The 144,179-nt window shown below is 35.8% G+C and overlaps 5 protein-coding genes across 10 annotated transcripts; 3 read left to right on the forward strand and 2 right to left on the reverse strand.

Annotated features, from left to right (window-relative positions):
• Nucleotides 1-14,009: 14,009 nt before the first annotated feature.
• LOC111057358 (rRNA N6-adenosine-methyltransferase METTL5) lies at nucleotides 14,010-24,620 on the forward strand. Of its 4 annotated transcripts, none has more exons than XM_022344783.2 (5): nucleotides 14,010-14,274; nucleotides 15,352-15,485; nucleotides 19,152-19,536; nucleotides 20,512-20,754; nucleotides 22,504-24,620. In XM_022344783.2, the coding sequence occupies exons 4-5, from the start codon at nucleotides 20,520-20,522 to the stop codon at nucleotides 22,902-22,904; spliced, it is 636 nt and encodes a 211-aa protein (XP_022200475.2). In that variant the 5' UTR covers nucleotides 14,010-14,274; nucleotides 15,352-15,485; nucleotides 19,152-19,536; nucleotides 20,512-20,519; the 3' UTR covers nucleotides 22,905-24,620. The 4 variants fall into 4 exon arrangements, with proteins under 4 accessions (XP_022200475.2, XP_039281101.1, XP_039281102.1 ...); XM_039425167.1 differs by having other exon boundaries at nucleotides 14,041-14,274; nucleotides 19,152-19,550; nucleotides 20,509-20,754; XM_039425168.1 differs by having other exon boundaries at nucleotides 14,041-14,274; nucleotides 19,152-19,550.
• Nucleotides 24,621-26,575: 1,955 nt separating this feature from the next.
• On the reverse strand, nucleotides 26,576-38,119 carry LOC111057360. 3 transcript variants are annotated; one of them, XM_039425169.1, is made up of 3 exons: nucleotides 37,914-38,119; nucleotides 30,191-30,244; nucleotides 26,576-27,288 (listed from the first exon to the last, which is right to left on the reverse strand). In XM_039425169.1, the coding sequence occupies exons 1-3, from the start codon at nucleotides 37,926-37,928 to the stop codon at nucleotides 27,190-27,192; spliced, it is 168 nt and encodes a 55-aa protein (XP_039281103.1). In that variant the 5' UTR covers nucleotides 37,929-38,119; the 3' UTR covers nucleotides 26,576-27,189. The 3 variants fall into 3 exon arrangements, with proteins under 3 accessions (XP_039281103.1, XP_022200479.2, XP_022200478.1); XM_022344787.2 differs by lacking the exon at nucleotides 37,914-38,119 and adding an exon at nucleotides 37,035-37,117; XM_022344786.2 differs by lacking the exon at nucleotides 37,914-38,119 and adding an exon at nucleotides 36,916-37,052.
• Nucleotides 38,120-38,977: 858 nt separating this feature from the next.
• On the forward strand, nucleotides 38,978-48,534 carry LOC111057359 (D-beta-hydroxybutyrate dehydrogenase, mitochondrial). The gene is made up of 6 exons (XM_022344785.2): nucleotides 38,978-38,990; nucleotides 40,291-40,457; nucleotides 43,030-43,453; nucleotides 44,569-44,721; nucleotides 46,119-46,271; nucleotides 47,885-48,534. The coding sequence occupies exons 1-6, from the start codon at nucleotides 38,978-38,980 to the stop codon at nucleotides 48,244-48,246; spliced, it is 1,272 nt and encodes a 423-aa protein (XP_022200477.2). The 3' UTR covers nucleotides 48,247-48,534.
• A 115-nt stretch (nucleotides 48,535-48,649) lies between these two features.
• On the reverse strand, nucleotides 48,650-68,810 carry LOC111057363 (esterase E4). Its single transcript, XM_022344789.2, has 11 exons — nucleotides 68,352-68,810; nucleotides 66,905-67,054; nucleotides 59,233-59,370; nucleotides 58,018-58,171; nucleotides 56,928-57,113; nucleotides 55,812-56,011; nucleotides 52,211-52,376; nucleotides 51,054-51,220; nucleotides 49,971-50,130; nucleotides 49,395-49,536; nucleotides 48,650-49,240 (listed from the first exon to the last, which is right to left on the reverse strand). Exons 1-11 carry the CDS (start codon nucleotides 68,421-68,423, stop codon nucleotides 49,069-49,071), a joined length of 1,707 nt encoding a protein of 568 aa, XP_022200481.2. The 5' UTR covers nucleotides 68,424-68,810; the 3' UTR covers nucleotides 48,650-49,068.
• Nucleotides 68,811-112,533: 43,723 nt separating this feature from the next.
• On the forward strand, nucleotides 112,534-123,081 carry LOC120350662. Its single transcript, XM_039425170.1, has 4 exons — nucleotides 112,534-112,661; nucleotides 113,740-113,937; nucleotides 118,506-118,583; nucleotides 122,979-123,081. The coding sequence occupies exons 1-4, from the start codon at nucleotides 112,653-112,655 to the stop codon at nucleotides 123,045-123,047; spliced, it is 354 nt and encodes a 117-aa protein (XP_039281104.1). The 5' UTR covers nucleotides 112,534-112,652; the 3' UTR covers nucleotides 123,048-123,081.
• Nucleotides 123,082-144,179: the final 21,098 nt, after the last annotated feature.

Below are 144,179 nucleotides of genomic sequence, written 5' to 3' on the forward strand. Positions count from 1 at the left end.
ACTTTGGGGGGGAGGCATTACACTTGGATTGGAGGGGCATTACACTTGGATGGGGGGGGGCGGCATGCGCCATTGCCCTTGGGGGGGCTGGGCACCCCTGGGTTGGGGATCACTACTTGTTGGACAAACCTTGTATTTGGAAATATTTTTAGAATTATAAAAATAGAAACCAAAATCTGAATTTGAGGCTTGAAATAATTTTAAAAACCATGAAGAAAATGGAACAAATATTGCCAAAATGTTTTGACCTGTTAATTACATTCCATGAAATGAAACAAAAGTTTATTCACAAAAGAGAATAATGAGAGAATCATGTGAATATTGTATATGAATAACAGCACAAAACTATTCAATAATCAGTGGAATACCTAGTCACAGAATAGGTATTCATAGGCATAGGTTTATCACAGAATGGAAACTGTCAATAAAACGCCCATCTAACCTATGCTTTTTACATGGCGCAAATACTAGACAAGTCACGTGACCTTGGGAAGTTCCAATCCTGGTCTTCTGATTGGCTCATAGCAGTGAACGAGATCAACTGATCCGGATCATTAAAGTGATCCGAACCTACCATCAATACTATTACAAATACAATGCGGCGCTTCCTAACAAGATGGCGGATTTTTGCGACAGGGTACTAGCCAAGTTTCCATACTGTATGTATACTATGACCTAGTGATGCTCGGTATAAGTATTATATATTATGATAAACCTAGCGAATCAGTTTGTTGTATTCTGTCACAAACACTTATTTTCGCTGAATTTGATGCCCACATGACCCCTAAAAAGCTTGTGTGTGGAAAAGGAGAGAAATAATTTTAATATTTTCAAATAATTTTCAAACAAACAGGAACAGATTTTGAAGATTATTAGTGTAGTTGAACTCATTGCTCTACCAACCGAAAGCATTCAACTTATCTAATATAAGTGATAAGATATCACTCTGAAAGCTCGATCAATTGCATAACTAAAGAATGCTTCACTTTTCAAACATGTGGGGTGCCTGAGGTCAATATTACTCTAATGTATAGTTAATCATCAAAAAAATATTAAACAACAAGTGAAATAAAGCTACTCACACATAAGACATTCAATCTTCAAGCTACCCAGACATTCAATTCAAAGATCAGCATAGCTCAGCTTACTTAGTAGGAGACGTGACTAGATTCATATCTAGGAAACATATTTAGTGTGTGGGCAACTACATATCACCTGAATAATGATTTTGAAAAAAGAATTTCACAGTGAAAAATCGACCTAACCACTTTTAAACGCATGGAATATTCGATCAGATATTCTACATAGTATAACAATATTATCCTCAGATGAAATAGCATGCCTGGTTACCATTCAACTCTTTTTCTTGTCACGAGCCTCTTTCATTCAAAGTAATTTATTTTTACGATCGCAAATTATAGTTTTAAGAACCATTTCCTTGCTATCATTTAGTAATGGGCCTTCAATTATTTGCACCTGCTCCAACTGCTATGAAGGCTTTATAAGTCGCTTGCAAGTAGGCCTATATTCTGCATGGACAAGAATCACGAAAATAACGTTAGCCTAACAATTTTTAGATGAGTTCAGACAGTGTACTCCGAGAAAGTGTAATATTCTTTTATTTTCTCTGGTGTAGTGTAGTGAGCTGTAGTGGGACTCTCAATAATCACTGAATGATGGGTTGAACCTCTATAATGAGATTCACTTTAATGTCAGCATTCTTTAGATTAAAACACTGCTGCTTCCCATTCCCATTCAACCAATTTTGATACAGTAGTTTGAAGTGAAACTCAGTACAGACCGCTACATCACAAACAACTGTTGGACCTATTTATTCGCTACTCTGTGAATTCTAGATTATTGTTACTATAAACAAGCATTCACTACCTTTTTCTACTACTATTATTATTATTACTAGTAGTAGTTCTGGGAACAGTAGGCCTCACGCAGTATTCTCATCCACAAGTACCTGATTGAATAACTATAGACCTTATGGAAAAACAGCAATAGACTGGCTTCTCCACACATCTGTGTAATCACTTGTCAACTGATTTATGATGAATAATTCTATAGTCTGATTTTTACTCTAATATTGGCGTATGAAGGAGGCTCCTTGTCCCTTTTATAATTATCCTTGAAATGCAAAATTTCCAAAAACCGTGTATATATACGTCGACGCGCAATTAAAAAAGGAACATACCTGTCAAATTTCATGAAAATCCATTACCGCGTTTCGCCGTAAATGCGTAACATATGAACATTTGAACATTAAGTGAAATGCCAAACCGTCGACTTGAATCTTAGACCTCACTTCGCTCGGTCAATTATTATGTAAATATTACTAATTTTTTTACTACTCCACTTAATGAGTTCAAGAAGACATGAGAAGAATTAGATTTTATATATTAAGGATAAGACAGGAATATTTCTTGAATCTTGTTTTATAGACTATATTTTTAAGGCCTTTTATAGCCGTTTTAGCCTTATAGGTATTTTTTATAGCCTTTATTTTACGGTAAATGTGTCCTGGTTTATTTTTCTATTGTACTGGGAAGTGTTGGATGCCTGAAGTTACATTGATTGCATACTTGAATATTTTGTATATGAAGACTCTTAAAAACAAAACATATAAAGACAGATTTTTACATTCATGTTTGAAAAAGATTGAAACAAAAGGCAACATAGTGCGACACTGACAGTAATTCTAAAATTTGAAATCCAACATTACAATAAAAGATTGCCTCTATCTCTCCCCTAATAACGTAGTTGAATAAGGAGGACTTGATAATTCATAAGGACATCAACCATATTGTACAGCCTTTCATTAACAACATTTAATGACCACTTCTAAATCCATTAACACAACACTAACCAACTTTTTCCCAGTAATAGCTGAGATAAAACAAGACTAACCATTTTCCCAGCCATAACAAGTAAGATGAAAGAATACCGCCTAGCTGAGTAAGCCCTATGAAGGGTGCAATTATTGGACGTTGTAAAAAGTTCATCAAGGTTACCGTAGTAATTGAAGTTATTATAAAGTGGTCTTAAGGAGAGCATTTTCGGACGGCTGCAAAGATCCAATCAAAAATTCACCACCGGTCAACCATTTTATTTCTGATGGACATGAAAGTATATAATTGAAGTACCGTAGATACTCACTTTCACAGTAACAAGTGAAAATGCAATAGTATTCACACTAGTTTTGTATTTTTAAAATTCATCTTCAACTAGAGAATGTTTTGAGAAAATCGATTTATTGCAAGCTATACAACTATTTTTTATGAAAACATTTGGAGAAAACAAATAAAGTTTCGTATGCTAACCCCCACTATCAATTTCTAGTGAACCGTTCGAGACTTGCGACTATGAACAAGAACAACCTCATGCCTGAATTGTAAGTTATACTATAATGCCTCAAGACACTGCAAAGTTGTGACCAGATACTTCTAACTGTAAAGTATTTCAAGGTCACTTTCTCACTCATTAACACCTCAGTGCAGTGCAGAAGAAGCTTGATTTATTCTACCTGCTCGTTAATAATATCACTTGTCATCATAATTATTCACAGTTGGTGCAATATTAATTAATGTTCAAGCATTGTTCCACTTTGAATCGGTCACACTAAATTACTTACCGTATCAAATTTGTATTTGAAATTTTATTACGTTTTCAACATATGGATAACATCATATTCTGTGCAACGAGCTGAAAATGTTTTACTCAATACTCAATTCACTAAAAATATCGATAAATTGAACATTTTTATCATTACACGAATTATGAATAGGCTATAGAAAGATGGAAATTTAATGATTTAAGAGAAAGTTGGAATTTTTCAAGCAAATTTTTTTGAGCTTGTAGGTCAGTATGGTGGTATTGGTGAGTCAACTTTTCAGAGGCACTATTCATAAGATATCATATAGAACGTTGGTTCATTTCACAACAATTGAGAATTAGATTTTTTGCTGAGTAGGTAATGGGAACGATGAGAGAGAGAGAAAAATGAATGAACCTACAAATTTGGGTGGGTTTTGCACAACCAGGGAGCGATTCTTCAACTCATGAATTATTGATATTATTTTCCGGAGTCAGCTCCTAGTGGTCATCAATCGTCCAACGCGAGTAGCAGGCGCATGAATTTAAATAGAAATGTAAATTCTTGAGTTATTCTTGACAATAATTGTCAGATAAGCGTCGCACTCCAGGTTCTCTCGTTGGAAGGGTGACTGTTTGAGGCTAGCTCCTCTATCAGTTGATGAAGAGCTTCAAAATCACCTCCCGGTGGTTTGAAAACAATCAAATACTGCATCTATCTCTCACTATTATAACTCTCATAACTGAAGCACAGAAATTGGGCACATCATCTTCAGCAACAAAAAATAATTGTCAAGCATAACCTATTACTTTTATTTGTGTGATTTTAACTAATCGGATTTATTCTACTTTTAATCTTCAGTACTGTAGCGTGCAAACATTCTTCAGATAGCATCTTCCCCTCTTCTCCATCCATTCCAACCACCCTCTAATAGAGGGGCGATTTGAAACAATGGAACTGAGAAATACTCAGTGCTTCTAGAATAAAATCAGGAGTAAAAACTGCCAATTGCCAGAATATAGGTATGTATTCGTATAAAGTAGAAGTTCATTAGGTATATAATGTAAAGAGGATATATATGTGCATGATAAGAATAATATATATAATAGTCCTATACAATGTGCAGATCTAAACAATAGACCAGCAGCAGGCAAATTCTTCGAGGGGAGAGTTCACGTCTCAGAGAAAGAATAGAAAAATAGAGACAGGGAACTGAACAAGTTCTCTTCATAGAGCTGAGCTGTTCAAGTTTCAAGTTCTGTTCTATATCTATAGTATACAAACATGCTTTAATAATATATTGTACAGCTCTTTACATAGTACATGTAGTATATAGTTATAAGGTTGTTTTGTGGGCTGATGCAATAGTCACAGTGGTTGAAGTACTACTCACTGCTATAGAGATCACAAGTTTCCACTCATTCAAACCAAAAACCAAGGAATCCAATTCAAGATAAAGGGAATCCTTAAGCCCTTATTCAAGAAAAGATAGAAAATCATGAATAATCGTGAACTATAATTTTATAATAAGAAGAATTTTTGGAACAATCAAGGAAAATTAAATATGGAGGATAAGAACAAACGAGGAACTAGGAAGATTGTTTGAGGAGACTAGTATTTTATCTGTTGTGGAAAGTATGAGGCTGAGATGGGCTGGTTATATGCACAGAATGCCGGAAGGGAGGGTGCTGGAAGGAAAACCCGGAGGAAGAAGACAACAAGGAAGACCAAGAAAGCGGTGGGTTAACGATGTGGAGGAGGATTTGCGAAGACTGGGTGTAAGAAGATGGAGAAGAACAGCAGAATGTCGAGAGGGATGGAAGGATGTGGTTATGAAGGCTAAGGCCCTAAATGGGCTGTAGTGCCAATAATTATGATAATGATTTTATAATAATTCCAATTATTGGGATTTACTTGCAAAAGAAAATAAGATACAAACATTATGAATAAAACACAAATTTCATAAATTAATACAGCATACAAAACTGTAAGCTACTGCAAAATAAAATTTTCCTTCTGCATGGCAACAAAAGAGAAACCTTGAGTGTTGGCAGTGGATTATAAACTGTAACAGTGGATTAACTGTAATTATGCTTCAGTTGATGCCCAAATAATTCTTAAGTTTTAGGGAGGCTAACCAATTTGTTTCTTTTCCTTGAGATGATTACAACATGAACCCTAGTCTTGTGCGTGGGAAATAAGAGGAAATTACTCTTTTATTTTATGGCGTTTGAAGTTTGGACAACGATGTCTACTCTACCCATGAATGATGATAAGGAATGGACCTCAACATTTTGGTGGTTTCTTCCGAAACACCGGTAAGTGATTTCAGAAATCATGACATACAGTGGAGCTTACCTCAAGCAATCGGGTTTCCTATGCTTTCATATCATCTTTTTCTGTTGAGGGTGATGCTTAATGCTTCTGTTGAGGATGATAATAATTATGATGAGTCTTGAATGTGCTTCTAATGTTCTAAATTATTGCATATAGATTACTCTCGGTGGTTCGAAACCCACCTAAAGCTGTAGGTCTATAGTGAGGTCCACGTTATAATGACAGTATTTGATCAACTTTGGTTTTGCTATCCTTGTCTATCATTCGACAAAGCCAGTGGTACTATCCTTCTCTAGGTCCACAACGATGCTAATTATGTTTTTGACAGTGTAGAAATATAATTAATTAATTCAGAGAATCGGCATCGCTATTCTTCTATCTTTATCCACTGCCATTATAACGTGGACCTCACTATAGTCATATCTCATCATATGTATCATTACCCACACGCACAAGCCTAGAGCTCATGTGGGCATCACCCTCAACGATAAAAATCTTAGTTTACATGGGTTACAAACCACAGGGAGTGATAATAATGAGTCTCAATAGTTAGTGCAGCTGACCTGTAATTGGATAAAGATACAAATAATGATGATTAATGCCAAAAACGAGGAGATTGGGATGATTGAAATTCAAAATTTTTATTCAATCCAAACAAGCAAAATGATGAGTCATCATATACTGTATAGCAGAAATTTCATGACATAGAAAGTAGCCTACGCCAGTTCCATTGTCTATTCCATACGCACGTGGACTAAAAAAATTACAACCAGCGTAAGCAATACATATTATTCAACTCCAATAATTGCCAAGTAAATTACGACGCAATGATGTTCAAGAAATTCAAAAATGATTCTCAAACCTACATAGAATCAATTTATTCATGAATTATGCAAATGATATCAAAAATAATAATTAGCATAGATTTTTTGATGCGCTGCAACCTCTAATTAGCAAATTATTGTGAACCGACAATACCCTTTAAATTAGGAATTTTATCAGGTTGCCAAATAAATATTAAAGTTACTCAAGCAAAAATACCGATAATCACACGTTTCAAGTTGGTGTTGATTTCTGTAATAATAGAGTTCAATCGACTTACTCATACAGGATTTATTTTGAGTTAATAAATCAAGTTAAGGTTTCTACCTCATCACACCTTATACGCTGTATACTTCTTTTTTTTAATTGTTAAATACCGTATCTTTGAGTAAACCCTTTTGAGATACATACAATAAATTGCAAAATAATAATTTTTCAAGTATTATAGAGTTATTTAGGTTATTCTCGTTATTAGATGTGGCAACATATTAAATTATAATTTTATGAGTAAGAAGTTAACTAGGTATCCCATGTTCTTAAAGTATGATACATAGAAAAATAATGTGAGCGACTAATAATTAGGATTATAATGAATATACTCAAATTTTCAGGATATGAGGTGATTCATGACACATTCAATAGAAATTGAAAGCAATTAGTACGTAATTTATTTGTTACCGTAATCGTTGAGATAATGTCATCTTCTATTTTTCATGTAATTTATCATGAATATTATAATAATTATTTGATCTAGTGAGTGAATTATGATTAGCCTACCATGATTTCAAGAGAGTTTCAAGAAACCAGAGTATGAACTATCTAGAAGTACATGAACTTAACTGAAAGTAAGCGTTACCTTACAGATTCAATTTTAAGGTGATTATCCTACCAAAATGAGTAAGACAAAACTATTTCTAGATTGACTAGGCTATATATGACTATGAGTCTCATCTGACCTAGTTGTAAAAAAATATAACTTAATTTGAAAAAGTAGGTAGGATAGTGTTATTTAAAATAGGCAAGTAATTTGGGCCAGATAAAAATACTTACCGTACCTTACAACATAAAAAAATAATAAACATTAAATAAAAAGCCTGCAGTAAATATTTGTCTCAACATGTAAATTATACCTATCCATTTCAAACCGCAGAAAAATGTTTTATCAGTTTTTAGAGTAGAACAGTGCGGAACGGAAGAATGATGCAATAACGTCTGCACATTACTAGGCCATCGACTATGCTACTATCACTTTAGCAAACTTACACCTGCTTATAAATTAACCAAATGTATTTTTTGAAAAACATAACATCAATGAACTCACAATGTTGGAAATCTGAATCTGGCATGAATGCTCAAAATAATAACAGTCGGTCTCGGTACCGGTAGGCCTATGACAAAAATAATGGAAATTACGTTTTTCTTTACTTACCAAGCTCGGCATAGCAAAGTGCACCGACCACAGACAAAACGCCGGACAATACCCATATCACAAGTCCTAAACCCACAGACCCTGATCTAATTAAAACACCTTTGGGACTAACAAAAATTCCTGATCCAACTATTATTCCAACAATAATAGCTACACCGTCCAAAAGACCCAGCTTTTTTTGTAGCTGTACACCTCCTGTAGCTCCACTATTTGATGAACTATCTGCTTTTGTTGTTGACATTTTTGTCGTGCACCATTCACCATCACCACAATAAAAAGGAATGATTAATTATTACAATCCACGTGAGCTTGAGACAGCTTGTAGAAAACCTAACCTACAAAGTACAAAGCACGTTGCCTGTTTGAATGCCAAGAATGTTGTGAAACTGAAAACTGAATCGGCAAATCGGCACGCGCCAAGGAAAGCATAGAGTCAGTAGATATGTGGAGGGGATACATTCGCGCACTCTTGTGTTGGAACTCTGTACTCACGCACACAGTAAACCACAACCGATCGTTTTTGGAGATTATTTTCGGTTTCCATTTCGACAACGGTGTCCTTCACAAAATAATTACAGTGATTATTATTTTTCACAGTGCGATAAACAAAAAACGTTTCCACCGAAATAACTGGAGACCGGCACAGCTCTTTTTTTGCACTAGCAGCTCCATCGAAGCCAAGACCGCGCGCTCAACTACCGAAGTTTGAACTTGGTTGCTCCCTTTGTGCTCTGCTATCTTTCCTGCTATTTTGTTCCCCCTCTCGCAACTCTGTTCCCCCATTATAGCTCAACCGGCGACACTCTACTTGCTTTGCATATCCTGTGATATCAATCAGAGCCGACACGGCAAAATTTAACGTTTACGTTATTAGAATAGCGTGACACTATCGTCGTGTGTGGGTGAACAAACAGTCGTTTCGTAAAAATTAACATTTGCCTCTTTCTTGCTAATTTATAATCTTCTCATCATCTTACATGCCAATTATTGCAATTTGGAGGTTCTTTTTCAGTTCTTTATTATATCATTTCTATTCGACAATACATAAGTATCATCGGGCCTTTGATTGAACGGGCGAGCTCCGTTGGCTATGACTATTATAGATCTTAAAAAATCACTTACTTCATCTCAGTGACTTGGAATCTTCCTAGGAGTTTAGTGTAACACAGTGAACTACTATTGTATTAAATCAAATCATTTTATTTACAAATCAAAAGCAATTAATAAAAATTAAACGCAAAGTAAAAATTAGCTGAAAAGAGAAGGTGGCTGGTTGAAACAAATTAATTAAGGAGAAAACGATCCTAATAGGATGGAACGAACAGTGAAGGAGAATCAAATTAAACACAGAACTTTATAGAATAGTAAAGGGAGAATAATTATAGAAGTTCATTATTCATGTAGCCAAAATGGGGTAGAAGATCAAATATGGGAAAATGAATGGGAAGACAGAGATTCAGAAAGTTTGAAGGAAGAAAAGGAGTAAGAAGAATCAATTTTAATTTGGAGGTAATGTTAACTTATTCAATTTCAAAGATTGAAATTCTCAGAAATAAATAACGATAACAAGGAATGGAAGATATAGGTGGAGAAGATTTAAACCAGGGAATGAAAAGAGAGGCAGAATGAACGATGAAGCAAAGAAGAAGAGAAAAAAAGAGTAAGAAGAAGCAGTTGAAAGGAAGATATCAAATTATTCAATTTCCGGACTTGGAATTCTTTCATCTATGCCGCTGCCAGAGACCATTCAATTGTTATCAGAGCTGAGAAGATGTGTTCATTCCTTTGTGGGGAAATGGCCCTTCATCTGGCTTTGATATTACAATAGTAGAAATATAATCAAATAAAACTGAGTAGGCCTAAGAACTCGGAACGTCTGACCGTCCTCTGTGTGCAAACACCTATATTATAATCCAATTATTCTTCAGATTGAACTGGAAAAATATGAATTTGTGAAACAAGAGTTTCTATCAAGTATCTCGTATTAGACATGTTTATATTCAAGAACCATTATTAATTTTTGGCGTTTTCCTTATCGGTTATAGACTGCGATGGGGAGTTCATCAAGGAATTGGTGGACAACAAAGAAACAGAAGAGCAGCTTTTTTACCAACTTCATATAGCTCACACCGTAGATAGATTAACAGATCCCTTGCTCACACCGTCGGCTAATGACGGGTCTACACGACAACGATATTTCTGCAAGGGATCTGATTATCTATCTACGGTGTGAGCTATAATGAAGGTGGTGAATAAAGATGCTGCAGCTTCTCTTTTGTTTCTTTAGCAAACCTAGGTTTGCAAAAATATCATCGTCGTGTAGATCCGACACTATCCGACACTATCCGACACTATACTAGATATACGGTAGTTATTCACTCTCCACTTGATAAGCAGTATTCTTGATTATTATTAAGGAGGAGGAGGAGGAGTTATTCTCTGGGTTTCCTCTCTATGCTAGAAGTAGTATAGAACTAATAAACTTTTATCATGAAAATCATTATTTATTGTACAAAATTCCTAGTTGATAATGCTATAAATTACTCTGAAGACTTCTGCTACTGCGGATGTTAACAACAAATTAATTAGTTGCAATATCCTACATCCTTCCATCTTCACTTATTAATTTATTAGTTTTACAATATCATTGTAAATTCAAACAGTGTTTACTCTTGAGTGTGAGTTTACATTTCCTGCTTCAAAAAAGTTGAAGTCAGAGAAGGGCAGGATTTTCATAATACTGTATTATGGGCTGAATGGGCTATAGCCCAGGGCCGTAGAATACAGGTGACTCCAAATTTTGGTAAAATTTTAAAAAATAAACAATTATTCCAAATACTCAAGACTTATCACAAAATGCAAATATCGTTGTCGAGTAGACCCGGCTTCAGACTATGGTACCTCCAAACATTGACGAAAGCAAAAATACCCATTTCTTCTAAACGTGTGAGTTTAAAATGCTCAAATACTGTGTATCAAAAAGTAGAATACAGGCATCGTAATATGTATTATAAATAAGATTAAGAAAATGTAAAATGTGAATGTGTGGAATTAATAAAAGTTTTATTGATTTGTATCAGGATATTGATTTGAAGAATAATATCCTACATATATGTATGTAACCTGTTTTATCTATATTTATGAGGTACTGTAGTTGGCAATAGAGGTTCAAGGTAGCTGTCATATAACAGCACTAAACTCTGAATAAATCAATTTGAGACTTGAACATAAATATCCGGGTTGCCAAATATAATTGTGCAATTTGTAAACTTTTTCGTGCAAGCCTAATGGATTGAATATAATATGATATTCATCTTGAGAACACAGTCTATTCGGGATTATCTCATATTGAATACTGATCTGGACTTGCATGAAAAGGTCGCAACATTGCTCAATTTGGCAACGCCATTATTTCATTTTATTTCATAGTAGTAAAATGCTCCAAGGCAGTTCTTCGCATTCCCTCTATCTCATCAATCAAATACATAGATGGAAAAATTATTAGCATATATATTATTTCCAAAACAAGATTTAATTGAATATTTATGCATTATTCTGGTTCTCTATTATATTTATTCATAGCATACAAACGATTTGGCGACAGTGAGGAGTTGTTATAAAGGATAGTGCTATCTGCCTTGTCTAATGACAAACATTGATGGCAAACCAATGTTAATCAGGTGTTGACTTTAAATGAGAGTGACAATCAAATTTCAAATACTGTATTCACTCTTCATGAATAGAGCTCCTACAAAAGGCCATCTATGCAACCCGCACAGCACCAAAGTCTACAGTATTATCTTGAAGAGTTCTACCTTTGACTATAGAAAGAAGAGTAGATTCTTTCTTTAACTTCTTTCTATAGTCAAAGGTTCTACAGTTGTACTCGCTATTCTTTCTCATTCACTCTACTCTCTCATCTTCCCATGCTCCATCTTTGTTCAACAGGTGTCAAGTGTGTAGCCCACCTCAGCCTTGAATGAATGAGGCTATGCAACAGTTTTTCGAAAACTTTTCAACTTGTGATGGTCTTGGATACAAACAAGCTGAAAAATTTCTCAAGAAATAAACATTTTTATTGTTATTTAAAAAATAATGTTTTGTAATTATATTTTTCAACATATTCATTCCTCAAATTGATTTCATTTCTACTTATTTGAGTAGTGATTGAGCTGAGATTTTAATGATTGATTCATAATAAAAATTTGTAGTATAAAAACATTTAAAATCTTTGAAACATTTTAACGACTAGTTTCGACCATTGTTCATTTTCAAGTAAATATGTAAAAATAGACAAGTTGATACTATATAATATAATAATGTTCATATGATTAATTTATGTCTTATTCATTATTTTTGGTTGAAGTTTTTGAAATGTTTTAATAAAAACTACAAGTTTTATCAATTTGAATGAAGTAGCCCATATAAGTGAAGTGATTTTATGATTGATTCATTCACGCGTCTCGAACACGCGCCGATAATGAATGCAAGAAGTTCGCAAGATTTAGAAGATCGCCTGTTTAATTGTTGATTTCCAACCTACAAACATTCAGTAGCGAACAAGATAAAAACCAGTTTCGTTATAAGCAGTGCAGCACTGAGCTGTAACCAAAAGGTGATTTCTAAGCTATAACTGAAATCGGTATTCAAAAATTAATAAAAACTGTATTAACTCAAAAAAATGAAAAATCACTGTCTCTACAGTATTTACTTGTTATTATGGCACTAATATATACTAATACAACGGCCATTATACTCATTGGCAGAACTAGTGGATGAGCCCCTGTAGGCCTATACTCAAACACGAACAGCCCCCATCCCAGAGCTTGAGGGGTGACCCCCTGAACTCCCTGACACAGTCTATCCGGTTCTCCCGGTCAAGGACGAAGAATTCAAGTATTCAAGTGAGTATTCAAGTATTATTCTGGGATCAAAATATCTGTGTTTGAAAGAGTTGACGAAAACAAATTTTTTTGACTAGGCTACTTGAGCGAAAAGTGGAATAGAAACGAAATTTAGTATTATTCTCTTTAATACGAAATTATGTATGGTAGAGAAATTCATGAGAAGTAGAAAGAGGCAGGATGTGGTGAAGTTAGGATGAGGAGGAGGAGGAGGAAAAGAAAGAAGGAGAAGATTAGTAATACAGTCTCTATAGACTTTTGTGCCTACATACATTATTTTCCAGCACAAAAAAAAGACATTTGAAATTAAGTAAAATTATGTGTGTTCTCCTATCATCATCACCGTGTCGCGAACGTAGCTCGGCCGTACCTCGCACGGGCTCGGTGCGGTTATATGTGTCCCGAGCTCAATTGTGTTGTCTTCGGTGTTTAGAATTAATTTATTTTTAGCAAGTTATTTATGTTGATGTTGGATAATCTATATAAATAAAAATCGAGCCTCAAATTTTGACATTCAATAACTTTTTAATGTGTGCACCGAATTTGATGTTTTTTTAGTAGTTTTGTTCGTTATGTTCAGGATCAGGTTTATGGCCTATCAAATTTATACTATGGCCTAAATTTATCTTACTTTTTACTTAGGCCAGAGGCACAAAAGTCTGACTAAATACCACAAGAAACCAGGGATCCTTGATCCAAGAACCTTGATCACTAGTATACAAGTATACAAGTAGGCCTAAGTAAGTATACCAATCAGAGATGTATTTTTTTGAAAAGAGAGCTTCTCGGATTGGTTCTTGACATTATGGTTAAAATTCAACTAACTTTTGTGCAAAATCATTATTTGAAGTTACGCGCCAATTTCAAGCTTGTAGCACAGGGAAGAATAGTGGGAAATATTTGAGCGCAGGGAATATTATTGTTTGTAGTAGTGGCACGTGTGGAAGCTCGAATCACGTGATCTCGTCACGAAAAAATAACCTCCAAATTACAGTAATGTTGATTGTAGTTATTGTATGTTTGTAAAAAAAAAACACATTTATTTATCGTACTTTCTGTTGTCTAAATTATTCAGCTCTTTACATGAACCCTTACCTCAATCCCAAGCTTTTCAAGTAGGTACAAAAATGCAAAATTGATAGGTGAATAAAGAATGGCATTTTCCACACCTACTAATGCGAGAGGTATGTTCTATTTTACAGAATAATCTGTTTTTATTAATAATGAGTTTCTAGACAACAAAAATTGACTCTATCATTTGTTTTATAACTTCCCATAACTGTGTAATGTGAGTTTTAAGCCATATAATTGTTAGTCATTTTTCTTAACCTCAATATTAAATAAAATAAGACTATAGCTTTTGACTTGATGTTTCTCTAAACGCTCAAAGTAATTATCTGCAATCCCGTAAAAATTAACTTAGAAAACATCAGAAATTGATGTTCGGCTTGTGTTTTATTTGAGTCGTCAGCCTGGCTACCGGTGTGTTTACATACAAACAGAACTTGTTTTCTAAGTCAATTTGGGTCTGAATAATAAAACCACTATTTATCAATTAATTGTTTAATAAGGAGGATCTCCACATATCAGTATTAGTCAGTGACCGGTACAGTGAAAACATAATTCTAGATAGTTCTAACGAGGCTATTCCTACCTAGCCAAACCAAGTGAGCAAGTTGAATAGTCCCATTGGAAATTATGGGAATAATAATTATTCTTACTGTACCAGATAGGTTTACTAATATGTAAAAATCCGTCTTTGTTAAGTGACTTCTTTGTCTTATTTCAATATACAATTACTTGGTTAAATTCTAGACAAAAAATTATCTTAGCTGCTAAAATATCAACTGAAACCAATTTTTCAACAAAGAGAAGTAGCCTAAACAGTTTTTATTAGTTATTTTAGGTCAATGAATGCCCACCTCAAGGAATCAAATTGTTATTTTCCAATATTTAAATCGGTTTTCTTTAGTTGAAATAAATCTTTTTGCTACCATCTCTTTTAGTTTGACTTGATAACTTGAATAAGAGTTTAGATACAATGTATATTCAAGTTAAGAGTCAAGCGTTATGGAATTAAGTATCACAAACAGCTTGATACAGTCACAATATTGATTATAATAAAACTATTCTCCGGAAGGCTAGCTTCATTTTCTCCCTTATTGCCCTTAGCCATCAGTTTTTAAAACCTTCGAAAGTTTCATAAATTGAATGAAAAAGCTCAGTTCAATTCAATTCTTTTCGGACTTTTTTGTTTGCAGAGTTGACAAACCGGAAGATAATTGAGGACCTCCAGCTGCAGAAGAAGCAGATGCTGTTGAAGCAGGGTGTTGTCACTAATTCAAGCTCAACACCTGTCACACCAGCTTTGCAGGTCGGGAGTTTGGGAAATATTGTGAGTACCGTGACTAAAGCATTAACAATACTCATTTTCCATCTAACAATGCTGACCTGAGAATCATTCTATTATAATTTAGCACTTGATTATGTTTGGTTTGAAATCCTTGTCTGTTCTGATAATCCAGATAGCTCTACTCTTTTCTAACTTTGCCCCGTTGCCAAACTGCTTGTAGCTGTGTTGAAATAAGATAAACTAAAAAATCTCAATTGAGAATATAAATATATTTATTCCAATAATTAAATAAGCTATTGATATCAGATCAGATTTATCAGGATAACAAGAATCACAGCCATCTGCTATAGAGGGCGGTGGAAAAAGAAAAGTGAGTGTCTTTTTCAAATGGCATTATAAGTCGAAACATGTTGTGAGAAATAAAATAATGTTGAGAAAAGGGTAGCCTACCTACTTTGATTTTTTTACTTACTTATCTTGGCGCTACTGCCCGGTGTGGGCTTTGGCCCTCCACAATCTGCCTCCAAGCTTCTCTGTCTGCTGCCTTTCGCCTCCAATCTCTCACTCCTATCGCTCTCAGGTCTCTCTCCACATCCTGCATCCATCAAACGCTCGGCCTCCCTCTTTTTCTTACAGCTTCCAGTTTCTTATATAGCATTCCTTTTTGTATTCGTTCTTCGGCTATTCTTTCAACATGGCCAAGCCACCCTATTCTTCTTGCCTTGACAAACCTGAGAATATTTCTACCTTGCAAGATAGCTTCTATTTCGGCATTCTTTCTTATTCACCAAGCACCATTTTCATGTAATGGTCCGTAGATCCTCCTAACCAGCTTTCTTTCAAACACCAGTAACGCTTTGCAGTCTTCTTGCAGGATCGTCCATGCTTCACATCCATATGTGACAACTGGTCTTATAAGCGTTCTGTAAGTCTTCATTTTTGTGTTTCTAGTAAGGAGTTTTGGCTTAAGCAGTTTGCTATTTGCAAAATAGGCTACGCACGGTTGCCAAGCATTAACCTGCGTTTGATTTCCAAAGATATTTCTGCAGTCAATTTCCGTTCCTAAATATGTGAATCTTGTAACCTTTTCAAAAGTGCTTTCTCCTATTTTGGTAATTCCTAGATCTCTCAGTCCTCTAATCTCCATGTCAATATATTTCGTTTTTACTCGTTTACTTCAAGGCCTATCTTGGCTTCATTCTTGATTGGACTTACTCCAATGACCGCATGATTTTTTTTACATTATGTTATACTAGTAGTTCTGTGAACAGTAGACCTCACGCAGTATTCTCATCTACAAGTACCTGATTGAAACTATAGACCTTATGGAAATACAGCAATAGACTGGCTTCTCCACACATCTGTGTAATCACTTGTCAGCTGATTTATGATGAATAATTCTATAGTCTGATTTTTACTCTAATATTGGCGTATGAAGGAGGCTCCTTTTTCCTTTTATATTATCCTTGAAATGCAAAATATTTCCGCGTTTCGCCGTAAATGCGCAACATATAAACATTTAAACATTCAAACATTAAGAGAAATGCCAAACCGTCGACTTGAATCTTAGACCTCACTTCGCTCGGTCAACTATAGGCTAACTATATCTAGATACTAATAGAGCAGTAAATCAGACTATAGAATTATTCATCATAAATCAGCTGACAAGTGATTACACTGATGTGTGGAGAAGCCAGTCTATTGCTGTATTTCCATAAGGTCTATAGTTTCAATCAGGTACTTGTAGATGAGAATACTGCGTGATGTCTATTAGTATTTATATCTATATCAGAACATTGCCAATTTGCCTCATAGTCGTTTCTATAGTGATATCACGTTATAAAATCACTGCATATGATAGGTAGGCTTTGTTGCCAATTTTCCTCTTTCTTCATGCAGTAAATAAAGTGGCTGAACGTATTGGACAAGTGTTTGAGAATGGAGAGTCTCTGGAGCTGACCTTGTGCGACCTGAGCAGAGCCTTTGATTGTGTTGACCATTGCATCCTGATTGAGAAACTGCGCTACTATGGTGTAGTGGACTCAGCGCTATCCATTATGGAGTCCTATCTGGCTGGGAGGCAGCAGGTGGTATCTCTGGGTGGAGCTTATTCCTGTCCACTCCCTGTGAGCCACGATGTACCCCAGGGATCAATCCTGGGACCGATCCTATTTATAATTATGATAAACGACCTCGACAGTGATGGTTCAACGCTCTTGTTTGCGGATGATACATCATTGATGTCATCTGGCCGTGACCTTCAGAAGGTGTTGGAGATGTCAGCTGAACATCTGCGGTCTTCAACTTCATGGTTCCTGGCAAACTGATTCCAGGTGAATGCAAACAAGACCCAGCATGTCATCTGCAGCTTGTCAAGAAACCTTCCTGGTGATCAAGACCCTGTCAAGCTGCTGGGTTTTGTTCTGGACAATAAACTCAACTGGGCCAGCCATATTCAGCATGTGACCACAAGACTGTCCAGAATTTGTTTTCTGCTGCTGAAGCTGAGGGGTCATGTGACTGAGGCCTATTTAGTCATGGTGTATCACGCGCTCTTCCACTGTCACGTTTCCTATGGCCTACTCATGTGGGGTCATTCAGCAAAGGTTGTGGACATACTGAAGCTGCAAAAACGGGCTGCCCGAATCATCACCGCAAGCGATTATCGCGCACACTGCAAGCCCCTTTTTGTTAAACTTGGTATTCTAACAGTGATCTGTCACTTCCTACTTCTCTGTCTGATGTAGGCTATGTCAAGAAGAACCAGCAGTACATGTTGACTCGGACTTATGTGCATGAACATAACACCAGACATCGAGAGCTGATTAATATTCCCAGAGTACGCCTTCAGAGATCACAGATGTGCTTCAGGAGTTCGGCATTGCGATACTTCAATAGGCTGTCTACAGGAGTAAAACAGTTGGATTTAAGAGCGTTCGAGAGAGTTGTATCCAAGCACTTGAAAAGCAAGGCGTACTACAGTGTTAGTGAATATATAAGTGATGATTTATCGGAAATGCTGTCTTGCTAAACATGCCTTATGTATGTTTTTGTATTTTGTGTATTGTATTTCATGTTTTTGACGCCATTGATCCCATATTATGGGTAAAGGATGCAGAATTAGGTATAAAAGGTAAAAGGTACTAGTTATCCCGGTCGATCTGATATAATATTAATTGTTGATTCTTGTTTAAATTGATAATTCCATCTCAAAAATATACTTCTTGATCTGTTACAAACGGTGATTTTCTTACACGTTTTTGAAATGCAATTTATTGTTATATATCGAATGCGATAATAATCTATTTCAAAACTTGTGTTTTTTGATCGATTGCGAACTTCCTTGCTCCAACAAATATGGAATGATTCATTGAAAATGTTTGGTGCTTATTTCCTTGGGTCAAAACTCACAGGAGCGGTGAAGGTAGAGTGTATCAGAGAATCAGCTAAGCGTTTTTGAATAATGCATGTACTCAAATGTGGTAGAACATAGTGGAGCGACAAGGAATGGAAGAAGGTTGAAGGAAGCAGAGTCATTTAGATACATGCATTATTTTAACACACTCAGCTACCTTCGTAGCTCCACTATCAAAACATGGTGGAGTTTATTAGTTGTTACTAATTCTTTATAATTTGTTACTCATTTTATATATTTTGTTACACATTTCTTTATCATTTGTGACTTATTTTTTGTGTTTTTTTTCACAGGCACCCAATTCGCCAGATGCGCACTCAGCTATGTCCTCAGCACAGCGCACCGCGCTGATGCATGCCAACACTCAGTCATTCGGCTTCTTCGTGCCTCAAGACTCGCTGTTCGGCAACGCTATTCTGCCCGTGCTGCCTCGTTTCGACAATAACAAGTCCTGAATAATTGTGTAAACAAGGTCTGAATAATTGTGTAAACAAGGTCTGAATAATTGTGTGAACAAGGTCTGAATAATTCTGTGAAGAAGACCTGAATAATTGTGTGAACAAGACCTGAATAATTGTGTGAACAAGGCCTGAATAATTCTGCTCGTGGAGCCTCATTTCGACAATAACAAGGCCTGAATAATAGTCGCCAACTGTTTGCTTTCGTTGATTGGATCTGGTGAGTTTTCAAAGGTAACATTATTATTTGTTGAAACTTGCAACCGACTTTACTTAATCTACGCATAGAATTAGCATTTCTTTCAACTGAAATTAAATCTGCGCAATAAACTATTGAATAAAAGCTTTAATACAGCATTAGTAAAGAATAGGAACTTATTATTAAATTCTTGAATACTTGAGTAAAAGAATTTTGTTTAAAAATAAGAAGGTTAAGATGAAGATTATCTGTAGAGAATAATAAAGAAGGAAGAATTAAGAAGTCATTTATTATTCGTATATCAATTGTTAATAATATATTAAGTATCGGTTGTTACGAATGGAAGGATTTTCTACTACAACCATAGTTGAAAATCCTTGAATCCTTTTCCCTTCTGTTTGTACCCTTAGATTTATACAAATCTTCACAAAACATGTAGGTATTGTTTTTTGGCGAAAGATAAACTGAACTAAACTATCTGATTTAATATATTGTTATTATACTGTAAAGGTGCGTACAGATTTACGCACCCGGAACATAAGCAATTCACTTTTAATCAGCTGATGCCAAGCTTTTTATATCTATATCTTATCCCGTTTCTGTAAAAATACAGATATAGTCAGTTGATTAAAAATGAATTGCTCATGTTCGCGGCGCGTATATCTGTACGCACCTTAACAGTATCAATACATTAATGAAAGTTTTTTCTTTCTTCCACGATCATTAAAATAGACCAAAGATTCAAATATGAAATTGATTGATCATTTATTAAATTGAAGAAATATTGATATGAACAAATATTAGCCTAGCTGTCTTTTTACAACCTAGGCCCTGTTGCATGAGAAAATACAAGGCAATATTTTTTGTAATTTCCTATTCTAAAAACCAGTTGACTACTAATATTATTAGTTTGTATTTTAACATGCAATACGCAGTCCCTAATGTGAAAATGAACAAAACGCATTCAATTCAATGTAATTGTGTATGTTTTAGCAGTAGCTGGCATGGCGTGCATGAAACTGAAGCATCTGGAACAGCAGCTGCAGCAGGTGGATGCATTCGATGCACTGAAAGTGCATCTGGAGCAGTACACGACGCCGCCGCACATTGCAGCCTGCATCCTGCACTCGGTGCAGTCGCAGTATGGCGACATCGAAGGCAAGATGGTGGCTGACCTCGGATGTGGCGCCGGGGTGCTTAGTGTGGGCGCCGCCATCTTGGGCAGTGGCTACTGTGTGGGTGAGTCATCCGTCAATAATTAACTATACATCAATATTTGCATTATAAGGATATATTTATACAGAGTGTCCCAAAAAAGGTATAACAGCCGAAAACCATATATTCTCCATGAAATGTGCTTCACAAAATGTCAAGTATGAACCTTAGTTTTCGAGATATACTGATTTATCGATATTTTTTGAAAACTTCAATAACTAGAAAATTGTAAAGCTGGGTTTTCGTTTGTGCGTGAATGCCTTCGTCGACCACGACAGGGTGAGCATCTCAGATTGGGTGGATTTCAATTCGTCTAAATAACCTAAAAGATTATGTTCAATTATGTTTTAATCGGGGAGGTTGAGTTTATACTTTTAAATGGCAATATGTTGATACTATAAAGCTGCGTACACATATTCGCGCTTCCAACCCGCACCGAGCACGCTCCTCCCTCGTACCACCATCGAACCACAGTCGCTCCGCCCACGCACCCATCATGAACGTTACGGAAAATGTTAGATCTTCTCGCGTTCCCCGGTCGAACCACTGTTGCTCGCCGGTCGATCATCAATCGCTCTGCTGGAGTGACGTTCGGTTGCGGAGCAGAGCGACAGTCTGTACGCACCTTTAGAAATGTTTTTAATCTTGAATAATAAACAAAAATAATGAAAAGTTATTTGATCAGCTGTTTTAGCACTCATGAAATTTGGACAATATGAAAAGTTCAAGAACATCGTACAAAGGAACAAATGTTATGCATTTTATAGGAAATTTTTTCCTCTTCCCAACCATATCATTAGAATTATATTTCGACAGGTAGTTTTCTAGTTATTGACGTTTTTCAAAAATATAGCAAAATCTATATATCTCGAAAACTAAGGTCGATATAATAGAATTTTACTGAACATCTTTTGTTGCAAATTTCATGTAGAATTGTATTTTTTCTTTAGGGCTAATTTTATTTATTTATTTATTAGAACAGTCACAAACACGATATTTGGAAAGAGAAACAGGCAATTGCCCAAAACTTCATCAATTCCTTGATTTTGGCACATAAATAGTCCAAAGTGAGGTTAAGTTTAAAATTTCTGTTTTCACCAAAGATTAACACTCAGAGAATACGTATTCGAGATATGACTGATGAATTTTGAATTTCGAAGGGTTGATAAGAGCCGGAAATAACACTAAACAATCCGAAAGTTCAATAATATTAAAATAAACTTGAAAATTTTGAGCAGAAAAATTAAAAATTAAATTTTAATATAAATCTCAGTACCCTTTTACTTGAAAATGGCATTAGTGTCCGAAACATGTTGTGACAAAATTCCTTTAAAAGGATACTGAGATTTATATTTTTTATTCATGTAGAATCGATGGTATTCGGCTGTTGCCGGATGTATGGTCACGGCATCGTGGGATACTCTGTATATCATTGACATTTTTCAATGTATCATTATATGCTGTTCATTATAGGCTGATGTAAAAAATAAAACTTGATTTGATTTTATTGATATAATGATTATAGGTGTATGCCTCTCTGTTTTAAAGAAACTTTTATCAATATCACCCATTTAATCAATTAATAGATATATTACCTATCTCGATATTTCAATAGCCCTAAGAATCTGAGACCTTGGAGAAATGTTTGTCAATTTATCAGTTTTAGGGACAAATTGATAAATCTGATTTTTATTGATCGATCAATGGATCTGAGGCTGTGAAGTAATTTTTGCTGATTTATTAGTTTTGGAATGAATGTGATATCGTTTGCAGGTTTCGACATAGACGCGGACGCGCTGGACGTGTACCGACGCAACCTGGACGACTTCGAGATCGGCAACTACGACGCGGTGCAGTGCGACGTGACGGCCGGTATCCCGGACCGCTTCCATTCCTGCTTCGACACGGTTGTCACAAATCCGCCGTTTGGCACCCGGCAGAAAGGCGCCGATGTCCGGTTCGTGACCGCCGGTCTGCAGTTGGCGAGCACGGCGCTCTACTCGCTGCACAAAACCTCGACCCGAGCTCATATCGTGAGTTTGGCCAGGAACATGCCCGGGGTTAGTGTGAAGGTGGTCGCGGAACTCAGGTACAATCTGCCGGCGACCTACAAGTTCCACAAGAACGATAGTGTGGATATCAGAGTGGATCTGGTACGGTTCTCCTACGATTGAATGAACTTTTATATAATTAAAGACTTACTCAGACATTAAAGTTAGTGTTTTCAGCTGAAATTTGTGAACTGGAATACTGTTTTTAGTTTATATTATATCTTGTACTGCTGATTTTGGCTGAAAGTGGGACAAGTTTCATAAGAATGACAATCTTCTAAACTTGATTTGGTACTGTTTCTTACGAATATATGTTAATTGTGAACTCATTAAACTTTCCAAGATCGTAATACTTTTCTTAGATGAAATTTGAAGATTATTGTACTGTTTCTAGCGGAAAGTGGAGCAGATTTCATAATAATGACAATGTTTTAAAGTTGATCTTGTGCGGTTTTTGTATGAGTGAATGTTAATGATCGATTTTAGAACATCAAGGACTTACTAAACACTGAGGGCCAGTTTCCGAGCTCGGAATTTGTAAGTTCTAGATTTTACCCGGCTTTAAACTCTGTAGTCAGGAAATTGGCTGTCCGAGTTAGTGTGTTTACGTAGTCGGGGACTTATTTATTTATTTTCAAAGGCAACTCTTCACGAATAACTAGACTCTTGAGTTTAGAAATCACGTTAGACTCGGCAGTTTATAATTTCGCTTTCCGAGTAAAGTACTTATAAGTGCAGGAATTGAATTAGATTCTCGCCTCTTACCGAGCCAATGATTTATCAAAAATCGTTAAGTTTAGAACTCAAAACAGCGCGATTATAGATCCTCACCGAGGGTAGGATTTAAAATTAAGTTCTATACTTAACTGGGCAAACACAACCTCACGTAACCCCCCACAAGCTTATCACAAAATGGAAGATGGTATTAATCGCACTAAGGTTTTCTGCTGAAGGGACACTTCATTGGGAAATTGGTGATTTTCTCATTGTATCAGAGGCCAATGCTTGCAAATTTATCCACAAAGAGACACTACATAATTTGTGCTTTCAAATGCAATTGTAATAAAAAAATTTATTGCTTGAATAAAACATTATTATTACTGAGGGAAGAATATATAAATTGCCTTCAGGAGACTTTGCAAGTAAAACGAAGCAGAAATTTTTCATGAAATGTGGGTTTTCTGGAGTAGACGAAACCAATATACCGATACCAATTATATGTCCGTCAACTCCGGATAGTAAAGAGTACGGGAATATAAAAGATTACTTCTCTATTAATGTTATGGGAGCTTTTGGTGCTGACTTGGAATTCACCAATATTACAGCAAGGTGAAAAGGCATCACTCATGTCTCCCGTATTTTCGAAAACTCAGCGCTGTGTGCAAAGTTTGAAGTTGTAGACATAGCTTGGCGACAGTGGCTATGAGTGCAAGAGGTAAGAGATTTGTTTTTATTTGATTGATATTGATTTGTAATTTATTATATTGCATTGATTTTTATTGTAGTGAACCTTTGAAGTTTGTTTCCGTTGAAAGTGAAATAGTTACAAAGATTTTATAAAAGTGACAGTGTTGATAATAATTATCAAAGTTGATTTCATTTGCTTTTTTCAATTGAATGTCTTTTATGAACTGAACATTTCATGAAATGTTTGTAGAAATTTTCAAGTACCGTACATTGTTTAAAAAAAAATTAACACAATAATAGACATTAGTATAGAAGTATAGATGATTTATTGTTGAATTTAATTATGACTTCCAGTATAAGTAACATAAGGCTTTTTGGTTCCTATCATTTTTTGTCTGTATTCTAAAAATTTATAAAAAAATTTCAATAACATATATTATATTTCACCAGTGTATTTGCTTTGCTAGGCCTTTGCTTCTCTGTATTTTGCAATTTAAGGACAAATTAATAAGGTCACACGTTTGAGAAAATTTGACAGATATCTTATCAGGGAAAAAAGAAGCTTCTACAACCTTTAATTATTTTGGTAGATATTGAGATAATCATCATTAGTGAGTAGAACTATAGAAAAAAATAGCATAATATCTAAAGCTGCGTACACATACTCATGCTTCCAACCCGCACCGAGCACGCTCCTCCCTCGTACCGCCCACGTACCACCATCGCACAGCAATCGCTCCGCCTCCGCTCTCTACTCGCACCGATCATGAACGTTACGGAAGATGGTAGATCTTCTCGCGTTCCCCGGTCGAACCATTGTTGCTCGCCGGTCGATCATCAATCCTTTAAGGTGCGTACAGACTTTCGTTCCGCTCCAAGACCGAACGTCACTCCAGCAGAGCGATTGATGATCGACCGGCGAGCAACAATGGTTCGACCGGGGAACGCGAGAAGATCTACCATCTTCCGTAAAGTTCATGATCGGTGCGAGTAGAGAGCGGAGGCGGAGCGATTGCTGTGCGATGGTGGTACGTGGGCGGTACGAGGGAGGAGCGTGCTCGGTGCGGGTTGGAAGCACGAGTATGTGTACGCAGCTTTATGCTACATTTTTTATACGGTAAAACCTAAAGTAGACTTCACAACTCCCGTCATTATGCTTTATGCAATGTGAGTACAGTATCAGAGTAAATAGAACATAATCTACAGATTATACTCTCTAGATTATCTAGATGATATAATCTAAATTGAAACTTGAAATACAATTTATACAAATTAATATTTAATTTGTATAAATGAAGCATCCAGGAAAGGGTCTGCCATAGCTTAACTCGATGTATGGCATGTTGTAACCATACAGTAGGCCTATTGACGTTGACATAATATTACGTTGCCTTCTCAATTGGGGCAGAAAAATGATGCAGCATTATCAGATAACGATCTGAATTGATGCATTCTAAAAACGTATTTTTTTTTAATTTGCAATAGAACGTAAACACCATGCAACCTACAGAACCCTTATCTCAAAGACATTATTTAAAGGGAATTTTATTACCTTCAAATTGAGCTATCAAAGATATATTATTATTGAATCATTTTCTCAAAAACAGTGATTAACTCAAGGTATGTATGAGTTTTGTGAGAGTTGGTGGAGAGTTATTGAGGTTTAGGGGCATGCCACATGAAGCGTTTTTGCTGTTGCCGCGGACAAATCGACAGTGCAGGAAGCTCTCCGATTGGCTGATTATCAGCTGATTGGGTTGACGTTTGGGGAATCTGAGAGCTTTCTGCCGTGCCGACTCGTCCGCCACAAGTGCAAGATGCCTGTACAGAAACAGCTTGGCTTGGCTCTAAGCTTGTGAATCAGCAGATTATATTTGTAAGAAATCTGAATAGACAAGTAGTTTATTGAACCGTTCACTATGAGAAGTAAATTTATTAGAATAAACCAGTTAGTTCAAACGCTACATCTTGTTAGGCCTAGGTTTAAAAACAAAATCAATTGAGATTAATAGAAATTTGTGAGATCATCTCACAATGCTTGGTCGATTGGTAGTGCAAATCTAGACTTATTTTATTCAGACCATACTATTTGATCGATAGACAACATTAACCAGAGACAATGTAAAATTGTCTGTATCACCATCTTTTGTCTATGATATAACATCCCTATAGTTTCCAGTGCAGCAATTCCTCATTTTTCTAGGTCTTTGATATATTTTTTTTAATGGGACCTAAAAATTACATGAATGTAGGCCAGAAGAGTTAATGTCAGATTCTATTACGCTTTCAAATAGAAAAAGAAAAATATTGATTTTTCAACAGGAATCCAAGCAACCTAAAAATTGCAGAATAATCTAATGATCAGATTTAAAAATAATGAGACAATATAAAATGGTATCTTATTCATTTATTAGTATTTTTTGACAGATATACTCTCCAGATTTTGTGAAATTCACTTTGTAACATAGAATCAGCAGAGTTAATCAATAAGATGCAATTCTCTAGCAACCTATTAATAGACAAAGGCTTTATTACATATTGAATTCGAATAGGTGAGCAGATTAATGAAAACCAGTAGAAACGAGAATTTGAATAAAAAAAACTTTTTTCTAAACAATTGATACGCAGTAAGAAGTACAATAATAAATTGCTGAATAAAAGTTTTTGAATAGATTATTACTGTACATAATTTTATCTTTCAATGATAAGTTTTTCTAACACCTCTGAATATTCTCACATACTATTTTGTGAAAATGGTCACTGGGAAAAATAATTGTCTTTTGACGTAAAGTTATTTATATTCTTTGCTCTCAATAGTGATAGAAAAAAGAAAGATGATCAATTTTATTGAATTCATTCGAAAAAAAAACAATAGTATGTAAATACATCCATGAAATAGGAACGATCTAATATTGAAATAAAATTATTTTATTCAATATTCCAGATTCATCTATATATTGGACTAGTAATTCCAGGATTGTGGTAAAATATAATTCTAACTTCACTTTCCTTTCCCTGAATCCTTTTCTTTCTCCATATTCTCTTGTAAGTAAGAGAGAGCCTTTTCCCATAAGACAGCTGGGCTATCCAGTTTTGGGACCTGAAAAAATCCATAGAATCCGTATTTCAATAAAATACAGATTTAATCGTGCCAATTCTAGATTACATCCAATGTTATTTAACGAATTGATTATCCATAAAGATGTATGAGCATCTAACGTTTTCTTCTCACCACTATTCCGAACGCAAAAAACCTCAATTAGATAAATCTACTTATTCTTGCTATAATTGGTACTCGAGATCTTGAGAATATTTAACGATTTTGATAGAATCATTTACAACCACAAATGAGAGGTAATTAATAGTAATAGAAAGTTCGCCAATTTGAACATTCCACATAATAGACAGATGAACAAATTTGAAATTTTCCTAGATCCTAGTAATATCAGATACTAAAGTACCGGTACCGTATTTGGGTTGCTAATGTTAGATTCTATTCTGAAAACTCATACGTTTTTGACACAAAGTGAAATCTAGAAATCGGCCTACTAGAGATTTATGACGGTTTAACATCGATGGATAAGATTAATTTTTATTTCAAAATAATCAAGAGGTTGTGGTTATTTTAATTAGTTGATAATAAATTTAGGTTATTGAAAAGTTTGCTTTATCTAATCTCTTCACTTTGCTTTATGTACTTATTTTACTTCTTAGTGCTATTTTCTCCTCACTATAAATAAATATTGAGTAATCTGGATGGCTCAGGTCTAGTGTCAGCGTTTTCAGGTCGCACCTGATCAATTTCAGGACCTCTGACATGACTTAAGGAAACAACAACTTCGTGTATCCAAAACAAAAGAGTGGCTCATTAAATATCTTGCCCGCCCAGGGATCAAACCCGGGACCTCAATTTCACTAAGCCAGTGTCCCAACATGATCCCTCACTACGACTAAGGCTAGTTTCACGTTCATTCGGTTTGTTTCGTTTTCAGCAAATTCCGATAAGTATGAAACGGTAATTCGGTTTGAATTCGGTACCGAATAGAATCCGCATAGAACCAAACGCCCACTTGACTCTAATAAATTCCATCAGGTTTCAATTCGTTGCTAGCGAGAGGTTACTTTCACATACTTTCGGTTCGGTTCGTTTTCGGCAAATTCTGATAAGTGTGAAACGATTATTCGGTTTGAATTCGGTACCGCATAGCACCGAATGCCCCCTCGACACGAATAGGTTTCATTATATTCGAATTCGTTGCTAGGGAAACAGGAAAAACAAAGTCTTTAACATACGCTTGCCTTTTTTGTTTTTATTTTAACCTGATATCGTGATTATCTGTTTCAAAATTTTCCAAGTCAAAAGCATATGGTCAATTCATTTCTGTTAGTTCACAGAAACATTTTTTTCTCAATGAATAGTTTGCTGAAAAAATATGAAAGATATAAATTAAAACTTGGGGAGAATTTTTATTTTATTTTTTCATTTTTCCACGAATATTACATGATTTCATCAATGGAGAGAAGAAATGAAGTTTATATACCATGTGTCAACAAGGACCAAATTTTCTATTAAAAAAATAATACCTCTGAACATCCAAAATTAACATAATCAAAAAGAAACTATTCAAATAATCCACAATTTTTAATTAACTTAAAATTTTGTTGTTCAAGAAATAACATCTTACAATTTAACACCAGCTGTTATATTTAAATATACCAGCATGAACTGTGAAAATCCAAACACAGCTGTGTTTGAGAAGAAAATACCTAATTAGAACCGTACGAATTAAAACCTGACATGTATGAAAGTCTCATTCGTTTTCGGTAACGAACCGAACCGAACCGAATCGAATGAAACCGAAAGCGTGTGAAGCTAGCCTCTGGATACTAGTAGGTTCAAGTGGTAGAGTTGACATTACTGTCCAAACTTCGCCATGTCATCGATAAAAAAGGTTATTCGTTTAGAAGCAGGTTAATCAGTGACAACATCGGTTGTCTCCACCAACATAGATAGTACTATGTATAACTAATATTACCGTCACTGATCACTGATAAGGTCGCATTTATTAATTATGTTTCATACCGGGTTTAAACAGCTGAATCGAACAGCTGATCTTTCTCTGTTCAAACCGAGATGGTGCACATGGGCTTGAGGCTCATATTACATTCGACTCGTCAAGTTTCGAAGCGAGTCGGGGGGGCATTAGTTCTTATTGTGCTCAACCATTACCATTGCGCTCAGACGCAATAGTAATTGTAGGTCTTGCTAAACAGAGGGGTCGCCAGATTCTGTCATCCGGCCACCAGACTTTGGCGACCCAGCTGGTGTGACGCCAGCCCGGCCACGACTGACGACGGCAGGGCATTGATTCAAATTACTGCTATTACATTCTGACACTTCTTGTGTCTGTAATTTGTATTTTCTTGTTATTTATAAAATAGAATTATAATACCCTTTTTTGAAATTAATAAAATAATATACAAGCCAATATTGTATTTTTTATCTATTATTTTATTAAATTCATAAAAGGGTGGGCCTACTATAATTCTATTTTATAAATAAAAATAAGTAGCCCTGAATTCATACATTTTCTTATGTTTTGTATAGTACGCATGAAACTATTGAGACTGTCCTGTGCCTAAAATTCCTGTGTAAAGCTGAAATGACCTTGAAGTATTATAGTGAGATTCACTTCCGAGTCAGCATTCCTCATAAACACAACTCATGCTTCTTATTGAACAAAAACTGACAGTTTACAGTGAATCTTACTAAAGGCACCTGATTGAGCGAGAAGAGAAAATGGCAGCTTCATTCCTCATACTTGGTGTCCCAGCGTCTTTTATATTTGGCCGAATTGCAAATTATATGATTCTTATCGCAAATTGGGATTGGACTAATCTGAAGGTGCACATTACCAATAATCGATTAGCTTTCGGATCAGATTTGGCTTTGCTTTGGAGGACTCAGTACGAGTAATTACTCAAATGATTTCCTTACTAACCTCATTATTCTGAGCATAAAAGATGCCAAGGTAGAATCCAGCTCCAAATGATATCTGCAATCAGATAAATTAGACTACCATAATTATAATGTTCAAGTCAAGTTATATGTTGAGTTATAAGTTGTGAGAACATGGTTTTCTGACCATTGGGGTCTGGTTATCAGGAATACTCTCTCCACTAAACAGACGAAAGGAAATATTAATGAAACGAAGACAATACGGCACATAACGATAATAACATTTCAGTTTTCCAAAATATTTTATTTGAAATGAATTGGACTAGTTTGTATGTAGAGAATAATTTAGAATTGAAAACGTCATTCTTTCTAGATACATTGAAAAATAGTAGATACAGCTTTTCCATTGAAAATACTTAAAATTAAATCAACTGCTCCCAAACCCAGTAAGGTTTACAATCTAGAACTGCTCGCTATAAAGAACACCTGTGATCTGTTGTACAGCGCTTACCTTGCTACTGGTAATAATGACGTAAAAATACAATATAAGAGAAACAAAAAAGAGTTTAGGGACAAACTAGAGACTACCGGTATCAGAAGAAATAAGAATGACAAGATAATTTCTGAATCAAAGAACAAAAGCAAGGCAATCTGGGATGTAATTAAAAACAGTCTAGTAATCATTGTTGGTGAAAAACAATAGTCCATTAAGTTCAAACCAGTTCAATGAATTCTTCATAAAAAATATTAGTAAAGTTGTTGCTGAGGTTGAAAATAGGAATTCAACAAGTAGTCCAATTGATTTTTTAAATTCTGGTTACTGTAAACCCTCTTCTAAGTTTGAATTTGAATTGATTGAAAAAGACGATGTTATTCGTGTTCTTGGGAAAATGAAAGCCAGCAATAGCACAGATGTATATAAGTCCAAAAATGCTGAAAATGGGTTGTGATTATATTATAGATCCTTTGATAAATTTAGTGAATAGTTCAATTATTGATGGTGTTTTTCCACAGACTTTAAAATTGAGTAAAGTCTTACCTGTCCATAAAAAACGTTGCAAATCCAACTTAAATAACTTCAGGCCGATAAATATAACCACCACTGTGTCCAAAGTTCTTGAGAGTGTTTTGAATATGCAAATAGTAAACTATTTTGAGATTAATGGTCTTTTTAGTAACTCTCAGTTTGGGTACAGAGTGGGGAGAAACACAATTAGAGCTGCTGAGGATCTCTATAAGGATTGCTTGGACTCCTTAGAGAATAAGTGCTTCACTCAGGTTAAGTTATTTGATTTGTCGAAAGCTTTTGACACGGTTTCTCACAAACTCCTACTAGATAAACTCTTATTCTATGGGTTTCAGTCCAGATCCATAAGGATGATTTGAATCATATCTCAGCAATCGTTTTCAGAAAGTTGCATTCAATGGATCAGAATCTCAGTACTTGCCTGTCTCTCATGGGGTTCCTCAGGGGTCAATATTAGGTCCAATACTATTCCTAATCTACATTAATGACCTCCCAACTATAGTTGACCCTCCAGCTAAGAGTTATCTTTTTGCTGATGATCTTTGTGTGTTTCTGAGCACGCCAACAGAGGCTTCCCTGAATGCTGCTGCACAAGAGGTGACTCAGTCAATTGAGAGGTGGTGCAACTCAAACTTGCTGTGCGTGAACTCCAACAAGGTTCAAGATTTGATATTCACTTATAATAGGAGACTGCTGGTGGTAGATGCGGAAAAGGAAGCCAAATTTCTGGGATTCACTCTGGACAACTGTTTGAGTTGGTCCAGGCACATTGATAAAACCGCTGGAAAGCTTAATAGAGGAATATTTATGTTAAGAAAGTTAAGGACTTGTGTCAGTGTTAATGTTCTAAAGGTAGTTACTTTGCTCACCAGCCGCTACGAGTATTCTAGCACGCAAAAAACATTTCTATTCATTGGTGTGAAGCTTTTTAATATGCTCTCTGAGCAATTTAGAGGTTTGCCAAATCTAGTTTTCAAGCAGAGGCTGAAGATATTCCTAATCAGTAACCCCATTTACACTTTCCAGGAGTTCTATGAACTGGCTAGGACTTTGTAAAATTATTAATATTATGTTGAGGTACCTACATTAAGTAAATACTGTATCAACTACTGCTACTTTTCATTTCTGTTTGTTCGTTTTTATTTGTGTGACTGCATTACATTTCAAGACCAGAATATCTTATATTTGAATATATATATATTTTTTAATATCTTTCTTTGTTTGGACATGATATTAATATATCATGATATTGTAGTTCTTTTAGAATAGTATATTTCCAATTATTGTATTGTATGTGTGACATTTGCTGTACATATATTGTGACGGAGGTAATGCTTCTGAAGACCTCAGAAGCGGTTACATTAAAACTTATTCTATTCTATTCTATGTAGACTAGAATAGAATGTTCTAAACTAAGAAAAAATAATGCAGAGCAATTAAATTTATTTGACACTGAACACTGTAAAATTCTCTTAAGCTCCGCTTACCACTTGTATGTAGGTTTTTTGTTAGATATGCAAATGGAATGATCTGGAAACTCTATGGTTTGAAAAATATTGGAGAATAAATTCAACCTCCGAATACATTCAATACATTTTTTCACATGTAAAATACAGACATGCGGTAAAGAGTTATTTTCACAGAACTGAACAGCGTGTCTTCCCCACCAAACGCCCTGTGATTGGTGTGCGGCCAGACCGTCAATTGTTGTCAAGATATAGACCCAGAAACATGTCCGCCTTACATGTCTCCCGTCAAGTACTAGTTGTATAGGAGTTTTCGTTTATTGCAAGCAAAAGGCAATCATCATCATTATGTGGCACTACAACTCGACAGTCGAGTTTTGGCCTGCTCTACCATCAGTCTCCACCTCTCTCTATCCAATGCAGTCGTCTTCCATCGTCGTATTCCCAGCTCTCTGTCCTTTTCCAGTGCATCCAGCCATCTGAGTTTAGGGCGTACCACATTCCTTTTTCCTTGTACTGTGTTGTAGTACAGTACATTCTTTGGTGCCCTTGCCGGATCCATTATCTGGACATGTCCTGCCCATCTCATTTTATTTCCTTTAATGATACCAATCATGTCAGGTTCACTGAGAGTTCCTGGTTGTATCTCCTTCTATAACCATCTTCATCTCTAACTGGTCCCAGTATTCTATGCCGAATTTTTCTTTCAAATGCGGCTAAAACTTTCAAACTTAGCAAAAGGCAATTGTTCAGCATAAATCTACCGATAAATGATTCAAGTTTACTCAGAAAATGTTATCATTGATGATGTTGTGCGTGAATGGTATCGGAACATTTTTAGACTGTTGAAATGACTTCCGGAATCGTAGTGATCCATGACAACTCGGCCTCACAGTGCTGGTGCAACCAAACGGCTTCTTCAGTAAATCAAATGGCATATTTTCAATATAAAAATGTCCACGTAGAGTAAAAATTATTTGGCAACGGTGCGGAGTTGGATAAGGATTGAGCTACTATATGCTTTTTCTAATGACAGACAAGGATAGCGAACCAAGGTTAACCAGGTACTGACTTAATTAACTATGACTCATATTCCTTAAGAACTAGTCTTGGTAATAACAAGTGTCCGACCAACAGATTTTGGCGTCGCGGCTGGTGTCTCACATAGGTCGGCAGCCAATACTGACCCCTAGCTGGCGTTGAAGCTTAGAATAGAATAGTTTTTATTGATCAACACATATATAAATATACATGGATCTCGTCAATGCAGTTTCTCTGCATGATTCCTTGCATTTCAGTCTCCCTATGCATCGTAAAACTTTCTTCTGCCATAAAAAGACTTTATTCGCAGTGGCGCTGTTCCCCCATAATCAATGGCCGTAATTTAAATGTGAATGAAACAGACCATAATATGTCATTAGCATAATGTCAGTGGTAACTAGGAGTTTGAGTTTCTTCAAAAGAAATGTGACTCTAGCCAGTTTTTTACATAGAAATTCAACATGGTCATTCCAACAAAGTTTACTGTCAAGTAATTTTACTGATTGAGTGTAATTTTGTAAGTCAGTGTTCAGACTGCGTTTTAGTAAAAATAATATTTTCTCTGTTTTGGTCTCATTAAGTGATAGACCATTAGAGGTTTACCATGCTTTCGATGCTTTGATAGCTCAAGGTCGCGAGTTAGACTCCCTAGATTGGTTCCAGAGTTGAGGATTGCTGTGTCGTCAGCGTACAGTACCGAATGACATGGGATGTTACAGCTATAATCATTCACAAATATAACAAATAGAAATGGCTCCAAAACTGAGCCTTGGGGTACTCCGGTCTTTACAGTTCTAGGGGTAGCTTATTATTCACTTTCACAAACTATGCCCTATTACCTAAAAGATTTCAATTAAATTCAACTCTTTGTCCTCAATACCATAGTACCTAAACTTTTTACAGAGAAGTGAGTGTGACATGGAGTCAAATGCTCGGCTCAGGTCCAATAGACTGCCAGCAACCATACATTGCTTCTCAAAGATTTCCAGTATAAAATCAACAACCTTTTTCCACCGCCATAGTTGTGGAATGCTTTGGTCTAAATCCGAACTGATTTGGGTTCAAGAAGTTATTCTCAACAAAGTACGCATACAGTTGCTTTAGGAGACATGATTCGATAATCTTACTTATGATTGCAACTATTGCTATAGGCCTGTAGTTTTCCGGGAGTTCTCTATCACATTTTTTAAAAATCGGGTTCAAGAGTTCTTCCATTTTTAATGACGAAGTAGCCTACCAGACTGTACATTCTGTGCATTCATTCCTACATTGACAAAGAAATCGTTAAGGGTCTCTGGAGGAACGAGCTGATGAATCCTTCTGTTTCGACTCATCATTGTTTATAATTTTCCAGGCCGCCTTACATTTATTAACTGACACCTTTATCAACTTATCATTATGCTAACCAGTAACCTTGCTCCTTCCACTGCTTCAGCATGTAGTTGCTTAAATTGTTTGAATCTAACACTATCTTCAGGATTATCTTGGAACTTCCAAGTTTTATACAGGACTAACATATGATATTTCATAGCCTTCAGTTCAGGAGTGTACCATTTATTACCTTGTACACTTGTGTCTCGCATTCGCATCCCATACGTGGAATATCTGTGACCAATCCAGAGAAGAAAGGTATTGACTAAGCTTATTTAACCTGGACAATGAAATAACTTGTACAGAATGTTGGGTATTCTGGTCCTTCTTCATACATGCATCCTTGAAAACAAGGCTATCCTGATAGATGTAAACTAGAACTCCGGCATGATCTGAGATAAGATCTTGTCTATAGAATGTCACAAACATGTGATTTGTGGTTAATATTAGTGAACATACTATCAATTCAGGCATGTCCTCTTGTTGGATGATAGTGCATATTAAAAAGATTAAACGACCTTAGTATATTAATAAATTGCTTCACCTCTAATTTTCCCTGATCAAGAATGTCTCTCGAGACGCATTGATTTGCGTAAAATTGTCACCATGGTTGACGGGCCGCAATACTGGCGATGGCGATGAGTGTTGTGCTCCCGTCGAAGTCCCAGAAACGTCTTTCAGTGCATCACCAATACTGACTTCATGAGAATTCGCTTTCCCAGCTTGTTACAGTGTAGACCGTAAAGGGTGGAACATTTTATATTTAAAATTTGGTTAGTATCCTTCACAGTCACTGTCATTTGTTAAATTTATCAAATAAACTGATCAAAAAATTTGCAAGAAATATATTATCATTGAGAACCGTTTCATCATATCTATATGGAATTGTGTAGAAGATCACGTTTATATCAATTGACAAGCTCGTCAATGCATCAATTCCCTGTCTCAATGTTAGCTGGTAAGGTTCATCTCTATGCAAATCGTTTGAGCCTGTTAGGACAACGTCGAAATTTTCTTTTGTGAAATAATTTATGAATGCCTTGCCATCTTTGATTATGTGCTTCATCTTGGCACTTGTGATCACATTGAAATCACAATCTTTGTGATCAAGTACATGTAGGAATTGGGTTAGGGGTTTTCCTTGACTATCAGTCAGAATTACAACTCTTCGTTTTCTAGTTTGAGATGAAGATAATAGCTGACTATGACTTGACTTACATTGTTGGTGGCTTTCTTTACATAAGGCCGCCAATAGTTGGTATTTAGCGACCAACTAGTAGTAGAAAGTAATACCGTAAGAGCCTAAATCTCACTGTAGGGTATTATCATTTATTAGACTCATTCGTAATCTTGAAACTATGCTTTCTGAACTATATTAGCAAGATTATAACATGTAGCTTTCCATTTTCAGTGCAATAATTCAAAAGCCATCACAAAGGTTGCAACTGACCAGGTACTTGATCTTGATGACAATAATGGTTGTCATTAGGCCTAGACTTTAGACGACAACATGTACCTGATTATCACAATAATTAGAAAAAAGTGCATAAATACTCTACAGGCTCATGTCAATTAGCCATTTGGATCTAGGACTATGTACTAATTACTAATGACATCTATACTAACAACATTGTTCACTAATCAATGAGATTTTTACTTGCTTTATAGAATGGACGTAAAGGGAGCTGGAAATGTGAACGCTTATTACGAGTATTATATTACAGCCAAACTGTCACGCTTATGTTACGGGTTTTCACACATCTTGTAAAATTTTTCAAGAGGAAAAATTCTTAGTTTTAAAAGATTGCATTTGCATTTCGCAATTTCTAGACCTACGGTTGATCAAGAAATAATTAAACTCACCAAAGACTTGAACATTTTTTAAATTTTAAAAATATCACAGGTGTATTTTTACAAAGATTTACATTCTTATATTACAACTTTGGTTAAGAACTCATGATAGGCCTCAATCCTGCACTAACCTCAAAAGAAAAAATTTAGACTTGACACTGGCGACACTGGTGAGCGACACACCATTTTTATGGCGCATACACTTTGTATTCAATCATACTTCATGGCCACTCTTTCATGAGCTGTCTCATGGTGTCATAGTTACAGCGCGAATACGAGCGAGACTACTATAACTGAATAATTCTGCATTAATTCAAACTGATCCACTAATGTGTATATAGGGCATTCCTAATGCTTTATCTTGAATGAATGAGTGTTTCACAATTTGAATAGGCTAATAATAGGTAGTTATTGTACCTGATAAACTGAAATAATAACTGAGAATTTAGTCAAAAAACCCTAAAATAATAATTGATAATTTGGAATAAAAGAAATTGGAGATTAATGAAATGTTTATGATGTTGAATATTGTCTACAACTGAAACAGTTGTTAATTTATTAGTTGATTAATTTTTATGATTATAGCTAGAGACCCCCTGGGTTGAAAAGAATCACTCATGAGCCATTGTATAATTATTGATCTATGAGATTCGCATCTTGTAATTAATTATCACAATAATTAGAAAAAAGTGCATAAATACTCTACAGGCTCATGTCAATTAGCCATTTGGATCTAGGACTATGTACTAATTACTAATGACATCTATACTAACAACATTGTTCACTAATCAATGAGATTTTTACTTGCTTTATAGAATGGACGTAAAGGGAGCTGGAAATGTGAACGCTTATTACGAGTATTATATTACAGCCAAACTGTCACGCTTATGTTACGGGTTTTCACACATCTTGTAAAATTTTTCAAGAGGAAAAATTCTTAGTTTTAAAAGATTGCATTTGCATTTCGCAATTTCTAGACCTACGGTTGATCAAGAAATAATTAAACTCACCAAAGACTTGAACATTTTTTAAATTTTAAAAATATCACAGGTGTATTTTTACAAAGATTTACATTCTTATATTACAACTTTGGTTAAGAACTCATGATAGGCCTCAATCCTGCACTAACCTCAAAAGAAAAAATTTAGACTTGACACTGGCGACACTGGTGAGCGACACACCATTTTTATGGCGCATACACTTTGTATTCAATCATACTTCATGGCCACTCTTTCATGAGCTGTCTCAAGGTGTCATAGTTACAGCGCGAATACGAGCGAGACTACTATAACTGAATGATTCTGCATTCATTCAAACTGATCCACTAATGTGTATATAGGGCATTCCAAATGCTTTATCTTTTGAATAAATGAGTGTTTCACAATTTGAATAGGCTAATAATAGTTATTGTACCTGATAAACTGAAATAATAACTGAGAATTTAGTCAAAAAACCCTAAAATAATAATTGATAATTTGGAATAAAAGAAATTGGAGATTAATGAAATGTTTATGATGTTAAATATTGTCTACAACTGAAACAGTTGTTAATTTATCAGTTGATTAATTTTTATGATTATAGCTAGAAACCCCCTGGGTTGAAAAGAATCACTCATGAGCCATTGTATAATTATTGATCTATGAGATTCGCATCTTGTAATTAATTATACAGAGATGGTGAGAATTATTATATGGAAACAGCTAAATATTTCTTTTACAAGTACGGTAGTTGGTTGCATGGGGATTCTATTCCAATTGGAAAAATACTTTCAAATGTTTGTCCACGATCCACCATGTTGTATCCATCAAATGAATCCAACTTCATTTAGAATCCAGTTTCATTTTGAATCCAACTTCATTTTTAGAAATGGAAAGGTGGTCATGTAATATATGATTTCGGTACAGAATTTCAAAGGAAAATTGATAGCGAAACCCACACACATCGATATCTCAAACCATTTCAATGATCTCATCACAATCGACTGATAAGATTAAGCAGGGAACGTTTCTTTTGTATGCATGCACGAGTGAAACGGATTGCATGAAACAAGTTTCATGAAAGAGGGATTCACGAAATGCGTTTCTCCGGTGTGCAACCCGCCTAAGTGTAAACTCTTATGGTAGCTTCTACTTACATTTTAATACTTATGTGTACATAAAAGACAGATGCTAATAGAAGCGAGTTAATATAGAACTTATGAATAATGTTGTGTATTATTCAGCTGAAATCATGTGTCCACACATAAAGTCTGTCTGTCTGACAGTCCGTGTGACAACTGCCAAATAATTGCATCAGCTTTCTTAGATGAATGAAAAAATTACAGAAATTGCATGAAAAAAATCCGAACTGACTGATAGATGATGAGTTAAAAAACTTTTTTCTATGCACTTCTATTTTTTCAATGTTATTTTTGTATCCTGAAAAAGGACAAAGGAGTGAGTCAATTTTGTTGTCCAACGAACTTGTTCTGTAAAAAGGATCAAAGAATATGTGTTCAAAATTTGAAGCTGATTGATCAATATACTCTCTAAAGTAATTCTTTTGGAACACACAAACAGACAGAAAACGATTTTGGGCTCTAGTAAGTCGAAAGTGAGAACTTTGCTAATGCTCATACAAATATTGTCCACAAATAGTTGTTGATTTATTGATTGATTAATTTTCATGATGATAAATATAGTCCACAGCTAAAATATTTGTTGATTCAATAGTTGAGTTATCTGTAACATAGACAATGAACATTTTTGGAATTCGAATGCAAACAGGTACTAAGGCCCGGTGGCACAAAAGCCAGTTGAATTTTAATCATAGTCAATTTCACGAGAGCCAATCAGAGAAGGCTTGTTTTAAAAGACTTTGCTGTGTTGCACCAAACGGAGTCGCTCTCAGTGGCTTTTCATGGAACTATAGTGAGGTCCACGTTATAATGGCAGTGGATAAAGATAGAAGAATAGCGATGCCGATTCTCTGCATTAATTAATTATATTTCTACACTTTCAAAAACATAATTGGCATCGTTGTGGACCTAGAAAAGGATAGTACCACCGGCTATGTCGAATGATAGACAAGGATAGCAAAACTAAAGTTGATCAAATACTGTCATTATAACGTGGACCTATAGACGATAAACTGAATACAAAGCACATGTGCCTTAAAAATGGTGTATCGCTCCCACAAAGTAGAAGATTCCACAGAGAAGAAAGAATTCCACAGGGAAAAAAGAAGGAATTCTACAATTCCTGTGAAGATTCTTACTTCTTCTCTGTGGTCGCTCCTCGGTGTCAAGTGTATTTTGGGGAGAACGCTATCACAGGCCCAGTGGCCATTGATGGAACTACCATTCAATACAAAGCGCTTGCGCCATAAATATGTGCTGTGAATGAGTAGTGTCAAGAGAAACGCTATTAGATCAGTGTGCGACTCCTGCGAGTGCAGACGACAAGGTTTACCAAGTACCGTGTAGTCAACGTGCTTGTTCATTGTTTACATTAGTTTCATTGTTTTTAATTTGGCTAATGGCTTTTCAAGTGTGGAGATTATTTGGAACGCAAAAGGTTGTATTTTTATTAACTTATAGTTTTCATTTTTAGTTTTGTTGTACCTAACAAAGTTTTATTGCATCCGGTCTGGTACATATTTTTATATTTTTCTTTGTATAAACCCACGTGGATGACTTCTGTTGTCGAGTTTCAACCAGCTTCTATTTAGAGAAACCAGATCGAAATCTCCCTATACTTTTATGGCTACTTTCAAACTTTCTTAGAATTAAAAATCTACAACCAACTTGATGAACTGATTTTTGGTAGCTTAAATAAAATTTAGGATCAGGATACCAGTAGGAAACCAAGTGCCTGAGAGAGTCGCAGATTGCAGAGCACTCATGAACTTATTTCTTATTGCGTCCATTCAACTAGTAACACAAACCGGAACACTAGGTTCAGGTGTCCACCAACTGAAACTCTAAATTTTGGAGTCCAACTGAACACTCCAGATCTGTGTCTCACTCTGCCCCAGCTGTGTCTGGTTAGTGTCCAGAGTGACATAGCAGCCAGACACCAAAACCTGGTGTCACTAATGCAATGAGCGCCCTGCGCCGCTTATATGCTCCGTTAGACGGTTGCACACCAAGTATCCTGATTAAAGCGAGTCTTAAGCTCTTATAACATTCTGATATAAATCTGGGACACCAGGAGTGAAGCCGATGCTCCCTCACTCCCCCACTCTTGGTGTCCGAGTAAGTCACAAGTTATTAATTATTATTGCGAGATATTACACTGGGAACAGCACAATCTGGTTTTCCAATTCAAAAACAGCCATAACAACTGATGCTTCGCAAGTCGCTCGGACACCAAGAGTGGGGGAGTGAGGAAGCGTCGGCTTAACTTCTCTGGTTTCTCACTGGTATACTTTTTTCAAGAGGTGAAAGTAATACCGCACTGTAATTTATTTATAAAGCTATTTCAATTCATACGTTTTTCTTAATTTTAATGTGGTAAAACATATTAATAGTGTAAAACTGAAATTAAGTCGAGTCTATATTACCTATATGATGAGTAGATCCTACTTTTATCATGACTAAAATGGATTCTTTAGGCCATGGATTCTGCAGGCCTTAGGCCTAATGCCCACTGACGCTCTAATGCATGCACTTTGCCATCACTCCTGGCAAAAAAAACGGGCACGCCACTCTCGACACCAACAAAATAAAACAACTTGTTGAATAGAATATAAGAGAACCTGAATAGAATTTAAATAGTCTAGGCAAGGAATGCTCAAAAAGGTACCTATAGAGGGAAAAGTTAGGAAGGCATATCTTTTATGGATAGTAAGAGGGCGATTATGTCAAAATTACCCACCCCTCCCCTTTTTGCTAAGTGAGTGGGAGTTATTTGAAGGTAAAATTATTTCGCATAGCCTATATCTCAAAAACTATGCAGTTATCCCATACAAAACTTAAGTCTACTACAAGTGTAATCTGAAACTTTTTTCAATGTCTCATAGTTTTTGAAATAATATACGCTCTTGAAGGTTTTTTGGCATAAAAAAACCACTTCCCTTTTTTCATATTTTATCTCCTATAACTCTCCAATGTTTTGATGGAATAGAAGATCTCATGGAATATTCACAATCAGCTCACAGGATCAATGGCCACTGAGCTCAGCTCATCTCATGGCCAATGTTCACAGGCTCTCCGGTTTCTGTGAAATCTGGCAGTACTGTACTCCATAAGAGTAATCAAAGATTTGCACAGACTACAGCAAAAATGAAGACACTCTTTATTAATATAGATGGCGCCGATTTTTATATTATAGATGCTTGAATCGAAATCAGTCAACAATATTTTGAACTTGTTTCCAAAACAACATACAACTCAATCTACCTCTTTTAACTTTGAAAATAATTTTAATTTTCAAGATTAATCAGAATCCAATTTCGAGGGGCTGGAATAATTTTTCCAAATTATTGATATGTAGAGAACTCAATAGACATAAGCTATTCGATAGAATACATGCGGTGAGATCCACCCATAATTTTGGACAGTCCCACATTTTATAATTCATTATTAATCTTTAAATACTGCACATCTTCATTAATTTTCAATTTCTGTGCACACTCTCCTGTGTAAATTGGTCTCATTTTCACAAATTTTCAAATTTCTTTATGATTGGAGAAAAATTCTCCTAATAAACATGAACAATCAGCACAAAGTAAAAGCAGTTCACAATACTACTATAACATCAAGAGGTTTTTATTTTTGAAAATGTGGACCACGAACAAAATTTATCTCTTTCAATGATTCCTTAGATTCATCTCTAAATCGTCTGATAAAAATCTTAATGTAATTGAACAGTCAAGCCTTCTTCATTCATAAAAAATATATATTCCATGAAATATAAAAATATGTTTTTCACACTATTCACTATCGAAATAGATAGTTTCCATTGAAAATAAAAAAAATATCAAACTACTGTAACAGAGGAAAATAAAATTTTGTGTTTTTCCTTATGGAACGATTCTACAACGTCTTGTTAATGCAATTGTCAATGCATTACTCTTGCTCTACATTTCAATTCATAGATCACCATCGTGAAAAGTTTTCCTTAATTGTCTGATTATTCGTTACAGAGTGCTGTCTTGTCGACCATGGGAAGTGCAGTGACCAAACAATTCTCTCCTCTCACTCCAAGTGTTCACCATAATCAGTTCCTTCCTTCAGGGAAGTTAATAGTAGCTGCTGCCTCTGCGTCGCTCTTTGTTCTCTACAGGAGATTTTCTACATCACATAAGAGTTTGGAGGCTAAACGATGCGATGTGGTGCTGGTGACTGGATGCGACTCTGGCATTGGCTACAGTGCAGCAAAGCATTGCCATAATCTGGGCTTCAGTGTTGTAGCTTCAGTCATTGATTTACAAAGTGCTGGAGCTATGTCACTCAGAAAATTGGACAACAAATGTATGTCAGTCATCAAATTGGATCTCAAAAACTCTTCAGATATCAGTTCTTGTGTAGAACATGTGAGGAGTCTCATTGCAGAAAACTCAGATTACAGTAAGTACCATAACTTTTATTTTTCAAGTCATTTCCTGAGTTACTCTGTACTATTGAATGTCAATATAATTATTCTCCTGTGTTGTGAAGATTATGTTGTGTCTATATCCATATTGAATGAAAACGACTCTAGTTTACTAGAGATTACTCTATATTAGAGAATATTTCTAACTACTAGAGATTAATAATGTTGTAACAACCGAGATTACTATATCAAATTATTGTTTTGATAAATAATGGTTATGACAGTATCAAGTCTTTTAGTATCTCAAATTATTGTTTTAATAAAATGTATTATTTATTATGATTATTTTAATAATGATTTTGTCAGTATCAAGTCGTTTTCAATCAATATGCCAATAATTAGCATCACTACGGCACTCTCAATGTTTTCAGTGGAGCAGTTTCTAACAAAATAAACTACCGTATGAAAAATGTTTTTTTTTCTACTAGGCTGCATTTAAACTCACAAATTCTATACATAGGCTAATTCTAAAAATTCACTCGCTAATGCTGTCAGATATATGATTTGAGGGGAATTATTGAAGTGGACCTATTGAAAATTTGCCTTAGTTCCTAAACTGTTAACCATATTATTGTTTGCCATAAAATCTTCAGGCGTTGGAACACCTAGAACATTTCTATGTTCTAGACACATTAGAGGCATCCTGTCTGTATAAATGAATAAACATTCATCATTCTTAGTGTCTGTTGCATGGACAGTTTTAAATAGCTGGAAATAGTTTAAGTTTGATAACAGCATTTCATGCAGCTCAGATTATAATCTGCGGTTTTTTTTTAATTTCTTATCGATAAATTGTTAAGGTATAAATTGAGAACTATTTTAACGAGGAGTTGAAAAAATAGACCAGAGGAAAGAATCCATATAAAATGGTAAAGTGTTGATTCATCAATATTTTATAAGTCTTTTGTATAGACGACTAGCAGTTCAACAAATTGCAGAAATTATTCCTAATCATCGATTGAATTGAGTCTCTTGAAAGTATTCAGTTTACAAAAATTGAAATTATTCAGTTATCGCATCAAGACTTGTACAATAATTATTATATTTTACTGTTTATTCCCTTTTCAATCGTAAATTTCGTTTTGTCTAGGACTCCATGCTATCGTCAATAATGCTGGAATAATGATTTTCGGAGAACTGGAATGGCAAGTTGAAGATATGATTCGAAATCAGATCGAAGTGAACTTATTGGCACCAATTTACTTGACAAAGTCTTTCATGCCATTATTAAGAAAGCATAAAGGTAAGCTAAAACTGGGACATCTATGGTATAACATAGCCATCTAGAGAACTATAGATGGCCATGGCTTAAATCATTTACAAGTAAATAAACACTAGCATTTTATCTCCTTATTCAATTAAGATATATAGTTTAATCATTCAAACTTCATAGACGTCTTAATGAACGAACAACTACTAAAATGATGTATAAATTTACTATTAATTTTTATAAAGGACATTTTTGAAGTCTGATTCAAGTGAAGACTTCTGTTGTTCAAAGCTTATTGAAAACAATGTTCTGTGGAAATTTCTATTGACGTTTTTGACAGCCCCGATTTTTAACTGTTGAAAAATATACAGCACAGAACATGTGAACAGATTGCGACCAGCATTTCTGAATGATAACTTATTCTCTCGTGGTCAGACGATGACGCTCAATCGTACCTTTGAATAATTTATAATGCATTTGAATCAAGAGGAATCTGATCCGTGAATTGATTTTCTTTGGAAACACTTTTTTTCAAAAAAAATATTCTCTCGATTTCTATAAGGCATTCTCTCAACTCGAGTACTGAACCTACTTGTGGATAGGTACCAACTTTTTTATGCTATCCATTTTCTCCCTATCCAAATAAATAAAATAGATTATAAATTTTGAGTCATTAAAATAGGTGAGATACATATTACGGAGTAAATTTTGACGGGAATAATTCACATATCGTGTATAATTGGATCAATATATGAATATGCCAAGCTCAAAGAGCTTGTTAGCTTAAGAGAGCCCAGATTTATCATATTTATTTTTTTCGGTTTCACCCCTTATCCATTTTTTATTATAAAATATAGATAGTTTCTTATGAGTAAGGTATAAAGAATATAACTATTATAGTGTTCAAGTAATTCGACAGATACTACTTTACTAGTAGGCATATTCCTTTATAACTCGTTATCATTTTTCTTCCGTAACCTCATCAAATCTGATTTCTTATAAAATAATGTTGTAAGAAGTCATATTAAAATAATAATATCGAGTGACCTAGCTGGCTCAGGTCTGGTGTCAGAGTTTTCAGGTTACAACTGATGAATTTCAGGGTCTCTGACATGACCTAACGACTACTTTTTAGGCAGCCAGGACCGACGAATTAACGTGTAATCCGAAACACGGAAGTGGCCCGAAATAGATATTTTGCCCGGGCCGGGATTTGAACCTGGGTTTCTGAATTATAAAGCCAGCATCTAATCTACTCGACTACGGTCACTACCCATATTGAAATCGACGTTATCGATTTCGCTTGATAAGTCTGTTAAAATCTCTGATACTAAGTATCACCTAAATTACCTATTCTATATTATAAATTACTGCATCTAGGTTTTTAGAATCAATAAGAATTAGAAAAAATAATATTGTTATTTTTTCAGGGCGTGTGATCAATGTATCTAGTCACTGTGCATTGGAAGCCCTGCCTGGTTTATCTTCATACTGTGCTAGTAAAGCTGGGCTGCAAGCATTCAACAATTCTCTGAGAGTGGAATGTGCCAAGTTCGGAGTTGGAGTAATCTCACTAGTTCCAGGTTAGTTGAAAATCTAATGATCAAAAATAGCTATCACCCAAATTATGCTAATTCTTAGATTTTAAATTGAATTGAAAACACAAAATTTAGTTGAGTTGTTTTCTGCGTAGTTTTATTCATTTAGAATACGATGAAATCAAATTAAAAACACTTTATAGTTTTATTCACCCAAAACTAGAGTTTTGATACATGTGGCATTGTCGTCAATTGATATAGATTATGTATGACAACATTGGCGATGATTCCACAAGCATAGAAATTTGAGGTTTTTCAAATCTTTATGAGGAAGGACAAAAATATTTTTTTATATCATTATTAATAGTCTCAGTTCTCTGACAGCAGCAAACTTTGATAATAATCGTTCATAATATATGAACATGATAATAAGCAGAGTTTTCGCTTGAGAAACAAAACTGTTTGGTTAGTCATCAATAAGAATGGTTGTAGATATTTGTAACAGACAGCCAAATATTGTAATAACTTGATGAGTAAACACCGTTCCGTGGTGTTGCATAATGTATGCACCATGAAGCGCGTTCTATTAAGAGGAATTCAAATTGATATAACTTTTGAAAATACTCAGACTATTTCTGTAACAGCCTAATTGCTAGAATAATAGAGCGATCAGTGATTTTTTTATTATTTATTTAAATGTCTACCAAGACGTATAACCAACTATTTGTTGTCACAATAATAATTCAATAATTAACCAAAGGAAAGTGTTTCTCATTTCAGTAGATTTTATATACCGTAATTAGGATTAGAAATCGAGGAATCTCTTCATAATTGAAACCATTTCAAGATGTTATTTTATTCTTACCTACTATTTCAGTGGCAGAATTGATGGATTGATGTCTAAAAGTCATTCAAAACGAGTTTTATTCAATGACATCACTTACATAACAAATTCTGTTACACAAATGATATTACAGATCATTGAATACAATACTGTTTGCAAACAGTTTCCCCCCTACCTACAGAACGTAGTTGATTGAAAAAGTTATTTGTGCAACTAGTGCGCAAAGTGACAGTTTGCTGCACCGAAAGAAACGTTTACGCCCGAGCCGTAGGCGAGGGCGGAATGGTTTCTTGAGTGCAGCAGAGGAACTTTGCGCACGTATTTCACATTAAGTTTTTCCTACAGTTACCATTGAATATGAAAAGTGGGTAATTATGGGTAAAATTGCCTGAAATGCATCAAATGTTTTTCTGTGTAATTTATTATTGATAAAAACCTTAATCCTAAAATCCTAAAGTCCTCGTTGTCCTTGGTTATAATATCTACTTAATAATTAGCGCGTTGTGCTTCGTTGCACCTCTGCTCACTATAGCAGCCACAGCAGTCACTGTTACCAACTTCATTTTGATTTTGCTGCACTGTTGCTCCATATAACCTACTAAGTATTTTGCGTTGCCATGTTGCAAATCTGGAGTGCAGAAAAATTTTTCCCGCACTAGAGCGGAAAAGTGATTCTTTGCGTTCTGTAATCAGTGCAGCAGTGGACACTTTTCAACATAACTGTAGGAAAAAGAAATTAATATTTTGTTCTGTAATAGGAAAATGTGATCCGTATACCATAATTAAAACGACACTGAATTTATTAATTTTTCAGGCTCCTTCTTCGACCAGACAAAGATACTCAGTAAGCAACCAGAACACGCATCGAGGATGCACGAAGGCATGAGTGCCGAATGCAAGGACTTCTACGGCGAGTACTTCCACGTGTATCACAGCTATCTGGCAGCAGTGAGCAATTTGCAGCGCAATGAAACTGTCAAGGAAGTGGACGATGCAAATTTGTACAGAAATTTCACCGATGCATTAACGTCCATTAATCCCAAAGCGCTGTACAAGAACAGTCCTTGGTACTATGAGGCTCACCATCTGTTGTTCAAAGTGTTGCCCACATCATGGAGGGATCAGCTTGTCGTCAGGTTCATGCGGATGCCCAAGTTTCAGGTGTCGGCTTCTTGATTGCAATTGCCAAAGTAGGATAATACAGGTATCGTTTTCAATGTCCAGGTTACTCATGATGAGTTATTCATAGCAAAAATAGGAAACTACGACCGATCTATTTATGATATTTATGAGTGATTTTTGATCAGCACTATTGGTACCCTATTTTCTATTTCCATCCTAAACGTATTTATTTATGTATCGATTACACATAATACATTCTATTTTTACAATTACTATATAGATTAATAATTGAATTGCATTACTATTTTATAATTCGACAATAAAATTTTATACTTTTTTAAACTATCTAATTATTTTCTGACCTATGATACAGAAATTTGTCTCTTGTATCTTTTGTACCTCGTATCTTTCAATCGAACGATTTATACTTAAACAACAACACAGCAAAATCCAATACTCAGAAATCAATTACTATTCAAAGTTCATAGTTTCCAGTCGTTGAAAGTTATTGTGATCAATACTATCGGTACTTGAGACTCCACTTCTGATCAAAGTTTATGATCCTATTATAGTCCTTGGAATGTACTCTAAATGATAATAAGATAGTTAAACTTATTAAAACTCAAAACTTTTCAAGATTTGGAAAAATATTTCCCTTTAATCAAGTAAACAAGGAGGAGATTTTACAGTATTACTTTCAATCATTTAAAATTGCTGTTATTGCGGTAATAACATTTTAATATATTTAAAATAGCTTGCATAAAACATTGTAACACATTTTTAAGTGTGGTATATATATGTTATTCAAAATTTCTCTCAGCCCATTCCAAAATAAAAATCTTACTAATGATAATTAACAATCAAATGTAACATGTATTACAGTTTTGGTGCTGGAGAGTATTTTGAATAAATTTTCTCCCAGAAATCGTCTCTCTCCTTCATAAGTTTTGAATTCACCATCGCTAGCTCTTCTCCAATGTTCAGATACTTGAATTCGTGTGGATCATTTGGTTTCCAATCGACTTGAATACTACTTCCGTTTGGATTGCTGGAAAACAACAACCAAAAAGAACTGCTTCAGTTTTTTTTTCAATTAGGTTTTTAGTAGGTTTGTTTAAACTGCTTTTAATGTAATTGTCAAGTAGCAACAACAGTTGATGAGAAAAAACTAGTTGATATTCGAGTTTAATGAAATCCCTTACCCATTTGCAGCAAAATTTGTCCATAGCGTAATGAATGTGTCAACGATTTTTCTCTCTGGACAGTTTGGCGCTAGTGGAAATTCTCGTCCATTAACAAAATTGCTATGAAATATGTAGCCAAGATCATCTGCATGGCTCACACCTGTAATTGAATGCTTGAATTGAACACGGAAAGAGCATTTATATATTGTTATACATAACTAGAATTGTTTGTTTATAATATAATGACGATTCGCATGGATGGTTACTCTCGAAACTAGTTTAATAATCAGAGCAAAATTGTAAAAATCATCACTTAATTTTCAATTGATTAGAAAATTGGCGAATTTCATCAAAGATATTATTCCCTATTAGACCCGAATTATTGGACCCTATTAGAGAATCAACTATTGGTTGACTACAAACGACCAATCATGTATGACCAGATTATGATCAGACATTTGACTGTGTTTTGACTGTGGACTCCTTTGAAGGAAATGTTCAAATTAATTTCAAAGACATTTCCAACTTTGTGACTAAGAACTTGGCATTATGTCATGAATAGTAATATAAATATTGTTGAGGAAGATTTCTCACCTGGTGGAGCCTCAGGCACAACAGTTTTGATGTATCGTTTGAAGAAACCCAGTTCACCTTCGAATGTAAATTGGTAGACATAAACATCTTTCAGTCCTTTATTACAAATATATTTCAATGATTTATTCAGTCCAATGGTAACACACAGATCCGAATATAGCTGAAATGAAATTGAATTTGCATTAAAATTAATGGAAACTCTGGAAATTATAAACTACGATTTGAAATAGTAATGTGATATAATTACTATCATGTTATTTCATCATGATAATAATAATGTTATTGAGGTTATCATACGAGGTTATTGAATTATTGAGGTTATCAATTTCATCATGATAATAATAATCATGTTATTGAGGCTATCATACCAGGTTATTGGGGTTATTGAATTTGCATTAAAATATTACTCTGGAAATTATAAACTACGATTTGAAATAGTAATTTGATATATAATTAATATCATGTTATTCCATCATGATAATAATCTTGTTATTGAGGCTATCATACGGTAGCTTCACCAACAGACTGAGCACGGTACGAGGTAATTTCATATCTAGACTACTATGGACTGCTAGCACCACAGGTGGATGGTTGCAGTAAAAGTGCCATCACTTGGCAAAGTGATGGTTGGTATATAGGCTCTATATCACAACGCTAATATAAATAAATAGTAATATCAGAGAATAAATAAATAGAATTAAACAGTATCTTTACTCTATGGTAATAGTGGGCGTATAGGAGTTTGGTTGCAGGATTGCCATATTCACTATTCAGTTCTGCCGCAGCTTCTGATTTTGCGTGAATTGTGTTTACGTTTTACAGTTTGTTGCTCTTATAGGATTATGATAAATTTGTGAATCTTATATAAGTAATTAAGATAATATTTTAGCCGCATTTAAGAATTTAATCACTTCATCTACTCTTAGAAAATAATCCATTGATTATCAAGATGAATGGGGAACCATGCAACCTTAACAAAAGCCGACTTTGATGATGTCAATCCCCCTTTTCAGTGGCTAAGTATTTTTATGTTTCCTCCACATGAAAAATTAGTGACTGCAACATTAAATACTGGATACTTACATCTATATACTGGTCCAAGGTTTCTCTAGAAACAGGGTGATTTCCAAAGTAAAAATGTTTCACTTGTGGAAATACATGTTCGGCGATACCAGGCACATTCAACTCATGAGGAACAAATCTGTCAACATCTCCGTTTATTTTCTCCAATTTCGATAGCAATTTTGGTTCTTTTGACAAGCAGCAAATAAACAAACATAAAATCAACAAATTAGTAGGCTATATTCCTCCTCTACAAGCATTATCAAAGTAAATGTTTCAGAATTGTCCAACAAATTACTTTTACAAATAATATCTGATGAGTGAGTGAAATATAAAAAAAATTCCAAAACCGTGTACAAAATTTGAAAATCTACAAAAGGCAAGATTTGGATATGATTTCAAAGTTGTTTATTGGTTGATTATGTCGCATTCTCAACATCGACATCACAACTGAACATGTAGTATGTGGCTTCCGTTGTTCATCTGAACACATTCCAATTACAGTCATCGATAAGGAAATTAGTTTGGTTAGGCTTCAGAACGTTTTAGAAAAGAATCCATCATCAATATAGCATTTAGCATGATAGAGAATGTGCGAATAACTAGAAAAGATATAAAGATAAAGAACAGAAAATACATGTTGAGTGGAAAAATATAATTTTTGATTCTATTCCGGAACGGTAACACCAGTTCTATAACTTCATTGAAAAATAAAAAATATTTTTAAGAATTCATATAAGTAACAGATATTGATAGGAATTATCGATTTTCTTGAATTTCTCATCTATTTGCTATGATAAAATAGTAACATTATGCAGAACGTTCGTGTCGTTCTGATTTTATACTTAAGAAGGAAATTATATAAATTTAAATGAAAATACATTGATTATTAGAACTAAAATACCCATCTTCGTTTCAAAAGTGTTCGCCAACATCAGTGATCAAAGTTTGATACAGTAATTTGTACTATGGCGAAACTTAAAATTTTCTACTAATACTTTTCCTAAACATTCGAGATCAATTTTTAATCATAAAGAGATCGAGATCAAGGTCAATTCGATCAGATCTGGGATTTTAAACACGTGACCTCTGGGTTAAAAAGAGATAAAAAATCATATTTTCACGGCCAATCTACAATAGATATTCTATTTTATAATCACATAAAAATCCAACGATACCTTTAAGAGAAATGATGCCTTCCTTGCTGGTCATTCCAATGATGTAAGGCACTTGTGCGAATTGGCCACTTTTGAGCAGCCTCTCAGGTGATTCTGTAAGAAGATTTGTTCCTGTGCCAGCCACTTCTTTGCATGGTACAAAAGGATAGAAGAGTTGCCTCAGTTCCTACTCAGAAAAATAACATGATTTGAAAGCATTCATAAAGTTATCAGGCAACAAATTAATGCCAAACACAAGTGTCCCCGCATATATTTTGATAAGGTTAGTGAAATGATGTATTCTGTCAAGATATCAATCAGATTGTGCAAGATATGCGCATAACATGAGAAATCTGGCGTGGCGCACTCACACAACTTTCCTTGCCGTTATGAGAATTGATCACCTGACGCTAGTGTTCCCGCGCATCTAAAGTCTACTATTCAAAGATTTGAGCCAGCTGGTGACAAGGCAATAACGCTGGAAACACTCGAGGTCTGCTATCTCTTCATAGTGAATCATTCAATAGAATCAACAGTTGCCAACAGTTTGCAATTGGATAATCACATTTTCTCAAATTTCAAGCTTATTTTTAATTTTAGGTGAAAATGTTACCGAACATTAATTGTAGAGATTCCCATGCTCAATCTTTTCCACTCGAAATGTTTTGTTTTAATTGTATCTGAAGCCTGATAATTGAGAATCTAAAATCAAACTTTGCATAGATGGGGCGGAGCTCCTGAAATTTTTACAGATTTGAGACTTGTGGCAGTTGATAGAGCTTATCAATGAATATTTAAGATATGTATTTGATCAAAATCGTTGGAGCCGTTTTCGAGAAAATCGCGAAAAACCCTGTTCTTGACAACATTTACGCCATTTAAGCCGCCATCTTGAATCGCATTTTATCGAAATTGTTCGTGTCGGATCCTTATATTGTAAGGACCTTACGTTCCAAATTTCAAGTCATTCCGTTAATTGGGAGATGAGGTATCGTGTACACAGAAGCACATACACTCATACATACACACACACACCCACACATACATACAGACCAATACCCAAAAACCACTTTTTTGGACTCAGGGGACCTTGAAACGTATAGAAATTTAGAAATTGGGGTACCTTAATCTTTTTGGGAAGCAATACTTTCCTTACCTATGGTAATAGGGCAAGGAAAGTAAAAATGAGTCTTTATTGAATCACATGTTACAATTTCATATCTAGTGAGATAGCTAGCAACGTATTTAGATATATAATGGTACCTAAAGGTGCGTACAGACTTTCGCTCTGCTCCGCAACCGAACGTCACTCCAGCAGAGCGATTGATGATCGACCGGGAAGAAAGAGTGGTTCGACCGGCGAACGCGAGAAGATCTAACATCTTCCGTAACGTTCATGATGGGTGCGGGGGCGGAGCGACTGTGGTTCGATGGAGGAACGAGGGCGGAGCGTGCTCGGTGCGGGTTGGAAGCGCGTTTATGTGTACGCAGCTTTACATTACATTGACGCTGCATCAACAGTATTGTAATGAGGAGTGCATATGGATAATAATATATTTGAAAATTGGCGATATAACATACACTCATATTAACAAAAAAACCTTATACAAAATTCAACTTGACGTCTTTCACTGATGAATCTGTTTAAAAATCGTAATTTAAATATGATTTTAATTGATAGTTTGTATTTGATGCTTTTAGTGAGTTGTTTGAAAAAATGATTTTACCACCTCAAATACTCAAATTTTGACCAGAAAATACACGAGTAGTAGAAATCGAGCTTTATTCCATTAAATGAATTACTATTTCCAAAACTATCTATTGCTATATTCTAAACATAATATGCAGCCTATACATATGTTCAATGATAATATGAAAATATGTGGAATCAGCGATCATAGATCGTAATGTGTCTGTGCGTTCTCTAGCAAATATCTTGAACAAAATTCCTCTACTTGAATCAAATCATATCAATCTATAGTTATTTGTATATCTAGAGTGAAAAGTACGACTTTTTCTCCCTGTGGGAAAAAGTTTGAAGCCCGAGGCGAAGCCGAGGGCAGCAATTTTCCTGAGGGAGAAATAGTTATTTGTGCAACTAGTGCGCAAAGTGACAGTTTGCTGCACCGAAAGAAACGTTTACGCCCGAGCCGTAGGCGAGGGCGGAATGGTTTCTTGAGTGCAGCAGAGGAACTTTGCGCACGTATTTCACATTAAGTTTTTCCTACAGTTACCATTGAATATGAAAAGTGGGTAATTATGGGTAAAATTGCCTGAAATGCATCAAATGTTTTTCTGTGTAATTTTATTATTGATAAAAACCTTAATCCTAAAATCCTAAAGTCCTCGTTGTCCTTGGTTATAATATATAATGAATAATAATTAGCGCGTTGTGCTTCGTTGCACCTCTGCTCACTATAGCAGCCACAGCAGTCACTGTTACCAACTTCATTTTGATTTTGCTGCACTGTTGCTCCATATAACCTACTAAGTATTTTGCGTTGCCATGTTGCAAATCTGGAGTGCAGAAAAATTTTTCCCGCACTAGAGCGGAAAAGTGATTCTTTGCGTTCTGTAATCAGTGCAGCAATGGACACTTTTCAACGTAACTGTAGGAAAAAGTATTTTTCGCTCGTGATGTACACAACATTTTTCCTCCATCTACATTTTTTTATAAAAACTGCAAATAAAATCATTCTAATAACTTACGTATTGGTGACAATGATTCCTAACAACATAACCTAAATCTAAAACCTAAAATAAGGTCGTCTGATTGGTACTGCCGATTGCGCTATCTATCGGCAAAAGTTGTAACAATTATATCAGCTGGGCAGCTACCAAAAATGGCTGACTCCAGATCACGCGGTTCAGATTTGAATTGCAGATCAAAATATTTGTTGGCTGGTATTTTGAATAGAATAAAATATTTTAAAAATTGTATAAATTCTTATCGTCTACTAATATTAAGAATATAATAATTATCATACAAACATATATTTCATGAGTTGATCAAATTTCTGGTTGTGGTATTGAATTCAGTTGACTCAATGACAGACACCTCTATTATGCTTTCTCATCTGAGCTTAGACCTTCTAACCTATTACCATGTAAGTTTTTGAAATAGAGATGCTTCCCAAGTTATTTATATGGAGTCACTTTTCCTCCCTAGGGAGTTTTTCTGTTTTTTACTACCGAGAGCGAAAAAGTGACACTTTAGTATTATGTTTCAGGGAGTAAAGTAAGTACTTTAGACAGTAGGTGGAGGAAAATAACATTTCTAATCAACTAATACTCTTAACCCCACCAGTGGCGAGATGTCTAGGCTATCATGTCATGGGGAATTATTTTTTATTGTCTTATAAGAAATACTGGTATACAATATCCTATCGCTTTTGGTCAAATGTATTAAATTAAAAGTAGGTACTTGAATAAATAAAAAACAGTGTACTAAAGGTTAAATTTAATAAGTGTACCCAGTATTGTGAATGGATGGGAATTAAAATATGACATAGCAGATACCCCAGATCTTGTTTACAAGGGATGCCATCTTCATTGTTAGGTTGTCACTGACCTCGTATCTAATAGTATAACGGATGATTCACAGCACACATACGGTACATACCCTTTGACACAAAACCTTGCTTTGTGAAACAATAAGATCTTCCTTAGTCTGATCTCTAAGAAATGAGATCAATTCGTCAGCATCGCTGGTTTTCTTTCCAAGAAGCTCGCCTAGTAGAAAGGCTCTGGGTATGGTGTTCTCGACGTATCCCCAAGGGTTCAGTGCACTGCCACTTTGCATTATAACTTTATGGAAGAGTCCTGTGATTGAAAACAATTGAATGGTCAAAATTAAAGTACTATTTACTATATTGAAGTGCGCCAGTGGAATTTTCATAAGCAATTTTTTGAAAATGAACCGAAAGAAGGAAAGAACTGTAATAATCCTGAATGTTGATTTTCAATTAAATTGCATAATTTAAATCGCCTTTACTTCAAGAAGTAGTTATAAACAACATACTTATACTATTAGAAGTTATTTAGTACACAATAGGTGAGTGAAAATGAACAGAATTGGGACACTTTTTATTGATGCCTACTTCAGATTGCATTACTCAATTCAAAACATCAGGCATCGCAAAGGCTGTGCAATCTTCATTGATGTCTTGATTTTATAGCCCATTCTACTGTTTCTTGTATTCAGTTAATTCCGTTTAATTTCAGAATTATATATTTTTTGTAGCTTTGAATTAATAGTTTGTATTGCTGCTAATATGCAATTTCTGCTGGACATTACTTACTAGTAATTGATCGTACAGCCGATAATAATTAATTTGATCTCGATTACGATTTTAGTTTGATTTGCTACCATAAATAATAGTTGAATGCAACAAGACTTGTACATAGTTTGAAGCAGGTTTTTTTTCTGATTATCTAAAAGTATTCATGTAGACAAGAAGTAGCAATAAATATAATATTTCGTTTATAGTATTCTAATAGGGTTACTTGGAAATTAAAAAAATAAAATTAGTAGTACACTTTTTGTTTTTCTTTTAGATATGTCTTGCCAATCACGCCATAATCAAGTGTTAAAAAATTATCACTCAATTGATAATGACGTGATTGGCTGAAACTATTAGTCTCTAAAAGAAAACAACAAAAAAAGAAAAGATAATGGTAATTCTACTGGATCAAAATTTAGATTATTAGCACCCTGTTTTAGATTATTGTAACAAACCTCTAGCCATGTTTGACATTGAGAGAATGTGACAGGATGCGGCTCCAGCACTTTCTCCGAAAATAGTCACATTGTTAGCATCTCCGCCAAAATGACCAATGTTCTCCTGAACCCATTTCAGAGCTAACACTTGGTCCTTCAACCCTGCATTTCCTGGCACGTCACTATTGCCCAGTGAAAGAAATCCTGCAAATAAATCAATAAGATTGCATGAATTATTTTAATATGATTTGAAAATAATTTACTGTAAGAGTAAGAATAAATAATAAGCGTAAAATTCATGGAATCGTCAAAAGTGATACATGCAACCAATTCTTCATAAAATTACAGGCTATCACATTTTAAAAAACCGTTAGCTATTACAGACAATAATAATAAAAGGATCTATACTGGCGATAATCTTGCTGAAGTCTACTACTACTTACCCAGACACACTACTATTTCTATTCACAGACATATAGTCTTTTTGGAGGTATTCCACGCCATCTGTATACTAACATTAATGTAATAATGTATTTCTACTTAAATTAATGTATTGTATTAATAATCGAATTTATTCAATTCTACATATTTTTGTAATGCAATGTGGAAAATAAATTGATTTGATTATATCTGAATGAACGGGAATACGATAGGCTATACAAAAAAAAGATACCGTACTCAAAATTCACGATTAAGCTATCATTGTACAAGTTCATCACTGAATGATTAGTGTGCAAATGATACATAATACCAAATGAAGCACGATACCATTTAATAGACTTGGGTTATTCAGCCTTTAACTTGTGGAACGTGGTCTCTTGTGTCAATAACTCCATTATTCAGAAACCTCTTGTCAACATCATAATAATAAGGGAATCATATAGACCCCACCAAGTTTTGGCACATTCAATTCAGGAATTGGAAGACCATTCAAAAATAGTAGAATCTTGAAGCAGCAAGTTATTTATTTGGTTACTATTCAAAGTTTAGTAAATACTTGAACGGTTAAGCCCTATTTCACAGGCTATGCGACGTTTGCAGATGTGAATTAAGCTTGAATGTTGGTGATTTTTTATAGAAGATCTACAAAATCATGTAGGCTACTTACCTAGAACTCCTACTCGATAGTTTATACAAACCAGTACGACATCTTTGTGAACAAAAAAGTCAGGCGCATAGAGCTCATCGTCACCACTGCCGCATGTGAAACCTCCTCCGTGAATCCATACCATTACAGGTTTCAATTCATTTGGGCCAAAAATCTGTGGACAAGTGAATATAAGTTGAAGGAAGGGAATGTGTACAAGAGGTCATACGATTTACTTATTATATGATATTATGGAGTATCATGATTTTCATTCCTTTATATAATGCAAACGCATTAAAACAACAACTTTGTATTCATGGGATCACTAGGTAATAAAAATACTGAATATAGAACAGTAGCCTATAAAACTGTCTTACTAATGTGACTCTACAACCTGATAGTCTAGTTTTAGCCTGCTCTACAATCAGTCTCCATCTCTCTCTATCCAGTGCAGTCATGAAATACTAATTCAGATTAGTAATGGATTTGCTACTGTTGGTTTCTGGTTAGTTGAAGTAGGTAGCGTATGCATGAATGGTGCTCGATAATTTTGATTCTTAACCTTTGTACGAAATTAATAGATATATTCACATAAAGTTTCCCTTGCTAATTATTTCTTCATAATTTGTTTCATTTCCTTGCTTCATTATCCTTATTCCTCGATACAGTTGGTGAAATTACAAAATTTGATATTCTAGTCTACCTAGTGTTGATAGAATATTACCTAGGTATGTTCTCTTGACTCGACATTACAATTAATAATACAATTGAGTGCGTTGGGAATTAAAGCTGCTGTGCTCAAAACAATGATGAGAATAGAATCTCTAATAATTCTACATGTGATAGCGATTTGCAAATAAATGCACAACAATACTATACTGTAATAACAATAACGAGTAAACACATTTCCTCAGAATGCAATAGCATAAGTATATCGAGAATAACAATATGCTTTCACAATAAACAACAATAAACAATACACTAATGATCTTTGAATATTATCACACACTAATAATTATGTCTCTCTATCTGCATTGACTTGATTTTTAACAGCTATTTTTTCGAAGTTATCAACAGGTGTATTTGAACCGTGCTAACACAATCGCAATTTTGAATTCAAACCTTTATTCATTATATCAAGTTTCAACTTGAATTGAATTATTCATTATCCAATAGCTAACATTAAATGAATAACTCGATTCAAGTTAATAAGAAGAATGGAAATAAGTGACTTGCCTTTGGAGTATAGACATTTAGAAACAAACAGTCTTCACTCCCAATGAGCTGATTACTGAATTCGTGAATCTGAAAGCATGGATTTCCTGGCTTGGTGCACTGCTTCACTCCTTGCCATGGCTTTATTGGCAACGGATCCTGAAATTGTTGCAACAACGAATATTCTTATGAGTTGGTCATACAATTATAAATTCTATCAAAATTTGATATCCTTGATCTGCGAAAAATACACTATTGAAGCCTACTTGAGCACAATAAATAATTAATGCTGCAATGAAGTTTTATGGACAATAACTTATTGCTTAATTCAAAACAGGAATTATCACACAATTAAGACATTAAAATTTCGCACAAAATCATATCAGTTGAAATTAAAGCAGCAAATAGGCTGAAACAACCTGTAGAGATACATTTTTTTGCTAAGAGTGACGCCCTCAAGAGTTTCGGCTCCTGCGAAGGGAATAGATTTATTTTATTGACAATTGAATAATGAATTTATTGCCAAATACAATAGATATTTTTACAAACAAAATAATCATTAAATTACAATAGTTTTTGGCGTGACTGGAAAAAGAAGCCTTGACCTGCAGCACAGAGTTCTAAAAATAAGAAATAAATTTTTTGATCTAATAACAGCAGCAGGGGTGCCCAGCCCCCCCAAGGGCAATGGCGCAAGCCCCCCCCAATCAGAGTGTAATGCCCCCCCCCAAAGTATCCCAATTCCCAACCCTTTAGTTTTTTGCATTAGTCAGTGTATGACAATAAAATTCACATCTTACATTCTAATCTTCCAAAGGGCATTATTTACCTTTGTTCTTGTGAGGAATTCTTTCTGTTTTCATAATATTGTAAAAATATATACCATCGTTTCTTATATTTTTTAAAATAGAAATAAAGAATCTTTTTGATATTATTTTTAAGACTAGCAGTGCACCCGTTCTTGTTCGGGAGGAATAAAAAGTACTACATTACATCAGGAAAAACTACATGGCAAAAATTTTAATAGGATATTAAAAGATAAGTAAGGGAGGCTTTGCTTTTTAAATGTAAAGGTTACTTATAAAAAGTTGAATAATAATATCATCGATATTCTTTTATTGCAAAAGAATATTGCATAGCAATTTTGGTGAACATTCATACAATTTTGGAACGATTTTATTCATACAATATATAATGTCGGCAAATTTGGGTATTCTAAATCCTATACTATTAAACGAGAAATTTCTGTTTAGTAGTTTTGATGTTTAGATGTTTATATATTTGTATTTCACCGGATCTCGAAAACGGCTCTAACGAATTATGTTTATAATATAAAAATTCGATTGCACTAGTTCTCATCCCTGGGGAAACTCGCTGAAGGACATTAAAAGAATTTATTCATCCTTGGAAAAACAGCTGATAATTTCGTCGTCTGTTGATGATGGAAGTGAGTGAGCGAGTGCATGTGTGTGGGACTCAGCTGTTGAACTTTTGTACCTAATTCAATCAGGTACTTAGTGACAGTTGTACAAAAGCCGGTTAAATTTTAATCCTGATTAATTCCAGTAGAACCAATCAGATAAGCTATCTTTTTGAGATGGTCTTCTGTGATTTGGTTCTCGTGAAATTAATCAGGATTAATTTAACATGCTTTTGTGAGAGAAATTTTTGCATTCCTCTGCGAATTAATCTCAATCCACTGTGATTAGATAGAGCCTTTCTATATGAACTATGAATATTTATCATAATTTCTTCTTTCTTAATAATTTTTATATGCTTTTGTAGGTACCCCAGAGCGGAGCTCGGTGCCCCGATATTTATCAAAAATTGGAACAGGTTGTCACTGATGTTGTGTTGTTGGTAGTATTTACTTTTTAACATTACAGGAGTAAATAATAACACAAGTCGAACAAAATGTATCTTCAAATGGTTTGGTTTTTGGAATAAAGATATCATCCGAACAAGTACATTTTGTAAATTCTATCTATTAATACCAAATATCGGGGCACCAAGCTTTGCTCGTTATTTATTCATTGATAAACAGAACTCAATTCTTTGAAATGATTGGGGAAGGACTAACAGGCACAGCCCAAAACTGTTTCTTCCTCGAATTTTGATTTATTCACTATAAAATTTATAGTTGGAATATTTAATATTCCAAAAAGTAGGTTATGTTTCATAGACTTGAATCCAAGTGAAATTTTCAGTCCAAATATTTGAAAACATAAAAGTTCTAATTTAGATTGTTTACATACCAATAATTGAATAACAAAATAACACTCACTAATCACTGTAAAATAATGATTAACTTTCAATATTATGATATATACCATCTCATGTCAACAAATCAGATTACTGTATTTTGATCGAGTCAATTAAAATTTCTAGATTTCTCGCGAGATACGATGAGCTAATTGATTACACAGCTGATCTCCCACACAGGCACACGCATCTTCTGTTATCGACAGACGACGAAATCATCATCTGTTTTTCCAAGGATGAATTATCCTTTTCATGTCCTTCAGGGAGTTTTTTCAGGGATGAGACCTAGTGCAATCGAATTTTGATATCATAAACCTACTATATTCCGAATTTCGTGAAAATCGTTAGAGCCGTTTCCGATATCCGTTGAACATAAATAACCATATAACCAGATAGCCAGATAACCAGATATAAAAATAGAAAAATACAAACAGATAAGGTATACAGAAATTGCTCGCTTAATATAACAACGCTTAATATATCGTTGGATAACAACTTATAGTCCAGCCAAATGGTCGTTTTTCAGGAAACAGCCCCGAAAGAATTTTTTTCGATGGTTCTATCTGTATTTTGGGGCGCTAAATTCTAATCTGAAATTTGCTCACACGCCAGAGGGCGACTTCACCCCCAAAATTTTGGACTTTTTTTAAGTTTTCCGTTTAATCTGGAGAACCTTGAATTTATCGAGATAAAGCATTCTCTATATAATATTAAAGATAATAAAATTTTATTTCCAATGAATTGACTGGTCGCGCAGGACTACTTTTTGGATTTTTTATCTGAAGTGTTCCACAAGATACACAACTTTGAATCTGTGAGAAATTTGTGATATTCCCCCCATTTCCACAGTCTCGCATATGCAACGTTGCGTATCTTGTGGAACACTTCAGATAAAAAATCCAGAAAGTAGTCGAGGTTGTGATGAATTTTCTCCTCTTTTCACTCCCATGTTTCACTCTTTTAATTCTGTTTTCAATGCCGTTAAAAAGTTACAGCCAATTGAATGATGATCTTTATTTTCTACTTTTTCTTGCGATTTTACTGTTATTAAAGAGTCTCTAAAATGAGTACAATACATGAAAGGTTGCGATTGGTCTTAAATGAGAGAAAATTTCATGCTCTATAAGCTGAGTTGCCATAAATTGATCTTGCATCACTGTTTATATCGAAGAACTGTCGAGACTGTAGAAATGAGAAAAATATCGAAAGTTTCTTTATTTTTTGAATTAAACGTATCTTACTTCACGATTATATTTTTACAAAAATCATTCATCTCACATAAAAGAGGAGATTCTTTTAGTTTGCGATGTTGTTTATAATTGCATTCCCATTTCAGAGACATTAATATCATCATAAAACGCCTTTGAGATTAAAATAATTATTAGATTAAAATGTACATTACAATTTAACTTATCATTGTGCTTTTAAGAAAGTTAGGTTGCAACAGCAAGGAAACTCAAACACAGGACCATTAAAAATTAAAATTAAGAAAATGAAATCAGAATAATAGTGGATGATGAAGTTATAATTTATTTTTTTCAAAGACTTACCTTCAAACTCATAGGCTTAAAATTACTAAAATTCCTGCATACAACATATATAATTAATAATTGTATTTTTTATGATTTATATTGAGTTACACTTTGCAGAATATAACATTGTAAAGGTGGGAAAAAGTAATAAAATTAACTACATTAGGATATCTCTATTTAATACCTTGATTTTTTAGCCATGATTCAAAATGTTGACATTAAATATAAAAAAATCATGCCCCCCCCAAAAATGTTGATGGCGCAAATTGCGCCATGCCCCCCCCCTTGTGGGCACCCCTGAACAGCAGTACAATTGATACAATTCTGTTGATAGATGATAATCTATGGATGTTTAATTTTATCAATAGTCAAGTACTTGATAAACAAAATATAGTTACACAGAAAAATAATATAAAAATTGTAAAGTTTTAATAATTTTGACACAATTAATATTGCCAAAAATTGTTGATTTAGCCAACTCAATTCTCAATTTTAAAATAATAGTTGTTCTGTTTTACCCACGATCTTATTAATCTCAATTTGGTTTTGTTATTTTATCCTTAATAAAGTCTTCTGGAATTTTATTTATTAATTCATTACTCTGATATTAAATTGGTGTTTACTAGATGTTAATGAAGTAAAATTAATATTGAAAGCATTTACTACAGTTGGCCGTATATTATAAGGGATTGTGCGACGGGTAAATTGATGTGTATTAATAAAAATATTTAGAATATTTAAATATTTATAAAAAGTATTTTTATTAATAAAAATAATTAAATTTGTCACATAAGTTTGACGTAACGTTGGTAGATCCATCTCTTCAAATATTAATCTGCTGGGATAGAGTCTGGGTCTTCCAAGCGCAGCTCTAATAATATGCTTTTGTATTATAAAAAGTTTTTTTTTTAAATGAGTGTCATACGCTGCTCTGCTCCCCATACTTCTATATTATAATGGAAAAGTGAATGAGCATAAGCGTAGTAAATCGTTCTCAAAATATTTAAACCTTTTAATTGGTTAATTCTGTAGGAAATTGTTATTAAATATTTTAGTTTGAAGCATAGATTCTGGATGTGAATGTCCCATTTAACATACTGATCCACGGAAACACCTAAATATTTGATTTTTTTTTAAACATCTTTATTGCCCATAAAAACAAAATAAAAACTTACGAAAGAAATATTCTAGATTATAATATTATGCTATTTTACAAATAAATTAAAATTACATGGCACCACCCAGCAAGGGCAAAACCCTGATCGCTGAGTGAGAGTATCAGCTGTTTAGACAATATAAAATTTTTTTAACTAATAATCAAAGCTACAAAAAATTGAAGTTCAACAATAAATTACTAGTAATTATAATATTTGACTGATGTCAAAGAAAAATTTTTGTATCACCCACTTATTTATCTGTTCCATCCCCTGTCTAACCCCTATTAGAAAGAGATTCTGACAATGCATTTGGCATGATATTTATTATTTTTGAGCTAAGATACCCCAATTGTCTTCGCACTATTGTCAAATCTGAATAGTTAATATTATAATGTTATGAGATGTAACTCTCAAGTTATACATAGAAACGTTATTATTCACTGTAAATTCATCCTTCCTCATCCATGCATAGTAGAGAAGTTTCTTTATATAAATTTGACGTACTGTCATCACTTTAAATTCGGCAAATGTTTCACTACTAGAAAAAGCCCTTGGCTTATTAAGAATGATTGATTTAACTCTTTCTATTATTGGACAAGTGCAGTTAACAGTGATATTGTTATGACAGTGTATTATCAGCTCAAGCTCATCAGGTGGCTGACCACTTCTGTTAGGGGAGTATTTAGTTTTACTCGCATTTAGAGTTAAAATATGGCTGTTCAACCACGATTTAACTATTTCAAGACCACGATTAGCAGAGTTAAATGTTTCATTCCATGTTGAGCCTGAGAAGATTAGAGCAGTGTCATCGGCAAATGATGGTGTAACACCATTAGGTATATCAATTTTCAATAAATTATTAATAACTTATTTCATGTCAATAACTTATTTTCAATAAGTCATTGACATAAATAAAAAAAAGTAGCGGCGATAGTACAGTTCCTTGTGGAAGTCCAAACTCTTTTATATTTTGAATGCTCAGTTTTATCATTTATTGTTAAAATTTGGATTCAATCTGTCAAATAGCTTACAAATAATTCTTTTGTTATTCCTCTTATTCCACAACAATCTAGCTTATGAAAAAGGATAGAATGTGGTATAGAATCAAAGGCTTTTGCCAAGTCCAAAAATATAGCAAGTGTTTTTCTATTACAATCAAAACTTTTATTTATTAAATTTGTCAAGTGTAAGACAGCATCTTTGATGGATTTACCTTCTTGAAAACCATACTGGTCACTCGAAATAAAATTGTTTTTTCTAAGAAAGTCCATCAATCGAACTTTTATAATTTTTCCATAATTTTTGACAAATTGGTTAAAAAGCTAATAGGTCTATAGTTTTGAGGATTTGCAAGGTCCTTGAATTTATTCGGAAAATATCCTAATAGAAAACACCTATTAAAAATGAATTCCAGAGAGGGCAAGCAATGAATTTTGAGATTTTTTTTAAACAAATTCCACTAATGTTATCCACACCAGAAGACGAGTTTGGTTTAAGCTCATGTATAAATTTATTTATTTCCGCAGTATCGGTTGGATTTAGGAAGGAGCTATTCAAAGGTCTCCAGGAGGTAGACTCTGGGATTTCAATTCGATTATTCTGTATCAAATTATTAGCATAAGACTGGCCAACTGTTGCAAAGTGCTCATTTAATACATTAGCTTCAATTTTGGGTTGAAAATCCCTATTTTTGTTGTTTGTAATCCCCTTTATGCATTCCCATGTCTTCTTCATATTACCCTTATAAAATTGAAATTTATCTTTTAAGTATTCTATTTTTGCATTTTTTATCAAGTTGTTCAGAGTGTTTCTGTACCGATTATATTCCTCCTTCAATCCATTATTGAATGGTTGCTTATTCAACTCTCTATGCATCTTGTCCCTTTTTCTAATAGAGTTAATAATGCCTTGACTAATCCATTATTTTAAGGGTCTCCTTTTATGTGGTATTTTAAAAGTTTTTGAATTTTTCCTTATTTGGTCCGTCAGAGTATTTACAAAATTATTAACCAAATTATCAATGTTCTCTGAATTATTATCAAGTATATTGTCCCATCTTTCATTCTCTAAGCAACGATAAAGATTCTCATAGTCGATTTTCATTCTAGTATTAGTCAATTCATTACTTTCAGGTTTTATTCTGTTATTATTTATATGCATGTTTGTGATAAAGTGGTCGGTAATATTTGATTCAATTATAGTTGCTAATATATTAATTATCAGGATTTATATTATTATTTTTGAGAAAAATATGGTCTATACATCAGTATGTTAGAGACAAAGAGTTGTATGTCATAATCATCTATTTAAAAAGGGGAAAATATGGTCAAAAATGAATACTTCAACAATGAATTTGGAATAGACATTTCCTAACAAATAATTAAAGAGATATTTGCAGTTGTTTGCTTAATATGACTGATTAGAGTTGTGTAATAACTTGTTTTCGTGAGTCAGATCCAAACTTTCTCGATTCCTGAAAAATGCCACTTTTGTAGATACAATTCTTTGACTCTAAACCCTCTAAACATGTCATGTTTATTATCAATTATTACAGGCTTGCCGCCTATACGTGGTAATATTATGAGACAGAGCATGATGATAGCAGATTAGCGAATCTACAGCTTCAGATGTTCCGAACCACACGGAAGTGATTTTTAACTCATAAATAATCAGATTTCGTTGGCATCCAGTAAAAAATGAGGATTTACATATTATATTGGACCTACAATAAAATATAGATACCTTAAATCTGAGTTTTCCCAGAGGAGGCTCTGCGAATGGTATTCCTTGGAAAGAGAAATATTCTTTGCCATCATAGACCGACACCTTTTTACACCCAACTAAGCTGCCAATCGATAGCTTTATTTCATTTGTCGTTTGCATCTTCCTAGTCTGAAGAATAAGAATGAGAAGGAGAACGAACGGGTTTCTAATATGATATTACAACAATTAATACACAACATAGTAAAATACTTTAGAAACAACAATAACATCGTATATTGACAAGAAATTATAAATATTTTATTCTTGGTAATTTCTTGAAATCAAAGGAACAATTGTTATTTTCCATAAAGAGAGCAGAATAGTTATTTGTGCAACTAGTGCGCAAAGTGTCAGTTTGCTGCACCGAAAGAAACGTTTACGCCCGAGCCGTAGGCGAGGGCGGAATGGTTTCTTGAGTGCAGCAGAGGAACTTTGCGCACGTATTTCACATTAAGTTTTTCCCACAGTTACCATTGAATATGAAAAGTGGGTAATTATGGGTAAAATTGCCTGAAATCCATCAAATAACTTAGTAGTGTTTGAATGGCGAGGCGGCTGTGTGGTGTGTGCTGTGGTGGCACTGTGCTGTTGCTGTCCTCGTTATAATATATAATGAATGATAATTAGCGCGTTGTGCTTGGTTGCACCTCTGCTCACTATAGCAGCCACAGCAGTCACTGTTACCAACTTCATTTTGATTTTGCTGCACTGTTGCTCCATATAACCTACTAAGTATTTTGCGCTGCCATGTTGCAAATCTGGAGTGCAGAAAAATTTTTCCCGCACTGGAGCGGAAAAGTGATTCTTTGCGTTCTGTAATCAGTGCAGCAATGGCCACTTTTCAACGTAACTGTAGGAAAAAATATTTGACATCTCATATACATTCATTCATACTTCAGCATAACATTCTGTTTTACAACACTTGAAAGCAGCTTGCAAAAAAGTGATCTGATTTACCTCACTATTGAACTATACCAAGCAGTATATTATTACCTCACTATATTGTCAGATACTTGAAATAAATAATGTTTTTAAATCATAGAGAAAAGAATAGCATAAGAAGATATCGCAAGGTGTAGGGTGTTTATGTTCCAATTTTCAATGTTAACTCAAGCCGATAGTCCAAGTACTTCTTTTTTTGTGAAGCTATGTGACACTGGTAGCCATACTGTGCCGTTATTACACTCTCATCCGGCCAAAACAGTAATAATAAACAGTATTCGACAGTAATTTTTTTCGGTAATCGGTTTGAGTTTACAACCTATACCATGGGATATCTGCTCATGCTATCTCTATGATTTAGATTGAAGCAATATAGATTTTTTGACCGAAATTCAAGTAATAATTCGAATTATCGCAATGTGGGTAACATGAAGTAAAAAACTTACACTCTACACTCAACGATATTTGATCTTGTAGGCCTTACCTGGCTCGTCCACCGCAGTCCGCCCAGATTTGCGATCAAAACCTCCACTGATTTTCGAAAACTCACAAGCATGAGCGAAGAAGTTGCCGAGAAAATATAACAAACTTTCAATATATCAAATTAGAAGATTTATGACATCACATCAAAAACAAGTTAAAATTGATGAAATCTAGATATCTGATAACTTGGGCAGAGATAAGTGCGGAATAATGTGATTTCAAATGTATTGATGTGAAAACTAGACCCGATTTTCAGGTCGTTTCTGCGGCCGTAATAATATGAACAACTGGGAACGAGTAGTATATTACACTTTTGTATTCTCTTTGCGAGGGAACTTTATTCAGGATGTTACAGCTGTTTAAATTTCAAAGAGTAAACTTTGCTGCTTCCCGAACCCAAAAAGCTATGCTTTTGGTGAGTAATGAACAATACTACATGGGAGACGACTTCTAGAGCACTGAATGCTCCTGAATTATTTAATGCCATTTGTAACACTACTTAGAAACTTGAACTCTACACATGCGCAGAAGAAACTACTGCTACTACTACGACAAAAAGGCTCCGCAGCTAATGTTTGTATATAATTAATATTAGTGTTGGGTTGTGCTGAGGTTAATTAATCAGGTCCGAGTGACCTGACTGGCTCAGGTGTGGTATCAAGAGTTCTCAGATCGAACCTGATCAATTGTATTGTGAGGGCCTCTGACATTACTTAACGACTGCTTTTGGGCAGCCGGGACCGACGCTTAATGTGTCCATTAGGAACACGTTAGTTGAAATGATTAGATATTATTAATTCAAGGCGAAGTATGAGTTTTATTAATTGATGACCGATCACTCATAGTCTACTTCTGAATTGCTTCGCTCGGCACCTGTAAAGTTAGGCCCAAACCATACGTACCTTTTTTCAGGCGATTTCAGACAAGTCGGCAAGGCAGAAAGCTCTCTGGTTGGCTGATTTTCAGCTGATTCCCGATCGGCAACCCAATCAGCTGATAATCAGCCAATCGGAGAGCTTCCTGCCCTGCCGACTCGTCTGAAAACGCCCACCAAATTGGCCCTAGTTCTCTTAGTTAGAGCTGTCAGATGTATTCATGTTCTATAGTTAATATAAAGAGTGATTTCATATGAATTAAGATTACTGGTCCGATATTAAATTGTTTATGAGTTATATGATTGGGATGACATAATTAAATTCTAAAGATGACACTTCTTTTTCTGCAGACAAAATGGGTCAAAGTGGATATATATTTGCGTTCCATACATTTTCTGCTACTTGAATGTTTTACTTTCGGTAAGTAGTTATTCATTCATAATCTATAAAAATACAATGAAATAAAATATGTTTTTTTATTTTGTACTGCTCATAACGTCTTTCAATAGCATTCTTATTCGACTAAAAAGAGTGAATTTGATACACAAATAATAGCAGATGGATCTGAAAGGCGCCAATCGCAAAGGAGTAACAATAGAACATAGTTGAGCGGCGAGATAGCTTTAAGCTTGAGAGTGTTGAAAATAATTTTTAAACATACTGCTCTATGTTTTCCAAGGTGACCGGAACTTTGAGACCAACAAGGAAAAAGAGGAATTTTGGACCAAGTCTGGGGTCTCCACTTGCGAAGTGATTAACAAACAATAGTCGGCCTTTTCGACAGGTTCACAAGCTTCTGTCACTGAATTAAAACCATACATAAATTCATTTTTAGAAATAGTTCTGTGAACTGAGTAGATAAACAGTCTATTTTTATTACATCCATCTTCAGAAGGACTTTTTTAGCATGTTATTAGATCTAAGTTTCTTGATCCAATGAAAATTAGAAATTAATATTCCCCTGATCAAGTAGCAGAAATAGTAATTCAACTTCAAAATCTAAATAAATAGATCTATATGAGGTATATTTATAAATAGTTGAATAGGCCTGCAAACGTCTCGCTAATTCTATGTGTTCAACGCTTTTGTGTTTAAGAACAATGTCTGAATCTCCTTGGGGAGAATCAGGTTATCCTCTCTTATGTCGGAGCCCTTTAGTCCCAAAAAGTATTGGTCCCAAAGTTCCTAGCACCGTTTTTCAACACTCTCAAGCTTGAATCTACACTATGTTTTGACTCAAAAGAAGATGCAGAGCTCCTTCAGTAAGGTTCTATTCATGCTGTGCGATTGCCATTTGTCCAAGTAGGCCTACATGGGCTCTTAATGAGAGCCTTCATTTATAAACTGTAGTACGGGCCGCAGTGCGGTCGAGTGCCAGCTACACTCCACACATCATTATAGTCCGTACAAAATTACTTCTGACTTGGAGGAATATGAGAAATGGAGGGAGATCAGCCAATTACAGTGATCAATAGAGTCATAGGTAGAAGCGCAGTTGCCAGTTTGTCAGTCGTCTGACTGCTTTCAGACAGGCAACTTCGCATGTGTAGCATGAGCACATGAACAGTTACTAGAAGTTGGAGAACGCTGGCCGCTTCAAAACGGCAACATCGCGCCTCTGTATCCCTCACGCTGTATGCTTTCTCTGCTGCGCATGTCCATCCCAAGTAAGAAGTAATTTTGTACAGGATATAGTATGCATCCATCCTTGCTGCAGTCTACTTTCTCAGAAAATACGAGTACATGTCTCTATATTATTGAAAATAATTATATGTAATTCTAATTAACGGATAAGAATGAAAATCACTTGACTATTAGGATAAGAGGTGACACAATAAAAATTTTTCAAGACAAAATAGGATGTCAATCGTAGGCAATATAGCAGGGACTTTGGTCTTGTATGGAAGGCCAAGGGACTGGAGGCAATTAAGAGCATTATTTTGTAATTGATACTGTTTATAAAATTTGTGATTGGTTTTGAGCCAAGCCTATTGCTCCCTCCCACAATCATAACTATATGAATTGTGATTATATTAATGAATAGATATTATAACAAAAATATGTAAACTTTATTGAGTGGAATTGTTTTCTCAAGGGAGCATTTGATTGAATGATTATCAAAAAGTGTTCAACTATTGAAAAGTCTAAAACTTTCATGATTTTATGCTACAGGGAAAGGTTGAGCTTTAAATAGGATTTTTCTGCCCGTAGATTAGCTGAGCTTGCATTTTTGTTAGTAGCATTGTGTAGAACCAATGTATGGTTTATTATTTGTTGATTCCTGCCATCGATATCAAAATTCTTCGACAGCTCCATAGATGTCGAACACGTAGTAGGCCATAGATGGTCTTGTGCTTGTCGTCTGCATCATTCACGTAAAAATAACAATAATTATTCATTCAATTGAGTAAAGGATTTATCCGATCATAAGTACCGTATCTTATAGCATGAATTATATAGCCTAAGCCTTGTGCTCTCAGTTCTCTAATTGGAAAGTAGGATGCTTGAGGCCAGCTCCACCAACAGACATAAGCTTTAAAATTACTTCCCAGAGTTTTGGAAGTGTAAATCCATTTTATTTATATCTGATTTTCATCCATTACAACCCATCACCTTATTAGCAATAAAGAGTAATGAGGCACATGATGTAACCATCATCCCTACCCTCAAAATCATCCAAGTTGAATCCACATAGAATTTGAATGAGATACACAAGTTGAGGAAATTGAAATAGCAAATCATCAATAAATTCCTTTCCATTTAGAAATATTTAATCATTTATTCAACATAATTACAAAAACGAATAATTATTATTATAATTGGAATCACAGATATAACATTTTTAAAAAGCAGCATCCAAGAGTTCCAATTTTTAGATATGTACAAGTTTCGAACACTATACATAATTATTTTTAAAACATTCAACAATTTGAAATAATAACCAAGTTCACAAAACAATACAGTAAGGCTGAATGCGAGTTCAACAATTTCGCACTAAAATCCTAATCACAAATTGTAAGATAATGTAACATGCTTGAATTATTATGAAAACAACGACTAGATTTATTATCTATGAGACCAGAAATTATATAAAGAATGTTCAAAAAACATTTTTTTTCAACAACTTGGGATAAGATAACATGTAAAAAGAAATTGGAGAAGACAGCTAGAAACCATGTTTGAATAGATAATAATTTATCAATTTTACTTAAAAACGAAACATTATTGATAAATTATAATGTCAATAGAAGTAATAATTCATTTTTACTGAACATTTTTCGAGAACTTTATTTTGAATTTCCTATTCAAAATAATGTATATTCCAGAATTATGGTTGATACCATTTCTTGTTTTTATAATAGCATCAACTGATTAGGAAAGGCTATATCGATGGTAATGATTCAAAACCTCGTATGTCAATTTTTCCATTTTCAGGTTATTGTTGATTCGGGTTGATAATATTATGTTACATGATACAATAGATAATGAAAGGAAAGAGGTATGCAAAACATTCTTTTGTAATACATTTGGTCTAGGTGAATAGCCAGTTCGTAATAATTTGTCTCTCTCTGCTAAACATGGTATGCATGGAAGTGGTTAACTAAAGAGAGTAATGGTGAAATGCCCAGTAATAATATGAATAATGCATCTAGAATTCGGAATGGGAATAGGCCTAATGCATCGAACACACACACACACACTCTCTCTCTCTCTCTCACACACACACACACTCTCTCTCTCTCTCATGGTGAAGTGTTGATGAGAAAAATAAAATATCCTTCTCCAAAAATGGGCATTTATATGTTTGAGCTTCACCGTTTCATGTAGATGCACCACAATCATACTATTATCATTATAAAATGTCATCTAATTTCCATATCATTAAATAATTTTTCAGTCTGTCGTTTGTAAAACTCATCGAATAATTAATTATATTTTTAAATATCATAATCCAGAATTCAAGCCAGAATATTTGACTTGGAGGAATATGCGACGCAGCAGGGGTGCCCATCAATGGTCCATGTCGCAAAATTCCCCCCCAGAATTGTCAAAATTTTGTATCCATTTAGGTATTTGAAAACTGCATATTGAAAAATCCCCCTCTTTTTCCCTAGTTTTTTTCCAAGAATCCCCCCCCCCAAATTCAGCCTCATGTCGCAACTTGCGACATCAAAACATGCTGTGGGCACCCTGCGATGCAGAGAAATGGAGGGAGATCAGCCAATTACAGTGATGAATATAGGGTGATAGATAGAAGCGCAGTTGCCAATTTGTCGATTAGCGTCAGTCGACTGAAGGATTCCAGACAGGATACTCCGTGAGTTTTACATGAGCGCTTCAATACTCACGAGAAATTGGAGGAATGTTGGCTGGTTAGAATGGCAACTGCGCACTGCGCAGCCGTTGTATCCCTACCGCCGTTTGCCTCCTCTGCTGCGCATGCCCTTCCCAAGTCAAAAGTTGTACAAGTCAAATATTTGTACAGAGTATATTCCATTGTATTCAGTCGCCCAATGGCGTAACGTATACCCCCACGGCACGGGGGGGCCGGGCTAGGGCCCGGATAATCGGGATAATATGTAGGCTAATATACGTTTTCAGAAAAAATAAAATTACCCCGTCTAGGGGGCCCGAGTTAACGCCCGAAATGATAATTATATATTGCATACTTGAAAAAGAAAAATTAAATAATCATGGAAGTAACTTTTGATAAAAAAGCAGAAGTTTTATTGTGGAAAATGACAGGTTTCATTCATTGTGTAAGAAGAAATATGCAATAGAACAATGTTATCAGTCTGGTTATAAATTAATATCAAGAGAATACAAGTAGAAAATAATGAATAAGGCGAGAAAGAAAAACAATCATTGTTCAAATCTACTCGTAATAATAATAATTATTATAGTTCCATTGACAGAGCTTCAACAATTGTGTGCTGGTAGTGAGCTTATTGAAAAATTAGGAATGTTGTTTGATTACAAATCATTAAAATTTATACATCCGGTGAGACTATTTAAACCACTTACTTATAGATAAGATTTACTTCTTTTCTCTCTGATTCAAACAAAGATTTGAAGCGACTTTGCCCCACTAGATGGTCATCAAGGGTGGATTCATTGAAGGCGCTTGGATACTGCTTTGTAGATGTGATGAAATCTCTAACAAAAATTGTCCTTCTATCTTCAAAACCAAAAGAAAGGAGTGAAGCAATTGGTTTGAAAAGACAACTTGATAGTTTTTCATTTGTGTTTTTAGTCATTATGCATACAAAAATTCTTGAAGTATTGAATGTAGCACCAAACAATTTACAAAACAAAGACTGATCTCTTCGAAGCAACTATGCAGTTAGAGAGAGTAAAAGAAAATTTGACTTTAGCAAGGAGCAATTTTGATGAATTAAAAAAGCCGCGATCGACCTAGCGAGAGATTGGGGAGTGAATAACGAATTTAATGATAAAAGAGTCAGGAAAGTAAAAAAGCACTTCGATGAACTGAGCCAAGACGAGAGATTGGTGGACAGGGGGAAATATTTCAAAACAACAGTATTTTATGCAGCCTTAGACACAGTCATTGCTCAGCTAACAACCAGATTTCAAGCTATGTGTAGGGTTAGCAAACTATTCATTGTGCTCACTCCAAAATTTTTGATACAAGCGAGTGACAAAGGAGTGTCGGAAAAAGTGAATGTGCTTGTTTCTGAGTATGAAGAAGACCTCAGCAAAGACCTCAGTTTTCAGTTGAATTCTTTCAGAGAAGCCTTAAGACTGAAATTGTAAAAATAACCTCGATTCGGCAGCTAGCAGAGCTTTTGATAATTGAAAATCATACTATAGCATCAAGCTTCCCAGACATATGCACTGCTTTTATTTTTTTTTTTTTGACGCTACCAGTTACTGTAGCAAGTGCAGAGCGGTCTTTTTTTAATTAAAAATAATAAAAAGTTACTTGAGGAGTAGTATGACGCATCTAATCTTGCTCGGCTAAGCGTAGAAAATAAGAGAGCCCGTGAAATAGACCTCGATGGAGTTATCGACATGAAGACGATGGAGACGACAGAATAAATTAAAAGTATAAATCCTACAACTCAAAGGTAGGCTACTATTTCTTCTGAACATTTTTTTCAAATCAATAAAATAAATAATATTATCAATCGAACTCCAATTTAAAACCTTGAAAAAATTAAACTTCTTACTAAAACCTAAAACTTAAACTTAAACTTCTTTAACCCTTTGGGTGCTACGGACCGATATATCGTTGTCTGCTATTCTGATGAAAAGTGCTAAGGCACGATATATCGTTGTTGCGGTTTTTTAATGATATCTCTGTTATTTGTCAACATAAAGTTCTAAAATTAGTCTCAATCAAAAGCCAAATAAATTTACTTTACTATTCATTAATATTTTCAATGGCTTTTTATATAATCCATCTATATAATAATCTATATATATCCGTATGCCTAGTGGTGTGACAGGCTCTAACACCGAGTCTCGAGCACCGCAAGTCTAGGTCGCCAGAAGTTGCCCGGTGGGTTGCTGTCTGGCCTAAGTATGGAGGATGTGCCAAAGATGCTCGCTCCTCGTGCGTCCCCCTGGGTGCTACACTGTGTGTCCGGGTTCGTCCTGTTGAGTAAAGTGTAGCAGCTAAAGCATCGCGGCTTAGGGCGTGTCGGGTTACCAGCCCGACACATGCCCTTTCAGTTGGTCAGGACACGGTAGAAAATGCCTCGGATGGCGGAGGCCAAATGTCCGGTCCCGCACCTCCTGCTGCCCTCAGGCAGCGGGGGCCAACTGCACCTTCAGTCGGTGGTGATCCTCACCAGTCACCTCCGGCACTCCCTCCCTCGCCCCCTCCCGCCCAGTTCCAGTGTGTGTTTTGCCAGCGCCAGTTTAGAAGCCTCCGGGGCTTGGGTGTCCACAAGCGCAGTTCACATCCCGTTGAGCGGGATGTGGAGCTCGCAGCTCTTCCCGACCGTGTAAAGGTCAGGTGGACCGATGAAGAGGTTAGGCTAATGGCCCGGGACGAGGCCGCTCTAACGGCTGCGGGCGAGAAGTTCCTCAACCTCGCTCTCTTACGATCCCGCCCAGAAAGAACTCTGGAAGGGGTCAAAGGGCAGCGGAGAAAGGCTGAGTATCGAGCTCTCGTCGCGCAGGCCACGGCAGACCTTGCGGCTGCACGGGCCTCCCCTTGCCGTCCCGGACCTGCAGGCTCTCCTCAGAGGTCCCCTGGTCACCAGCACGCCATACGTCGACTTCTAGGTCAACGTGTGAGGGAATTGATGGGAGTCTATGAGCAAGTGGATGCACAGGCTCCGGTGGATCTACCACGGCGAGCTGACCAAACACCTCCCCGACTCCAGATACCTGCTCGTCCCTGTCAACTCAGTACCCCTGAGTTGGCTGAGCTTGCACCTACCTCACCTCCTCCTCAAGCCAGATTGCCTATCCAGTTTGTCCTACCTGATGCCAGAGCCAACGAATTGCAGGGTAACGTCGTACCTTTCACGTCCCTTCCCCCGTACGACACCTTCTTCCCTTCAATTCGTCTTCTTCTTCCCCTAGTAATGCGAGATGAAGAATGGCAGAGTCTTCAACTCGTCGAAGTGGCCCGGTCTGCCCTCTGCGGCCGGGCAAAGCCATCAGAGACTCTATCCGCCCTCTCTGAATGGTTCCACTCTTTGTTCCCTGCTCCTCCAGCGCCTTCAGCGCCAGAGGCTCCCCGGGCTCCTGCCAAGCCCAAAAAGCCTAAAAAGCCCAAAAAGCCCCTATCCAAGAGGAAGATTCGCCGGAAGGAGTACACCCTCACCCAAAGACTGTTCAAAAAGGACATGTCGAGGGCTGTGCGGAGTATTCTGGATGGTGATTCCCTTGCCGACCCACCAGCGATGCCCGAACAAGGTGGTATGTTCGAGTATTGGCGAGAACTGATGGGTCGGGAGTCTGTGCCACTACCTCCCAGAGCGAGCTATCCCAGGCAGGCCCAATTGGCCGATGTGTGGGGTCCCGTCTCGGTTGCAGAGGTTGTTCGGGAGCGAGTAGCGCTCTCGTCAGCACCTGGGCCTGATGGGGTCACCCCTAAGCAGTGGTCAAGTGTGCCTGTCCCCCTCCAATGTCTTTTCTTTAACCTGGTCCTATCCCAGGGTGGTTTTCCGATGTCCCTTCTGGGCAGTCGAACTGTCTTCATCCCAAAGAAGGGGGGTGAAGGCAGACCCTCCGACTTCAGACCTATTTCGGTCTCGTCGGTGGCGGTCCGGCATCTCCACAAAGTCCTTGCCGGTCGCCTTTACAAACACGGCCTAGCATCTCTCGGGCAGCGTTGCTTCGGTGACGGCTGTGCCGAGAATGTGTTCATATTAGGGTCCCTTTTGAGACAGGTCAGGCAGGACCCTCGGAAAGGGCTGCACGTGGCATCCCTTGACGTGGCGAAAGCTTATGACTCTGTCTCCCACGCAGCAATAACCCATGCTCTTCGGGTTAAAGGCCTCCCCGAAGAGCTCTGTATTTACATCGCGAGGCTATATGCAGCCTCGCACACTTCCCTTGAGCTGCGTGGCTCTCGCTCCCTCCCAGTCCCGGTGAATAGAGGTGTTCGGCAGGGCGACCCTCTATCTCCGCTTTTGTTTGCGTATGTTGTAGACATGATCCTGTCTGAATGCCCTGTTGACGTCTCGGTTCGCTTGGGGGATGTGTCGGTTTCATCATTGGCCTATGCTGATGATGTACTTCTCTTTGGCGAGACCAGGAGAGGGCTGACCCTTGCCCTGAATGCATTCGAGACGACAGCAAGACGGTTCGGGTTGGAAATAAACACGAAGAAGTCCTTCACGTTGTCTTATGTCCCTATGGGGCATGAGAAAACGTTCTTCATTCAGATGGACAATCCATTCCGTCTCACCTCCGGTCCTCTTCCTCAGTTGGATGCCAACTCGAGGTGGAGGTACCTGGGGGTTGAGTTCGGGGTGGCTGGTCCGTCGAATGTAGACCCTCAGCTGGCAACATTCCTTGAGAGGCTCACTCGTGCGCCTCTCAAGCCCCAGCAGAGGCTGTTGGCTCTTCGTGCCTTCCTTCTCCCTCGTTTGTTTCACTCCCTAGTGTTAGGGAGGTGTGGCAAAGGATCGTTGAAAAGGGCGGACATTCAGGTGAGGGCTGCCGTACGCAAATGGCTCAATCTGCCCCCGGACATCCCAGTCGCTTTCTTTCATGCGGCCATCAGGGATGGTGGTCTTGGAATTCCAAACCTCTCCCTCGATGTGCCAGCCATGATGGACAAGCGGCTCCGGTCGTTGGCAGAATCGTCGCATCCTGCGGCAAGAGTGGTGTCGCGTTCCCACTGGGCTGATTACCATCGTAGGCTCAGTGCGACATCACTTGTTCTTGAAGATGGTACTCTATTAAACGGCTCTAGGTATCATAGGCGGACATATTGGCGACAGCAACTGGCATCCTCTGTCGACGGCAGAGAACTTCGAGAGGCGCGACGTGAGCGAGCATCCACTGCCTGGCTTGGTGCTCGCTCTCTCTTCATCCCCGGACGAGACTTCATCCAGTTCGTCCGGACCTGGATCAACGCCCTGCCGTCGAGAATCAGGACATCACGAGGAAGGAGAGTGAGAGGCTCCGCCAGCGTAATGTGTCGCGCAGGTTGCCAGCTCGACGAGACTGGTGCCCATATCATCCAGGGATGTTATAGGACTCACGGCGGTCGTATCAAGCGACACGATGCCATCGCCGCTTGCCTGAGTGATGAGCTGAGGAAGCGGGGATGTCTCGTGGAGCGGGAGCATAGCTATAATACGGCTGTCGGTCCTCGTAAACCCGATATCTTCTGGGCAAGAGGCGAGAGTGCCGGAGTACTCGATGTGCAAGTGGTCTCCGGTTCTCGACCCCTCAATAGAACTGCCCGGGAGAAGGAGGAGAAGTACGGTACCATCCCTGACTTGCAAATGGGCATCCGACGAAGACACCACCTCGCTGGCAACCAGAGGATACGCATAGACACAGCCACGTTGAGCTGGCGGGGCATTTGGAGTCGGCGGTCAGCGCGTCAGCTGCAGGAGATCGGCCTCCCCCGAGGACTTCTGACCTCCATCACCACCAGAGTCCTCCAGGGGAGCCATACCAATTTCAACCGATTCATGCAGATGACGGCAATCGACACTGGACGGGCGAGGAGACGAAGGAACAGGCGAGGAGGACCCAGACCACCAGGGGTCGTGCCGGAGGGGATCGGGTGAGCGGGAACCTCCGACTTGAACCAGCCCTGCTCACTCGGGCGGACATCGAGGCGGTGCGGCTGTCTTCCCTGCGATACCGGTGGTAGAGGACGGCGGCCGCCTCCAAGAACATGGGATGAGCACACCACCTGCATGGAAAACCAGGAGGCTGGCAGCGGATCTGACGACACTGTTATATCTATTTTTGTACGCTTTTGCTTATGAATCTCGATGTATTCCTTGTTGTTTTGATTATTGTAACATCCATCTTGTGTTGTTGTAAAAGATGTGGTGAACAGAGTGAAAATAAATATAAAGTTGGCTCGCCCTCGCACAGCATTTTGTGAGCGAGGGGGGGCCTTTTTTTTTGAAAAAAAAAAAATAATAATGAGGGGCAGACCAACAGTTTTGAATGAAGGTATAGAAGAGGAGCTAGTTACTTACTGTCTTGCAATGGAGGCATCTTTTTTTGGACTCACATGTACAGATCTTCGTAGACTCGCTGTGCAATTGGCAGAAAGAAATCAAATCACTCACCCATTCAAAAATGAAATTGCAGGGAAGAAGTGGGTTCATCTTTTCCTACAAAGGCACAAGTCTAAGCTATCTGAAAGGAAGCCAAGTGGGACTTCTTATAGCAGGGCTCTTGGGTTTAGCAAGGAAAGTGTTGAAATGTTTTTTGGTCTTTTGGATGAAGTTTATGAGAAGGGAAAGTTTACTCCTGATAGAATTTATAATGTTGACGAGAGTGGAATAACAGTTGTCCAATCAAAAGTAGCAAAGGTTGTTGGTCTTAAGGGGAAAGAACAGGTTGCTTCCTTGACTTCAGGAGAGCGTGGAGCGCTAATCACTATTGTAGCTTGCATGAGTGCCAGTGGTTCTTTTGTGCCTGGCAGGCCAGCTCCACTACGTCCAGATCGGAAAAAAGTGTGAATCAATGAAAACAAATCTGGGCTTCAGTTCTATACCATTTTCATAGTTTGGGATCAAAAATCACGCTGTCAGCGGAGGAGAAGGATGTAGGTAATGAGGTCCTTTGCCGCACCCAGGTAAGAATTATTGGAGGAAACTGTGATGAAAATTACTTACTGTCTTGCAATGGAGGCATCTTTTTTTGGACTCACATGTACAGATCTTCGTAGACTCGCTGTGCAATTGGCAGAAAGAAATCAAATCACTCACCCATTCAAAAATGAAATTGCAGGGATGAAGTGGGTTCATCTTTTCCTACAAAGGCACAAGTCTAAGCTATCTGAAAGGAAGCCAAGTGGGACTTCTTATAGCAGGGCTCTTGGGTTTAGCAAGGAAAGTGTTGAAATGTTTTTTGGTCTTTTGGATGAAGTTTATGAGAAGGGAAAGTTTACTCCTGATAGAATTTATAATGTTGACGAGAGTGGAATAACAGTTGTCCAATCAAAAGTAGCAAAGGTTGTTGGTCTTAAGGGGAAAGAACAGGTTGCTTCCTTGACTTCAGGAGAGCGTGGAGCGCTAATCACTATTGTAGCTTGCATGAGTGCCAGTGGTTCTTTTGTGCCTGGCAGGCCAGCTCCACTACGTCCAGATCGGAAAAAAGTGTGAATCAATGAAAACAAATCTGGGCTTCAGTTCTATACCATTTTCATAGTTTGGGATCAAAAAAGCCGCGATCGACCTAGCGAGAGATTGGGGAGTGAATAACGAATTTAATGATAAAAGAGTCAGGAAAGTAAAAAAGCACTTCGATGAACTGAGCCAAGACGAGAGATTGGTGGACAGGGGGAAATATTTCAAAACAACAGTATTTTATGCAGCCTTAGACACAGTCATTGCTCAGCTAACAACCAGATTTCAAGCTATGTGTAGGGTTAGCAAACTATTCATTGTGCTCACTCCAAAATGTTTGATACAAGCGAGCGACAAAGGAGTGTCGGAAAAAGTGAATGTGCTTGTTTCTGAGTATGAAGAAGACCTCAGGAAAGACCTCAGTTTTCAGTTGAATTCTTTCAGAGAAGCCTTAAAGACTGAAATTTCAAATTTTCTGGGCCAACTTCACACTAGCCCGGAAATTTTCACAAAATTAGTTGAAAATAGTCTAGATCGTTAGTTTAGGGTTAGTTCAAGTTTGTTTTGACAGACATAAATAGAAGTAACTTACGCGGGGGTTGACTGGTTGAACTGCAAGTGAGCTATACGCGGGGGGCGAGTGGGCTGTCCTAGGGTGGTATACAGTTGTTCGCATCGCAATCTGCGCACTAACAGTTGTTCACATCGCAATCTGTGCGCGCTGGCAGTTGTGCGCAAAATTTAGTAGTTTTGTGATGTAGGTGCTCTACCTGCCCTCTAACGGAATGTTATCATCAGAACTATGCGACTCTTTAATTTATCACAATGGCATTGGCAACAAAAACTAGACCATTTATACGCATGTCGTATGGTGTTTATAGGTTATTTCTAGAGGCAAAAACAGTATCGATTTAGAGGTTAAGTTCAAGTTATAAATTTACAATATTACATTATTAATGCAAGTAAATTTCATTTACTGCAACATTACTGCAGATTCACTTTAGGAAAGTGGCAAATAGCAATTTCTCAAGTAGAAAAGTGTTAAGTTTATCTATGTTAACCCTTTGGGTGCTATGGACCAATATATCATTGTCTGCTATTCTGATGAAAAGTGCTAAGAACCGATATATCGTTGTCTGCTATTCTGATGAAAAGTGCTAAGAACCGATATATCGTTGTCTGCTATTCTGATGAAAAGTGCTAAGAACCGATATATCGTTGTCTGCTATTCTGATGAAAAGTGCTAAGAACCGATATATCGGTGTCTGCTATTCTGATGAAAAGTGCTAAGAACCGATATATCGTTGTCTGCTATTCTGATGAAAAGTGCTAAGAACCGATATATCGTTGTCTGCTATTCTGATGAAAAGTGCTAAGGCACGATATATTGTTGTTGCGGTTTTTTAATGATATCTCTGTTATTTGTCAACATAAAGTTCTAAAATTAGTGTCAATCAAAAGCCAAATAAATTTACTTTACTATTCATTAATTTTCAATGACTTTTTGTATAATCCATATGATATAATTAGGGTATAGAAATCATGAAGGCTATGGCATTCAGCAATAATACACAGCTGATTGGTTTCAGATGAGCTCAGTTAATGATTTTCCATATAGGTTAGTGATTGTTTTCATGTTATGGGCTATCAATTTGCATCATTATGAGTCACTTTGAACGCAGTAAATCACCTGTGAGTGAAAATACAATTGCAGAATTTGCTAGGGACGCAGGACTCAACATTATTTTTAATGATAGTGATTGTGATGATGCACCAGTGAATGATTCGTTATCAGACCTTGCCTCTTCAGTTGATGACACTGATGAAGACCCTACTTTCGATCCATCTATCCGAGAACAACCATCAACTTCACGAGGATTTGTAATTAGACCTCAGCATAACGTGATATCTGAAAGCTCCGATTCTGAAGATGATGAGGCCCCAGTGCTCCAACCAGGTAATTCAATTTTTGAAAGCTCTGAAGATGATCAACCTACAGTAGTACAGCCTACATCTAAACCCAATTCAGTGAAGAGAGGATGTGATAAAAGAGGACCTAGAAGACCACCAGCTGCAAATAGGCCTACTCAAAGGTGTCAACAAAATGATCCAAAAGATGATAGCTGGGTGGTAGTTGAGGAAGGGGAAGATGAGGCATATAAACATGATTTCAATTTTTCTGAACTGAGTGGTCCCAAGCTTTGTCCTCCAGTTAATTCTCAACCTATTTCATATTTTAATCTTTTTTCATCCCTGCCTTATTGAAAACTTTTGTTGATGAAACAAATAGGTATGCACATAACCATATTGAGGAGGAAGAACCGAATTTATCTGCATTCAGCAGAGCTAAGAAATGGGTGAATGTAACCATTCTAGAGATGAAAGCTTTCCTAGCTATCATAATGAATATGGGACTAATTCGAAAACCCAGCATCAAAAGCTATTGGGAAACTAGCTTCAGCCAGGAAACTCCCTATTTTCCTAAGATGATGTCACGAGATCGATTTCAACTCATACTAAAATTTTTTCATGTTGTTGATGTGAAAAAATTATCTAAGAAAGGTACACCTGGATATGACCCTTGTGGTCGTTTTCAACCTCTTATCAACCATGCCAACAGACTCTTCAAACTTTATTGCACTCCAACACAGGCATTATCAGTTGATGAGTCCTTAGTAGGAACAAAGAAGAGGGTAGCATTGGTGCAGTATATGCCTCAAAAAAAGCATCACAAGTGGGGAATCAAACTGTGGGTCCTTTGTGATTCTGTTACAAAGTATTGTTTTCAGTTTTTTTGTTATAAAGGAGTTCAAAGAAATGAAAATAACCAACGAATTGTGGAAACTGGATTGGGAAGTAATGTGGTTCTCTCATTGCTACAAATGGCTGGATGTCTCAACAAAGGTCATCATCTTCATCTCGACAATTTCTTCACATCAATCTCATTAGCTCATACCCTATATGAGAATCAAACTTTCCTAACAGGAACTGTGAGAAAATACAGAGTAGGAATTCCTAAGCAGCTGTTGGGAAAGTATTCTGTAGGACAAAAGACTTATGTAAGGAAAGGGCCAATGTTGATGATGGCTTACAGAGAGAAGCCTACAAACAGTTCACAATTTTTACTTTTGTCCACTGACAGTCAGGCTAAGGAGGCTCGTTATTCCATAAGAAGATCTGGCAAAGTAATAATAAAAAAGAAGACTCAGATTCAATATCAATACAATCGAGGAATGGGAGGTATTGATTCTATTGACCAAATGCTGTATGTATATTTGGATGAAAGAAGAACAATGAAGCATAATAAAAAAGTGATTTTCAATGTAATTGGACACATGATTTTGAATTCATACATTCTTTACAAGCTGAATACCGAACAAGGAAGGATGCCCAGAGTAGACTACATGAGAGCTGTCATTGAAGATTTATCCAAAGAGTGGCTGGCAACAAAATCTGTCCCTGACAATGCTGGTGCTGAGGAAGATGTCTTTCAGAAGTCTTTTGGACTGAGAAAGCTGCCAGACAGGAAAGAGAAAGTTTGTAAGATCTGTTCAGGCAAAAACCATCCAGAGGGGAAGGCAAGAAGGTCCAGAACTGTATGTGTGCGCTGTGGGGCAGGTGTTCATCCTGAATGCCTAATAAAACATATTTGCCAGTAAAATAACAAACATTCATGTAAATAATGTAAATAATCAACTGCAGTGTTACTTTAGTGAAAATAAGTGAATTTATATACATGCATAGACTATGAAATGTGTTCCATGAGACATCTTGACTATTCCTAAGGATTGCAACAAATTCTGATTTATGTAAGTAAATATGTATCACTTAATAACTTTTATAAAAATCAAGCAAATTGATTAAAATTTTCAAGACTAACTCATAATAACATACACTTATAGGAGATATAACATTTAGTGGTGAAAAAAATCTTACTCATATGTTATTTTATGTCAAACTCAGATTTTTTATTGCGAAATTTTTTTTGTCAAAATAAAATAGAAATATAATATATAATGTAATATATGATATATAAATCATATTAAAATAGAAATATAAATTTGTCATTTAGTTGTAGCCATTGCTGTTATTATCATCAAAGTAGTCTGAATTTTTGTTCTTAATCCTATTGACAAGCATGGAAATCTGCGTTTCCACACTCCAAAAGCCAAAGAAGAAGAAGAAACAACGCTACAGCTATTGATCCAATAACTTTATCCAATCAATGAATTTTTATTGGTTTCTCAAACATATTTATAGAATCCATAGCTATGGGACGATTTATCTGTTCAATGAATCTGGCAACATGGCATGATCCCAAACTAGCACTTATGTAAACAAACTTTATACATGGTTCCTATGGTAACCAACCAAATTTTGGATGTTTATTCTATGCTTCCTGTTGTGAGGTAATTTCCTACGGTACTGACATCTTTTGGCTGATGTCTCCAAAACAAGATGGCTGACACCAAATGAGGGCTATCAATGCTAAATATAGTGCAACTTTGATTCTGTTTTGTTTTTAAAATACTGGTGATCTAAACTAATTTTAATTTTATTTTGTAATTTAATTTTTCTAACTTAATTTTTTGATTGCAACCAAAATTTGAGAAATTTATCCATTCCATAAATATTTGTAGGCTGGATTTTGGCACTAAAGTTTATCGATAGTTTTATGGATTCAATAAGTTTAAGAAGCGTTCTAGAAACGCATTTCTCATATTTATTGGTTCAATAAAGTTATTGAATGAATAGCTTATGGAACGACTGAGAAACCAGGCATATAGTGTTTATCGAGAGATTTAAGGATTCAATAAGTTTATGGAACGTTCTAGAAACGCATTTCTCATATTTATCGATTCAATAAAGTTATTGAATGGATAAACAGTTTATGGAATGACTGAGAAACCGGGAATTAGTGAGCTATTACAAATTTTTGTTATAGAATGAATGAATAAATAAATGAATAAGCATTATAAATAAATGAAAAGTTGCATTAGATGATAAAATTTATTATATAATTATTCTCCACAATTATGTTTCATCTGTCCATTAAAAATACTTTGTTGGAAAACACATAGCCTACCTACTTGAAAGAATAGGGGAAAGTCATGTACCTCAAGCCACAATGTACCTCGGGCCACCAGTCATATCTTGGAATAAATGAATGGGGAAAATTCTTTTTTTCCCTAATTTGGTTGGTAACAATGCTAGAGCGTTCTACAGCTAAAATTGGAGGTTATAGCTGATGGAGTTCATCTGTTACTGAATGTTGTTTGTTGACTGTATGTGGAAGAAAGAAATCGACAAATTCTATTTTATTTTTCATCATCAAGGTATGAATTTCTTTCCAAAACTTTCAGCTGATTTGTATTTCTGCTTCAATGAAGCTTCTGATGATACTGGGGTTTCAATCAAATGAGGCTTATTTACATAGAAAACTTAACCTAAAATTGACAAAGCACCACCTTGTACCTTGGGTCACAGATAATAATTGTACCTTGGGCCGGCCCGAGGTACAATTATTTCTATTTCCATATGATCATGAGAAGGCTTCATATTAGTTTTTTTGTCAATTCTAGATGCCAAGAAGCAAAACTGGCGCAAAAAGGCCTTGAGTTCCAGTTGACAACTTGACTCTAGCTGTGAAGTTGGTTGTCACTGATGGACTGTCCATCAGAGCAGCAGCCAAGCAGTGTTCGGTGTCTCGCACCACCCTTCAACGTCACATCGACACACATAAGAAATCTGGAGATAAGGACTTCAACTACCAGAATAAGTGTTCATTATGGCAAGTGTTCACAAAGGAAGAGAAACTTTCACTCACCGAATATTTATTGACTGCTAGTTCGATGCATTATGGACTTTCAAAGACTGATGTAAAAAAACTTGCATATCAGTATGCACAGGCAAATCATAAGAAATGTCCAGCTTCATGGGACATTAATAAACAAGCAGGAGACCAATGGCTCTACGATTTCAGACAAAGAAATACAATACTCTCTTTAAGGAAGCCATGGCCAACCAGTATTGCTCAGTCCATTGGTTTCAATAAGCCAGTTGTAGAGATTTTTTTTGAAAAATACTCCAATGTCATTGAGAAACCCAAATTCAGCCCAGAAAATATCTACAATGTTGATGAGACAGGGGTTTCATCTGTTCATATTCCATTGAAAGTGATTGCATCTAAGAAAGTGAAACAAATTGGAGGAATAACGTCTACTGAGAAAGGGTTTAATACAACTTTGATTGGTTGCATAAACGCTGTAGGAAATTCAGTTCCCCCCTTTTTTGTATTTCCTCGAGTACATTTTCAAGATGCTATGTTGCATGGTGCTCCTCCAGGAAGTTCTGGAGCTTGTAACCCTTCTGGATGGTCTACTGGAGAAATTTTCTTAACCTTTTTGCTGCGTAATTCGACTACAGTCGAACAGACAATTTAGCCCTTGAGTGCGTAATTCGACTTTAGTCCACATCATTGAAAAAACTTCTCCTTTGGCAGCGTTATTCGACTACAGTCCCAAGTGATGAAAATGCATTCATTTCATGCCTGTATCGTGCTGCAACCTAGGGAGATGCTTCCAAAGTAGGAGAAGTCACATGGCTTTGTTTACGTTCTCAAGACAGTTTACAGTGTACAACCGCGGTGTGTTCCGATATATTTCTAACAATTGCTTTGCTCTTTAGTTTCGAAATTTTTCTACCAAGTTTATTGAATTGTAGTGTATAAGTTCCAGTAGTGAAAATAGTGTTTAGGTGATTGTGTAAAGCTTAGTAGTAGTGAATTTAGAAACATTTCAGTAGTAGTGAATGTAGGAACATTTTTTTGGATATATTTCTAACATTTGCTTTGCTCTTCAGTTTTGAAATTTTTCTACTAAGTTTATTGAATTGTAGTGTATAAGTTCCAGTAGTGAAAATAGTGTTTAGTTGATTGTGTAAGGCTTAGTAGTAGTGAATTTAGAAACATTTCAGTAGTAGTGAATGTAGAAACATTTTTGTTAGGTAGGTTATGTAGCCTACAGCATTGTTATTAGGTTATTTTCATTCTAAAAATGACGAGTCCTTTGTTAGAAGATGACATTCTAAACTTTCTTGAGACCAATGACGATTCAGATTTAGATTTTGGAATCTCATCTAATGATGAATCAGACGATTCAGATGATGGAGCAATAATTGAAGAAAATATCCCTGCAGCAGGTACATCGTCTTGTAGTGGTAGTCATAAGGATATTACATGGAGAACTGTGAATGTTTCTGATGGACCTCATTTCAAATTGGACAGCATTGCACAATATTCTGGACAATCTTGTATAAAATTCCCGAAACACCTAACTCCCACCGAAACATTTCATTTATATTTTCCAGAAGAAATTTATGAACATGTTGCTGAACAAAGTAACATTTATGCCTTGCAATGTGTTGATGCTACCTATGACATACCTAAGAGGTCTAGACTCCATAAATTAGAGGAATTCACTGCAAATCAAATTCAAGCTTTTGTTGCAGCTCAAATTGGGATGGGTCTAACAAAAAAACCAGCTGAGGACTAATTTTTTCAAGATAGCTTTTGGTTGACAAAAACCCCTGGTTTCAGTAGAATTTTCAATAGAGACAGCTACCAACTTCTAAAAACATTCCTTCATTTTAATGATAATGCTAAACAAATTCCCAAAGGACAGGTAGGATATGACAAATTGTTCAAGATCAGGCCTCTGCTTGACATTACATCAGAAAAGTATATGGAGAGCTACACTCCTGGTACAGCCATTGCCATCGATGAAAGCATGGTGAAATTCAAAGGCAGGCTTTCATTCAAGCAGTACCTCCCTTCTAAACCCTCTTCCAAATGGGGAATAAAGGTGTGGTCCATGTGTGACTCTTCTAATGGTTTCATGCTGAAATTCAGGATTTATACAGGTAAAGAGACAATAAATACCGATGATGGACTAGGAGCAAGGGTTGTGAAAGACTTGATCTCAGACCTCACATTCAGTGGTAGGACCATTTTTATGGACAATTTTTATAGTAGTGTAGGGTTGTTCAATGACTTGAAGGACTTGGGGCTTGGTGCATGTGGGACAGTAAGGGCTAATAGGAAGCATCTTCCTGCCAGTATGAGATCATTGAAACAAAAAAAAGGGGATTTGCCAGCTATGTGGATAAACGACGATAAATCCATTATTGCATGTACCTAGCAGGACACAGGGAAAGTCAATATGTTGTCCACTGTGGGGGATACAAATGTAACAGCTGTGACCAGTCGCTCAAAAAGTGGGAATAGGAGTCAGAAAACAAAAACAAAACCAAACATTCAAATATTGTACAACAAGAACATGGGTGGGGTGGATCTTTTTGATAAGTTCTGTACTACATATCGTTATGGCCACAAGAGCATGAAGTGGTATCAACCAATATGGCACTTTTTGATTGAAGTTGGATTGGTGAATGGTTGCATAGCCTATAATATGCAAGAGAATATAAAACCACTATCACACAAGCAATTTCGTGAAGCAGTTATCATGGACTACTTGAAAATCACGAAATGATTACCCCCAAAGTTTGCCGTGGGAGGAGGTTGAGCAATCCACTTGCTATTGAACGGCTTTCTGGTAGAATTCATTTTCTCGATCAATTTTCTGATAAGTCACACAAACCTAATTGTGCAGTGTGTGCTATAATGCCATCATCTTGCAAGATGAAGGGAAAAGGTCTGTGTAAGAGGAAGCAGACAACATACTTTTGCAAGACCTGTGTTGATAATCCTCCTTTGTGCATTGTTCCATGCTTTGAAACATATCACACCAAAAAAGGTTACAAAAAAATTTGCAAATGCTAAGAAAGAATACAAAAAATGTAAATATTGTTTTTATAGTTGGAATAAGCAGTTTAGGATAAGGCTATTGATAGGAATTAGACAGTGATTGGGAATAGGAAATTTGGATCAATTTTTAGGGTTAGGGTTAGGGTTGTTTATGATAAAAATAAGTAGAGTAGGTAGATAATAAAAATGTGTTGTCAGCTGAATTAGAAAATAGTGAAACAATGTGATAGTGCTGAAAACAATGTTAGTCAAATCTCCCATCTTGTGATGCGTCCAAAATCTGATACTGTATTGCTGATCTGATGCAATGGTGAGTTATAAAATTTTTGTAAGCATGCAATTACTTTTTTTGTTAGGAAATATACAGTATGAATAATTTATAATACTATTGCTTACATTTCTGAACGATTCCAGAGAAAAACAAAATTTTATAATCGAAAAGGTAAATTTTGAGAAAAAAATAATAAAAATGTCAAAAAACTCATTAAAAAAAATATATATATTTTATGCATTTTTTTCACATAATATGATACTATATGAGGTAGCAATGCATAATAATAAGAGAAAAAAAATAAAAAAATTTAACCCTTCATAATTGCAATTTATGGCAGATAGCTTTAGAAAAAGACTGATGTAAAAAAACTTGCATATCAGTATGCACAGGCAAATCATAAGAAATATCTGGCTTCATGGGACATTAATAAACAAGCAGGAGACCAATGGCTCTACGATTTCAGACAAAGAAATACAATACTCTCTTTAAGGAAGCCATGGCCAACCAGTATTGCTCAGTCCATTGGTTTCAATAAGCCAGTTGTAGAGAATTTTTTTGAAAAATACTCCAATGTCATTGAGAAACACAAATTCAGCCCAGAAAATATCTACAATGTTGATGAGACAGGGGTTTCATCTGTTCATATTCCATTGAAAGTGATTGCATCTAAGAAAGTGAAACAAATTGGAGGAATAACGTCTACTGAGAGAGGGTTTAATACAACTTTGATTGGTTGCATAAACGCTGTAGGAAATTCAGTTCCCCCCTTTTTTGTATTTCCTCGAGTACATTTTCAAGATGCTATGTTGCATGGTGCTCCTCCAGGTAGTTCTGGAGCTTGTAACCCTTCTGGATGGTCTACTGGAGAAATTTTCTTAAAGTTCCTAGAACATTTCATAAAAAACGTAAAACCAAGCCCTGAAAACAAAGTCTTATTAATCATGGATAACCATGAGAGTCATATCACTATTGAAGCAATTGATATGGCCAGAAATAATGGAATTGTGATGATCACAATTCCTCCACACAGTAGCCACAAACTCCAATCTGAATCTGAAAAGATTCAAGAGCAACAACGACATAAGTGTATTTTATGTCATTATTACTATGATAATTTTCATAAATATTTTCTTCTCTGTGCAGGAGCAATAATGGATGAAAGAGCGAAAAAGATAATGAGATTGGTGGAGATGATGGAGGAGAAGAGTGAAACTGGAAGCCGGATACCAGATAAAGAGAATTTACCAATGAATGAAGAGTATTTACCAGTGAATGAAGAGGATTTACCACGGAATGAAGAGTATTTACCAGTTAATGAAGAGTATTTACCAGTGAATTTATCCATGCAATACTGCATCTGAATCCAGTTCAAGCCAACCGCTGCCTGTGCCATACTCAAATTGAAGGCATCCTTTACTTAGAGACAATCTCTAGTGTCGAGTGTTCACCAGCAGCATATGTATGTATTTAGTTTTTAAGATCTGACAACTCGATTCAAGCACATTGCTATCTTCAGGTATTCAAAATGCCATCAGATAACGAAGTGAGCCCTCATATTAACAAATGGGTTAATATTGGTAGGGAAATTATAAGGCTTTATGAAAAGCACTCTGAAACTGTAATTGAAACTGATGAGCAGTATCACAATTTTTTAGTTGTAAGAAATAGGCTATCAGTGTTAGAGCAGGCCTATGATCAAGCACTGAAATTAGTTTCACCTCGCCCTGTTTTACTAGTTTTATTTGTTGGAGACATTTTATTGGTTCTTTGGAGCCATCAACCTTGGAATTCGGACAATTAGTTATTTCAATTTTAATTTTTCAACATGTTTGGATACTCTTGCGTGTGTGTGCACCTTCTTATACAATATTATAAGTTACAACTTGAACTCTCATCTCTCGTGAAAATAGTTTCACCTTGCCCTGTTTTACTTGTTTTATTTGTTGGAGACATTTTTTTGGTTCTTTGGAGCCATCAACTTTAAAAATCGCATAAGTAGTTCATTTACTATTTCATTTTTAATATTTCAACGTGTTCAGATACTCTTGCGTGTGTGTGCACCTTCTTATACAATATTATAAGTTAAAACTTGAACTCTCATCTCTCATGAAAATAGTTTTCACCTCGCCCTGTTTTGTTTATTTCAATTGTTGGATATTCTCGACTGGTTCTGTGGAGCTATTATTAGTTTTTTCAAGACTTGAACACTTGTTTCAGTTTTACATATTTTTATTTCCATTATGGCATTCTCAAAATGGCTGCTTGTGTGTGTCACCGCGTTTGTCTACAAGTTTAAATTTGTTTTACATATTGTAAACTCTTGTTTTACATCAAGTGCTAACCTTGTTTAGTAATTCTTTGCTTGCATTGTGGGACTAAAAGTTTACCCATCATTCATTCTATCGATAATTATTGTGATATATTGCCAATATCACTGATTGATGTGACTCTCAATTGTAAATCACATTTTACAAATATTGCAACTGAATATTTCCAAGACTCAGGAAATATATCCTTCGAAACATTGATTGAAAACTCTTCCTCTACAACTGGCTGCTGTTTCATCGGCATTTCAAACAAGTTGGAATCTTGTTTCTCTCCTGATGTGTCCATTTGAGCTATTGGAAGCTCACTGTTTTTGAAGGCCCTAGACCAAACCGGGCTCACTGTTTTTGAAGGCCCAAGACCAAACCGGGACCTTGACTTTGGCCTATTCGAGCTATTGGAAGCTCATGCTGTCTTTGAAGGCCCTAGACCAAACCGGGACCTTGGCTCTTGCATTTATGTTCCGCAGCTAAGTATTTTTGTATCATCTACTTTGTATTTTTATACTGCCCTAATCTATTGTTTTTATCTTTCAGGTTAGAAATTCATGGTTGCTCATAGTCAACTTTACTTTATTTTTGAGTTATTGATCAACAAATTGCTCTTGAGAATTGTTTGTCAGTTCTTTGTAATCAATTCATGAATGTTCTGTGAACATTGCAATTATCAATCTTATTTATTTCTTTGTTATTATTCTTTTGATTATTGCTAAAGCTTAGTTTCTGCATTTTGCAATTAGGCTATTTCAGTATAGGCTACTGTTATTCATATAACCTTATGATTAATTTCAACCTACCTGTTTTCTTTGTTGGTATCGAACCAATTCAAATGTTGAAGCATTGCAATTTAACATATTTACATCTCAAATTTCCTAGGTGTTGCTTGTTATTAGAAATGACAATTGTAGGTTTAAACTAAAGACTACTTATTATAGACTCTGGTATTCTATAAACGTTTGTTTAGTAGCTGTTTCATTATTCCATTTTGATAACCAGACAGATTATTTTCTACGTGCATTGCTGTTATATTCATAACCTTTTACTCTCACTCATTAATAATAAAAATTCAAATTATTTCAAATTATTACTATTTCAAATTGTTATCAGTTCAGATTACTGTTTTTATTTGTTCTGTTCTTACTAGAATCATTAATACCGCTTTCAAATTTTTGTTCATGTACTTCAATCCTGTTCTAAACTTAATCCTAATCTTGTTCATAACAAAGTTAAATTCTATTCCAACTTTTATGTCGACCAATCACCCTGAGGGGTTATTTCATGTATTCAATTTTATTCCTTGTTCATGTGATTTGACATTCTTTAATGCTGATTAAAGTTTTGTATTTTACTAACCTACTTTTTCATTTGGCATTTCACCTTAGCCTACATGTTGTTGATAGTTTTAATACTGAGTTGCCTAGAACTGTTTTGCATCCATTCCAGTGCACAGGTTTTTGAATGCACAACGGTTCTTGCACTCATGTGGAATTTCAGTCAGGTGTCAAATCAATCAAGACACATTGTTTCTCTTATTTCAGAATTTGATTTATTCTCTCCTATTTATACAGTCCACTCTTTTCTAAGACTAAATGCCACAAGAGGAAAAAATAGAGTAAACTTGTGCTATTCCTCTCCCAAATGTAGATAGCACATACTGTAGTCCGAAATAGGTTAGGTCTTGTAGTTCTTCAATTCACAAAATTTCCAGTCCTCAAGTATTTTCACAAAGGAGATTTTCAAATTTAGATGCTTCAAAACTGAACATAAAAGATATATTTCACATTATTATAACTAGAATAGGAAATATTTACATATTAAAAATATAAATTTGAAGAGTTACCGAAAAACAAGCGGTTCTTGTTTTTTTCAGGAAAATTGAGAGAAGTTGAGAGATCATCATTTGATGATTTACAACGTATAGACAGAGACGATCCACAAAGAGTGCGAGTGCATAGGGCTCCAAGTGACAACAACGCCAACTCTGATGCAATCAGGATGGCGCTGCGGCGATTAACGCGCCAGGAAATTACACTAATAAATTTCCTGACGACGGTGAGCCATTGTGCTGACAACCTGATAGAACGGGGATTTGTCCAACAGCACAATGGCCTCCAGGAAGCGGAAGTCGTTGACGAGGAAATAATTGAGTGGATGTTGCCAGTGGCAGGAGAGGAGGTGGTGGTGGCAGCAGAAAATGTAAGGCCACCTGCCCGACGCCGCCGAAGAAGACAGCAGGGAGTCCTGCAGCGTCCCATCGAAGCCCAGCAGCAGCCACATGCAGCCCCACGGTTGAGCAATTTCGTGATTTGTTTGAACAATGAATGTACGCACATTGCTCTTCCGTGTGGGCACATTTGCATGTGCGAGGAATGTGCCGAGCAAAATCTATTGCACATGAACGAGCAGCCCCGTTGCCCACTATGCAACATACATTGTACACACTATCAGAGGGTGTACTTAAATTTTCAGTAAGCAGCAATAAGCAGGTAGGCTCAACTCACACTTAGGCGAGTCAGGTCGAGAAGAGTCTCGACTCTAGTGATGACGTCTATGATGTCTGAAATATACTCTTTTAGGTTATGTATGAAGATTTAATCCAGGTTCATTATGATTGGTCAGTATTCAAGTGATCAAATACTGAATCACAAAACTGAATCATGTATTAGTGATTGATCAATGATCAATTACTGAATTACAATTATGTATCAGTGTTTGATCATTACCATTACTCTTTCACTCTCAAATAATAAATACATCATCTATAGTAGCCCAACCAGCACAAATGTGTGTGCTAGTTGGTTCATTATTAATTATTTTCATCCCCATAAAAATTGATGGGGGAGTTGTAGCACTGTTCAGTTCATATTCATTTTTCAGTTCAGTTTAGTTCACAGTTGATATCAATTATGGAAAAAATAACAATTTTGAATAATTATTTGATTTGGTTTATTAATAGTAACCAGTTTTAAATATTTGGCTCTTTCATTGTGATCTTTTTGAATTGATTCAAGGTTATGAATCTACTAACATATATTTGTGTTAGGCTTAGCCCTTGGACTGGGCTAGTATAAAATGTATTTTATGAAAACGTTTTGTTGGCTATGCCTCTACTAATGTAGACATATTCTCATGTTGTTTCAGAATGCCTCCTCGAAGAAAAGCTGGTAAAGATCCTGATGGAAGACCTGCTCCTAAAAAAAAGCCAAAATTTCTGTACTCAGAAGAGGCAATGCATTCAGCCTTACAAGCCGTCAGGGAGGGGAAAATGTCCAGTAGGAAGGCAGCACGTGAATTTTCTGTCCCCTTTTCCACCCTACAATACAAAGTTAAGGGTAAATCTCCAGAGGATAGGAAAATGGGCCCATCGACAGTCCTCACTAAAGAGGAAGAAGATATTCTAGTAAGATACATTGTTGCAAATGCAAAAAAGGGGTTCACTCTTAGTAAGCGCTCATTAGCTGAGACAGTTCAGAATATATTGAATGAAGATAACCGGCCCAACCCTTTTATCAACAACAAACCAGGAAGATCGTGGCTGAAATCCTTTATGAAGCGGAATCCTGGACTCACACAGTGTCATGCAGAAGTAATCAATTGAGGCCAAGCTCAGGTAACAGAAGAAAAGATTCGACATTGGGGATTGGATCTCAAATCCCACTTGGACGAAGAAGATGCTTTGGATATCCTTGAATATCCAAAGAGAATTTTCAACTGTGATGAATCAGGGTTTCGAACAAATCCTGATTCTGGCCTTGTACTTGGACCTGTGAACTATGAAAACTTTTATATAATAAAAGATGGATCGGAAAAAGAAAACATTTCTTGTCTAGTCACAGCAAATGCAGCAGGAGATGTTTTGCCACCTTGCATTGTATTTCCATATGTAAGAATTCCAAAAGAAGTAGCAAGAAATTGCAATCCAGAATGGTCACTTGGCCGTTCTTCATCAGGTTGGATGACTGGTAAAATTTTTTTTTGTTATATCGGCAACACTTTTATTCCTTGGCTGAAGAAATACAACATCAAATTACCAGTTCTATTATTAATTGATGGACATAGAAGTCATCTGACTTTGAATGTGTGCAGACTGTGTGAAGCAAATCAAATTATTCTCTATGCACTGCTGCCTAATGCAACACACATCATTCAACCATTGGATGTGTCAGTTTTCCGGGCGTTAAAAGCTGGTTGGAGGATTCTTATTGAAGACTGGAAGAAGGTTTCTAAAAATAGAGTTTTGTCAAGAGCAAAGTTTCCCCAGCTTTTTGAAACAGTACTTCAGGAGAGGGCTACTATCAAAGTTATTCAAAATGGATTTCGAAAGTGTGGGATATTTCCATTTGATTTAGACAACATTGACTATTCCAAATGCATGACCCATTCATCACGGATAGAAAGTAGACCGACAACTGATCATGCAAATGCTATACCGGCAAAACCTACTGAGTTTGGCATTCCTCATCTACTTTTCATCGAATCCTGCATGAGAGAAAATAGAGCAGAGGAGTTTAGAGCCAATGAAAATAAGCCATGGGAAGGAGAGGAAAGTGCAAAGGAGCTGTTCTATCTGTGGAAAAAGCTGAGAAACAAGTGTAGGTCTATTGACAATGAAGCTAGACCTGAACTTCAACAAGAGCCACCACAAGATCTACCAGAACTTCAACAAGAGCCACCACAAGATCTACCAGAACTTCAACAAGAGCCACCACAAGATCTACCAGAACTTCAACAAGAGCCACCACAAGATGTACCAGAACTTCAACAAGCTACTCAACAGGCCCTACCGCAAGAAGAAGCAGAACACACTCCAGAGCAGTCTATATTACCAGCTGTTCAACTTGAAGAGCTCACCATTGAAATTCCACCAGGGCCCTCTGAAAAAATTGTTATTACGCCAGTCAAGATACCCAAGTGCAAGTCACTCAATATTAGTCCTGCATTCATGGATAATATTGTGTGGCCAGTGGAGTCACCATCAAAGAATCCCAATAAACCCAAGGAACAGCTTCCTCATGCAGCAACATCGCGTAAATGGCTGAATTACTGGGAGGCAATGGACGAGAAAAAGAATAAAAAAGAAGAGGAAAAAGAAAGGAGGAAGATGGTAAGGGAAGAAAAAAAAAGTTTGGGAAAAACAAAAAATAAGAAAAAAGAGCCAACATGCAATTCTGACCCAATGCCATCTACTTCCAAAAAAAATAAGAAGAAAGATTGGTTCTGTCCCAAATGTAATGGGAGCTACAACATGGACGTTGAGATGCGCAGTGGGAAGAAGTGGGTGGGTCCTTGCAATGACTGTAAGAGTTGGTACCATAAGAGCTGCATTTCAAAAAAGTTAATTGTAGAGTTTGCTCTAGATGATGTTAGTGATGATGATGAAACTGACTTTGTGTGTGATATGTGTTTTGGAATAAGTGATGATGATTTAGGCCTAGAAGATGTAAATACTGATGATGATGATTGAACCTAAATATTGATGATATGGTTGCATTCACCAGAAAAAGTACTACAACCTTGGTCAAGGAAGGAACATCTTCACACAATGTTATTAGGAGAAAATATTATTTGATCACAATCATGTTCTTAACTGATCAATTACTGGTTCATCCTTCCTATAGAGTTATTAGAGAGACGAAGCTGGTAATAATAAATATTAAAGCAGTAGGTAGCGCTACAGTCGATGATGTCACTCAAAGTATCATGCGCACAATTTGCCATCACGTGACCTTAAATCTACTAGTGCCTTGGAGGAAGGAAGGTGTGGAGGAACAGTTAGGAAAGGGAAGTGTAGATCAGAAATTCAGAGTCGGCCATCTTGGCATACACAAAACATTGATTTTGTCATGCAAGTGTGTGTTAATTGAAGTCGTAATAATTTGGCTTATATCATGAATTTTTGAAAAAAATATTTATCATGGTTGCGTGTGCAGCTTATGGTTGTACAAATCGCCAAGAAAAACCTAACATCACTTTCCATATGTAAGTAAATTTATCTATTACGAATCATAGTAGCCTACTCTACAAAACTAGCCCAAAGCAAAAATTCATTATTTTTGCTGCCTGCTGCTACTAATTTTTATTTTTTTCTATTTGGCAAACAGACAGGAATTTACCAAATCATAATACAATATTATGATATTGGATTAATAATTATTTAAAAGGAAATTACTTAGCATAACCTAAATGTGTTTGAATCCTAACCTGGGAATGAATTACTATTTTGTATGATATTTTAGTATTATGAGGATTTGAGGTATAATTTTCTCATATTTTTTGTATTTGGCAAACAGATAGGAATTTACCAAATCATAATACAATATTATGATATTGGTTTAATAAATATTTGAAAGAAAATAAGTTAGCATAACCTAAATGTGTTTGAATCCTAACCTGGGAATCAATTACTATTTTGAATGATATTTTACTGTTAAGAGCATTTGAGCTTTAAATTTATTATTATTCCAATGCGTTTATTTCTAATTATTTCATTCCATTTGATATGTCACATTTATAAGTTTTTTAGGTAGCCTAGCTATTTTTAAAGAAGCTAGGCTACTCCAGTAGATATTAACCTTTATAGGCCTATTTTTCTAAATTGTTTTCGTTGTATTTTGCTAATTAAAGCTAATGATGAACATCCTGTTGTAACATCCTTGATTATTGACAGCATGTCAATAAAACAATTTGTTAAATGGGATGGCCAAAAGCATGTGGGCTATGTAAATTTTGGAGTCGATCCTGACAACAATAGCATTGAACATGCCAAAGAAGCCCTAGTTTTTCTACTCAATTGCGTGAATGGGTCATGGAAGTTCCCTGTCGCCTATTTTTTTATAGCAGGCATCTCTGGAGAGCAACTAGCTGGTCTAGTGCTTAGGTGTCTGAATCTTTTAAATGACACCGGAGTCACTGTCTGCTCCATTACGTTTGATGGAGCTCCAAATAATTTGAGCATGGCAAAAACTCTAGGTTGCTCTTTTTTGCCAAATCAATTAAAAACTTTTCTTTTGCACCCAGACACTGGTGAAAAGGTATTCGTATTTCTGGACCCATGTCACATGCTGAAATTAGTCAGAAATACCATTGGTCAGAAGATCCTTCTGAGCAGTGAAGGAGAAATAAAATTTGAATTCATTGAAAAACCGTACAATGTTCAGGAAGCTGAGGGCTTGCATGTTGCAAATAAATTGACAAAAGGTCATATTAATTGGTATGACCAAAAGATGAAGGTGAAGTTGGCTGCACAAACGCTGAGTGAATCGGTCTCAGTGGCTATTGATTACTGTCGTGTGAAGCAGATTGCTGGGTTTGAAGAGAGTGAAGCCACAGCCATCTTCCTGAGACATTTCAATTTTTTGTTTGATGTCCTGAACTCACGTTCAGTCAAATCATTTGCTGGGAAGAAGGCCCTATTAGCCCAGTCAATAAAGGTTTTGTGTCGGAACTAATTAGTGAAAAGCTGAAACTTTACCCAATGTTATATTGGTATAAGAGAAGTTTGTACACAAAAGTCCCCAAAGTTCCCCCTCTTGCTTCCCCCCCCACCACCCTTTGAAGTTGGAAAAAACAGGTAGTTACTACAAACGCGATATCTCAGGTACCAATCATCGGATAGAGTTGATTTTTTTTTCAAATGGTTGGTAATATAATAGTCTAAAATAATGATTCTATTCACTTTCACGATAAACCCAACAGTTATCCTGATAAAAATAAATATATCTAAAAAAATTGCATTTTTACAACTAAATTTTTTATTATTTCTCAATTAACTTTCTTGTATGCCATTTTATCGAGAAAAGCCTCCAACAAAGGTTATAGATCTATTCTGTCTCAATCCAACGATGTATAATTTAGCATACCAACGATAAGAAATATTGCGTTAGGAGGGGGAATAGCAACGCGCTTGACGCGACCCTTCATTATCATCATTATTATTGCATGTTATATGATTAACACATTCACTCGGACGGAAAATCTTTCTTCAGTTGTTTTATATGTATTTTTGGGCGCTTAGCTCAAATTTGATACTACCAAGCTCATTAAACCATGAAGAAGGGGGGTAGAGGGGGCCCCTCAACCCCCAAAATTAGATCTCAGTGTTTGGCAGTAGAAGCATTTCAAAAGCATATAAAGAGAGCCAATTTTGGTTCGGGGGATTATTCCTAACCCTCATTTAGGGTTGTTCCATCATCCACCACCTATGGACCCGCCGTGTCCCGGACTGGCTCAAACCGGCAGGTGTCAAACACCATCACGTACCGCCCACCCACCACTTAAATTAATATTCACACCTCTTTTTCCTTCTCCTCCCCTCCTCCTCTTCTTGGAAATATGCATGGAAATATGGAAGCATATCTGTTGTGCATTTTAAATGCATAATCCAATCTCCTGTCCTCTCAGCATACACAAAATTAAGAGCTAAATCTATAGTGTGAAAAAGCTGCAGCCACAACTTAGCTGTCCTGCTTGTCTTTTCAATGGTTCTCATACATTCATCCAATTGATTGAGTTTTTCTAATAGCAAGGGGTTCTCTAATGCATGTTTTGTTGACATTTCTCCTGAAATAATTTTTCTACATACTTCATCAACTTCATCAAAACAGTGTTGGATATCAGGAAACTGCTCTCTAGCAATGTTCATTAGAGCTGCTACTGTTAGTGTAAATGCTCGAAGACATCTGTCATAAGCATGCCCATTCATCATATGACTTACTGTAGCTTTTCCATACACTGTGCCCCAGAGATCTTCTAGACCACTTCCTTCCATAATCTTCCCAATAGCTCCCATATAAGACATCAGTAAATGAAATCCTCCCAAACGGACAACAGTTTTCGATATTTTACTGTCTTTATCAGAGGCACCTACTATATCCATAGCTTTTAAGAAAAGAGGCTGATCAAATGTAACAATACAGGTTTGATTTTGTTTCTTACTTGGTCAGCTGCAAAAAGCAATGCTGTGTAGATGGTTGACATATTGCTGAGATCCAAATTAATAAATGGTACTGCCATAATGTATGTTGTTTGACATTCTGCTGAGTTTGTCATTAGGTTGGTCATAAATCCACTCCACCCAGGCTGTGAGTGTACATGAGAAAGCCATACGAAGTTGAGGGGATGCAAATATTCTGAAGGTAAACATGACACACTTCCAACTTCTTTCAGTTTATCCAAGTCTTCAATGATCATGTTAGACAGACCAGCATTTCTTTTCTTCATTGGATACACATATTCACGAATACTTTCAATGTTTTGAAATGATCCACTTGAAATCCTCTTCACAGTAGTTTGAGTTTGGACACAAGAACCTGGTGTGATGCACTGAATGCCTCCCATGGAATGAAAAGTTCCTAGTCCATCTAAGGTTCGAATATTTACGTCGGCATTGCCAAAAACGTGTTGAAGAAATCCATCAGGTTCAATAATTGGGGAGCCAGCACTGACTAGTGACGTTATGTAAGTCGAAGCTTCGTTGTATGATGCACACACTCCCCTTGAAGGCAACATGTTTATTAAATGTTTAGAACCATACAGTCGATGTAAAGTCAAAGCTAGGCTTGTCTGTATAGGTGAAAGGAATGATCTTGGTCTCACAGCAGATATTATAGCATGACTTATAACAATACATTTCTTATTGACTTTTTGTGATTCAATTGAATTCCTCTTCTTTGTAACCTGTGACATGAACATTCCAAGAGTCTCGGGGATGAGATTTTTTCCACCTGATTTAATTGTTTCCAAATCTGGATACGAATTGAAGTCATAGGTTTTCCTTTGTATGTCTTCTCTTATTATTGAGGCAGCAGCTGAAACAATCCTCTTCTTCTCTTCTTCTAGATCAAGAACCCTGTTTCTATACCAATTGTCCACAATTTTATGCACATTGTCAGTAAGGCAGAAAACATTCTTTTTACCAGAAACATTTGTTAATGTTAGTCTCTCTTTGAAATGCTCTTGGAGAAGCTTTCCTAAGTGTTTGTCAGAATAAGCAGCATCATCATCAGCTAAAGATTTAAAAATATCCTGAACTTCTTTTATAGTATATTGGCATTCTTTATAGTCATTGTTTTCTATATAGTTACATACTTTGGTAAATGTAGAAGCTAATTTGGTTTGAGGTCTACCTTTTTGTGTTTCAATCGGTTTAGATTTAGTAAATTCTGTGTAGCAATGTTTGTGATAGCGCGCTTCTGCTGCTACTAAGTCTATTGCACTTAGAAGTCGGGCTTTTACATTTTCACCCCATATGTCACTCCTAACGTTGCACTTTTGTAAAAAACTTTCTTTGAACTCGATCGTCGTTACTTCGTGAAATGGTTTTCTATATTGAGTTGGAATTTTAGAGCTGTAATTTGCTGATTTTCCACAAATAAAACAACACAACTTAAAATCAAAATTGTCCTGATGGGTTCTACGAGTAGCTCCAGTGGTTGATGTACTGGGTTCATTTTGTTCATCTAGTGTCTTTATAGCTGCTTGAATACTCGAAGGTCTTGTGTATTGTTGCCTACATAACTTGTGTAATTTAATAGTACTCTTTCCTCGTAGTTTTTCATGTAAACAGTCTCTTCTTTTTTTGCTGGCTACAGAAATAGCATTGATTCCATTCTTTACAACTACAATATTGTCATCTAGTTTGTTACCACAAATTAAACAATTTAAGTCCGATTCATCCATCACTAATTGTTTCAAACTTGTTTGGAGTAACAGGAGCACATCACGCTGAACTGATATTTCTACAAAACTATATTTTTGTGTGTAATCACTCAGAAGGGATCACAAATAAATAAATTCATAATCGAACTGTGTGAAAAAATTGTCACCATCAAAGCACTAACTACGAAAAATCTACCACGTGTTTCACTATGAAAAATTACGAAAAATCTACCATGTGCTTCACTACGAAAAATTACGAAAAATCTACCACGTGTTTCACTACGAAAAATTACGAAAAATCTACCACGTGCTTCACTACGAAAAATTACGAAAAATCTACCACGTGCTTCACAACGAAAAATTACGAAAAATCTACCACGTGCTTCACTACGAAAAGTCTACCACGCACGTCCGAACTTGGCAAACTTCCCTCTGAAACTGACATGAGGGATGAGAATGCCACTCATACGAGAATGCAAAGAACGAGTTTCTCTTCTTTATTTAGCAACAAAAACAATATTGAGAGGAGCAACGTTAGCGCCGCACCCCTACTGCCCGGCCCAGCCATAATAATAGATGTCATCTATTTCTATGGGCCCAGCTCACCACTGTATTGTCAAAATGTAGCATACAAAATACTTAGTCTTTTGTATATAATATAGTTATATGTTATATAGTTATGCTATGAGCCTCACTCTGCATTTGTATCTTCAAAAATATCCATATTATGCATTCTATACAACATCTAGTCACAATGGTTCTCTTAAAATCTAACAATATAATTTTATGAACTTAAAGCCACAAAAACAAGCTACTTTTCTATTGAACATAAAAACTATTCTATCAATCTGAACTATGAGTATTGAAGAATAAAATATAACTGAGAATCTCTCGTTTTTCAAATAGACGCATGGCTTGTGCGAGCTTGATGTGAGGGGACCGCGTAGCTCGTAGCGTAAAAGTGTAACGCGTTGCTATTTCCCCCTCCCAGAGCGACATTTCCGATTTTTTGTAAGCAAGATTTATATCGTTGTATTGAGAAAGAATAGATCATAAACTTTCATTCAAAGTTTTTTTCGATAAAATTGCTTACAAAATAAGTAAATTTGGAAACAAAAATGAGTCTAGTTGAAAAAAGTTCATTTTTTTAGATGTTTTTGTTTATATCAGGATAACTATAATTTTTATCGTGAAAAAGCATAGATCCATTATTGTAGACCATTATATTAGCAACCTTTCTAAAAAAAATTCAACTCTATTCGATGATTGGTTACTGAGATATCGAGCTTCTAGTAAACATCGACATTTTAACTTAAAAAGGGGGGTGGGGGGGAAGCAAGAGGGGTAGGGTCGAGGACTTTTGTAGGGGAACTTCTCTTATACTAATGTAACATTGGGCAAAGTTTCAGCTTTTCACTAATCAGTTCCGACAAATGCCTATTTTTTGCCTTCATTGACTGGGCTATATGTGAAGAGAACTATGAATCACATAAGGAAATCATGCTCTATCTAATTGATTACATTAAGAAATTGAAAAATGTTGATGGCTCTCAAGTAATAACTAGTAATAGGAAAATAGGATTTTTAGGTTTTGTTGTCTGTATTTTAAGTACCATTGGGCTGTATGAAGAACTCATTCTAAATAAGAAAGTGTTGAAGTATATTCCTATGTACAAAATAAGTCAAGATCATCTTGAGCTACTTTTTGCCAAGATTCGATCCAAAGGTGGTTGGAATAACAACCCAACGGCCATCCAGTTTGTGAGTGCATTGAAAAAAATTATCATTGCCACAGAACTTTCAGATTTGAAATCTGGAAATTGTATTCCCATGGAAAGCATCCACATCCTACATGCAAGCTCTGCCACTCCTCCTACTGCAAATCCAATGATGAATATCAACTTAACATCAGAGAGACAGCGATCTCTTGATGAGGATGCCACAATTGATCCTCTTTTTGATCATTTGTATGCTTCACTTCCTGAGGATTTGATTTTATCTGAGATATCTCAGGATATAGTTGAATATGTAGGAGGATTTGTGGTGAAGTATTTGATGAAGAAGCTTTTGTGTGGTGAATGTTCTAATTCTCTGAAGAAAGAAACTTCAAATACTGGCCTTGTTCATTTTAAAAGTAAAAGTGCATTAATACACCCCTCAGACGATGTAGTTGCAGTTTGCAGGCTTACTGAAAAATATTTCAGGGCTTACTTTGTTTCTAAGGGTTGTGATGGCCGATTAGTATCAGATGGGAGGGTAACCAAATTGAATGTGAATCAAGTGGCAACCAAAGTAATGAAGAAATGTGTGAATACTGCTATAGCCTTGCAGTTCACTGTACTGAACAAGAAATTGGCTCCTGCCACTTGACCAATCTACTTAAGTGCATTGTAGTCAAGTATATAGATATTCGGCTACATTACTTGGCTAGGAGGACAGCTGACCTGTTACACTGCAGGAAGAAGAGACAGTCACTGACTCATTTAATAACGTTTCAAGGGTTGTAATATCCAAGTTAGGGTATGGTCACAGCTTGAGCAAGCTTGCCGTCAGGTTTCCTTGCTGCAGGTTTGATTCAATGTTTAACTTTACGTGCTGCATGTTTTTGGCTCCAAAAATTTAACATTGTATCAAACCTGGAGCAAGGAAACCTGACGGCAAGCTTGCTCCAGCTGTAACCATGCCCTTATGCACAAGTTAATATGTACAAAGGTTACAGTAATTTGATTAGACTATTTATTGGTATTCACTACACTAGTTAAGTCGTGGTATTTGTTGAGTCTATAATAGTACATTAGAAAATATTAACCCCTGATTTTTTTCTAATATACTACCATAGAAACTGAATATGAAGTTGAAAGAAATCAAGAATCTCAGCTAAAAAGTAGGCTATTTAGAAACATTTTGAATGGTCGACTTTTTTATTTATTTATTTGAGGAAATACAAAAACACTTACTAGATAAGGCACAAAAGTCTAAAACGTCTTGATTCTGAATTACAGTGAATTTCTGAATCTAGGATATGTCCAAGATTATTCACTTCCAACACTCACTAATTTTCACTTTCAAAAATTAAAAGTAGTTTTAATCAAAAGTTGACAACATTCAACTTGTGTCTTAGTTTTAATCAATTGAAAATGTATGAATTTTTGTATTTTATTATAAAATTCATTCTAATTTTAAGTTGAAATAGAACTTGATAAGAAGCAAAGATACTTATTCTGTATAGTTTGAAAATGTAATTTGTAGAACATTACAAGTAGAAAATATATAATATAATAATGTATATTATTGCAAATAAATGCATCCCTATTTTTCACCTAATTGTTTTTTTAATTAACCTAGTCTCTAACCCAGTTATGTGTAAAATAATAGAATTTAATCCAATATTTCAAAGTTATATTCATGTTTTCAGTTAGAACCATCATGATTTTCGTTGAACATGCTTGCTTAGCCTCTGATGAACTCTTAAATGTTTCATGTGCATGCATGAACATTGTAGACTCATGTAAAATCTATACATTTTATAAATACTTGATAGTAGGCAAATAATAATAGTAGGATAATAGGCAAATAGTTAGGCGGTTTCGTGGGTCTTTTCTACTTGATGTAACCTACTGTCAGCTCCAGCTGATGTAATGCATCTATTGTCTCTTGATTTCAAAAACATCAACTAGACTTAGCTAAATGACAACCACAATTGACAATATCAGCTGTTGGAGTGCACAAGAGACCAATGAAACCGCCTATTTAGCTGATTGATATCATCTAAACAGATATCATTCTAACAGCTGGTTTGATTGGCGTTATTTTTGATACCGGAATGTTTTTAAAAAGGCTTAGGCTTTTTTTTACATTTTATGACCAAAAATATTAACTAAATCCTCAAAATTGCTTTATTACAGTCATTAAAGGAGTGACCGTATCCGAGTGGGCTAAGCGCTGGCTTGCTAACCCTAAGATTTTTTACTTGTTTACAAAATTACGTACTTAGGTTACTATTAATGTCTAGTTAACTTAAAAAAATTACTTTTGAATAATATGTTGAAAATATACGTCTCTTTATGAGAGTGAACGATCGAATATTGTTGGAAGTTAAGTAAGAGAACTATTTCAAGATTGAATCTGTTTTTTGCTTATAAGAATTCAAATAATAGCGCTTGAAGGTGTGTATGCCAAGATGGCCGAACGCACTACACTTCCAATGCATGGGAAGCATAGGTAACTGTTCCTCCACACCTTCCTTCCTCCAAGACTAGTGCGCACAGATTGTCAAGCGAACAGATTGTAAAGCCTTGTACACACGTCCGTACAGATTCGCGCAAACAACCGTATGCACACCTGCCTCGGCATTCAAAAAGCTATCTGATTTGCAGACGACACGAAGACATGATAGATATTAAGTCATTCCATCATTGAAGATAATTATTACAAAATGCAGCTGTATCATTTATTTCAATGACTTGTATAATAAAATCGAAAATAAAACTCAACAAACAATGTTGGTGGGTTGAACGATTGTAGGTTTAAGTAAGGAAATAAATTGCTACATGACATAAGATATGAGATTGTCAATTCAAACTTTATTAGGATGTCTAAACATTATTTTGTTTATATACTGAAACTAAATCAACTAGTTATCCAAACAAATAATACCATCATGAGGGAAGCAATAACTTCACAAGAACGATTGGCCCTAACTTTGAGATTCTTGGCATTAGGCGATTCATTTGTTGGTTTCAAATATCTATTCAGAATCTCAAAAAAGGAAATTTCTACAATAATTCCAGAAGTTTTGATGACCTAATCAAAGTACTTAACACTGTCCTACAAAATTGACAGTCTCCTTTAACGAAATTAGCCACAAATTGAATCAAATACTGAATTGCTGCCCATTTTAAACTAACTCTGCTCATACACATGACAAAACAAGATTCTCCAAGAAATCAGCTTCAAGATTTACCTTTAAGGAATACTAGTTCAAAGTTTGAATAAATCTCTCTATGGATAGCCCAGCTATCTAAAACATATAATATCATATTGAAGATTACAATTTTAATTACCAACTCTGATTGATAACATAAAACAAACACAACATGATTTGATAGCCACAGTAAGATAATATGTGAGCTATACTTTTTTGTAGGAACCCTGTAGAGAAGCTATTTTCACTTAAATTATGCAGTTCTAAATTTGTTAATCATGATAAAAATTATATACTCCATGCATGTTTCTATTTAAATATTTGATAATCCACATATCCTACAAAATTACAAAAATCCTACAATTTACAATTAGTTATTGGATCACAATTTGATTTGTCATTCATTAACCTAATTCATTGGAATTAGGTTATGACGCCTTCAATGTTTACGTTTTGCCTCACCCGTATGGCAAAAACGCGTCCACACGTACATCCAATGCTCGCCCGAGGCGCCTTTGAGCATGCCAATATACCGACAGGGTTCCGGTTCGCCCACATGCCTCAGCGAACAGTGTCCAGACGTGCGAATGCAAGCCCATACACGTATGCTCACCCGAGGCAAACGTACGTGTGTACAACGTTTAAGTCAAACAGTTTGCGGAGCGAATAACTTGTAGCGCCCCGTCCTATCCTCCTCTCCAGCGTTGAACCAATGATGAAGAGGGGGGAGGAATGGTGAAGAGGTGGTCATCGCGCCAACTATTTGATCTCAAACTTTTATAGATTACTGCTCCTAGCAATAAGCTCATGCTATGGAATTTTCAATCATTTACAGATCCAAATCTTTTTCGTTGCTCCAATCTTGAATTCACAATAATATTAATATCATTACTATTTCATCATGTATATAACAATAGGACAACTGGCTTGCCAGTGGGATACCAAGTCTTTGAATGAGTCACGGGGCCCTATAGTTCTTATTGCGTTCATTATAATATGTATTCTGTAATGAGTAACTAGGGATGAGATGTGCAACATTCTAGCGACTGGCCGGTGTCTCTCACTCAGTTGGTCGTCAGCCGGCTACAGCTGGCACCACTGCAATGGTGTCCCGGCTTGCTTTAAATAAGGACACCACCGTTGTCTAACTGGCGACCAAGCCTTTTACCATATTCTGATAATGAAATTTTATCATTTAAATTATGAATATCAATATATAATCAACTTGAATATTTTTTTAAGGAATCTACAAGCTGTTATAGCTGTTTCACCGATAAATGCAAAGAAGGCCATGAAACGCGCGAGGGGTCTGGCAGAGCCGGCTATCCCTCATACACTTGAACAGATGAGGGAGGAAATGATGCTTCTCGGTCGTGAGGGTTTGAAAACAACAAAGGGAGAGGAGGAAAATTTCCTAATTGATCTGGCCATCAAGGGGGATGCAGGTGAAACGCTGGCCGATGGTTTTGCAAGTCGCAGGACCGTCGAGTTCTTAAGACGGCATCCCGGGGAGGCATCCCACATAATGATGGATGCCACGTTCAGAATATTCCCTAGGCGTCCGTCCATTGGGGGTCCATCAACTTTTTTCTGTACATGCGATTTACATGGACATTGTAAGTAGATAAGATTTTAACTATTTATAAAATTTCTTCTCGCATGTTTTTATACTATCTCCAAATTTGTACAGAATCTGAAACTTATCTGTTGTAATCAATCAAATTCTCAGATCATTCCACTATTTTCTGCAAGTATAAAGGTCTACATTTTGAAGGTCCCTGTATCTTATAGAATTCAAAGGCCTCTTGGGTACTTTTGTCAATGTTTTTCATTACTCAAGTCTTCAGAATAATTAGTATTATTTCGAATTATATCCACAGAATCAATCATGCTTTGTTCACCTAGGAAATTTGAAATGAATATAAATATAAATCTGAGTACCCTTTTTGAAGTTATTATTTATTATTAGTGACTGAGTAATTTTAAAATATAAATCTGAATACCCTTTTTGAAGTTATTATTTATTATTAGTGACTGAGTAATTTTAGAATATATATTTGAATACCCTTCTTGAAGTTATTATCTATTATTAGTGACTGAATAATTTTAAAAAGGGTACTCGGATTTATATTCAAAAGTCTGTATGTATTACATGACACCCTTCTCATTTGGAAAAATGAGTTTCGACGATTTTTATGAGGGCCAAAAATGTTGAAGGGACAGAATAAATTTTGAATAGTTATTTTTCATTTCAAATGGGACCCCCGATGAATCCTAATGTCATAATTATTCTTGTGAAAGAAATATTTAGCTGTATCCATAATTTTTACCAACTCTGCACTAGTGACACCCTGGGTTGGAGAACTCGCTCATGAACTGTTGTATTGTAATATTTGAAACCTGCAACTTTTAATTATACAGAGTTAATAAAAATTATGAAAACTGCTAAATATTTCTTTCACAAGTACAAATTGACAGGAGGTTTCATTTGGGAATTCTATTTGAACTAAAATTACACTGTCGCTTCAACATCTTTGTCCCTCATATGAATCGAAATTAATTTTTGAATGAGGAGTTGGTCATGTGATACATGATTTCAATACAGAGTTCCAAGAGAAGACCGAACATTGATATCTCAACCCGTATCAATTTTTTGATGTAAAATGTGTAAACTATGTTGTAGTAGTATGTATTAACCAGCATAAATCATGTGTCAGCGCATGAAGATCTGTCTGAGTGATAGCTTCCAAATAGCCACAGCTGATGTTATAAATGTATCTGTATGGAATAACTGTTGTAATTGCATGCAATGAATTCTTTAGCTGACTAAATGTTAAATCAAAACAATTTTTTTCTCATGCACTTTCAATGTTATCAGTTATAACCTGGAAAAGGACAAAGGAGTGAGTCAATTTCGTTGTTCAACGAACAAAAACTGTAAATAGATTCAAAGAATACGTGTTCAAAATTTGAAGCTGATCGATCAATTCTTTCTAAAGTTATTGTAGAGCATACAAACAGAAGCACTACGACTTTGGCCTTCAGTAAGTCAAAAGTAAGAACTCGCTAACGCTCATTCATTAATTTGAAAATTGCTGGTACCAAATATAACAATACAACAGTTCATGAGCGAGTTCTCTAACCCAGGGGTCATTATTTATACGCATGACAGAAGTAATGACTAGATATTGAAAATTTTTGTGAATAATTTATTCGATCCAAGTTATAATGTGAATGAATGCGGGTGATCATTTAATGATTTTTCAGGCTTTCCTGGTGGCGATTTTTCTGATGACGAGGAAAACAGAAGATAGTTATAGAAGGGTGTTAACGTTTGTGAGAGAGCAGCTAATCACCTGGCCTGTGGTGAGAATCACCACAGACTTTGAAGTAGCACTGATTAATGCCAGCAAACGTATCTTTCCAGGCGCCCAACACCAAGGCTGCTGGTTTCATTTCACTCAGGTAAGCTGTTAGCCCAGTGAATGAATGTTTTTTCGGTCCGAAAATTAGACGAAAGCTGAATTTTTTCCATCGATAGGACCTTCCCAAGAGGTCATTTTCCCAAAAGTTCCGAGAAATCCCCCTGAGGTCTCCCCCCTAGCAACCTATTATGTTGAAAATAAGGGTAAGCATTCTGTTCCATGTCATCTCCTCCAATCCCTCTACCAAACACCTTTTCCAACAACCACCCACCTACCTTGCAAACGCCCCCGCTGTAAAACCTGTCCTATCACTGATTCTTCCATCTCCTTTACCAGTCCTATCACCAACTACACCCACCAAATCCATCAATCCAGTAATTGCATCCACCTCCTTTCCTGCTGCTTCTGTCCTGCCTTCTACATAGGTGAAACCACCACTGCCCTAAACCTCCGGATCAACAATCACAGGGCGTCCTTTAAAAATAATACTTCCCTACCCATGGCTCTGAGCACAACAAGAGCTTTGACTAATCATCATTAGTGAGCCAAGTTTTATCAACTTGGGCCTCTCTGTCGCACAATTAATTCCCACTCACTCACACCTTCTCACAACATGCTGTGTTCAGTCATTGACAGAGAATCTTGTCAAACAAGTCGCTCTCTGTTTCACACTTCATTCCTACTCGCTCACACCAACTCACGCCCAATCTGGCAACACTGTGAAAGTGCTCACTGTTGCAGTATATTTATAGGTGATAGTTGAGCTGTGATAATTGCTCAGTGATTCTAGCGCTCCAAAGTGAATGTCGCAGTAAGATGGGTTACGCGCACGCCCATTGCACATCTGTATAGGACTTATTTTATCTGTGGTAATATATAGAATTATTAGAGAGACGAAGCTGGTAATAATAAATATTAAAGCAGTAGGTAGCGCTACAGTCGATGACATCACTCAAAGTATTGTGCGCACAATTTGCCATCACGTGACCTTAAATCTACTAGTGTGCACAGATTGTCAAGTGAACAGATTGTAAGTCGAACAGTTTGCGGAGCGAATGACTTTCATCTGGCCATCAAGGGGGATGCAGGTGAAACGCTGGCCGATGGTTTTGCAAGTTGCAGGACCGTCGAGTTCTTAAGACGGCATCCCTGGGAGGCATCCCACATAATGATGGATGCCACGTTTAGAATAATCCCTAGGCGTCTGTCCATTGGGGGTCCATCAACTTTTTTCTGTACATGCGATTTACATGGACATTGTAAGTAGATAAGATTTTAACTATTTATAAAATTTCTTCTTGCATGTTTTTATACGATCTCCAAATTTGTACAGAATCCAAAACTTATTTGTTGTAATCAATCAAATTCTCAGATCATTCCACTATTTTCTGCAAGTATCAAGGTCTACATTTTGAAGGTCCCTGTATCTTATAGAATTCAAAGGCCTCTTGGGTACTTTTGTCAATGTTTTTCATTACTCAAGTCTTCAGAATAATTAGTATTATTTCGAATTATATCCACAGAATCAATCATGCTTTGTTCACCTAGGAAATTTGAAATGAATATAAATATAAATCTGAGTACCCTTTTTGAAGTTATTATTTATTATTAGTGACTGAGTAATTTTAAAATATAAATCTGAATACCCTTTTTGAAGTTATTATTTATTATTAGTGACTGAGTAATTTTAAAATATAAATCTGAATACCCTTTTTGAAGTTATTATTTATTAATAGTGACTACTATGTTGTAGTAGTATGTATTAACCAGCATAAATCATGTGTCAGCGCATGAAGATCTGTCTGAGTGATAGCTTCCAAATAGCCACAGCTGATGTTATAAATGTATATGTATGGAATAACTGTTGTAATTGCATGCAATGAATTCTTTAGCTGACTAAATGTTAAATCAAAACAATTTTTTTCTCATGCACTTTCAATGTTATCAGTTATAACCTCGAAAAGGACAAAGGAGTGAGTCAATTTCGTTGTTCAACAAACAAAAACTGTAAATAGATTCAAAGAATACGTGTTCAAAATTTGAAGCTGATCGATCAATTCTTTCTAAAGTTATTGTAGAGCATACAAACAGAAGCACTACGACTTTGGCCTTCAGTAAGTCAAAAGTAAGAACTCGCTAATGCTCGTTCATTAATTTGAAAATTGCTGGTACCAAATATAACAATACAACAGTTCATGAGCGAGTTCTCTAACCCAGGGGTCATTATTTATACGTATGACAGAAGTAATGACTAGATATTGAAAATTTTTGTGAATAATTTATTTGATCCAAGTTATAATGTGAATGAATGCGGGTAATCATTTAATGATTTTTCAGGCTTTCCTGGTGGCGATTTTTCTGATGACGAGGAAAACAGAAGATAGTTATAGAAGGGTGTTAACGTTTGTGAGAGAGCAGCTAATCACCTGGCCTGTGGTGAGAATCACCACGGACTTTGAAGTAGCACTGATTAATGCCAGCAAACGTATCTTTCCAGGCGCCCAACACCAAGGCTGCTGGTTTCATTTCACTCAGGTAAGCTGTTAGCCCAGTGAATGAATGTTTTTTCGGTCCGAAAATTAGACAAAAGCTGAATTTTTTCCATCGATAGGACCTTCCCAAGAGGTCATTTTCCCAAATAACCCACGGGAACTTCATCAGCGGCCTCTTCACTGTGAAAAAGTAACTGTCTGGGCTGCAGTGTGTAGGTCAACAGTTATAGGGCCTTATTTTTTTGAAGAGGGTGGCCATACAGTGACAGTGAACTCAGTGCGTTATGTTGCCATGATCCGTGACTTTCTCATTCCTGAGTTACGTCGCCACCGCATACCTCTCAGGAGGGTATGGTTTCAGCAGGACGGAGCTACTGCCCATACCTCGCGGGCCTCCATGGCTCAACTCAGAGGATTTTTCCCAGGCAAGCTGATCTCGCTCAGGGGTGACATTGAATGGCCAGCACGTTCTTCCGACTTGTCCCCTTGTGACTTTTATCTGTGGGGGTATCTCAAGGGAAGAGTGTATGTTGACAAGCCAAGAAATTTGGATCAACTGAAGGAGAATATTCGGTGAGAACTTCGTGAGATCCCGTTGGAGAGAGTCATGACGAACTTTTCCAAGAGACTCGTACAGTGTACAGAAAATGGTGGTCAACTTTTAAATGACATAATTTTTGCGCCGTAAGCTATTTTTCAATTTTTTTTAATACTGAATGTAATTTCCAATTCTCCTCTTTACAATAAAAAAAAATATATAAATATATCTCAACAGCTTTTTAATTTATCCAATATCAAAAACCGTCAGGTTTGACTGCCGGACCCAGTATATATATATTGGAGGTATATTATAGTGGAGGTATTTTTAACCCTACACCACACCTGACATCATTTCTGTAACCAGTAACATATTTGTCTCTATTTAGTTTAATCTTCCAAAATATGAAATATATAATAATACATGTGGTTTGATAGTCATTCTTGCAGACTATACCACCGCTGGCCACCAATGTAAACGGAGGGGGGTTGTTCCTTCTCTTCTATAATATTCACCAAAATTATGCTAAAGTTTACTGCTATCAATTCATCTACCGGTATTTGAATCATTGATTGATTGGGAGCTTTTAGTGGATTCATTCATTCAAATGCACAGATTATTTTTTTTATCATTTATTATGATTAAAAATAGAGAGAAAAAAATACACATAGGCTCTCATAATATTCAATCACCATAGAAAAATCATTCTATTATGATTCATATCAAAATATTTTCTTGCTGTACAAAAATCAGTTTGACTCATATTTGCACCATCATGCATTCTGGTATGTTGACCTCCCGGCCTTTGCAGGTTATGTTTACAGTACGACTCCAGAGGTGTTGTGTGTTGTTTTTTCATGTAAAAGTTCTGAATTCAACAATAATTATTGGAATGAAAAATAGAGTAACGTATAAAGTTAGTAGGCTAGTGTAAAAATAATTTTTCATCAGTTTGGATCATGGCATTATCAAGTTATTTTATAAAAGACATTGACAAATTGAGTGATGAACAAATTTTGGATGCAGTGTTTGAAGATTGTGAGGGACATGAGCTCTCATTTACTATTCCTGATGGGAGCGACTTGGAGTCATCGGATGAAGAAGACAGCACTCAGGAAGGTAAATAATTTCCCAATCTAAGTTGAGGAGTAAAACTGTTGAAGCTGAGAATGAAGGTGAATCTACTCATCAGTTGGAGAATCTTCAGGAATCAACCCCTCAACCTGGCCCATCGCATCAACAAGGTAGGAGCACACAGAAAAGGGCTGTCATTTGGGAAAAAAAGAATTTAGATCACAGATGTACAATTTACTGGAGAAAAACCTCTCCATGAAGAAGTGAAGCAGCTAGAGACTCCATACCAATTTTTCAATTACTTTTTCAATGAAGAACTATTGATGAAAATTTGTGAACAGACTCTAATGTATAGTGTTCAAAAAGACCCTGCTCGACCTTTTGAAATTCAGCCAACTCTCTTGAAAAAGTATTTAGGGATTTTGATCTTCATGTCAATTGTAAAAATGAACAACCTTAGGAGTTACTGGAGCAGAACTATTGGTCATCCAATAGTTATGAATGTGATGGGAGTGAATAGATTTGAAGAAATAAAAAAATACATGCATTTCAATGACAATTCAATGGCTCTACCTGTGCATGACCCCAACCACGATGGGCTTCATGAAATTAGGCCAGTGATTGAACATTTACGGAAAAAATTTTTAAAGTGTTCCCAAAGAAGAGAATCTCCCAGTTGACGAGCAAATCTGTGCTACAAAAGTGAGACATTTTATGAAGCAATACAACCCCATGAAGCCACACAAGTGGGGCTTCAAAGTTTTCGTGTTCTTCGGGATTTCGGGGTTTGCCTACAATTTTGAATTTTATACAGGCCAAGAGAATATTGTTCTACCTGGTGAGCCAGACATTGGAGCCTCAGCCAATGTTGTGGTCCGACTGGCACAGGCTGTAAAAGCTTTAAAGTTGGACACATTTACACCACCCATCCAGCGTATTGGTTACATCACAGAATCTGACCAATCCTGAATTAGTATGTAAATTTGGTGAGATAAATTTCGAGGAAGAAACTCAAGTGGAAATTAGAAGAAGGAGACCCGAGGCCATTTTTGCAGAAATCACCAGTGGGATACAGACCTAGTCCACATACTTAATTGTTTAAAAGCTTTAATTCCTGTTTTAATGTAATTCAATCTTTGTCTTTCTGCTTTAAAAAATTGTTCTAAAGTTTTTCTACAATAATCTGTGATACTAATTTTTGCAATTTCATTTAAATAAAACCCTGAAATTATAATAGTGAGGTCTGTTTGACATTTCTTGCCACGTGGAAGGATCCAGCCGGAACGATATATTCTATGGCCGAATATACTTTGAAGACAAAAAACGGAAACAAAAGTCTACATAAGTTATTTGAATATATAAAAGGGGATCCCCGTTAATCTACAGTTAATTTATACAGCATATAAATTCGTCAATTAGAGAAAAGTCATGACTATAGGTCTGAGGGTATAAAGTTATCATAAATTATTTTTATTGTATTAAATAAATTTAAATATCCACACTGTACTTAGCCAAAAGGTCTATTTTCCTTGGGCGAAACCCCACCCTGATAATAATTTTAACTATTCATTTGTTCTATCTTCTGAATTATAATTTTGTATTAATTTACTTTGCCTATTTGATTAGTGCAGTTTATGACCCTTTCCAAGGGCTATTACCCATTTCATTTTGTTCAATTAAAGAGTACCAAATTTTCACATGGTATCTATAATTTTAAGATTCAAATCTGCTATCACTCAATATTCATTCTGTATCAGTTAGAAATCATAATTTGTAAAATCTGTTCATTAATTTATTCAATATTTTGCTGTAAAAGTATATCTTTCAGAATATATCCATATTACCATTTCATTGAACTGGGTTTACATCATTGCACCTCCAAATTCGTTCTTTCTCGACTGACACATATTGATCATGCAGGACACGTCCTGTTTCACAATAGTCAGACATTATCAAGTATAGTATCTATTATTAGACTATTATTTCTTCTGGTGGTAAATGGTGGTTATTCTTATCGATTAATAAATCATTTTATTAGAAATATCCTGCCGAATCATATAAAAAATTGACTGCCACTAGCCTACCACACCGAGGTGTAGTGAATCCTGCATTCACATCCAGTCAACGTTGCAAGGAGAGGTAATAGATCGCATAGACAACATTAGAATTAAACTCGGTACTCGAAATATTTACTATTTTGGTTCAGCTTTATAGTATTTATCAGAGACCCGGTTCGCATGGATTTGCTATTCTGTCTGTTGTTTTGTGCGGTCCAATATCTCTTCCAACTATAGTACAATTATTAGAATCTAAGTATATTGGTCATTATTTGGAGAAGGAGCTCACTCCAAAATTACTATCTCTGTCTGATCCTAGTGACAGCATTGATCATATTTGACAGATTCAAATTGAACTGCATTTTATTACCGAATTGGATTTAATTCTATCTCACTACGTAATCACCTACAGCGCTAAGTTAGAGATTTACAGCCCTTACTTCGGCTACCTTTGTAGACCGCCAAACCATCCATCTAGCAAATTAATTTTTCCAACCAGTTTCATCCATACACCGTTCATTCTATTTAGACACTCTGAATTTAATGATACCACTTCCCCAGCCAAACGAAGGTTGGTCAACCTAACCTACAACTACAAATTACTAAATTATAGCCTCAAATACCACAACTGTTCAATTATCTTCTTTAATTCAATCATTTTAGTTATTAATTTTCTTTTTATTGTACATTCATGCCCCTCCACGGAGCGAAATAGGCTACTATATATGCAGACACAAGGTGAGGCATTCAATACTAAGAAATCGTACTCATAGTTGAAAAATTATAATCTTGGTTTATTGTCTCATGACTCAAAGTGAATAATTGTATATTTTCATGTCCCCCCCATGGAGCGGGATTTTGACAATATATACAACAGAAAGTGTGTTTCATCAAGATTCTACTATGAAGTATTCAAGTTGATTTTTCGTCTCTTTGTTCCAGATTAAAGATGAGAAACAGAAAAGTGCTTTTGATGACAGTTGGATTGGAGCTGCACGTGGTGATACAGCTACTCAGCCTGTATGTATTTTTGTAAAATCCTCTTTGAGATTTACTGACTATAACTTTATAATAAAATTCAATTTATTGTTTTACTTTTAACAATAGAAAATGACCTATCCTTTAAGGGATGCATTCTTGAATCTATTCATTGCTATTCTGGCAAACAGAAATTGAAAATTATTGCTCAATGGAGACCTTTCTTCTAGATTTGGCCAGAGAACAGTATAGAAATTCAAAATTGTGAAAAGTTCTATCAAATAAATCTAATATTATATTATAATCTATATACAGAGTGAGTCATATGTATGGGAACCCCTCAATAAGTTGAAGACTGTTGTAGATATAATACTGTAACTTTCAGGATCAGGATAAGTTATTGGTCGAATACTCTACCTTTTGACGTATAACTGAATTTCAACCCCTCATAAGGGGGTCACTTAGTGGTTGTATCTCGAATATTTTAATAATGTAAACACCCATTGTGTGGTACATCATTCTAAAGGCATTTTTGAAACAAGAAAGATGAAATCAATACAAATGTTCAATGATACTTGTATCCAAAATGGCGGCTGATTGAAGTTTGTTTTCAAGGAAATGAGGGGTTGTAACTGAAATATTTTGAATGTAAACATCCATTGTGTGATACATAATTTTAAAGGCCTTTTCAAAACGAGAAATATGACACCAATAAAAAATGTTTATGATACTTTTACCCAAAATGGCGGCTGATTAGACTTTATCAATTATTTATTGAAAAACCAAAATTTCAATCAGCCACCATTTTGGATACAAGTATCATAGAAAATCTTTATTGATGTCATATTTCTTGTTTCAGTAAGGCCTTGAAAATGCTGTACCACACAATGGGTGTTAACATTCACAGTATTTGAGTTACAACTCCTCATTTCCTTGAAAACTAAAACTTCAATCAGCCGCCATTTTGGATACAAGTATTCAATGTATACAATGGGTGTTCACATTCAAAATATTGAAGGGTTCCCATACGTAATATGACTCATTCTGTATAGACGGGAAATGGCACTGATTCACTCACTCATTCATAATCATCAGAACTAAATATCTACTGGACCAAATACATTCAAATTTGGCAGGTTTGTTCAGTTGGCCATCTGGAGGCACACTAAGAGCAGATTTGAAAAAATGTCCAAAGAAACGCCCAAAATTTGTGATTTTCGAAAAACTAATTGGCAATAAATGTTCAAACTTGGTACATAGGCTTAGCTGAGGTATAGAAATGTTGTTTTGGAAGTAAAGCTTCGCCTAAAGTTAAGATACCGAATTTCTGCCCAAAATCAGCAGTTTTGAGCGTTTTTCCTGCGTTTTCTAGGCCTTCTCAAGAAGTAATTGATCATGTTCAGATTTGTTACAGAAGTTCAGCAAGGGTCTACAAATTTTGTCAGAGAAATACAGAGTTACGTCAAAGATATGCCCATTTTGGGCGGTTTTACTGCATTCCCTAGCGTTTTTGTGCATTTTCTCACATTATTCAAGAATCAATTGACAGAAAATGTGAAAACTTGCTACAGAAGTTCAGCTATGGTCTAGAAATTTTGTCTTGAGAGGACTATGAAACTTTGTCAAATATAGGCGCTACTAGCAGGAAACGTGTGCTTTGCAAGGGTCTATTTTAAAACTTGACATAATGAAATCTAGAAGAATTGATAAAAAAATGTTGAGGATTTATGTTTTTAATATCCATGTGTATAATTATGGTTCATCTTATCTCTACGCCCACATGGAGACACATTCTGCAAAAAATGCAAATTCAGTGTATCCATCCTCAATAACTGTCTCATGAAGTACTTATTACGTAAGCCCAAGTTTTCAAAGATTTAAACTATCTTCCTATTGTCTGATGCTATGGGGGTCAAAAATAGAAATAACGGGGAATGCTAATCAAAATGCTACTCCCACTTCTTCTACATTGGGCAATCAAAATTTAGAACTGTCTGTGTAAATGGAACAAGTAAAAACAGCCCGTATGCAATATCTTATGAGCATTATTGATTCAGTAAAACAAATCAATGGTGAGGTGAAAGAATTAGAACTGCATTAGAAAGAATAAACGCAGTTTACACTCAAATAGTTGCAAACGCTATGGACAAGGTAACAAATGCTAATAGTCATACATACTTTCTATCCAGAATTAACGTTTCTATGTTAGTCTTCACTGCTATAAGATGAGTATTCAAAACGGCTGAACAAGTTCTGAAGTTAAAAATAAAGACCTCCCACTCTGGAGAGAAATCAGAGACTACCAAAGAATCAGAGACAATCTTGATGTAAAAAAATGAATGAGGAGGGGTTTGCCAAATGGGAATATTATAACCTACTGGATGAAATGTTAAAAGATGACTCATCAGTAAATTTGAACAGTTCCATCATTCTTGGCAGCAGCCTCACCCCAGAGGCATCAACAATAAGACCTCCTGTGACAGCTACTTCTTTATTCCCCTCAACATCCAGTCCCCTCCACAATAACTGCTTCTCTCTTCCTTCAAATTCCCGAGTCCCCTCCACAATGACTTCTTTTCCCCTACCTTCAACATCCGATGTCCCATCTACAGACACTGCTTGATCCTCTCCTTGAACCTCCTCTTCCCCATCTAACTTGTCATTCCCTGCTTTCCCATCAACCCTTTCAAACACTCCCTTCATCCAAACTCCCCAAAAAAGGACCCTTTTCCAAGATGGAGAAGTGGAGCCATCTACTCTAAAAAGAATTATGGGGAAGCCAAGCAGGAGGTGGCAGAAATTGGAGGAGCAAAGGTGGGAGAGCCTCTCAATTGAGCGAAAGAGGCTGCTACCTCTTCAAACTATTGGCACAGCAATGAAGGAGGCGAATGCCATTGCAAAATAAAAATTTCAAAAGTGTGCTGAATAAAAAAATTTATTCTTTCATAGGTATGATGGATCCTAACACTCATCAACAACATGAGAGACATTCCACATGCAAAAGATTGAGCATAGAAATCTTTACAATTACAACTAGTGACATTTTTTTCTCAAATTGAAAATAAACACAAAATTCAAGAAAATTAAATTCTCCAAGTGCAAAGTGTGAGAGCTGAGATCCATCATTTGATTCTAATGACATAGAATCACTGGATCACTGGGAGAGAATAGATCTTGTCAGCTAATCAATTTCAAAATAATAAATCATAATATGATGGGTAGCGTCATCAAGCTATAGGTTGAATTCAATATTCAAATCACATAAATGGATTCCAAATCATAAACTTCACAATGGCAAGGAAAGTCGTGTGAGTGAGTCACACTATATTTATCCATTTTTCTAAAAATCAAATGTTTTGTGTAAGAAAAAATCGTTACATTCATTAGTAAATTAAAAAAAAAAAACTGTCAGAGCTTATAATTTTTATTTTTATAGGGGGTTTATATTGGTGCTTGGTTTTTTCAGAACCTTTTCCAAACTGAAGTTGATAAAAAACTATTTGAGGAACTAGATGACAAACTCTCGCTTGAGCTCACTGGCCACTCTAATTGAGTATTGAGCATGAACGCTCTTGAATCATCAATCTAGACGAACTTGCTGAAGATTTTTCAAGGGCAAAGAAAGTTAACGAGTTAGTTACCTTGTTACCTGTTTGAACCTCCTTGCTCCTCGTATTGATGCTAAGCTATTTTGCTGCTGATTCATTTTTATTATTGAAAATGTCAAAATTTCAAGATAGAAAGCTACAGGTAGTGCATGTGATTGGAAAACAGCGTTTGGAGGATGGATTGCCTGAAAAGACCAAACAAGCACCAAGCAAGGCATCAGCTAAGGAGAAAACAGCAATGTTGGCTTTCAAGTGCACAAATAGTGAGTGATGGTCTATCATCAGAAATTGCACAGCAGTTGGAAATTTTTCAAGATCTCATCACCACAGATGGGGTTTCAACTGGTACAATATATTGTTGTGGCAATAGTTTATTTTTCAAACTGGATAAGGCTGAATCAATTAAGCCTAAAAGCAAAGATACTTTGGAAATAGCAAACTTCATCTACAAGGATATGATTTCTTGTCATGGTTGCCCAAAAGTTCAAATTAACGACCAAGGCAGAGAGTTCATAAACTGTGTTTATATGATGAGTTGAGAAAAATGGCAGGAATCGAACAACAATCAACTCGTGAATATCACCCACAGGTCAATGGATAAGTAGTGGGAGCGATAGTGTCCCATAATGAAAACATTGCAGGAGAGAACAGATATGGAATGGTCAGATGCCCTCAAGATCATTCTTTTTGCAATTTCGTACTTCTAGACAAAATAGTATCCTTCTTGTTTCTCGTGTATTCAGCAGCTGAAGTGAATTTAGCAGTGTATGTTGGAAATGAGAATGGCACTGTGCTCATCAAGGTTTTTGATTGGCTAAATTTTTTCAAGGACTCCAAGGCCAAGATGGTGCCTCATATTACTCAATACAATCACTCAAATAAAGGAAAAGTGACATGAATGGGAATCAGTTTAGTTTCACCATTTTCTCAACTGAAGCAGGCCCATCTGGATTTCCAGCAGAAATTAAACCATTTGGTAAGTATAATACTTTTTATTAGACCAAGCAACAACTCAAGCTAGAACTCATTTTTCCCTGAAAGAGGAAACTCTTGGATGAGTCACCAGTATTTGACCAAGTACAATGTTTCATTTTTAATATGGACTGATTTGCAATACTGACCAATACAGCCAGCATGATGATATGTGACTGGTGTGTTCACGAAACCATCCAGTTAATTTTAGTTGATAAGAGTGAAATTTTAAAATGGATTTTAAATACAATGTTTCTTTCGTCAGGCTAATGAATTATTTTATTCATTTCTACAGGTATGTCAAAAGAGAGTAAGGAGTATCTTCACAAGAATATTCGACGATACTGCAAAGATGAGTTCAAGGACATTCTGTGTCCTCCTGTTACTGACGTTGATGGAGATTCATCAGAGCCTCAACCAGAGTCATCTTGTATGGAAACCACTAGGAAGCAGAAACGGTCCATTTAAAAAGTTGAATTTGATTATTTTTATGTTTAATAATTAGTATACTCACATTTTAGCAAGAGTCTCTACTTTTCATGTATTATTAGTTATTTAAATATCAAAAGTTATTTCTCTTCATTTCTATGTGTAAATCATTCCTTGAATAATATTGATTATTGAGAAAAAAGACTATTTGAATAAGAAAAAACTTCAAATGTGTCTTTTGCAAAACCCACATTCACCTGTTTTCATGTTTGAATAGGCATAACTTTATTCATGTTCTTTATTGTCTTTATCTTTATGAATAGTCTCCTTTATTGAGGAAAAATTATATCTCAAATTTGATTTATTGAGTCAACTGGTCCCTATTTCCTTTCCACATCACATATATTATGGGCTATAGTTTGTAGCCTAATATTCAACAATATTAATCCAAATTTCAAACTCAATTTCAAATAACTCAATTTCTCATTAATTTTAGTTCCTTAGGATATAGGTACTTTAGTGGTTGAAGTAGGCCTAATTGTTTCTGACCTTTACAATCAATTAATCTTTATCACATCAAAGAAAGGCTATTGTCGAGCTCATGCTATCACTGTAAATTTACAGTCAACACATACAAAGACAAAGCAAAGGTTACTTGACTGCGTTTTTGGCAGTTCGCATCTTAATGGGTAGGAGAGGGCGCACCCAATCGACCCGTGAGAGGGGGGGGGCTCGATGGCTAAGTTATGCCACTGCATAAAGAGTATAATAATTGGAGATGACAATAATTGTTGGTTCCACGCTATTTCATATTTTGTTAGTGCATGAAGATAATCAAAAAAGGTTTTGTCAAATGCTAGTTCAGTTCATGTCATCAAATCCTTTCAATAACTATTATAAAGAGCTTTTCACAATAATTATTATTGGTCTTACATGGTTGACAATAAAGGGATGTACATCTGAAATAGTAATATTTTCCATAATAATTGCTTTGTTGAGTACTGACATTTTTTCATATCCAACTTTTGGCAATGTATTTGAAAATTTTTTGTTTCCCATCCTTTCTTATTTTTCTGAATTAATTTCAGCTCATTGTCTATAAAGTAAGCCTACAAGCAAGACTAGGCAATGGAAGAAATGATTGGCAAAAACATAGTAAGAATTTCACCACCACAACGTATGATTGCATGAATGAGACCAGATCACTGTACATTGATAACAGAAGAGAGAACCACTTCTCTACAAGAAAAAGGTGAAGGATCCAAATGGTGTTTACAGATTGGTTCATTTGAGAGTGATTTTTGGAAAGAAGGAGGAGCATGTAAAGGTCATTAAGATGGTGCACAAAGGTCTTGCAGACAATGTTCATGCAAAAGCCTTGTTTGCTCATCCAGGAATGACATCACCAATTGAAATTATAACAAAAGAGTTTTTATGGCCAAATTTCTCCAGAGAATACAAAGGTGGTTGCAATAAGTGTAGGAATATTAAACCGAAAAGATTTAAGTTGGTACCAGTGCTGCAACCAATCCCAGTCAGATAAAAGGTGATGAGCCAAAATTGGGATTGATCTTGTCCAAATGACTGGGTGCAGAGGCATGACACATATATTGTTGTGGCAATAGTTTATTTTCCAAAGTGGATAGAGACTAAATCAATTAGGCCTAAAAGCAAAGAAACTTTGAAAATAGCAAACTTCATCTACAAGAATATAATTTCTCATCATGGTTGCCCAGAAGTTCAAATAAACGAAGTTTAAATTAAGTCCCATAATGAAAACATAGCAGGAGAGAACAGCTGATATGAAATGGCCAGATGCCCTCAAGGGCATTCTTTTTGCAATTCACACTTCTAGACAAAATAGTAGCCTACTTGTTTCTCACCGTTTTACTTGGTGTATAATAGAGAATATTAGCCTGTCGTAAGATTTTTCAATATATGCAAAAACTGTTACCACCAACTAGTTGTGGTAAGTATCCCCTTCTTCACAAAGTAGAAGGAATTCTTTCTTCTCTGTGCTGTTGTTAACCAAGGAACCGTTCTTATGAAAAAGCCATTCTCGAGTCATTCAATAGTATCCGGAGTCGTTCCCGCCTTCCCACAATGTATTGTGTTGTTCACATTCCCAGTTGGATTTGTAGTGATTTCTGTGAGATTAATCTGATTCAAGTTTTTTATACCTGTGTGATACCCTTATTGAGATGGTCATGATCCCATGGAAATATTAAGGTAGGCACACACACATTGTCATTGGATGGATGGCACACATGCATCAGACAGATTTTACTTTTTTAGGTGCTGCACATACTAGTTATCATCAGGGCACTGGCATTTCAGTTCATTGCAACATATGTCGAGTTGTGTGCGAATTAGGAAATCAATAAACAAATATATTACAGTATATAAGTGATGGATAGCAGTAGAGAAGAAGTTATAATTGTTACTTGTTTGTTAGCTGATGATGAAGGAGAGGTACAGTGACATAGGAAGAGAAAACGAAAAATGTGGATCCATATAATTAATCAGAAAAGGATAGAGTACAAAGAATTTAATCATCTGTTTCCTGATTTAATTGAAGATGGAGTTAAATTTTTTAGCTACTTAAGCATGTACTAGTCAATCACCTGTAGAAATGGATAATGTGTGACAGTCCAACTGTGCACACCAGATCGGAAATGCCAGTGTGTCATTCAATCCGAATGGAGCCGTCGGCTTCAATGCTCTTCTCAGGATTCCTTACAGCATTTCAGATCTATGATGCATACAATGCGGATAGGTATGTGCACACCAATTGTAAACAATGTACCAAATCTAATCATCTGATCCATCCAATGTGTGCCATCTGTCCGATGCCAATCTTGATTATGATGAAGAAACATGCCATTGTCCTACTGTGAAAAATGAATCGAAGAATGTTGACAAAGATCTCAATGGAAATGAAGGCGAGTTGACGAATTCACAGATTCACATGTTCACTTGGTTTGAGACATGGTGTGAGTTGTGTTGGGAATGTTTTATAAGTTTAGTTGGGGATGGTGTAAAGTGTGTTACATTAGGAGCAACATAACTGAGGAGGTAACTTTCTAAACATGTTTTGTCACAAAAAATCAGAAAAAGAAGTTATTGGTATCACTGGTCTTGTCTTGGTCATTCCTAAACCACGTGATACACTGTTTGCTTCAAAAAATTTTTGTCCAATTGAAATCTGGCCTGCAAAACTAGGGTTAGTAACAATCAAGTTTTGTCCACTGCCTGTGTTCACAACAAACAGTGTTTTGTTCCAAGTTTGAGATTAGTGTTAGTAAAGTGTTTGTAAAGTTGGAAAGTTGACTAGTTGAGTGAAGTATTGGAAAGTAGTTTTTATATTTTATAATATAAAATTATTATTACGTTATTGGACAGTATGAGTGAAGCAGAATATGATGGAAGTTTTAGTGCTGGTGAGTGTAATAGTGGGAGTAGAAATAGAAAGTGTGAAGGGACAGAAAGGCAAAGACAGAAGAAGATCAAGTATTCTCAGCCCAGAAGAGCTTTAGTTTTTAATTCTTGCTTGCACAATATCAAAAAGTTTTCTTGTTTCAAGGTCAGGCCTAAGCATCTCAAAAAGCTATAAGAACAATCCTATAAAAAGCCTAACAGAACAAGGCAGGATAAAATCATAGCTAATAATGATTCAAACTCATTCAATAAAACGACACAGGCCGAGATCTGTGGATTAAAGCAAAAAGAATACATCAGGTATCAAGCATGCCTTCATACTGTTTCATACTGGGTACCTTTAGAAAATAATATGAAGGTCTCTGTTTGCAAGAAATACTTTCTTATTCTAACAGGATTAGGTAGGACCAGATTGAATAACATTGTCCATAAAGTTCATTCAGGTCATGCAATTGAAGAACGCCAAGGAGGAGATAGAAAACGTTGCCGTTATTTTGAGAGAAAGGAAAATGTCAAAAGATTCATAAGAAATCTCCGGGTAAGTGAATCACACTACAACAAATCTAAGTCAAAACGTATACTTACAAGCAGGCCTTAGTATGAGAGAGCTACATGTAAAACCAACAAGCTACCTCAGAACTCCAGGTTAAATGCAGCATGTTTCGTGAAATATTTGTTAGTGAATTTAACATAGGATTCAAATCTCCAGCATCAGACACTTGTAGCACATGTTATTTTTTAAAAGACAGAATAAAAAATGCAGCTCTAGGTTCACAAGAAAAAATGCAGCTATTGGTGGAAAAAGGAGTGGAAAAGAAGAGCTAGAGCTTTCTATGACCACATGAAAGATGATGTTCCTGATTCAACCAGTTTTTGTTTTGATCTTCAACAGATCCAGCCACTACCTAAATGTCCAATTCAAGAAGCTTTTTATACTAGACAGATCAACTTCTACAATCTATGTATTATGGATCTAGCCACCAAGAATCCAAGTTTTTATACTTAGACTGAAGAAAAAGCTGGCAAAGGCAGTTTAGAGGTATCTTTGGGTTCTCACTTTTTGTGTAGTTGAGAAGTTGATATTGTGGTAATTATTCATATTGAATGAAAAAGACCAAGAAATTGTCAAAAAACCACTGATTTATTGATAATTAGAAAGACCGGTTTCGGTTAGTACACCATTGTCAATCTCTGATAAACTCAGAGATTTGACAATTGTGTAATAACCAAAACCGGTCTTCCTAATTATCATTAAATCAGTGTTTTTTTGACAATTTCTTAGTCTTTTTCATTCAGTATCTTTGGGTCTTTCAAATAATCTGGAGACTTAAGGAAACAGTGTACTCCAACTTTTTTGTGATGGTTGTATTTTACAAAACAGAAACAATATTGTTCTGAGAACTCTGATCTATTTTCTTAAATCTACAGACACATCAATCACCAAAATCCTAATGTTCTTTCCTGTTCGTGGACATAGCTTCCTTCCCTCTGACAGAATATTCGGAAAAGCTGAGAGAATCTTGAGAAAAATGCTCCTTATCTTTGGAAAAGAAGATGATTATGAGTGCTATAATCAAATTGGTGAAGTGAAGATTATTGGAAAAGACTGGCCTTTGAAGAACACAAAATGTTTCAGTAATTATTACGTGTATACATTGAAAACATTTGTGATATAAAACATATTGTTATAGAAGTGAGAGAAGAAGGAGATGAAGTAGTCCAGGAAGAGACATTGTGCATTAAACAAGAAGAATATCATTGTCATAGGAATGAATAACTACAGATTTGAGTCACAAAATGATAAATTTGTTTCCTTGAGAAAAAGAGGCAATGTGAATCTCCAAAATCAAATTTTAGATAATCTGCCTCTTAGTCACGCGATCACTACTGAGAGAAAACTTATGTCGACAAACTTCTGAAGAAATTGTTTTGCAACAAGTGATAAATATAATGAAGACTGTACCGAAATTAAATTCTTAATAGTTACAGTAACTATAATTTTAATTCCGTAATTTGAATGAATATAATTCAATTTTGTCGGTTTGTAATTCATAAAAGATTTATAATTTTGTATTTTGTTTTGCAAGTTGGCAAAACTGCTGTTGAACAGCTGAGTAGCTAGGCAGTATTCTTCTGTGTGTGCTTTTTTCCAGTCACTCTTCTTCAATTTTTGGCTTTGAACTGACTTGAATATGATATCTGCATTTCATCTTCTACTATTATTTGCCAATATGAGTTAATATTGCCAAAATAGGCTTTGGCCTTCTTTACTTTTAATGTTTTGATTGAGTCTTTTTTTAAAACCGAGTTGTGTAAGTTTAAAACCTTTTTCTAAATTTGTAGATCTTGAATTAGCTTTTAGACTTTTTATCACTTTCCCATGTTCTGGAAAATTCATCTATATTATTTTTAAAATCTTGTAATATTTCTTTATATTCTGATCATTATTCCAAATTCATTGAATATGTTTTATTCTCATCAACTAAAGTTAAATTTACGAAACATTATAATTTTTCTACTTTGTCTAGACCTAACCTGTTCTACCGTCCAATGACCTAATTCTCAAATATTCAATTTTTATTATTTTACATTGTCACGTGGTAATTTGAAACCACCAAATATTTCTAAATGAGCCAATAAAATGTAATAGAACTATAAAATTGGAAAGAAGGTTAGACCTATCCAAAGAGTAAATCAACTCAAATCAAGTATTATTAGTGATTAGGAGTAATAGCATTATCAACAACGATAAGAAAACATGTATTATTGTGATTTAATAATTATGAGAACCCATTGGTAAGATCAAAAAATTATAAAGCGGCATAATTATTATTGGCGGATTACAAAAAAAAAAAAAAATAAAATAAAATGCATGAACATTGAGGTTAGAGTTACTTGTTTACGTTTTGAAAAGAATTAGTCGATCTTGGATAAATCGATAATTATCCGAACCAATACTGAACGAATCAGCTGATTATTCGATCAACCCATATGACCGGTTGAATCATATAAAATTCACTCATAAAGAATATATTATGTATACTAAAGGAAGTCGATGTGTAGAATTACAAACAACTATTATTTCTATACAAATATTTATTACAATCCAAAAAAGCATGATAAATCAAGAGTATAAAAAACTCATATAAAAACAAAATGTATTATCTATTAAAATCATATGTTACGATTTATTTATGAATTCAATTTAAGATAAATACCCCATATATCTGTATAAAAACATATCGAATATTTTATGCACATCTTTTTTATGGGAATATATTTTGTGTTTTATGTCAGCATACAAACTTATAGAATTTTTATTATATCCCAACTCATCTCGTGTTATATAGTTTGAGCTGTTTTGGTACCAACAAATATTTAGCAGCACTTAAAATCATAGAATCAAATAATATTAACCTTATTCAGAGCACTCAATATTTATCATCCTTTGATGATATTCATTTCATCAGCCAAAACAAATATATTAAGAAATTATATTAATAAGGTTCCAGTTATATCATATAAGGATCCAGAGAGCTTCAAGAACTGGCGTTGTAAGTTCTAAGGAATTTTGAAAGGGTATATTGGTGAATACTTGTATTCACGACGAGCGTTTTAAGAATCAACTAGAAACAACTATAGTTGGTCCTGATTATTCTCTAGTGGTACATGGTTACTGATAATCAGTCATCAAATATTCTTTTAATTTCCTTACTGGTATTCTTCAAGAACTTCATAGAAGCAGCGGTAAGAATTATCAATACCTGGTCCTTGAACCTTATGGTGATTATTTGTACTTATAAAATTCATGTTTCTACCACTGAGCTAGAGCTGAGGTTTGAACCCAGTAATTTTGCGAGCCGGAAGGCCTTAATTTTTTGTGAATTTATTCGCAAAAGAGGGAATTTAGAGACTGCTCTTATAAATACCAGAAACACCATATTATCTGTGAAGGAATTACAATCCACAACTTCTCACAATAGCTTCATAACGTGGGACTATATCATAAGAGATAACCCCCCCAGGAGCACAACTTCACACAATGGCACCCAACCAGTGGAGCATGATGAAAAGCTTACCTACTCAATCTTACTATCAATGATTAATGAAATTATTGATAAAACTGAAAGCTGCAAGAAACATAATCTGAAGTTGTTTCGACAAGATATATCTGATGATCTATTGTAAGTTCTGGCTAAAATAATTGAGTTGCTCTTCAAATTAAAATTTTTCAAGCTGCATAAATACAGACAAACTGTATCACACGAGTTTGATAACATAATTCTCATAATAGAGAAAATTGGATGGAAATTTCCATAAAAGTTATAGTAAAAATTTTGATTTTGATCTTTGAATCTAGACATTGTATGCTGACCAGGGTTATAGGTTATTTGAGGCATTATAATACTATCGTTATTCAGGAGGATAAGACCCTAATTAAAATTTTAAGAACTATATTAGTGTAATTTGTAAGCCATATCTGTCTATGTTGATAAGCGTACCTGTAGCACTCGAAGGTCTTTTTGTAATATATGTATATGACACTTGAAACTTCAACACAACACAATTTTATCCAGAATAGGCACTATCACTGAATCCATTTTAATATTCCTGAGACTTGGCAACACACTTGGCTATTTACTCGAAGTATTTCATAATAACGTCACCATGAACCAGTCGCCGGCTAACTCGCAAATTTCCTACTTCAGCGAACATCCCCAAAACTATGTAGCCACGACACCGGCAAATCAACAGCCCCAGGACGATGCAGCGGAGACCCCACGAGAGAGAGAGGGAGGCAGCATATGCTCCATCAGTTTCGACCCGCAAAACTTAGCCCAATTGTCTTCTACGAAGATTGATAACGTCGTCGATGCGATTAATTCCGATGAGAGTCCGGCTGAGGGAGATGAGGGAGTGAGGGCGTCCAACCCGGTACCGGCGTCTTCGCAGATCGCCCCAAGCGCCACCGAGGGAACGGAGAATGCCGCCACCCAATCGCCATCCGATATCGCCAATCAACCGCCATCCGCCACCAACCTGGAAAAACGCAATACAACATTAGACTCTTCAGTCGGTTACATTACCAATCTTATGGCAAATGATTCTACAAACGAACTCAAACTCATGCTCAGTCAAATCTTAGCAAGACAGGACAACGAAGCGAAGGCAAACCGGGAAGCTATGCAGAAAAATAGTGAAACTATCACTGAAAATATTACCAAGACTGTACAAGAAGGTATTAAAACCATGGATGCAAAATTTTCTAGCTTCAGGGAGGAAGTGAGAAATATAATAGATACAAAAATAGATACTCAATCTGCAGTTATCAAAAAGCTAGAAACTCGTCTAGATGATGTCACCTGTCAAATAAATGAACGGTTGGATGACGTACCAAAGGAAGTTGAAAAACAGGTGGACGTATTGGGTAAGGAGCTGGGCACCGCTATCATGGGAACGGTCATGGGAAAGGTGTTAGAAAATAAGGGCGAGATAGAGTCGAAAATGGAGGAAAATAATAAGAAAATAATAGAAATAGTCAAGGAACAAAGTAACGTGCAGGCATGTATGGCAAATTTAGCGGAGGAGGGGGCAAAATCAAGTGAGAGATACAGCATATTGGAGAAGGCTATAGGCGGACAACAGTTGAAGCTAACCGGATTGTATGATGAAGTGAATACACATAAGAAAATTATGAATGATAAATGGATCGCAAATGAAGAACGAGTCTCCAGAATAGAAACACGCATGGAAAATATCCCAGTCAGTCAAATGCAGTATACACCGAATGAAGTAGTAAACGGCACTCAGCTTTTTCAAAGTCTTGGAAAATTCGATAATTCCCACCGTCACATGCAACCCAGACCATTTATAGATCAAATAAAAGCTATTCAGGAATTGATACCCACCTCTTGGTTAGTATGGCGCTTCCAACTGTCCAGTCTACTACTTGGCGAGCCGCTGATGTTTTTCCAGAGCCGGATGCGAGATATCAACAGCCTGGAGGACTTCATCTCCCAATTCCTGCAGCAGTATTGGAGTAAACGTAAACAGATGGACGCACTATCAGAGATTATATCATGCACATATGATAATAGAGGCAGACAATCATATACTGAATTCGTAGCTAAGATGATGTGTAAGAATTCACAACTAGACGAATCTTTGGCGGACACATCACTAGCAAATATATTAACAAAAAAGCTTCCTTACAATGTTCGTATGACACTGGCAGTATCTTCGATTTCCAGTTGTGAAGAACTGATAGAACATTTACATTCTATCCAATCAGCTACTTCTGAGCCAAATCATATAAATAAACAAGCAAGAAATTTTAATCAGCAAAATAGTAATTTCAAACAAAACAGTAATAATGAAAATCATATAGCAAATGCTAGAGCAAATGCGCAAAGAGCGAAGTATACTGAAAATAATAACAGAGTTCAATCATTTGATAATAATTATAGAAATAAGTTTCAATACCGAAACAGTAAACAGCATCACAAAGAGGCATATTATGATAACAGAGATCGCTGGAATAGAAATAATAAACGGAAAATAACCTTCACAAAACAGGACGAAAATAAACAAAATCATAACCAAACAAATACATCTTATACAATAGCACATACAACAAGGACAACACAAAATCAACATGCAAATGACCCACCACCAGACACACAGGAGCCCATACAAGACAGCCTACCACACAAAACCGCCGCCCGCCATGCACTTGAAACGCCCTGTAAACATCAATCCCTCTTGAGCCTTATATTTCCCACTGAAGAACCATCACCGCAGGAAGAGCAACCCGCCACCGAGGAACACCAGGTTACAGTAGAGGAATTATGTAATATGGAGCCCACATGCGATGAACTCGTTTTGAACGCCACACCCGCGCATCAAAGGACCACCACCAAGCATCCGCGCACCGAGCCTACACCCGCGCATCAATCGACCACACCGAGGCACACCAAGGATGGGAAGGAAGACACCAGTGAGTACCGGGAGGACAACATGCAGGATCGGAGGAACGCCCACCGCAAGGCCCGGAGACGGAAACGCCCGAGGCAGACACCGGACGACCGACTGCATGACCGACTACAGGAGAAAAGAGGCATGCACCGCAAGGCCAGGAGGCGGAAAGTCAAGCGGAAGAAAAAGAAGTACCGCGCGCGACGATGGAGGCCGCATGCACGTTTCAAACGCCCGAGGAGGACACCGGACCGAAACCAGGATGGAGGACCGGAGATCGACGGCATGCATCCACGGCACATTCGCTTTAAAGCAGAAAATCAGCGATGTGACCAGAAGAATAGGCCAAAGAAATGGGATAAAACCGAAACATGCATGGATGATAATAATAAAGTGGACTACGTATTGAGTTTGAGGAAGGATAAACAGCGTTTAAGAAGAGTAAAAGAAATAAGAAATTATAATAAGAGAGTGAAAGTACCTGACTATTACATGTTGAGAGATTATATTGTTAAAGAAATGATAAATGTTCTGATGTATTGTATACTATTTGTTATGGCTGTGATATGGATAAAGGACTGCGTTGTAGGTATGATAGAAGATATTATGTTGTTGTTATTAAAAGAATCTATTATTGATGATGGGAAAGGTAATATTATAAAAATGTTTATTGTTGTGAGCCTACTAATTTATAACGAACTGAAACCAAGAATATTAAATGAAAGTGAGAGGAAAAATGCATTAAGACTACAAGATGATTGGAAAAAGAATGGACTGAAATATATAACCATTAAGGAAGCTAAGAATTGTTTGAAAAGGTATACAAGATACCGAGGTTTTATATTTATGAAGAATAAATCATCATAAGGACAGCCTCATCTATAAATAACAACCGGACAGCAGCCGTAACTGAACGTAATACCGTTCAGTTGTATGAAGAAAGCAAACCAAATTTAACTTGGTGGGAAAATATTTCTAATCTCAAACCGTATTATCGAGACAATAAGCGATAAGAATATAAACAATAATATTTGGATTCATGGATCTACCTGTCAACAAATACGTACCAAACAAACACCAGGCAACACACTTATTTCGCAGACGAGTATCCACTTCGAACAACAACACCTGAAAATAAAGAAATAAAAAATTTAGAAACCATTTTTTTACCACCTTTCTTATTAATGAAACAAGAGAATAAATAACTTCTAATGTTAAAAAGCCAACTTACCTTCATGTAGCAGGAAGAAACATCAAGATGGCGACAAGTGACAAGCCGAAGCCAACGTAAACCAGCTGTACACTACGAAAACCAGAGTAGTCAATGCCTATTAAATCATCAAAGTTGATACCCCGAATAAGAAGATCAAGTGTCATATAAATGTGAATTGCATGTAGAGATATTATAAAATATTATATTATTATTATTTATGTATAAACTATTAAGAAAATCATTAAAATTATCCGCCAAATGATCAAACCGCATAGTTACCACCAAAAGCATTAATCCCAAGTCTCAATGTATTAGAGGAATAAGAAGTTCTTGTTGATAAAACCTACCAAAGATTATCCTTAAAAATATCCATTATATGAAAACAAAGCCCAATTTCTGCAAGAGAATGAAATGAAAATGTACAAGTCACTGTTCTATGTTGAGGGAGAAAATATGTTATACTCTGCAAGTCGGAGAATTATCAGTTTGTTAGGTTGGCAATGATTTTGCACCAACATTCAAATGTGCTTCTGGCCTGAGGGCAGAGCGTGGATTAGAAAAAAGATTTATATTATGTATGGAGGAGGAGATAGTTTATATTGTGTATTGTGTGTAGAAGGAGATTGGCCGATGTAAGGCGTATGTATTTGAATTGAATTTATTTATTGTTGTATATGTTGTTGAATTGTTAGGAGGTAAGATTCTCAGTAGAGTTATTAGCAGACTTTGTAACATATATGATTTCTGATCCAAAACCAACTGGATCATAAAATTTATATTATATTCTCGAATTGTCGTTTTAAATCAGAAATCAGAGGGCGTTTTGTGTCACGTGGTAATTTGAAACCACCAAATATTTCTAAATGAGCCAATAAAATGTAATAGAACTATAAAATTGGAAAGAAGGTTAGACCTATCCAAAGAGTAAATCAACTCAAATCAAGTATTATTAGTGATTAGGAGTAATAGCATTATCAACAACGATAAGAAAACATGTATTATTGTGATTTAATAATTATGAGAACCCATTGGTAAGATCAAAAAATTATAAAGCGGCATAATTATTATTGGCGGATTACAAAAAAAAAAAAAAAAATAAAATGCATGAACATTGAGGTTAGAGTTACTTGTTTACGTTTTGAAAAGAATTAGTCGATCTTGGATAAATCGATAATTATCCGAACCAATACTGAACGAATCAGCTGATTATTCGATCAACCCATATGACCGTTGAATCATATAAAATTCACTCATAAAGATATATTATGTATACTAAAGGAAGTCGATGTGTAGAATTACAAACAACTATTATTTCTATACAAATATTTATTACAATCCAAAAAAGCATGATAAATCAAGAGTATAAAAAACTCATATAAAAACAAAATGTATTATCTATTAAAATCATATGTTACGATTTATTTATGAATTCAATTTAAGATAAATACCCCATATATCTGTATAAAAACTTCTTTTATTTAATTTTTTCTATTATAAAGCCGAGGAAGCCCTGATTCCCAAGGCAACCAATTGTATTGAGTCTATTAAATTGAAGGCCAATCAGAGAGTAGCTTATAGAATTATTCTAGGAAGAAGCAAATTTTTCTGAAAACCTCTTTCTTCTGGCTTAAGATCCCAACCGGAGAGGATGCACATGGAGTTTAGGGTTTTTTCTTATTCCTTTTAAAAATTTTTTAATGAATTATTAAGCCAAACCCTTTTTTAAATGTAATGTATGTTTGTTGAATGTAAATTGTTTGTGAACTCAGTGCTGTCAAAGAGTTCGTAATTGTAAAGATTCCCATAAAAATAGCTTTAATTCGAAAGAAACTTATAAAAATCTGGATTACACGTTAGCCCAGCAGTGACGAAAAGGAGCCTACCTAATTAATTATTGGAAATAATTAATTCAATCCACGAGAACATCCAGAACTTCAGTCAGTGAGTGATAAGTCAAACCAAATGAGCTCATTTGTCTACGTTCAGTGGGGTAATAATTAATAAAAAAGCGCTATTCCAATTAATTAGAATAAAAATAGAAAGTCACCACGTGTTGAACAATATCACATAGTTCACAAGAACATTTTATAAATTTATTTATTATATGTAGGAAGCTTACTTCCATGCACCGCCCGAATTCATATTAAAAGCCCTGAGATCTCATGTTTGAATATTAATTTATTAAATATTAATTTTGTTTATTGAACAAAACATATCATATCAAACTTATAGACCGAACAGGTTTTTATTGGTAGAATTTTGCATTGATTGGAAGTCTAAGTACCAGTATTAAATATAATATATTTATGAATTTGAAATTCATTATTGTGAATATTAGCAAAGCCTGTGATAATTATTCAGATTTTAAAAGTAGATTATTTAAGTGAATTATAGTTATATCGAATATTTTATGCACATCTTTTTTATGGGAATATATTTTGTGTTTTATGTCAGCATACAAACTTATAGAATTTTTTATTATATCCCAACTCATCTCGTGTTATATAGTTTGAGCTGTTTTGGTACCAACAAATATTTAGCAGCATTTAAAATTATTGAATCAAATAATATTAACCTTATTCAGAGCACTCAATATTTATCATCCTTTGATGATATTCATTTCATCAGCCAGAACAAATATATTAAGAAATTATATTAATAAGGTTCCAGTTATATCATATAAGGATCCAGAGAGCTTCAAGAACTGGCGTTGTAAGTTCTAAGGAATTTTGAAAGGGTATATTGGTGAATACTTGTATTCACGACGAGCGTTTTAAGAATCAACTAGAAACAACTATAGTTGGTCCTGATTATTCTCTAGTGGTACATGGTTACTGATAATCAGTCATCAAATATTCTTTTAATTTCCTTACTGGTATTCTTCAAGAACTTCATAGAAGCAGCGGTAAGAATTATCAATACCTGGTCCTTGAACCTTATGGTGATTATTTGTACTTATAAAATTCATGTTTCTACCACTGAGCTAGAGCTGAGGTTTGAACCCAGTAATTTTGCGAGCCGGAAGGCCTTAATTTTTTGTGAATTTATTCGCAAAAGAGGGAATTCTTTATTTTGAGAAATTCAGAACTTGGCCAGCCGTTTCGAGTGAAGTATGTTTTCCTGGAGAATGACTACAAAGGCTTCACTGCTGTTTCCATTATAGAGAAGTTTAGGAGCATGAAAAAATCCTATCGACAAATTAGACAGTTAAAATATAAAAAAATCAACGAGGAAGGGGTTTGTGAAATGAGAGTATTATGATCAACTAGATGAGATGTTCAAAGATGACACATCTGTGAATTTGAATAGAGCTGTCATTCTTGGCAGCAGTTTCACCCCGGAGTCATCAACAACCCCTCCTGTGACAGCCCCCTCAACATCTAGAGCCCTCAACAATAACTTCTCTCCCTTCAAAATCCCGAGTCCCCTCCACAATTACCTTATATCCTCAACCTTCAACATCCCATGTCCCTTCAACAGAGACCGCTTCTTCCCCTCCTTCAGCCCCCTCTTTACCATTTAACTCATCATTTCCTGCTCTCCTGTCAACCCTTTCAAACACTCCCTCCATCCAAACCCCCCAAAAAAGGACCCTTTTCCATTATGTAGTAGTGGAGCCATCTCCTCTAAAAAGAATAATGGGGAAGCCAAGCAGGAGGTGGCAGAAATTGGAGGATCAACGGCGGGAGAGCCTCTCAATTGAGCAAAAGAGGCTGCTACCCCTTCAAAATATTGACACAGCAATGAAGGAGGCAAATGCCGTTGAGAAACAAAAATTTCAAAAGTGTGCTGAATAAAAAAATGTTTTCTTTCATAGGAATATGGATCCTAACACTCATCTGAGAGATGATGATGAGACTCTGTTAGGAATAGACTGGGACAGTTCAGATATTGAAGAGGATGAGGAATAGGAAACTGTGGCAGAAGATACTGTGATACTGTGATAGAATAGTCGAGGTAAATCACTGTGCAGAAATTTCTTAGAGAACAAGAAGAAAACGAGGAGCAACTTGTCCAGCATGTTCAAGGAAACCTACAGGTGAATAACAGTTACTTCAGACTCATCTTACAACTCGTTCTACATTATATTTGCCAAAATAAAGATAAAAGTCACAGGCATATCCTATACTGTATATTTATAGGTATAAATTGTGTTTTATTTAAACATTCAAATGCATCATTATGATTGATTCCAGAATATTGAAACTTTGCCTGAGCCTTCCACATCAGCAGCAGCAGCATTGAGGCAAACATCATCAGCAAAAACTGCAAAGAGAACTTGCAAGTGGAAGAAAGTGGCATTCCAACTCCTGATGAAGATTTAAGTCTACTTGACAACTTCAAAATGTTCTTCTGTGAGGGAATGGCGTGAAAAAATATGGTTGAGACCAACAAATATGCTCATCAGAGTAATATTGTTGTACTTGATGTTTCTGTTCATGAGATTGAGTGCTACATATCAATTCTCCTACAAATGGGTTAGGTGAAGATTGCCAGTTATCAAATGTACTGGTCAAATGAATGCAAGTACCCACCAATAACAGATACCTTATCTAGAAATCGATTTGAAATGATGAGAAATACATTGATTTAAATGATAATGCACTGCAAAGTCTCCGGGGTCATGAACAATATGACAAATTATACAAAGTGAGACCTCTGCTAGAAAGATTGAAGAAGAACATGACAGACGTTCCACCTAATGGGAGACACTCAGTTGATGAGCAGGTGATACCCTTCAAGGGGAGGTCGAGCCTGAAACAATAAAATAATTCAAAGCCCCATAAGTAATTATTCAAAGTTTTCACTAGGGCAAGTTGCACTGGCATTGTTAAATTTCCCATTTGAATTCCACACAACTTTTAGCACACTCTATGCTGCTAGTTCATTTTGGTGGTTTTTATTGTTGTAAGTCTTTTAGTCATCATTATTATTCATTTGCATTATTTTGGTAATTATTAATTTTTATTAGTAAACATTGCCATTTGCCTTTATATTCATCAATATTTGATCCATTTCCGTTTCTTGCCAGCTCTCTGCTTCTCTGGTGTCTATGCTGCACACCCATTTCCTCTCTCAGCAAAAATATGGCAGCAGGTTAGCAACTTCTGGAAGTATCTCTTCAATTGCTTCATTTTGTTTTTGCATTCAAAGTCATGCAAAGACTTTATTTCACAATATTTTTTGTTCAGCATATTTTTACTTCAAATTCGCTTCCTATGTAGGTACTGAGTTTTTGGTCAATTTGTGTTCTTCAAAAAACATGTGGTCAAGTTTCAACATGAATCAAGGTGAATTCATGCTTTATTCATGAAATAATTTTTCATCACTTAGCATTTTTTTGGACATCAATCCATGAGATTCCAAACTGATCAAAGTTGATCAATCGAGAACTTGGATTGGGACCAAGTGTAATCATGCGACTTGTGGAAACTCTTCCTTCTGACAGCTTTGTTTTGTTTTTTTTTATAGATATTTTACTACTATCCCAATTTTGGAACAACTTGCGAAACAGAAAATTCATGGGACTGGGACAATTCTTAGTAATAGAATAACAGGTATCACAATGACCACTCAATCAAAAATGAAAAGAGGTGATGTAGCAGAGTATGTTTCTGAAGATGGAAGGCTTTCTGTAGTTGAATGGAAAGACAACAACAAAGTCCTCATGGCATCAACTTGTTTGGGATCTCAACAACAAGAAACTGTAAGCAGGTGGTCAACACAAGGAAAACAATTTGTTGATGTAGCTTGTCCAATTGTCGTAAGAGAATATAATAAAAACATGAGTGGGGTGGATATTTTCGACCAGCAAATGGAATGTTACCGAACCTGGTTCAAAACAAGAAAATGGACTTGGAAAGTAATAGTACATTTTCTTGACTTTTTTTGTTGTAAATTCATGGATGCAGTATATTCGTGATGCTAAAAGCAACAATATAAAGAAAAAATATATGAAGAAGCACTTGCTTTTCACTTAGAAATCCCTGAAAGTTTAGTAGTAAGTTCAATCCAGAGAGCAGTTATGTCTGAAAGTGATTAAGATGATGAAAGTGACATTGATGAGCAGAAAATTGAACAATCAAAGTTTTACAATCCATCAGCTGAAATGCCTTATTTCGACAAAAGGTATGGTGGATTTAATCACTTCCCTGTGGTTAGGGACATCAAAGGACCTCGAAAATGTAAGATTGAAAACTGAAAATTATGCAGTAAGGTTTTCTGTGAGAAATGCAAAGTATATCTATGTCTTGCCAAAAATAAAGATTGCTTCAAGATGTTTCATTTACATTGAAAACTTACTATTTAATAATAATTGAAATAAGTATGCAATGGAAAGTAAGTGAGTTGGCAATGAAAACTGTACCAAAAATTTATTAATTGCTCATTTTTTTTCTTCTTATTTTGGACGATTCTTTCAAGATTTCCATCTTGCTTTTTATATTTTCTCAAATTATTGATTCTGTTTTCTTAGAGTGGTACGACAATCTGATCGAACCTTTGCCTTCATCAGCTGTAGGAAGTTCTGACTTGCAGTTCTTGTTCTGAGTCAAGATGAAACGTCTCAAACTTTTGTGTACTAATTTGTCATTCTTTTATCACTTTGACTCCCAGGTATTGTAGTACTCAGGTGTACATTGGCTCCCATGAGTATCTATTAGATGCACAGTAATTGTTCTCCAGCAGCCCATGAGCAGCTCTCAGATACTCAGGTTTAGGTCGGCTTTAGAGCATTGTGTATCCAACAGCAACTCATTTAGCTTGGTTTTCAATGTTGTGTCTTGTTTGTCTGGTCCCGTGGAGAGGAAAAATTAGTCTGGGTTCTGAAAAATTCAGCAGTTGGTCACACTGACAGCTATATAAAAACAGCTGTTTTTTCGTCTGTTTCCAGCTAGTAGTCTCCAAGTTGGTATTATTTTTATCTCCGTGCAAATGTGCATGTACAGTTCTGTTCTAACCTAAAATATGGTGTGAATGTTGTTTTATACTGCGAAAAATTATATTTTATAGAATGGATAGTGATGAAATTTTTATGGAATTGAACCACTCTGATGTCAGTGATGCTAGCTCACTTAGCATTCTCAGGAATCTTAGTGATACTGATGATCCTACTATTCATACCAGTGATATGACTTCTGAAAGTGACAGTGATTGTGTAGGAGATCATCCAATTCATATTGAATCCACAACTGAGGAAATGGAGCAAATTGGAACTGCCATATATGACTGTAATATTCCTGGTACATCTTGTGACTTTGCTAAACATTCCCATACTGTTGAAACCATCCAAGAAGTACCTCCAAATATGCATATACCTAGCCTATGTCAAACATCTCGGCCCAGAGACACTTACATAACATGGGAACCTATTTCAGCTGAGCCTCATAATCTGAATCACTTTGATTTCTTACCAAGTTCACCTCCTGGACTAAATATAGAAGAGCTACGTGATGTTGAGGTTGGTAATGTTTTACACTACTACAGACTTTTTCTTACTAATAAAATACTTGAATTAGTTGTGACTGAAACAAACCGATATGCTGAGCAGCGTTCTATCCAAGCAATATTGAATGAACAAGACAAACCTCATTCGATTCTAGTCAAATGGAAGGACACAAATAAAAATGAGATAATACGATTCATAGGATTAGTTTTATGGATGGGTTTGGATACTAAGCCAACAATTAGAGACTATTGGTCAATGAATAAACTTTATGCTGATGAAGTTTGTAAAATAATGTCTAGGAGTCGATTTGAGTCTATTTTGGCACTTATTCATGTAGCTGACAATGATACAGCTCCACCTAACAATCAACTTCACAAAGTTCAAGAACTGATAAATCTTTTGATACGAGAATACCAAAGTGTAATTATCTGAGACAAGGACATCTGCATCAATGAAATGATGATACCATTTCGTGGGAGGATAAAGTTTCGCCAATACATCCCCAACAAGAGACATAAATATGGTCTTAAAATGTTCAAACTTTGCCTGAAGGGCAGCTACACCTGGTCTCTGAAAGTGTATGGCGGGAAGGAGACAAATTTGGAAAGGCCTAATCAAGAAAGCACTCGGACAAGTCAAGTAGTTATGGATCTGATGAGACCACTTCTTGGAGAAGGACGAGTGCTCTTCACAGATAATTATTACACAAGTGTCGATCTCACTCACTCTCTCAACAAACAGAAACCTCATCTGGTTGGTACTCCATGTAGGAATCGCAGATACAATCCGACAGATGTAACAAATGCTAAGTTGACAAAAGGAACTATGATTGGGAAGCAAAGCAATTCCAAAGTTATTGTCTCAAAATGGAAGGAAAAACGCGACGTTCTGTTCTTGACAACTGAAAGTGCACTGACTATGGTTGATGTTCCAACAAGGAGTGGTTCTGTGTGGAAACCTCCGACAATTGTCATGTATAATGCTGCATCATTCATAGATATATCTGACCAGCTGGCTTCCTACAACACATCACTTAGGAGGGGAGTTAAATGGTATAGGAAAATTATCTTTGAACTCTTGATGAACACTTCAGTAGTCAACGCTCATGCTGTTTATAAATTACATAACCCTCATAGTAAAATGAGCATAACAGCATTTAGAGAGAAACTTGCTCTTCAACTGTTGTCTGGTGAGACTGATGAAGCAGAAAATGATGATGATGATGACAGAGCTAATAAAACTTCAAGAAATCATCTACTTCAAGAAATTGTCAAGAAGGGGCGGTGTGTTTCATGCTATGATAAACTATCAAAAACCCAGAACAGGAAAAGCGCACAAAAGCACACGCCTCAAGTTCAGACTGCATGCACTTCATGTCCCCAAAAGTTAATGTGTATAAAATGTTTTTTTGATTCCCATAAGTGTTCTAAGAAGTAATTTTACAAGAGTATTTCCATCATTCATTGTATTTCTCAATACATAATATTTCTCCAATAAATAATATTTCTTAACACATAATGTAGGTGAGCTTATCAAATAATTTTTTTATTTTGAAA

Source organism: Nilaparvata lugens, chromosome 3 (assembly GCF_014356525.2).
Source record: "Nilaparvata lugens isolate BPH chromosome 3, ASM1435652v1, whole genome shotgun sequence".
NCBI classification, from domain to species: Eukaryota; Metazoa; Arthropoda; class Insecta; order Hemiptera; family Delphacidae; genus Nilaparvata; species Nilaparvata lugens.

Bases quoted from the DNA above. Each gene is read 5' to 3' on its own strand.
- LOC111057358 (XM_022344783.2), top strand. From the start codon at position 20,520: ATGGCGTGCATGAAACTGAAGCATCTGGAACAGCAGCTGCAGCAGGTG. The intron at 20,755-22,503 runs GTGAGTCATCCG...TATCGTTTGCAG, and splicing joins GGGCAGTGGCTACTGTGTGG to GTTTCGACATAGACGCGGAC.
- LOC111057360 (XM_022344787.2), bottom strand. From the start codon at position 37,102: ATGCGCCATAAAAATGGTGTGTCGCTCACCAGTGTCGCCAGTGTCAAG. The intron at 30,245-37,034 runs GTTAGTGCAGGA...ATCTGATTGCAG, and splicing joins TCTAAATTTTTTCTTTTGAG to ATATCATTTGGAGCTGGATT. The intron at 27,289-30,190 runs GTTAGTAAGGAA...GGATTTTTTCAG, and splicing joins TTTATGCTCAGAATAATGAG to GTCCCAAAACTGGATAGCCC.
- LOC111057359 (XM_022344785.2), top strand. The intron at 44,722-46,118 runs GTAAGCTAAAAC...TTATTTTTTCAG, and splicing joins ATTATTAAGAAAGCATAAAG to GGCGTGTGATCAATGTATCT. The intron at 46,272-47,884 runs GTTAGTTGAAAA...TTAATTTTTCAG, and splicing joins AGTAATCTCACTAGTTCCAG to GCTCCTTCTTCGACCAGACA.
- LOC111057363 (XM_022344789.2), bottom strand. From the start codon at position 68,423: ATGCTTGTGAGTTTTCGAAAATCAGTGGAGGTTTTGATCGCAAATCTG. The intron at 57,114-58,017 runs GTAAGTAGCCTA...ATTTATTTGCAG, and splicing joins CTATCGAGTAGGAGTTCTAG to GATTTCTTTCACTGGGCAAT. The intron at 51,221-52,210 runs GTATCGTTGGAT...GCTTGTCAAAAG, and splicing joins AGGCATCATTTCTCTTAAAG to AACCAAAATTGCTATCGAAA.
- LOC120350662 (XM_039425170.1), top strand. The intron at 113,938-118,505 runs GTAAGCTGTTAG...TCTTTGTTCCAG, and splicing joins GCTGGTTTCATTTCACTCAG to ATTAAAGATGAGAAACAGAA. The intron at 118,584-122,978 runs GTATGTATTTTT...AATTTTTTCAAG, and splicing joins GTGATACAGCTACTCAGCCT to GACTCCAAGGCCAAGATGGT.